At 37.9% G+C, this 115,649-nt stretch overlaps 1 protein-coding gene across 4 annotated transcripts; it reads right to left on the reverse strand.

Annotated features, from left to right (window-relative positions):
- Window positions 1-39,833: 39,833 nt before the first annotated feature.
- Window positions 39,834-112,234, reverse strand: Cul3 (cullin 3). 4 transcript variants are annotated; one of them, XM_085838627.1, is made up of 17 exons: window positions 112,017-112,234; window positions 95,292-95,489; window positions 94,233-94,328; window positions 77,585-77,698; window positions 63,842-64,002; window positions 62,504-62,618; window positions 60,655-60,883; window positions 57,470-57,615; window positions 56,450-56,626; window positions 55,208-55,378; window positions 54,615-54,722; window positions 52,135-52,259; window positions 51,540-51,636; window positions 50,587-50,721; window positions 45,712-45,898; window positions 43,435-43,580; window positions 39,834-41,498 (listed from the first exon to the last, which is right to left on the reverse strand). In XM_085838627.1, exons 1-17 carry the CDS (start codon window positions 112,080-112,082, stop codon window positions 41,367-41,369), a joined length of 2,403 nt encoding a protein of 800 aa, XP_085694753.1. In that variant the 5' UTR covers window positions 112,083-112,234; the 3' UTR covers window positions 39,834-41,366. The 4 variants fall into 4 exon arrangements, with proteins under 4 accessions (XP_085694753.1, XP_021014079.1, XP_029326844.1 ...); XM_021158420.3 differs by lacking the exon at window positions 94,233-94,328; XM_029470984.2 differs by lacking the exon at window positions 94,233-94,328 and having other exon boundaries at window positions 95,420-95,489; window positions 112,017-112,215.
- Window positions 112,235-115,649: the final 3,415 nt, after the last annotated feature.

The following is a 115,649-nucleotide window of genomic DNA, read 5'->3' on the forward strand; positions in this document are numbered from 1 at the left end:
AGAGTGGAGGAGGGTGGCCTATATGTCACTGATGGAGTTGTTTTTCTGGTCTTGGGGGATCAAGCCCTCATTAGCATGATATTCTCACTGAAAGGGCTTGCTTCCTGCCATTCTCATTAGCTTTGAGTTTACAGAGACACTCAGAAAGAATTCCTACACATAGTCTAGTCAAACTATCAGGAAACAGGCTTAGGAAAAAGTGAACGTTTTTAGAAATGGCAGTCAAGCTGGCTGGTTAATAGTGAACACCCAAGCATGCCCTCAAAGGCATTCCTGACAACACCTTAATGCCACGTGAGCTGTTGGAGCCCTGAAGCAACTGCTGCTTTTAGAGGCAGGAATACTGTGCTGGCCGGGCTTCATGCTGGAGATACAAGGACTCCTCATCAGTCACAGATGCTCTCAGAACTGAGAAGAAACATCCAGCCTATGAGGACACACAGGGCTGCCTGGTCTGCCACACATGTTCACATGTACACATAACACACACATGTGCATGGCATGTACATATTGCATACTCACACCAAACATACACTGCCAACTCGACACACATGTACACAACATGTACATACCACACACACACATACACACACACATGCATACTACATACATATCACTCACACTAAACACATATACCACACACACAGCTGATTCTTCCCTGTATTCAGCTAACAGAAATTTTAAATTAAATTTAAATGGGTGGGTCAAGTCTGGAGACATGGCTCAGGTGGAGTGCATAAAACCCTGGATTGGTTCACCAGCAACATGTAAACATATATACTACACTCATCATACACACACATACTATACACATACACTCATACTAACTATCACACACACACCATAGACTCACATCATATATATACAAACACCTGTGCCACACAAACACATATATGCATGCACACAGCACATACCCACACACATGCATATATTATCTACATTCTGTATAATACATTCACACTAAACATGTATATCATAATACAGCAATACATATACTCACATCAACTATATATACCACACACTATCACACAGTACATACATATCGCACATCCTTATTCCATATATATCAAACATATATACATATACATAGCACATACTACATGCATACTCACATCAAACACAATAGTCACATAATACATAATACTACATGCATACTTCACATTAATCACACACACATTCTACAGACAGCACACACTCACACCAAACACATACCATGTGTACATACCATACACATCCATCCACACACTATATACTCACATACCTCATCCACACACAAACACATACCACAAACACCATAGATTCACACATGCACACAACATGCTCCTAATATATATATATGTATATATACATATATATATATATGTGTGTGTGTGTGTGTATACCATACATGCATGCTGCACACACACACAAAAAATATATACTGTTTACCTGTTGATATTCTGCTATATTTCATCATGATCAGGTATGTGACTGATTCTTCCCTGTGTTCAGCTAAACAGAGATTTTAAATTAAGTAATTAAGACATGGATTAAGTCATAGCTGGAGACATGGCTCAGGTGGAGTACATAAAACCCTGGGTTGGGTTCAATCACCAGCAACATGTAAACTAAGTGTGGTAGCACTTGCCTGTAATCCCAGCACTGAGAGGGGTGAAAGCAAGAGGACCAGGAGTTCAAGGCCAGCCGTGGCTACTTAGTGAGTTCTAGGTCAGTCTGGACTAGCTACATAAGACTCTGCCTCAAAAATCCGAAGGAGGAGGATAAAAGGTAGAATTCTCAAATATACCCATTGACACAGGACTCGACTCTTACCTAATTACGTATAAAAAGTGACTAAGTTCTGGAAAACGTGTCAGTCCTGAGGATGCAAGCACTCTCTTGTTCTCTGATTTAAACTTTCTTTTCTTAAGTGTCAGAGCTAGCTGTCAAAGGCATTTACCCCGGTGGCAGGATACAGAGCTGTGAATGTGCAAGTCACAAAGTTTTGAAAGCCTGTTTTCAAGCCACGTACTAGATGTCCTGGTTTTCTTGGAACTGTTTGCTGTCATCTCTTGCAGTCGTGCTCCTGGTCCCTGAGGCAGCACGGGGCCAGCTGCCACACAAGTACCTCTTCAACAAGCACATCATTTTGCGAGGGGGTGGGGGGGAACGGGTGGATTTCAACTAACGTGCCTCTAGTTTTTCTTTCCCACAGAAGTCAGAGCTTAATTCTAAAACTCCCCCCAAAACTGAGGAAGAAAAACCTCTGCAGGAGATGCAGGGCAGCACTCTCTGTCCTTGGGTATCTGTGCTTCAAGATCATTGCCCGGCCGGCCGAGCCTCACCCTCACAGCGTGCTTCCTAGGTGAAGCCCAGCAAGGGCCGGACTCAGACCTATTTCAGACTGAAGTAAAGTGGATTCCAGAGTAGCTCTGAAATATAACAGGAAATATAGAAATATATATTGGGATTTTTTTTCTGGAAAACAATCAGGCCCTGTCCTAATGGGATGCACAGAAGATATCCAGGATGCATTACATGAAGCTAATGAATTCCAAGTCAGAAAAGAGCCATATGGAGATGGTGAGATTAGGAACCAGACTCAGCATCTACCATGCTTGGTGGGGCTCAGCACTCAAGCCTGTTTGATGGGCACTGTGGACTGTGTCTCCTCACCTCCAAAATTCTTATACTATGAGGCCCCCATCCCCAGGGTGGCTGTATTTGAAATGGGGCCTCCTCTATGGATAATATGGCTGGGTATTAACTAGTCCTGTGATAACTAATATTGATTTTTTCAACTTGATGGGATTTAGAATCACTATGGAAATAAGCCCCCTGAAGTCTGTAAGAGATCATCTACATTAAGTTAATTGAGATGAGAAGTTGTATCCTAAATTTGGGTGGCACCACTCTAGGGGCTGGGGTCCTGAATTGGATTAAAAGGAGAAAGCAGGGGCTGGAGAGATGGGTCAGTGGTTAAGAGCACTGACTGCTCTTCCCAAGGTCCTGAGTTCAATTCCCAGCAACCACATGGTGGCTCACAACCATCTGTAATGGGATCAGATCACCTCTTCTGGCCTGTCTGAAGACAGCTACAGTGTACTCATATGCATAAAGTAAATGAATAAAATCTTTTAAAAGTGGGGGGGGCAAGCTGAATGCCAGTATTCATCCCTGTCGAGTTCCTGGTTATGGTTATCGCCAGCTGCCTGATGCTCCTGCTTTCAAACCATGAGCCAAAGTCGACCCTTCCTCTCTCAAGTTGCTTCTGTTACAGCAAGGACACAAGCACCTCATACAGGTGCCTTGCATCCTTTGGGATCTATAACGGACTTGAAAGGACATGCTGGTGGTCATCAAATAAGAGCAAGCCTGCCTCTTCATCTGTTGGCCTCCAAAGACGTTCTAACAGACCTGTCCCCTAAACCTTTCTCTACTGGGAGACAAGCATACACTCTCAGAGTTCACATTTGATGATGTAGCTAGTTTCTAGTTTGCTTGTTGTCAATGCTTCTCATGTATCATTAAATCACTGAAGCACCCCAAACAGGGTCATGCTCCTGTCGATGTGATGAGAAGAGGGAATGGAAGCTACCTCATCTAGCTCTGTGACTATACTCCAGGTCTCTTCTGCATCTTTCCCCATATACCACAGCCATCACCATAAGAGTTAAGATGCTTAAACCCTCCTCCCAAGGCCTTATCACCCACACCTGACACATTTTGTAGCTGGTTTCCACTCAGGCTAGGAAGAGAGTTGGCCTCCAGCTTCCTGCATCTGTTTGCAGCTTCCCAAACAAGCTGCATCCCTCCAGCCTTTCACTGGTTACCCCCTCTTCAATGCCCTTGTCTGATCCCCACCTCCTCTTTGTGTCTGAGGAGCTCAGTTCTTTCTCAGAAAGTCAGTATAAGTATTCCATTCTCCAAGAATCCTTCCCGGATGTCTACAGATCCTGCCCTGGCCACACTCACATGGCTGCACTGTGGTATGTTGCTACAATTATCCCAAGATGCCTGCCTCTAGAGGGGGAAGGGCCATCAGTCTATGCTTTTTGTTTTCTGAAGCTCTCTAACACCTGGAACATTCTAGGCTTGGAAAATCAGTAAATAAATAAAGAGTGGGAGAAGCCAACACAGGGGAAACCTGAGCCAGCTGCGGATCCTATAGCACCCGAACTACAAGCTGTTTATTTGTTAGCTGCAAGAGGAATCTGAACTTGAACGAGTGCACAACATCATTAGTCAGCCCACCTGACTATAAGAAATACAGACGTGTGTATCCTGTATTTCCTCTGTACCTCATACTTGACTATAAAATCCGTGCAAATGTTTATCTTATTTTTTAAATAAAAATTACTAATTGTTTTCTTCAGAGTTAAATTTTATTTCACTAAATGCAAACATCACCCAACCCTAGAACTGCTTTTATAGTTAAGTATGTGAACCTCCTCTTTGGGAGCCTATTGAAAGCCTGGTCAGGGGTTGCATGAGAGATGGTCTGCCTAATCGAAATAGAAGCCCAAAAAGGGATGTATCTGGATCCACCTACTTATAACAATAGTGAAATGACAGTTCATGACCCCATTGTCCAGGGCCTTCCTCTTAGGAAGTACAGGGAAGTCAGCTAATATAAACCCAGCCCTCAATAATCACTTACTTCCATTTAAAAAGCCAGGTGAAACAAAACTCTCTGGAAGATTAATAACAAGATACTTTCCCATCCTCTCTCAAAAAGAGTTTTAAGTTTATAAGAAAATCTCTAAGTACCAGCATTCTTTGAAAACTGATTTGACATCAGTGGTACCGGTAACTGCAGACTGGGTAACTGTTGAGAAAGTGGAACATAGAAGGCTTCTGTGGCAACCTCTTCCTTTGCCCCCCACTCCCTGAAAGATTTTCAGCCTAGACAGAAAATCGTTGAAGTCTTAAAATGTGTGGTAAGGATGCTGAAGTTGTTCTCCACAACTGATGGATGGCTTCTGGTGGGGCTGGGGGTTTTCTTTAACGGGCTGAACACTGGGAGTTTGACCATGTTCCAGTGAGTGTATGGGCAACCCAAATTGGACTCCTCTTCCTTCTCCTTTTCCTCCTCTTCCTCCTCCTTTTATTGTTGTTTCTCCTCCTCCTCCTTCTTTTCTTTTCTTCTTTTTCTTCTTCTCTTCTTCATCTTCCTCTTCTTTTTGTGGGGGTGGTCATCAGACAAGGAGGACATGGGAGGACTGACAATGATCAAGGAGCATGATGTGAAATTCCCAAATAATAAAAGTACTGTATTGGGCAAAAATATCAGTAAGTAAATGAAAGGGGCTTTGGGAGTTTGGGTGTTTGTTTTGTTTTGTCTTGGTTTGTGTAGCATTGTGACTGTGCCTGCAGTGTAATGTGCAATGGACCTCCACAGAGGGGGTCTTGTTACTTGTTACTGTTGTCTTCCAATGCCAGCTGTTTTGTTGTCATTTGTGTTTTGGTCCTTGGAATAAATTCAGGGCCTTGAGCATGCTAACCAAGTACCTTCACCCCTGAACTTCACCCACAAGCACAGCTTGGTCAGTTCAAGTGTTACACCAGATGAGGGCAGTCTTTCAAGAGAGGTGTAAACGGGACACAGAGTGACAGTTGACATCAATGACAACCCCCCACTCAGGAAGGAGAGAATTCAGTGGAGTGGAGCAGCAGTGGAAAATTCAGTGCCGGGGATGGGAGCAGAAACAGACCCTACATCACCACAAGGGAAGAGGAAAGGATTCCTCTTTATGTACCAGCTGAGACTCTTTGATGGGATCGGAAAGTGCTGCTCAGTCTCTGTGAGAAGCAATGAGGTCAATAACTGCCCTAATACCTTTTGATAAAAGATCCCTCTCTTGGAATTACTGTGTGTTGACCTCACTAGGCCACAGGATGCTGGGGAATTTGGTAAAACATGATTTTGCCATATACCCATGAAAGTTTCCAGGAAGGAGTGGGCCAGACAATAAAGGGTTCCTTTTATAGGCTCCTGATCTCATAGATACCAGAATTTAAAGGTGGACTTGGCAGAACAACTCAAGGAAGTTTTTATTGGAGCTTGAGAGTAAAAACAACACAGCAGGAAAGCTAAAGATCTCAACGGTTAGCAGAAGGCAGACTTTGAGTTAGAGTAAAAAAGGCAGGTGCCTCCAAAATGAAGTCTGCACACAGCCTCCTGGAACAAGTAACGATTCCTAGCGCATCAGGGCAAGCAGGCCTGGGAGTCTAGCTAGTGTGGGGAAATAGAAAGAGGAGAAGAAGAAAATGTTAGAGAGAAGATAGTTATACTTTCTAGGCTAGAACTCCGAGAGCAGACAATCCTAGCCATTAAGAGTCTGCAAGCACCTCTGTGGTAATGAGAGTGAGAGAGGTTTGTGCAAGGAGTGGGTAGTGTAGCAGACAGGATCTGTGAGCAACTGAGACAAGAGAGAGGCTTCTGGGTCTATAAATTCATTAAGGCTGAGGTTATTCTTTTTTTTTTTTTAAGATTTATTTCTTGGTCTACAGAATGAGTTCCAGGACAGCCAGGGCTCTACAGAAAAACCCTGTCTTGAAAAGCCAAAAAGAAAAAAAAAAGATTTATTTATTTATTTTATATATATGAGTACACTGTCACTGTACAGATGGTTGTGAGCCTTCATGTGGTTGTTGGGAATTGAATTTAGGACCTCTGCTCACTCTGGTCAACCCTGCTTGCTTCAGTCGGCCCCACTCGCTCAGTCCCTGTTCTCTTGGGCCCAAAGATTTATTTATTATTATAAATAAGTACACTGTAGCTGTCTTCAGACAGCACCAGAAGAGGGTGTCAGATCTCATTACGGGTGGTTGTGAGCCACTATGTGGCTGTTGGGATTTGAACTCAGGACCTTTGGAAGAGCAGTCAGTGCTCTTACTAGCTGAGCCATCTCGCCAGCCTGGGTTAGGTTGCTCTTTACACTTCTTTTTCTGCGCATGTGTACTGAGAGGTTTACTAAGAGAACTAGGTGCTCCATACAGGAGTTGTGTGCTATGTATATTATGGGATGCTACAAGGGGATGTGCCTTGCAATATGATTTTTATACAGGGAACCACAACATCTACAATGTGAACTGAAAGCTGAGTTGGGAGATTATAAGTACTCACAGTGGTTATAAGTGCATAATACTTCAATAAGTCTATTCTGGGTACACTTCTAAGCTACTGGGCCCTGCCATTTTATTTACAACCTTGAAGACATCTTTAAGGTGACAGCTATAATTTGTATCATGATATGTATACAAATGCAAAAGATACATACATTGTGTAGACCATGATGCACCTTGTGGTGGTTTGAATAGGTATGGCCCCCATTGACTCATGTGTTTGACTCTGTGGCCCGCACTCTTAGGAAGTGTGGTCTTGTTGGAGTAGATGTGGACTTATTGGAGGAAGTGTGTCACTGTGGGGTTGGGCTTTGATATCATGTATGCTCAAGCTACACCAATGTAGTACCCAGTCTCCTGCTGTCTGAGAATCAAGATGGAGAACTCTCAGCTCCTCCTCCAGCACCATGTCTGTCTGCACACTGTCATGATTCCCACCGTGATGATATTGGACTAAACCTCTGAAACTATAAGCCAGCTCCAATGAAATGTTTTTCTTTATAAGAGTTGCCTTGGTCATGATGTCTCTTCACAGCAATAAAACCCTAACTAAGACACACCTGAACAAAAGCATAATATGAGATGAATTGATGGTACCACAATTTCCTTATAGGGAATTCTGATTCTGATGCACAATCAGCTACATATAGTCAAGTATTAGATACAGAAATGGAATTATCTATTCTAGACAAGTGTGCTGTCAATATATAGATGTTCTATACACTCTGTGCAGGGTTGTGTGAGTCCAATATAGTCTAACAGCACCTATGCAGAATACTATAGACTCTAGAACAGTCAAATGAATTATGTACAGCAAGGAATGGCTTATACAGTATGCATTAGGAGTTGCATGTAGGGCACTGTGTATGCTATATGTGATATCACACAGAGAAAAATGATGAATGCATAATGGGAACTGTGATTGCTATAAAGTGTGCTACATGAGCACTATACAAGACATTGTGAGCTCAGGAAATTGGTACCATTGTGTTCTCTACTCAGGGATACTATGATTTCCATAAAGGGCATTGTGAAGTCTACCCAGTGTACTGTGAGCTATAAGTAAGGCAATATAAGCTCTAAACAGGTCACTGAAGCTAATATACAGAGCATTATGAGTTCCATAAATGACTTTATGACCTCTATAAAGTCACTATGAGATGAATGTAAGTGCAGTATGAGACTTCTGAGGCCAGTGTGAGCTGGTGTTACAACTGCTCTGTGAGACGCATGGAGGAACCTGGGAGCTCTGTAGTTATCCTGCCGCAGCATAATCATATACTACTGCATATATGAGTTCTTCCATGAACTGTGAACTCTATACATGGCCCGCTGAGCTCTGACACATGTATTTGAGCTCTATGTGGGTACACTACGATCTCCATGTGAGTGAAGTAGGAGTCCAAGGCAGGGCATTATGACCTCAATGAAGATGCAATGTGAGCTTTAAATATACCACTCTGGGCCTAATACATGTCACTATGGACACAATATAGGTTCACTGTGAAGTCTATATAGGGTACTATAAGCTCTGGATGTATAAGCTATATGCCATATGAGCTCTACATTGTGTGTTTTGTGGTTATGAATGACTATGAAAGGTACACTGAGAACTCTATAAATATGTGGTATGATCTCTACATAGGTGTACTATGAGCTCTGTTTAGGTGGGCTATGGCTTACATACAGACATCCTGGAGCTCCAGGAGCTTTGAGCATCACAGCAGTACATACACCCTGTACTCCATACAAGTATAGTATGGGCTCAATGCAGGATATCAACCCAAGGGAGGTCCTTTGTGTGTTCCAAGATACACTATGTGCTCTAAATAAGGAACTTTGAGCTTACTAAGATCACTGGGAGTATCTCATAAGTGTACTTTGAGCTACATATTTTCAGTGTGTGTGTGTATATATATATATATATATATATATGGGATGTGCCTATTAGAATCTTCATGGTGATCTTTGGATGCTTAAATGCTGTTTTAATTTTCTTTCTTCTTATTTGCAATCAATCAACCCTTAGATCATCGCATAGCAATCTAACTCAGTCTCTCTTTGTTTCCTTGATCATCCTGAGGCCTAAAAGTCAACCCATGTGAAGACCTTAAACCCTTCTTTATTTCATTTCAGCTTTAAGAAGCCATATCTGTTCAATACCTGTGGTAGTTTGATGAGAATGCCCCCTATAGGCTCATATATTTGAATGCTTAATTCCCTGGCAGTGAAGCTGTTTGGGAAGGATTAGGGAGTGTGGCCTTTGTGGTTGTTGTTTCAAGATATAACCTCTCAGCCACTGTGAGAGCTTATTACCTGGATCACTATCATGATAGTCATGGACTCACCCTCTGGAACCATGAGCCCGCAGTAAACTCTTTCTCCTCTAAGATGCCTTGGGCATGATATCCTTTCACAGCAATAGAAAAGTAACTAAGAGTCATCCCCGAAATGGCTTAGGGTTTCAGCTTTTGAGTAGGAGTTGTGAGGTAGCGAGTAAAGCAACTAGGAGGCTGGATGTTATTGAGAATAGACCCTTTCTTGTTGGTAGCTTGTAATTATCACCGGAAACTACAGGACTTTAGTTGCTTGTCAAAAGATAGATTTCATCACTGGCCTTAGTGAAGATATGACATTCTAAACTTTCCCAAAGATCACATAATTATGATATAGCGAGAGATTTTCTGGTAAAGAACAAAGAAGTATTGCCCCCTCAAAGACATACGATTGCCTGCCCTTTAAGAGCTAGTTGGTGAAGTGGACTTTAAACATCCTACCTGAAGCTGCTCTCTCATATGTAGATTGACACTATGTTCTCTCCAACTATTGCAGTGTTTCCCTCTGCTATGGGTCCTTCGGTTACTACTGTCCATTCGAATGCCTTGAGTGTACTCCACTGAATCTGAAATAAGCCATCAGTCTTCTACACTATCCTCTGGGTCTTGTTTGAATACATTTGATGGAGATTGGAAAGACTCCCTCAAATGAGAGCTGAGGGGAGCCAGAGTAAGCTTCCAGTAACATGTTTGATAAGTTCACAGGCCTGTTTTTATGTCAAGGTTCTGATATATCCATGGGTTTATACATGGTGTGGTGGTTTGTATAGGTATGGCTGCTGTAGAGTGGTGTGTTTGAATGCTTGGCTCATAGGGAATGGCACTATTAGGAGGTATGGCCTTGTTAGAATGGGTATGGTCTCGTTGGAGGAAGTGTGTCTCTGTGGGGGTGGGCTGTGAGGTCTCCTATGCTCAGACTATACCCAGTGTGGCAAACAATCCCCTTCTGCTGCCTTAGGGTCAAGATGTGGACCTCTCAGCTTATTCTCCAGCACCAGGCCTGTCTGGATGCTGCCATGCGTCCTGTCATGATGATAAAAGACTAAACCTCTGAAACTGTAAGCCAGTCCCAATGAAATGTTTTCTTTTATAAGGGCTACTTTGGTCATGGTGTCTCTTCACAGCAATGTACCCCTAACTGAGACAGATGGTAATATTTTATATGCACGAATAAGCCATTTATCAGTCTTTGCATCATGGTTTGTGCTGGGCAGATGGTTGTTTAACAAACAAGATATACATTTATTCTCCCCAGTATTTGCACTCAAGATGGAGCTGACATGAGCATCCTGTGTCAGAAACATGGAAGGTATATTTGTGTCTTTCCAATGTCAGAATGTATTGAATAACAAATGAATTCTCAAGCTACTTTAGTTTCCTTGGCAGCAACTTACCAAGAAGTCCTGCTTTCCCTTGAAAGCTGGTAAAGGAAAACCCAAGTTCTTTTATTCCAATGCTGGCTGCTAATTTAACTCCTACAGTACATCACCTCCCCACCCCCAACCCCATCCCCACACGCAGCCCTAATGCATTAGGGCATCAGGGTTGGCTAAATGGGACCACAGTAGAGTACAAGAGTTTCAAAGAAGCCTAATTGAGAGGCAGAAGCTGAAGGTGGTAGGAATGCTAATGGGATCCTGCTGGGGTCAGATAATGAACTCTGCTGGATGCTCTGCTGCAGAGTCATAGTCAGGGTCGGAGTTTAATCAACTTTAGGGTTAATTGGAGCCACAGAATCAAGTGTGGGTTCCTGGAGACCAGGGAGGTGAAGGTAGGTCCAGATAAGATCTGGACAGATAAATGAGTGGACAGCAGCTCCAGCTGAACCAACAGTCTATGGATGGATGGTGATTCTAGTAGGTCACATCAACATTGGGGATTGAGCCAAGCTAAAGTTCTGGGGGAGTTGGGAGCTCTCTGCCTGTCTGTACTTTACTCACACCCTGAGTGGCCAGATTACAGGTCGGTGGGAACTGTTACCTTCACAGTGGTTAGGTTCAGGGTGTCCAGGGGAGTGTGTTGCGTCCTTTCCCCAGTCTGGTGTGTTAGATAAATTCTTGATCTAGTTTTCCTGCTAGGGTTTTAATATGCCCATGTGTTCCTATAGTACCAATTCACTCTGATACATTATATTGAAGTTGTCTATGTCCCACAGACAGTGTTAGATAGATGTTGTTGTTTATATGTCCACCAAGTTGCATAGACAAGAAGACACAGCCCAAGAAAGCACTGTTTTATATAATACAAGAGAGCTTGCTTCATTTAGAGGTTCTTCATACAGAACGTTTCCAGAGGAGCTGTTCTTTAAACTGGAAGCCACTGATTGGCACATTGCCGAGTAACTTAAGAGTGGAGCCACTACCCTGCTCACTTCCCACACTGGAAATTCCTGAGCAGCCAGAGAAAGCTCACGGGGAGTTTCCTCTGAAGCTTGTCATTGTTCTTCCCATCTGACCCTTACATCACAGGAAAATTCCTGTCTGGGGCTCTAAGGCTCATGCGAGGCAGCCAAATCCTTTCCCATCTGACCTCTTCAGCGTAACTAAGTGGGCCACCGTCTTTTGATTAAAGATTGGGGTCTTCTACTTCCAACACCATCACCAGGCAGGTCATCTAGACTTAGAGGTCGCTGTACTGATGACCATGTTCATTTCTGCTATAGAGGTTGCTGTACTGAAGACCATGTGCATTATTCTCCACTCTCCTGAATCAAGGCTCTGCCCATGCAGCCCTAATGCTTGAACACACGCTCTTACTCCCAAGTCCTTTGAGCTGTATTCCAAATGTGACCATCACCTATTGTTTGGACCGTCTTCCCTCGAATTAGACCTTATAAATGGTGTTTTGTGAGTCTGTGCAATTCTTTGTAGGCCTTTGCCTAAGAGGATTTAGTTACAAAATGCCTAAAAGACTCTTTTATAATGTAAATTCAGCCTTTGTCATGTAAATCCCATCCTGTGGTCCCTGAGAACAGAACCAGCTATATTAACTTACTGTTTAATTCTTCTTCTTCCTTCCTCTCATTTCTGCCCACTATTTAAGGATTCCAGAGACAGGAGACACAGGCTCCACCACTTCCCCTATCCCCCCAACACACACATTCTAAAGCACCTTTGCAACTGGAGTACAATGTCCTTGAGAATGTCATAACTAACTGGAAACTATCAGACATCCAAATGGACTTTGAATTACAAAGAGTCCTCTGAGTCCAACAGCAGAGTCCACCTGCATTCATTTGCCTTAATTCATTATGTGTTTTAATTACTGAATTACAACCATACTTAGTAAATATCGGGTTGGTTTGTTGGTTTGTGTGTGTGTGTGTTTTTAATATGATTAGAATTGAACCTAGAGCATGTTAAGCAAGAGCTCTATTAAATGAGCAATATCCTTAGCCCTCTGTACTTTTTCTAAATTACCCAAGCTGGCCTTGAATTTGATATAATCTTGCCTTGACCTCCTAAGCAGTTGGAGTTAAAGGCCTGAACCACACAGAACAACAGCGATGGTAGTACCTGCCTTTTAATCCCAGCCACTGGGAGGCAGAGGCTGATGGCTCTCTGTGAGTCTGAGGTCAACCTGGTCTATATAGGGAGTTCCAGGACAGCCAGGGATATGGAGTTAGAGAGAGAGAGAGAGAGAAGAGAGAGAGAGAGAGAGAGAGAGAGAGAGAGAGAGAGAGAGAGAGAGAGAGAGGCCCTAAATGGATTTTGTAAACCTATCCAAAGGCACCAACTTGACTGGGTCTGGGCTATCAGCTGCCAGATATAACCCTGAGACATTGACCAGTTCCTGGGTCTTTTCAGGTCCAGCATAGAAGCTGGGATCAGGCTATGGTGGCCAAGAGCCTAAAGCTTAGCTTCAGTCTTTTTATGTTCTGTGACAAGGGGACACTGTGTATCCAGGAAGACAGGAGGAGGCACCTTGAGTTCAGACAAGATGGATACGATGAAGTTGAAGTTCAAAGCACAAGAGGGTTGCACCAAGGTGTCAGGACCCACCCCCCACCCCACCCCACCCCACCCCTCCCACCCCCCACCCCCGCAAAGGAGGTAGAGGAAGATCCAACTGTCCTGGCTAAGTTGACATTGGGAGGCCGAGCCATAAGATCCTGCCCAACCAAGTCCTGTGGTACCTGGCAAGCCTCTGTGCTCACACTCGGATCCACCAGCAGATACCAGATGCCTTGCAAGTGGCTGCCACCATTTTTCTGTCTCTCTGGAGACCAAGGGCTGCTCAACTGTTTCCTCTGTGCATTGTGTCCACCACGCTGGCCTGCTGTGTCCCAGACCCTCAGTAACCTACTAAGGCTGCCAAGGCACCTGCTCATCCAAGCCCTGAAGGGCCCTCTAGGGAAGGAGTAATCTCTAAAGACTTCCTGTAGGAGGAGACTGTAAAAAGAAAGACACTAAGAGTCCCTCTAGACCATGTTAGGTACTACCACTTAGTTTCTCTTTTCTTATTTTTCCTTTTCTTTCTTTCTTCTTTTTAAATTAATTTTCTTTTGCCTCCTGAGTGCTAGGATTAAGAACATTTGCTGCCCTGCTGGGCTTTCACAATTTTGCTGACAGCATGAAGACCAGTCTCTGCCTTCTCATTAAATAGTGCTGCTTTGTTTGAGACCTTCCTGCGACTTAAACCAAACTAACTACTAACTAACTAACTAACTAACAACAACAAATGGTCCAGAGGGCCCTGTGCCTGTCTGTGACACCCTCCCACCTATGTAGAGAACTGTGTGCAGATGTGTTCCTCTTCTTTCACTGAACACAGAAGTAGCCCAAGAGTCATCCAGAGACCTGGTTTTCTGCTGTCCTTCTAGCAGTGAATTCTCCCGGGTGAGCTATTCTACAGTTGACTGCAGCTCTGTCCTCTCTACAGAAGAAAATCAGACACACTTAGGAACTCCCTTTCCGTTCCTCTTTCTTCCCCCACTCTTTTCCTTCCTCTTCAGCACCAATAACCTGCAAGGTCATTGCCGCGAGCGCTGGAACGCACAATGCAGTCTCACAGCTAGGCGGACTGCCACTGCCCTAGCAGGTAGTCCTGTTAGGTTAGACAGAACTCCATTCTCTCTTTATCACCCTTCCCTAGGGAGTCTGGCCAGCAGATCGCACCTAGCCAGGACAAGGGACAGCTGCGAACGGAATGATGGATGCTGAGTCCAAAAAAAATTATCTAAGAAAAAGTTCTTAGAAGTTTTCAGTTCTTTCCATCTCTCTTTCGGATCTGACCCAAGGAATGCTATCTTTCGCATTTCCAAGGTCATCTCTGGAGGGGCTGAGGGGCTCCGGCAGAGTTCTGTGGATCTCATTCACGAGAGAGGATCTCCAGTAAACTGTGCACGGAACTGAAGACAACTGCCTTTATTGGCTACTTGTTTGATGAGGATAAGCTTCAACGAATGAAAGTCCCAGCCGGGCTTAGCTGGGGTGATTACTTTCCTTAGGCTGGCATCACGTGGAGGACCACCCAGCGTGTTCTCTCAAGGGCCCATACATTTCGAACATGCAAGGAAAGAGGATTCTGAGTGTGGGGTGGGCTGTGCTGTGCTGGTGAGGGGGTGGTCACAGAACCCAAAGGCATGAAAAGAATTAGAAATTGTGGCATTTTGAAATACCCTCCCACACAGATCAGAAGCCCACAGAAGGCTTCTCCCAGCCATGGCTGGGAAGCTCTTTCTAACCCTGGATGAACTGCCTTCTGAAAATAGGAACCCTTTACCCAGAAAGGGCAGCCAGACCACTCGTGATAGGACGTTTGTAAGGCTTCCAGAAGCCAATCATATATCAGGTTACAGATCTAATGCTTGCCCAGTTCTAGGTGAACATGGCTTTCTTTACAAAGGCTGGCCCAGCTTAAAGTACTGTGAACAGGGCTTTTTTTTTTTTTTTTTTTGCCCCCTTCAACTGAAGACTAAGCCCAACACTTTCCACTGTGCACTCAGCCAAAGATTCCATAGTAAAACAGGATTTAAAAAGCAAAAGCAAAACCAAAAACAAACAAACACCTGGGCTTTAAAGGAATGAACTGGAGGGCCCTATAGTGTTAGCAGCATCAGTGTGGAGGTCTAATTATGACACTGTAGTATGTCAGTTAACAATATGCTATCAAAGGAGGAAACTGTGTAAATGGACCTGTGATTATCTCATATATATACTATTTCTTTTGAGACTCTATAGTTATCTCAAAATAAAATGATTCTCTTGAACATGTTAAGAATTTAGGGGTTGGGGGGATAACTCAGTGGGCAGAGGGTTGGCTAACTTGCAGGAAGCCCTAGATAAACTGAGCATGGTGATATATTCCTATGATCCCAGCTCTTGGGAAGAGAATACAGGAATCTTGACTACTTAGCCCAGGCTAAAAAAAAAAAAAAAGCACAAATTGTAGTAGTAATTTTTAGAGAAGCTAATAAAATATGTGTGCTTTTAATTTCTAGAAGGTGGTTCTTGTTTTTACAGCCGTAGGCAAATCCTATGCTGAATCTGGGCTAGTGTGTGAACACGAGAAAACAGACATGTGTAACTTTGAAGTGAGGTTCAAAAAGGCGTTAAAATCTTCATGTGGCCTCCTAAACAGACACTTTGCTGAGTTCTACTGGCTAGTACTTTAGTTAGAATATTTGCATGTAAATCATCCATGTAATTTGCCTAAGACTTTCTTGTCTACCGTTTCACACCTGGGTATCAAGGCTATATTAGCCTTAGAGAATTAGCCGGCAGCTTCCCCATTCTCTCTGTGGAGTGGTTTGAAATAGATATATGATCTTTGTAAGTAAAATGATCTGATCTGGTGTCCTTTGAGGGGTGAGAGGCCAACGGGACCTTCTGGTTCCTGACACTATTTCTTTCATGATTGTCATTTTTATGAAAATCATTGTCTTTTGGTATTTGGAAGGTTCATAATTTTAATATATTTTTTAGAAAAATAATGATTTCAGCAAAGTTTTAGTTGTTTGTGTGTGCTTTTTTAAATCTCCACAAAGCTAAGTGCAATGACTCATATCTATAACCCCAGCATTTTCTACTCTAGAGGCTGGGAATGGATGTGGTTAATAGCCCGGGACCTCCGTGCTATCTGTATGACAGAGAGCAGGCCAGTTCTATCCTCAGACCTTTCAGAGGTCATGTGTAGTCAAGCTATAAAATCTATCTTTATGGAAGAGGTCACCTGTACTTTGCAAAGTGTTTTGATGTGGTCATACCTTAAGCTTTGTCGTGCACATGGAATTGAGTTCATTATCACCGGGAAACTTTTTTTCTAAATTTGCTGTGCTTCCATATGCCTAAAATCAACTTCCTGGGACCACACTCTAAACGTTTGAACTAATACTGGCTACTGAGTTGTGTCGAACTGGATTTCCTTCTTGTCATGGACATTCTATTAGCCATGGTGTTTGCAGAGACACCCCCAAACACACATACAATATTTTATTCCTTCCGGATCCTTCCTTTGTTTAAGTTCTTATATTTTATGTATATGGGTGTTTTGTCTGCATGTATGTCTGTGCACCATGCCTGGCTCCTGAATGAGGCCAGAAGAGTGCATCAGATCCCCTGAACTGGAATTCAATAGGTGTGAGCAACTGAGCAGGTCCCTTATAAGAGCCAGCCCAAAGATAATTTTTAGATGAATTCACAATCACTAAATGTCTCCTTTATTTATCTTTTTCAAATGTATGTTTTCCCCTAAGTTACAGTGTTATCTGAACTTGATATTGCTAGTCTATCATTTTAGGATAGTTATTTAATTGTTTTCAAGGCACAAGTGTCCAAACCTACGGTTATAATTTATCTTGGTGACTTAACATTATGTGTATCTTGTAAAAGGAAACTATTTGCTGGGCTTGGAGAGATGGCTCAGCAGTTGAGAGGATTGTCTGCTCTTCTTGAGGTCCTGCGTTCAATCCCCAGTAACTACAAGGTGGCTCACAACCATCTATAATGAGATCTGATGCCCTCTTCTGGCACACAAGTATACATACAAATTGTGCTAGAGCACTGATATACATAAAAAATAAATAAATCTTTAAAAAAAAAAGCGAGAAAAGAAAACTAAATGTTGTGATCTGAATATTGTATTTCCCTTACTACTACAGTAGTGTCTCCAATACTACTGCAACAGTGATAGGAAGGGGGACCCTTTGGAGGTGATGGGTTCTTGAAGCTACAATTTCAATCTTTTACAGAGACCATACACTTTGGTCCATTGCTTTAGGCACAGTCAGGACACTCTTATCTGTGAGGCAGAAAGAGAACCCCATAAAACATAACTCTGATGGTGCTCTGACCTGTAGATTTTAAGCCTCCAGAGCCATGAACAAGTGCTATCATTTGTAAGCCACCCAGGTTATGACAATATAGCATTCTGATCTGAATGCACTAAATCATGCCAAGATTTGAAACAACAATTTGATCCTATATTCTCGTACTTCTTCCTTTATAGTGAACTGGTTATATCCTCCGCTCATGGTTACTGGGCACTTTACCATGACTCTCTCCCTTGTTTTGACCTTCTGGTGATTGTCTTTTGTTTTCTCTGGATTCTCCTGTTTCCCCTCTCCTAGAGTCCACCAGACTGTAAAACTGTGTGTTCTCTTTCAGTTACTTACTGTACAGACGATGCTTTCATTCTTGGACTGCTTATATTTACTTATGTAATGTACATATTAGACCATACATTGAATCCAATGAATCTGAAATGTCTAATAACTTTGTCTTGAACAATAGCAAACAAACCCTTAGCACACCTTAAACACCATCCACATTACCCGTTCAATTTACCCATCACTAGGTTAGTTTCAAACTTATGGAAGCAGAACAAAATTTAAGGGTGTTTTGTTTTGTTTTGTTTTGTTTTTTTCCTGCTGTTTTACAGCCAGCAGTTTGTAAATGTTAGCTTATATTTTATCAGTTCCTGGGCTGTTGCTCACTGTTTTGTGTTCTGGCTCTCTTCTCTTACTAATGAGGAATATTCTTTAATAACTTCAGGATAGGTCTTTGGGGGGGAGGGGACACTGCATTTAACAGTGCATTGCTGGTCACCTCCTGGCCCACAAGGCCATTTATTTTGTTTTTTTAAACAGATTGTCTCTTCACATTTCTCTTTTTTGATAGCCTGTCTTTCCTGGGCCTTCACAATAGAAGTGAAAGGAGAGCTAAGAAGATTCACTCAGTATCAAAATCAGACTTAGGGACTGTTGAGTCTCTGGTCCTTGGAGGAAGGACCAAAGCAGTCCAAGTAAGCTTACTTGAAACGGGGGATGATTTTTTTTTTTTTTTTTTAGTTATTACAATTTTTAAATGTATTTGGATCCCCCACCTCCACCCCAGTTCAATTCATAGGAGCATTGGGATGATCACGCTTGGTGTGCTGACCCCTGGTGGATTCTTCACATGCTTATTTATGGCAATTTCTGGAGTGAGACTCCAGTGCCTCCAGAGGCCAGACAGGTTATGTAAATGTACAGACGACCCAATGTGTGGCAATAGATTGTGGTTTCATCCAGCAAAACTGGATAGAGCCATCTTTGCCAACAGCACAAACAACCATGTTTTTTCAATGGCAAAGCACACACAGGTAAAGCCCAGAGTGGGTGCTTAATTAGGTCAATTATGTTGGACCCAATTCTACATCTCAGTTGCACAGTTCCTCACTGTGTGACAAGGTCACACCCAGATGTGGGCTGTAAGTTAATGATCACTGTTCTTTCAAGGATATATTCTGTCTTTGCAAAATGTATCAAAAACTCATCAATGCATTGGAGGGCTGTTTTATTCAAGTAAGGTTAGGTATGTACTGACAAGACCCAGTGGGGAAAATATTCTTCAGGAGAATTAATGTGTTATTTCTGTGTGTTAAGCAAAAACTGCTTTGTTTTCTATATTAGTTGGGGTGATGTACAGCACAATACTCTAGTGTGAAAGTTAAGTGTTGTTGTAATTATACTGTTTCGACTTTTCATTGTGTTTGTGGTTGGTTGTTCTTTTTGTTGTTGTTATTTTATTGTGAGATAGATTATTACTTTGTAGCCCTGATGACCTAATATTGTGAAGTCCAGGAAAGCCTCAGACTCCAGGAAGCCCTTCAGTCTTGATCTCCCAAGTGCTAGGATTTGATGAGTAAGTCACCATACCCAAGCTTTTTTCTGAAATATATTTTTTCTATAATATATATGTGTATGTGTATGTATATATATAACATTATATATTTTACATATCATATCTCTAACACACATATATACCTATACATGTATATATGTGATATACATATGTGTGTGAGTGTGTATGAATAACGTTGAATAACATCAAAACCCTTTCTTTATATACTATTTTTATCTAGATAGTAAAATTAGAGTAGGCCACATAAAAACAGCAAAAGCAGAGGTATTATGAAAGAAATATATTTTACTGAAGCTTAAAAACATCCAAGTTAGCCTGGCAGTGGTGGCACACACCTTTAATCCCAGTACTTGGGAGGCAGAGGCAGGCAGATTTCTGAGTTCAAGGCCAGCCTGGTCTACAGAGTGAGTTCCAGGACAGCCAGGACTGCAAAGAGAAACCCTATCTCAAAAACAAAACAAAACAAAACAAAACAAAACAAAAATCCAAGTTATACTTTAAGTGTAATTGTCTAAGAACATTTACTTAGTCTCCCACTAGCACTAATGATTTACACTTAGTTATCCAATTCTTTTTCTAGGACCTGTATGATGCCTAACTGCCATTTAGTTTAGTGACTCTTTGTAACTAGCATGCCTGGAAAGAATGAGAATATTCCAGGGACAGTTTAGCTCTCCATTTGGCTACCAGACTATTAAAACAATACACCCCAAGAAATTAGAATTCTGTAAGAATTTCGTGCTGAGAAAAGAAAAAGGCTGAAGACTGGGCCAGTCTGAAGTGGGATTTGTCACCTCGAAAGAGATTTACAACTTGTCAGACCATCTTGTAGAAACTACTGGAGTGCAGACAATGATAGGCCATGGACATCACGGGACATCACATGTTAGCTGTGCACATCTCTAGCCCTCTGCTTGAACATAATCCTCATTCCAGGGTCCTGAAGATGATTTGTGGGAATATTATTGAATTTCTTTGTTCTTTTTCCCAAAGTGGCCACACTGAGTAAATCTTTTTCTGCTTTTTGCTATTGTTTAACTGGCTTAGTGAAGACAAATAAAGGAACCTGACTTATCATGGCTTGTGTGGTCCACTTTGTGGTCTCAGAATTTCCATCCCCATTCTCTACATGTTAAGCATCATATTTCCATCCTACTCTGTGACCTGAAATTTTATTTCATCATGGTAATATTATATCAGACCTGTTCTGAGTACACTGAGTGGGTCCATTCCATCTGAAAATTCACATCACTTTCTTCTAATCTAAAGAAGAAGAAGAAAGGAGGAGGAGGAGGGGATGAAGAGGAGGAAATATTGTTGTTGTTATTATTATTATTATTATTATTATTATTATTATTATTTCCTTGATGTTAGTTGCTTCTTATTGTATTTCTCCTTCCCTGTTTTCTCTGGAATTGATGTAGGCATCCGACATCGTGGAGCAGACCTCCATTTTTGTTGTTCTTTTCTTGCTTTCGAATTCACTTTCTCAACTTAACCCTACAGTTCTTTTGTAGAGTCTTTCATGCCTATGATGGTATTTTTAATTCCAAAAGTGTCAATTTACTCTCCAGAGCTTTGGGGGAGGGACTACTGTGCTGTGTTCTATTTTTAGTATGATTTCTTATTGCTTTATTTGTACTATCTATTTTCTTAAAAGGTTTCTACTACATCTATTTACATGTATGTGTGCTATGGCATGTATGGTGAGATCAGAGGACAGATTATGAGTTAAGTATTTATTTATTTATATAATTTATTATTTATTTATTTATTTATTAGAGAAAGTAGTCACATGTTTAAATTAGAGCAATCAACTGTTCTATGTCTTGGCTTCTCATACAAATGTTGTCAGGATCAAAATGGAGTTACTTATGTCAACTCTAACTAAAAGAAATAATCCTTCCAGAAGGAAAATAAAGGAAGATGTTGCACATGGTTACCTAAGAACAGTACCACAAAACAGTTTGCCAGAACCATAACATTGCACAGAAGACCCCACAAGCTTACATAAGAATATTTCTGGCTGTATGGTGGCACATGCCTGTGATGCCAGCTCCTTAGGAGGCTGAGGCAGAAGAACTGGAAGTCTGAAGGCAGCATGGGCAGGTCAGTAAGATCCTGCCTCAAAAGGGGTGGAGCTCCATCACAGAGCACTTGGCTAGCAAGGTCAAGGCTCAGTGTTGGATCCCCAGCACTGAAGAACAAACAACAACAAAACAACAATACAACAACCACCACCCAGCTTCTCAAAGGATACTTCCCCTACATCTCCTGGTTAAAAGTGGACAGACCTGACCCTTGTAATTGATCCTTGTCACCAGAGAGCACTGTGTGCAAAATAGCTTATGTAATTTTCACTTTAACCTTAAAACGTTGCTCTTGTTTCAGTCTCCCTGAAGACAAGCATTGGTCTATGATACTTGTGTTACAATCGCAGTGCCATACTGTTCCCAGGTAATATTTTTAAAAAATTCTTCTCTGTACATTATTTATATTCATACTTACCTGTAAATATAAAGAACCAGACAGCAGATGCAAGGCTAGGAATTTAACCTTGAGTATGTCCTTTGTTTTGAGAAGCTCTGGTCAGGCCATGGCTTTAAGGTACTCCTGGTGTCAAGTTATCTCTCTCATTTTGAAGGAAACCCATTCCTCTTACCCTTCTAGAAGGTGCCCATTAGCTGCCTGGATTCTGGGAGGGAGCTCTGCTGGGGAACATGTTGCAAGCTTCATTGTGTGCCAACTTCTATTTACACCTCTCTCCTCCCAACAAAATGGTTTGTTTTCAACTTGTTCTGGGCTGTTTTCTTCATTCCAGGATTGACCTAACCTTTTCTTCTACATTCATAGGTTTCTGATGTGTCTAGTACCAGAGAGATGGGAAGGTCCTATAGAGTAAGTCTAGTTGCTGCTTGATTTTCTCTACTGCAAGCATAACATAAGGACACCATGTCCTGCCTGCAGTCACATATGTCTGCTCAGCCAAGAATTAACAGGGTTCTTAGATGAGCTTGAAGGCTTTGCTGAAATACATCTCTCAGAGATTTAACGTTCTCCAAAATTGAAACCTTAGCTTGATCCACAATTTCTTTATCCATTAATTTTTAGTTTTATATTTGTTATATCATTTTCTGTGGAGACCTTTTTGGGGCCACTTGGCAGGAATCTGACATTGGGCCAGGACAAGGAAGTGGGCTTCAGGCAGAAATTTGACATGGGCCATGGTAAGGAAGCAAGTTCAGGCAAGAATCTAATTTTAGGCCAGAACAAAGAAGTAGGCCTCATGTAAGAATATGACTTTGGGCTAGGACAGGGAAGTAGGCTCAGATATCTTGGTCATCCTGATAAGCCCTTCAGAACAGTGATCACGAGACACGGGACTTTGTTTATTGCCTTGCTTGTTCCTTGACTATTGTGTTTATTGTACTGCTTGACTTTATTACTTGCATGTAATTAAAATGGTATAAAAGCAGACTTGGAAAAAATGAACCGGCCTCAGCCTAAGAACTGGCTGGGGTCATGCTACAATGTTGTCTAATTGTCTTTTTCCTTTTTAATCCTCCCTCCTGCCCTGAAGAACCTGTTGACTGACTGAGTGGGCTTAGTCAATTTTCCTTTCTTTTGGTTCATTTTGTGGTTATTTTATTACAGGCCTAAATTGAGAATTTAAATCTGTTTCCTACTTTAAAAAATAAAAGCATTGAATCCATAAATTCCTTCACTGGGTAGCTATGGCCAATTGCAGTTACTACCAGCTAATACTACTATTGCTATAGAAATTTTAAAGAGTGTGTGCCTTCAACTCTACTTTCTGACTGTTTTGTGCTTTTAGAAGAGCAATGACATCTTTCCATGTGAAATTAATTTTTGTCACCTTTTTGTTTATTAAACTAAACCCTGCCTCCTCTAGACCTGTTAGCATTTTACTAAAATGTTTACTCTTATATTATATAAAACTCATGTTAAAAATAGTTTGTTTTCTGTCAACCTAACTACTTTAGAAAAATTATATTTGAATCCACTGTAAATTTTATGTGGCATAAAACAATATATTTTTTAAAATCTGCATACTTTTCTCTTCTGTCTTCCTACATATGAGTCCAAGGTGTTCATCTACCACCCAGAAGAAAAGTCAGGAAATGGGAATGAAGAGTCCTTTGTAGAAATGCAATGTAACAATGAACAAAGAGTTTTTCAGCTTCTGACATTTAAATGGGATTTTGCAATAAGGCAATAGACAAGTATGTGTGAAAGCTAGTTGAAGACACATGTCCAAATTCCTTTGCTTCTGTTCAATACATCAAATGCTGGGCCTGGCCCAGAAGGTTACAGTCATCCTTCCAGACCTCGTAAAAAACTATTCTGCTTGCTAAGAGCGATTAACCAGGAAGGCTTGACTACAGAGGGGCAGAGAGGATTAATCAGAAGTAGGACTCAAAAAGCCTGCCTGTCTGCCCTTTCTGGTCCTTTGAAGACCAAGACAAGGGGGTGGGGCATGAGACTTAGGAGGAAAAAGTCAGAGGTCTTGTAGGTCTTCCTCTTGGAGACCTGCCCTGGTGAGGGAACCCTGTGGCGAAATGTTGGGGAGGACTCTCTTCCTACATTGGTATGGAAGGAGCCTGATGTTTAGACAGCCCTGATTTAACAAGGGAGGCCCTGGTGATGTCAAGACAAGTAGCATCATAATACAATGAGGAAGACAGAGAGGATGATGTACCGAGCTGGACTGGCAAAGAGCAGGTAACATCAAGCATGAACTCCAGTGAGCCTCAGAGAAAACTGAGGAGCAGGGAGGGGCAGCCAGGACTGGATAATAGAGTCTAGAAAAACAAACTCTGGCTTTCTCTCTTCAAGAACCCAGAAGCAGATCACTGCAGCATGCCTGAGGACCACAGGACTGTCACAGTTTGCCAGTTTCCAGGCAGTGACACCCAAGTCCAACTTGAGGCCAAAGCATTTCTTTTAGACCCAAATGAGTCTCTGGGGATCTCATTCTATCCAATTTCCGGTTCCAATAGTATGATAGGCAGAAAAAGGGTGATTGTTTTAACCCACAGCCTGCCAACTCATGCCCCTGACACCAAGTTAGGCCCAGATATTGGATAAATGATATTTTCAAACCAAATTGGCATAAAATCAGATGGAGTAAAATTTACAAGAGCTTCAAGGCTTACTTAGAAGGACAGTCGATGCTGTTAACCGCTGAGCCATTCCCCAAGCCAAAGGCTTACTTAGTAGAGAGCTTCTCCCCCCATGAGTCTGTAAAATGCCACACTCTTGATTTCATCCTTCTGGGTGGGACATGGCCTTCATTGTTTTTTGTGGTCAAGAGTTCATGCTCAAGTTTTTCCAGTTGAAATTCAGATTTGCACTGACTTTAGGCTGGAAGACTTCAGAGGAATTCATTTCAGAGCACTGTATGAGGACCCTTAGATTTTTTTTTGGTATGAAATTCTGAAATGTCTGAAATTCCTCAGGGCTGTGCTCCACTCCACTCTGCATTGGGACTGCAACAGTCTCTTTCCCATTGTATTAATGTGTTGCTTAGCTTGCAGAACACAAGTGATTTCTAATTTGTTTCAACTTTTTAAACAATCCTACTGAGCATCTGGAAGGTGCTTTCTTAAATGGGGAGGAGTAGGGGGAAAAGGGTTGGTGATGGGGGGTTGGATTGGGGTGGGGTTCTTTCAGTATCTATTGCTTGTTTCTTGACATTACTACTTCAGGAACATTGGGTCTCTTCTAAGTTTTCTCCTCTCTAGGTCATTCTCTCTCTCTCTCTCTCTCTCTCTCTCTCTCTCTCTCTCTCTCTCTCTCTCTCTCTCTGTTGTCTTGAACTCAGAGTCTTTTATTCTTCAAACCATTATTTCCTTTTTGGGAATATAAATTCCATTTAGTGTCTCCAGTGAATTAAAATATTTTGGCACTTAAAAATATTTTCAAAGTCTGTATTTTTGCAGTCAGAGCCTCTTCCCTGACAATATTGGTTTATTGTTCCAATATCCCTGAATCGGGAAGTCTGAAAAGCAGCTTTTAAATACTGTTCCACTGTTCTCTGTTTTCTGTGTTAATTCTGTGCTGGGGCTCTCTGCTGACTATTCAGTTTGCCATTGTTTTCACATGGCTGATCCTGCTCAGGGGATCCTTTTCTGTCCCCACCCCCATTTAGGATGGTAGAACATAATTGCATTGTAGGAGACATAGGCTTTAGTGTCCCTAGTACTCAGAGTGCAGCAGCCCCAGATTACATTTTATGCCAGGCACGGAAATGTGTCTTCTCCCTTCTGAGCTGGCAGTGGTCTGCAGTAGGCTACACATGATGGCTGGAGGGAAGTCATCTAGGAAGGGATCTGTCCTACAAAATGACTGATGGGAAATATGTCATTCCAGTAGATACTTGTGACCACTGAGTGGAACTGGAACTTAGTTCTCATTTTTCAGGATTGAGAGACCCCTTTCTTTTCACATTAGCTGATAGACAAGGCCAAAGCTCCAAGCGGGAGAGGGAACCCACAGAGCAGGTCCTTAGGCTGTGTTTTAATAAATAATTACATATACTAATATTTTTAATTTAGAATAAATTTTGCATAATATATTCCGATCACGGTTTACCCCCTCCAACTCCCCCCAGATCTTCCCCACCCCACTTCCATATTTTTAGTCCTCACAGCTGCTTGACAATTAACAGGAGTGAGGTGGACTAGACGGAGTAAACAATTTCATGCAAACAAGTACAGGTTAGAGAGAAAAGGTCCTCTGGGCTCCCTACTTTATCATGAAATGGAGTAGCATGGTATTCACTATGTAGGAAAAAAATAATTTCAAGAGGGAACTTCATCTAAATAAGTCGCTTGATGAAAACCTGTTTAAGTTACAGCCCTATGCCCTTGCCTTCAAAACTTGTTATAAACTTCTAACAGTGAAGATGACAGAGAACAAACAAATCAATGGAGCAAAATAAAAAGCCAAAGAATGTACTCAGTCAGACCTACTCACCTGAAGGAAAGAAGGCAATTTGATAGAAAAGGATAACTGGAGCTTTAGCAAAAACATCTACATGGGAAGCAAGCAAGCAGGCAGGCAGAAGAAAAGAAGAGAAAAAAAGAATCTTGGACCTTTCACAGAAATGAGCTCAAATGGCTTACATGCCTACATTTAAATCGAAAGCCTAGAAAGTCTTTAGAAAATTACTTGGAAGGAAACCCCTCTGATCTTGGATTTGGTGATGAGCTTTTCAATTGAATAAAAAAACACACTCCATTAAGGAAGTGAGAGCTGGACATTGTTAATATCTAAAACCCACACAATGCTAAAAGCATCAAAGACAAGCCACATATGCATCTGATAATGGTTTATCTAAAGTACATGAAGAAATCTTAAAACTCAACAAAAGAAAACAATTATATTTTCAAATGTGGTGTGTGTGTGTGTGTGTGTGTGTGTGTGTTTCAGGACTTAGCTTTCTCCATTTGCTATGGGCCCCAGGCATGCAATGGACTTAAGTTGTTAGGCTGTGGTTCCTGAAAGAACACTACAGAGTCTTCTACAAGGCTGATTAACTGATTAAGACTTCAAACACTATGGGAGGTTTGGCATGTTGCAGATCCAGAACCAAATTACCTTCGGTGAGTCTTCTGTGCTCTGAATAGCCTTTTATTGCCCTTCTCTGGTTATGCCCTAACAAACGTCTTTGTGACTATTAGGTAAATCCTTTGAAATGTACCAACAGTTCTCTTGCTTCCAGCAAGCAGAGGCTAAGAATGTATTCTGCTAGCATCTGATATCTATAGCTGGGACTTCCCTGAGCTTCCAGAAGCTGACTATCTAATGTTTCCACTATGGCCATTGAAAAGTGCTTTGTTTGTTATGATAAAAACGTCATAAAACTGCTATCATGTTAGAACCAAAATTTGTGTTCTTGTGCCAGGGTCACTGATGTTTAGCTCTAGACTCAACCATCTCTTGAGCTCCTTTGAGGTAAGAGTTGTGTTTTTACGACTTTTACTAGTCATGTCATTTCTCTGGCACTATCCCAATTTTAAAATGAACAAAATATCTGAACAGACGACTTATCAAAGACATACAAATGATGAGTATGTGAAGAGCTGCCCTACATCATATGTAACTAGGAAACTCCACATGTCTTTTAGGGGAAAAAAAAACAAACAAACATGAATTGATGATAACAAGGTAGACCAAGACACTGGGCAAAGTGAACTCTCTCTCTTACCCAATGCTTTCAGTCACCATGGCAGGCACTTCAGCAGTGTCTTTTGAAGCTGAAGATACTCTTACTATATAATCCTGGGCATTTAGCCAAATGAACTGAAAACCCATGTCCACACAAACCCTGTACGCTAACACTATAAGCTTTGCCCACAACTGCCAAACTTGAAAACCACTTAAGTGTCATTTAATTGATGAATAAAGACTGATTGCTCCTTACTGTGGAGTACAGCACTACTCAATGACAAAGGAGTGACCTATTCACGCATGAAAAGACATGTAGAGTTTTAAAATGTATCTTGCTAATTGAGAGGAGCCAGTCTGAGGAAGCACCAGCTGCCTGGTAGGACAACAGAGGCAGTAAAGGTATAAACAGTTCTTTGGGTAGACAAGGGAGGAGTAGAAGACTGAGTACAAGGGATTTGCAGGGTAGTTAAGCTGTTCTCTACAACACTGTAATGATAGATACAGGACAGTATATACTTGTCAAAACCCATAGTAGGAGCAATAAAGAGGGACTTTAGACGTGATGGAATCACAACAGTTCTGAACTAAGTAACGGATTAATCCATTCACAGGTTCATAATTTGATGGGCTATTGGGAACAGATAATAATTGGGAAATAGGATCTAGTTTTTAAAAAGTAGGGCTGTATTTTGTTGTTCTGCTGCCCTTTTGCTGGCTGATCATCATTGGGAAAGCAGCATACTCTGCTTTATCAGATGTCCAAGTGGAAATGGGTTAAAACACCTGAAACAGAGTCAAATGGGCCCTTTTTATAGCTGTTTGTATTAAAAATGCTAATTATGTTCCCCCCAAAAACTGCTTACAAAAGAATGTCTGCACATGGCTTCTGGGAACCTGCCCAAAGTTGGTTCTGACTGGTAAATAGAGATGCCAACAGCCAATAACTGGGGAGGACAAAGGGGGCACATTGAGACTGGGAGAAGGAGAAAGGGATATCCACCAAGGGGAGGATGGAGGAGAGACAACATGCCTGAAAAACTGCAGGACAGAGAGGCACAGCCACCATGGGAAGGAGCAGGGGGGGAGAGTGAGGTCCAGAGCAGCCAACATGAAACAGAGAATTTCTAATAACTTGGAATTAACCCCATGGAGGTCAGGCAGTGGCCCAGCTGTTCTACTGTTTAACGCATATTAAAATATAAAGGCTATGTGTGTCTTTCATTTGGGAACATTAAACCATTGGGGTAGGTAGCAAACCTGCCAAGGGGATTAACATTTATTTCTACACTTTTTCTACTCTCTCTCTCTCTCTCTCTCTCTCTCTCTCTCTCTCTCTCTCTCCAGGGTTTCTCTGTGTAGCCCTGGCTGTCCTGGAACTCACTCTGTAGACCAGGCTGGCCTCAGATATCTGCCTGCCTCTGCCTCCCAAGTGCTAGGGTATTTTGTCATAGTGATGGAAAACTAGTATGAGTAACGGTCATGAAAATCTGCAAAAAAAAAAAAAAAAAAAAAAAAAAAAAAGGAAATTGCACACAAATGTTTCTGTAGACATTTGCCAGGCAACTCTGTTCAGTTATGGTCCTTCTCTGAACATTGAAGTAAGTACATTTTCAAATTTTATCATTATGCTGATTAGTGTCAACTTTCCAAATAGCTGGACTTTCTCAGTTTTTCCTATAAATCAGCTGAGCTGAATATACTATGTTCCCCTTTTCTTGTTAAAAACTCCAAACTCCTTACCTCACGTAGAACAACTGGATCTCTCAGTCTGAAAAAAAAAAAGTTCTTTATGTGTGTGTGTGTAGATTGGAGGATAATAATTTATGGGAATCTGTTCTCTCCTTCTCCCATGTGCGTCCTGGAGATAGAACTTATGTCATCAGGCTTGGCTGCAGACATCTCTATCTGTGGAGCCATTTTACTGGCCTTTCTAGAGGATGGAGGTTCAGACAGGATATCACTATGTAGAACAGTCTGGTTTTGAACTCACAGAGCTCCACCTACTTCCATCTCCCAAGTATTGGAATTAAAGGTGTGCAACACCATATCTGGCCCCCTTTGTTTAATTAAAAGTTTTCCCTTTGCTTTCATTGTAACCTCCTGTGTGGTTTTGGATCGTGAAGATGGCTGTGTAAGCATTTTCATGTATGTAGGGGATTCTTGACAGCTACTGCTAAACCAATCTAAATCTACTTCAGTTCATCTCATTGCTTTTGGGTTTTCAAATGTAAGCATGGTAAATTGTCACGTACAAAAGCATGAAAATAATTAAGCTATAAAAATTCTTCTCAGGGCTGGAGAGATGGCTCAGCGGTTAAGAGCACTGACTGCTCTTCCAAAGGTCCTGAGTTCAAATCCCAGCAACCACATGGTGGTTCACAACCATCCGAAATGAGATCTGATGTCCTCTTCTGGCGCATCTGAAGGTAGCTACAGTGTACTTACATATAATAAATAAGTCTTTAAAAAATTTCTTCTTTAGACCAGTGGCTCTTAACCTTCCTAATTCCTAGTTCCTTGGGCTAGAAAGATGGTTCAGAGGTTAGGAGCACTGGCAGCTCTTCCAGAGGTCCTGAGTTCAATTTCCAGCAACCACATGGTGGCTTAAAACCATCTGTAATAGGGTCTAATACTCTCTTCTGATGTGTCTGAAGACAGCGACAGTGTATTCACATACATAAAATTAATAATTAAATCCTTAAAACTTCTTCATCTTGTGGTGTTGCTACTTCATAACTTTAATTTTGCTGTTAAGAATCTTAATATAGGGGCTGGTGAGATGGCTAAGCGGGTAAGAGCACTGATTGTTCTTCTAAGGGTCCTGAGTTCAAATCCCAGCAACAACATGGTAGCTCACAACCACCCATAATGAGATCTGACACCCTCTTCTGGTGTGTCTGAAGACAGCCAACAGTGTACTTATATATAATAAATAAATCTTTTTAAAAAAAGAATCTTAATATCAGAGCTCCACCTCTATGCAAGATATACCTATGTGACCCTTGTGAAGGTGTTCTTTGACCCTCAGATTACTTCTCTGGATATTAACTTGACATTTGTTTTTTAGTGGTCAAACACTTTTTAGGTAGTCCATTTTAAATGACTTGTACAACTATAGTAAAAGATAGCCTTAATTTTTTAATATTAAATTGTGTGTGTGTGTTAGCATTTATGTGTGCCTGTGTACACATGCCATGGTGCATATGTAAAGGTCAGAGGACTTGTGGGAGTTGGTTCTCTCCTTCATCTGTATAGGTCCTGATAACTGAACTCAGATCATCAGACATGGTAGCAAGCATCACTGCCACTGAGCCAACACCCATGTTCTATGTTAGAAAGCAACTGGAACAAAGAAACTAATCAATGTGAGAGAAATCTACATCTCTCTTGATGTTATGTTAATCAACACATATCACATTATTAAGACAGAAGCTGTAAATCCCTCAGGTTCCCATTTGAAAGAAAGAATAAAGCATAACCTTATTTTAGTGTTTATTTTTCGCAAAATAAAAATAGTTTACTTGGTGTGATACACTACATAATGGCTTCCTCATAATGCTTACATGCTAATCCCCAGAGCAGCAGGTGTGATTTAAACAATCTTGAGCAGGAAGATTATCCTGACTTACCTAGTTGGGACTAACTCAACACTCTCCAAAGAAGACACAAGAAGGGTAAGGATCAGACAGAAAGGAGAAGAGGACAGGGGTGAAGATGGTACATGGCTGCAGGAAGAGTCTGAGGCAGTGGAGGTTGGAGATTGTAGAAAAGCCAGTGAAGGAAAAAGCATGAATTCTCCCCTCACGCCTCCACATGTACAAGGGAAAGACAACCTGCCAGGTAGTAATGTTCACCATGTGACACAGTAAGAGTAGGAAGAACAGTAAGGGAAATGTGAGGGTCTAGTCCACCCAGCAACTCAGGAGATCTGTGTTCTACATAGGAAACAACACATTCTACTGGATACACAAATCAATTGAACACATTAATTAAAATATCATATAGATGCTTCTTTTATAACTGGTATGCCACGAAGACAGACTTCTCAGGAGGCTCCATTTGGAAGTGGTGCCCATTAGACTCCCAAATTCTTTTCTCTATGATGAGAATACATTTTAGTTTGTTCCAGTTACTATGACAAAATGCCTAAACCTGCAAAACTTCAACAGAAAATTGTTGAGCTTCTAGAAGGTGGAACAATGTTAAGGTGCAGGCAGGGGTACTACTCACAGGATGTTTCATATAGGATGTCCTAATAGTGCCACTCCCTAAGACCTAGAATTTAAATACATGGGTCTATGGGGGTTCAAACCTATTCATACCATGACATTATCTATGCTGGGAAGAGCTTGGTGAACAAAGTCTAAAGATTTGGGCCAGTGGAAACAGCCAGTGAGTTGACAGAAGGAATTTGGCCTGCAGAAAGAGTGGGGGCATCTCTGCAGACATTGCTGGAATCAGGTGCTAGAGACACTACATCCTGCTAACTTAGAGGGATTCCTCAAATGGTCTTACACAGGCAGCTCCAAAAGCACCAAGGAACAAAAGTCACACAGCCATTTTACTAGAGCTGCTTGCTATGCCTGCATGTGTGCGTGTATGTGTTATGTCTAGAACGGGATGCGGCCGTAGCAATTTGGCTGGTAGTATCAGATAAGCTGCTGAACCTACATTAAGGGCTTAAGAAAACCAGAGCTAGGGCTGGAGAGCATATCAAAGGTCCTGCCTGGGTTCACTTCCAGCAACTACTTGGTGACTAACAACTACCTGTAACTCTAATTAATGGGATGACTCCTTCTGGCCCCTGGTGGCATTTCACACACATGGTGCAGACACAGAAATAAAGATCATAAGCCTTTACAGGGCTACAGAAAGCTATACTTTGCTGGCACCTAGCACTGGGAGAGCTGCCAGTCTGTGAGCCAGCAGAGCAGGAACCTGACCAGAAATGTTCCTTGCTTCTCTGAGGCGCCTCATCAGTGCTTTCCACTGGCAAAGCTCAGTATCAGGTTAGGCATGTGATCATCGTCAATAACCCCAATGGTCAGATCATTTGGAGCAATACATCATGGGTATGCGAGGCCTTCAAAGGTTCTCCTCACACCTGGGCTTTGAATGACACCCACAGAGACTGATGATTCTTACAGCTGCATGTGTAGCCCATCCTCTTCCCAGGTCCCAGGTACACAGCATAGTGCTCAGGGATCTCTGCCTACAGAAATGGCAAGGTTCCACACTGACCCCTTGATCCCCCCCCTCTCAAATTGATCAATTTCCCTGTGCATTTAAAACTACTCCAAAAAGAAAGTCCATTAAACCTAAGTACAAAAGACAAACAAAACCAACCCCCTCTCTCCAAAAAAACCAAAAACAAACAAAAAAACCCAACAAAACAAACTACTTAACACCTCCTCCTAAGATGGGAAAATTTTTTACATCATCTCACAACAAAAGCCTTTACGTGACATCCTTTTCTCCCACATTCCAGGTACTGTTGTTCCGAGTCCACACTCTCATCATGGCCATTTAACCTCAGCAGTCCTCAGTCTTCAGCTGGAGACTGAGGACATAGTCACACCCTAGCAAGTGCAATGTTCCACAGCAATTCCTTCATAACCCTTGCAATGGAGTGAAGGCTGTGGCTCTCCCTGGGAGCTTCACAGCCCTGTATTCTGTGGACTCCTGCTTCCATCTTGTCTGTCCCATCCCACCTGTCTTGTATTGTGCACCTGGGATGCCCTCTCCTAGCCATCTCCAGACAGTGTTGCTCTATCTTCTTTCTCTGGCCAGAACTTACTTTTCTCATACTGACAGGAGTTACTCAAGGCCTATTTCAAAGCATCACCTTTTCATTAAAACCCACTCCTGCCATCTTATCTAAAGTGACAACTTACCCCTTCCACCGTGCTACTCCTCACCCTCTTGAGCTCTTCGTTTGCCATCACAGCAAGTCTACAGAATTCTGTACACACTTGTCATTCTGAGCATGCTCTTCTTTCTCAAGCCTTTTCTCTACTTTGGTCCCTGTTGAATCTACAGTACCTAAAATTCTATCTAACGAAGAAAGTACTTGACAGGGTGAAATGAATTTTATGGAAAAACTGAATGTTAGTGTAATTTAAATATATTTCACTACATTCATATCCTTTAGGCTATATATAATGCATAAATCAAATAAAGAGTCCAGTTATGTCTGGGAGTCCATACACCACCAGCAGAGGTAACTTCTAAAAATAGAGCTGTTTGTATGCTATATGTGTTTGGACATATAAAGAAGGAACTAGAATTTGGTGAGAATCACCTGCACTCTATGGTCTTTATGACTTCCCTCCTTCAGAGTCCCTTATAAATCTGGGTTGAACTTTTATATTAAGGAATTAAAATCCAATCTAGAGAGACTACATAAATTAGTAACTATATAATTTATAGTTACCTAAAACTGGTATCAGAATGACAGGATTATAAATCCTATCAATCTTTGGCTGCAATCAATAGATCATGTTTTTGTACAGATGTAGATGTTTGTTGTATATTTTTAAGCACGAGGAGGTATCCAAACCATAGGATTTGATGACACAAGTAACAATGGTTAACTTACACACTTTCCTTAGTAGACAAATTTACTGTGACATTCTAGGTATGTGGGTTTATTGGTTTGTGCGCATTTTCCTTTTTGCCTTTGTAGAATTGGTCGGTATTTCATAATGGTTTCTTAACCAACTTAAAAAAAAAAAAAACTAGGGCTTAAAGTCATTTTACTATTGTCTGATAATGAACTATATATGTAACAAAACATAGTAAAAAAATCCCTTTCCCTATCAGTTAGTTATCTAGTAACCTTTAATCTAATCATGCATATACAAGCAAGCACACCCAGACCAAAGGTGCAAATGCACTGACACAAAACTGGACTCAGTATAATTGTTTTGCAACTATTTTAACTCCTCATATTTCAATCATAATGACTATAAAGATCAGGAAAAATGAGGCAAGGTATATTCTAGATAGTCACAAAAAATTGGTCAGATAGCTTAATCTAGTTTTATAATCTCTAGGCGATAAGGTCAGTTGATCAGAGCATAATATGGCAAGGCTAATGGGCAGCTTAGGCTTAAGATTCACTTTATGCAAATGAGAGCTCCCAACACATTTAGTGTTTCATAAATGACGGTTGCTATCCCTAATGGGTAAGAAGCCAGTTATTGAAAACTGATTAGCAGGTACCATACTAAAAGCTATAGAGCATGCTATCAGATATTCCTTAGTAAGCCAAAGCTTCAATCTTCTAGAAGAGGACACAGATGGAAAATAACCTCCCCTGAGAGTTGCCATCTGCTCCCAGACTGCCACTGGATCCAGAGGCTTGGAGAACAGTCATGAGAAGTAAACACCAGGCTGTGCTTTTATGTAGGCTGAGAACAGGGCTCACTATTGGGAAGTCTATGAAGGGCAGGTACATCTTGAGAGGGCAACAGCTAGGGGGATGTCTGATTCATTAACCTTGAAAACTGGAAGTAGGTTTTCAGAGCTTGCAGGTTTTATAGATTATGCAATGTTTGTGCCAGTGTGATGAGGGAACAGACACATTTTAATTCTTTACTGGATAATTCTATGAATGAACTACTGAAAAATAACCCAAAACTTACAATGGGGAATTAGGGAATCAAGAATCCTGAATTCTTCAGGAAGTTATCTTAATGTTCAAACCAAGGCTAAAAATAGAATCTCTTCAAGCCATCTAGATTGAAAATTGCCAGGAAAATGCTGAATATTTATGGACATAATTTGCAAAGTTGTTTATACAAATCCCAATTTTTGCCACCCAGACTAAGTCACATCATAACCCATGGTTCTAGTGGGACAATTCCAAACTCACATCAAAAGGCACTTGCTCTTGACTCATCTAACACTGCTGCCTAAACTGGTACTTGTAGGAGAAAAGTCACCAAACTCCAAATGCAGGGTTTCTAAGTTCATTTTCTCTTAGTGGCAAGGCCTATCCGAGACCACAGGTTGCCACTTTTCTGTGGAGGCAATTTGGTGGATTAACAATAGCTTGGCTATAATGCATGTGACCTGTGACCATGAGCCCATTTTCTTACAAACACACTTTGCCTTGAGAAACAGTTACAGCCAGCTGAAGTTTAAATACAAAAATACTAAAGCACCTTACAACTTATTAAGAATAACCTTAGCTAATTAATGAAACTGGGAGCTAGTGTAACACAACTGGAAAACAATGGCTCCCCTAGTTGTCCCAGTCTCACCTTGCACCTATAAAGCTGTAATAGTCACAAGGGAACCCCCAGCCCCCCAAATAAAAAGGTTCCCCTAGGTTCTGGTGTGCACTTAGGATAAACACCAGCAAAGGCCCGGCTACTTTTCTTCTTGAACTGTCTTTTATTCTTGAGTACTCTTCTATATAGCTTGGTGAGAACCTTCACTGCCTTGAAAACTCTGTTCCTTTAACGACTCAAATCAAGTCAAATGAATATAGATGCCTTCCAACAAGATATGGATTTCTGCTTAAGAAATGCTTTTCTTATAAATGTTGCAAAAAGTATTTGTGGGCAACCTCTTGAGGGGACTTTCTGAAACTGGATCCAGATCTTCCCCAGCCTCTCCCCTTCATTTAGATGTCCTAATCTCCATATCTCCCTGCTTTGTTGGTACACATAATGCCTCTTGCAATAGCTGCATTGGAACAGAGTGCATTGTTTTGTATGACTCTACATCATACTCTTTAGTTACATTTCGCAGCCCTGTTTCATCTATAATTCTACTTTTAAAACATCAAGCTAGTAGGTCTATAGGCTAACACACAGAAAATATTAACTCCACAGGGTTGATATTTGACAGCATTTTTTTCTTTGCAAACAACAGCACATATCATATATAGCAATATACACATTATAATTTTTGGTCCATGCTGTTTCAGTATCAGGAACACCAATAAGGCAACATAAACCAACCAAACTGTATGCCAAGAAAAATCTTAAGATCCAAATTTAATTTGCACTGCCCACTCTGTACAAACCACTGTTCCTAGAGATGGTACATGAACAGTCATTAAAAACACAGGCTTTGCTGGGCAATAGTAGCACACGCCTTTAATCCTAGCACTTGGGAGGCTGAGGCTGGTGGGTTTCTGAGTTCTAGGCCAGCTTGGTCTGTAGAGTGAGTTCCAGTACAGAGAAACCCTGTCTCGAAAAAGCCAAACAAACAAAACCAAAACCAAACCAAACAACACAAACCCATAGGCTTTAGAGTGAAAGTTATGTCCGAATTCCAGCACTGTCCTATTAGTGAGATTTTGCACATCTCCCCCACCCTCCAGGCTGTTTTTTAAACCAGTAAAGAGTTTCTAGAAGCCAATGATCTAAGCCAACAGCAAACTTCTGCATTTATCCTTTGCTTTAATGTATTTAAATTGTAATGCTGCTACCACACTTCATTTGCATGAAACCCTGCACCACTCTTATTAATTGTAGTATAGTTATGTACACCCTACCCCAGGAAGGGTGGGGGACTACTTTAGAAGATAATTTTACTGAAATCTAATCAACTTAGAAAGATTGTGAGATTATAAATGATATGATAACATTTGCCTAACTTAAAACCATTTTCAATTTTTAAAAGGTAACATATCCTGTAGTCCAAATAGAGTGAAGACTTTCAGAGAGCCAATAAGGTGTCTGTGTTGTTCACTTACACAGGCAAAGTGGATTTTGTAATTTTAAGTTGTGTTAAATGCACCAAATAAAGCTCCTGAATTAATACTGATGCAGTGTTACCTTAAATTTTTGAGGGAGAACTGTCTTGTACCTGTTTTTGTTTCATGATGTCTGAGTTTTATTACAGATTTTAACTTAGGAAGCTGAATGTTTCTAAGACTTATAGCTACCTACCTGCTAATGGCAAAGCACATCTTGAATTTATCACATCCACCACACCAGATTCTAACTGTCACTCAGCAATCATAACAGACAAATAATCTGGAGACTCGGGAGTTTAATTTTTCACACTGCAAGAATTGTGCACATTAAAGCTTTATGCTCTATGAGCTGTACTTTATTAGAATGCCTAAACTTTACTTCATTAACTAGAAACACAGCACACACTACTCGGAGCTTCTCATATCTATGTAAGTCATTTCACTGAGGCCCCCTCAGAATCAAGTTAGACCCAGATATTAAGGAAGAAATTACTTAAGTCTTGTTTATATATGTGCCACTTCTATGAACATTACCTGAAGCTTTGCTCCATTTCTTCTAAGAGCTAGCTTTATGCCTCATTAAAATCACTGTCGTTTGTGTCCTATGCCTTTTGGAAAACTGACTTGGAATGGAAAACCACGCAATAAGGAAAAAGAATTAAGTGTAGATCTTATTAACCACTTACCTTGTGATCCTCACACTAAGAAATTTAGAGTACAGGATCCAAAATGGACATGTTCCAAAATAGCAGCCACCATCCTTCTTGCTTCTTGCCTAGTGTTGTTATCAGCAAACATGGACCAACAAAAACATGCAGAATTCCATACTGAGATACACATCATCCACTGCTTCATGCAAATGATGTACACAATGACAGGTTTAAATGGAAAACCATATATATCCACTTGCAACACCAGACGCAGACAAACTCCAGAGTACTAGCTTAGAATCAAACCAAGGTTTAAATATTGGCTTGGCCATTTTTCAGCAGCTTACCTTACATAATGGTTAAGTCAGAGGACACAACAACTAAATAAGCATCAGAAAGAGCTCACAAGTGACTGCACACAGTAAACGCCTGTGTGACTTCTCAGGACTAGAAATAATTTAGTTTCACTTAGATTTTCCATTCTTATCAATAGAACATAAAATATTTACTGCATAAAGAAGTACCATATAGGGCAAAACATAATACAAATACTACAAAGGTTTTCCTTCTAAGATGAGAGAACCTTATGCTGTGTAAAACATGTAACATGAAAAATTAGGCTACTCTCAAAAGGGCAGTAGACAGACAAGGGCAAGATATTGTATTATTTGTTCAAAGTGGATATTCAAAATTAACCTGAAAAAGTCATTGTGTAGACTTAATATACTAAAGTTTAGACCCAAATAGAGAAACTAAGGTGTCAGTGAGGGTGCTAGTTTCTGGAAATGTACACATTATCTGTAGAGCACTGGTTCTTACCTAAGCCTTTCTGTCTGTCCTGCATACTGAGGAAACAGACGTCAACACTACTTCACTGTTCTCGAGAATCTCACTGCAGAGGCGTATTAGTATCTTCCAGATCTTGAACCAGTGCCTTCCTGCCCTGTGCTCACAATGCCCCACACATGCATCCCTTTAATTCCATTTGTAGTTCACTGACATAAAGAATCCTTGGAATTACAACCATATTTTTTATTTTGTTTTGTTTTGTTTAAGCTGTTTCCTAATTGTAATAAATTTTCAATATTTAAATGACAAAAAATGCTGTCCCACAAAGAATGACAGCAAAGAATAACTTAACAATTAATGACATCATTTTTATATGGAAAAATTATCCATCTTTCCTAAAATTCAAGTCACAAAAAAGAATCTCATCACATTATTCTTTTAAAACATTTAGAGGATAAAAATATCAATGACCTATTGCTGAGAAATACCAAATGCATCACATGAATTTTGTAAGGTAGCAGAGCCAGCATTGCCCAACAAATACATTTACTTTAACTCAGAAGCAAGCATCTACCAGAACAATTAGCAAACCTTTATGTCCCTACATATACATTAGACCTAATCTGTACAGCTGAGCTGTCTTCACTTCCAAACTGTTAAAAGTAGCTTCCTTCGTAAAAATTCTATTTACACCAGAAAGCAATCCATCAGTGTCCCACCGTACCTGTGCAAGCACAGCAAGGTGCACCGAGAACCTGTCCGTACTGGCCACACCTTTACTGTCTCAAGGAAAGGTGGAGAACATGTAGAGATTAAGATCCTAAGACTTAAAATCAACAGTACATATAAAAGCAAATTTAAATGCAATAAAAGCAAGTCTAAAAGGAAAATTATAATCCAAGACGCATGGGGAAAATATTTATGTGGAGCTTTTAATCCATATTAGAATTCAGTAATTGTAACTTTATAAATTTAACAGAAACCATCTTCTGAGACATACATTCTAATAATTATATCAACAGTATTGATATTCAATGGAGAGTTGGTTACTTGAATTCAGTAACATTTCATTTTTCTGACAGAAATCTAGTGGTTTTCCCCAATTACATATCTAAAACATTATCTTGTAAGAAAAGAAAAAGGAACAAAATTAAATAAAATGGAAGATAAAAATACTCTGAAGTAAAGCAAACTATAATCCTTGGCAGATCAATCAGGTAGAAGACTTCAGTGATAGTTGGAAGCACAGAGGAACGGACACACAAATCTTCAGCACAAAGCACATCTTTGAAAACATGAAAAGGACTTCAGAGGACAATGGATAGCTAAATATCCACGTTTGAAAAATATTGCTTAATCACTTTCTAAAACACAGCTGCAAGAACTGAAGAATTCCTTCAAACTATCAAGGTACTCTATTTATTGCATCTTTAGATTGCATTTTGAAACAATTAATGGTGTACCACAGCTTCACCAAAATATATATTTAAACTGTGTGGGGGGGATGGGGGATTTACTTATAAACAAATGGTAGAATGGATGGATGTGCTTTTCAAAGGAACTAAATTAAATAGAACCAGCTGCCACCTTTGTGCTCTGACATACTTGAGTTAGTGTGTATGTGAATACTAAATTCATTTATTTTGTCTACAATAAATGAAATAAAAACACCACCCTATACAATCCACTGTTAGCAGTAAGTACAACAGCAAAAAAATTATTGTACAATTTATACATACTAAAATATTTTCTTTCTTTCTCTAGAAATAACTCAGAGCAAAACCTAATCATCTTAGAACTTAATTTGGAAAACCTCAGATTACAATAGTTCTGAAAAACAAGTCAGGGTATGTATTGATGTCCAAACAAAGGTCCTTGGTCATAAGGCTGTGAGACTAGGAAGTGCAAGTGGTAGGATAAAGCATGCGCCAATTGTATGCCTGGGTCTTTGTATATGTATCAAACCTTTAAACAATACCAGCTAAGGAAATGTCACAAGCAGAGCAAGATAACTGGGAATTTTGCATCTCTTTTGCCATTTTTGCTACCCAACTTACACAATGCGCAAAGTGCTAATAAGCAACACTACAGAAACACATTTACATCAACACTGAAGACCTGGGGAAATGAAATCCAACAATTTTATTTTAATGAGCTGTGTTTTCTAAATTTGTTTTATTTTTTTCCTGTTTTCATACAATATTGAAAACAAAACGCGGCACATTCACATTTTCCCGAGGAACTGTAAAGATGATCTCTATAGGGATAACGTTGGAAAGCTCAATCAACTGATGTTGAAAACTCTCAGAGGGAGTAGAGGCTTGATCTGAGTGGTCTATAACATGTACTGCAATTTAACAGAAGAGATGGTCGTCTTAATAGTATGATTTAAAAGAACTTCCCAGTCCATGCGAAGAGTCCAAGAATAAATCAAATTTCTGAATGCATTTTATGCTACGTATGTGTATACTTTGCGATCCTCAGGTGTTCGTGCCAAATATTCTCTCTCAATAAGTCCTTCAATACGTTTCTTAATAACAACTGGACTTGGTAAGAATCGAGCCTTCAGTTGCTGAGTTACCTAAAAAGAAAAAGTAAAAAAGTCTTAACTAAAACACTTCACATAGACAAAAAAAATCCCTATCTTTTTACTAGAGCTGACATGCCATTTAAAGCAGAAAAATTTAGTGACTGTACACCTAATTAAAAGTTAGATGCACCAAGCATGGTGCCTAATACCTATAATCTTAGTACTTGGGGATGTGAGGTAAGAACTAGATAAGAAAAAGTACAAAAATTTTAAAGCTTTTACTTGAAAATTTAATGGATGTTTAAAAACATACTTCTTTGTGTCAAAATACGGATGCTAACGAGGATTAGTTAGATTTCAGTATTCTGAATACATACCAGAATATAGTTTAATCATATTGATGATATTATTAACTTCTGGGTTACCTTCCCAGTTCATAGAACATGGCAGGATAGCGTGTTTATAAGCAAAAGTCCTGGATCCAGACTGCCTGGGTTTAAATTCCTGATTCATCTCAGTCCAGCTCTGGGATCTCAGAGATGAGTTATCAGATAAAATCCTTTACAGCAATGGCACCCAATACTAAGAGCAACTTCTGGCATTCTTTGCTCTAGTTGCAGTCAGATCTTAAGTATGGTTCTACCAGTAAAACGTTCACTGTAGCAGCCAGTCTGTTAATCATAATATTTATCTACACACACACACACACACACACACACACACACACACACACACACACACACACAGACAGAGACAGATTTTTAACTGCAATGTAGGCTGTTTCATTTTATAAAAGAAATAAAGTTGGTATTAACAATTAGTGACAGAACCAGAGGGAATCTAAACCTTTGTCCTCAAAGCTCACGGTCATTTCAATAATCCACCCTGACCCCTCATTCATCCTATGAGCCAGATTTTTTTACTCTTGTTAATCAAGGCTATTTTCCAACATGCAATTATTGGAAATACTTTGCGATGTCAAATTTTAGCACTCAACTATGCCAACTACAATCTATCATCCTTCCACAATTACCATTCTAGAACCAAAAACCTTGCTCAACAACAACAAAAGTCTTGCTACCACCCACTTGAAACTGCCAATCCTTAACTCTATCTTACAGACTGTGAACAGACTTTACATTTACTCTCCTTCCTTGCAAGGTCTAAATTGTAATCAACTCTCAAAAGCATCTTCAACTGGATTTGAACACATTTCATAATCACCTAAGCAGAGCCTGTGAAAGGCCAGATTGCTGACTCTAGAATTTCTGATTAAGTCTGGGTGGTCCAGGAACCTCTCCTTCTAATAAGACTTGTGACATTAGCACAGCTGGTTCAGAAAGAACCCCTTTAAAAGCATCGTTCAAGGGTTGGTTTCTTCTTGGTGTCATTCATTAAGAATTCTTACTGCTCTCAAATACGGAACTGTAGGGCTCTTTCTTACTGCTTTTGTTGTTGTTATTTCCTATGGTACTCCTGAGCAATTTAATATAGACTCAGTTCTGACTGTATTTCCATACAAAGTGAGTTCCCAATTCAACGTCTGGCCTTCTCAATTTTTTACTGACATTTAGTGCCACAATCGACTGCCCATGCATATGCCAGCATATAATAAAGTCAACTGTCCAATTATTAATTAAGATATGGCCCACAGAAGCACATATTCTCTCTTACTCTGTAGTTAAGGGCTCAACTTCTGTCTACTCACTCAAGCCAGAAACCCAGGAGGCTAAACCCATCCTTCTCAATTGCCATCATAGGTTAATGTACTGTCAGCTCTACTTCTCAAGTCTTAACTATGTTAACCACTTCTAAGGTATTGATTCCCTAAGTTATGATAAGAAGCTCTTAAAAAAAAAAAAAAAGTAAGTACTAATATTCAGAAATACAAGTGTTTTGTTTATAAAGGTATTTATGTATAGTATTTTGCTCTTGGTGAGCAGTGCTGTGTGACAATGAGTTTGACCCAAGCTTCAAGTGTCCTTACCTCTGCTACTAAAACATTGTGCTGCATCTTCTTCCTAGACTTCATTATTCGCACTATAGCAGCTTCTATCTCATGTTTTCTGTCATCATCTACTTTCTGTCTTGTTTCTTTCCTTTCTGGGTCGGATTCACCTTGTTTGGCTGCAACTAAATAGAAATAAAACCATTTATCACAACAGTGATTAAAAATTTGCTCGTAATAAAATGTAAAATAATTTAGTATTATTTAGAGGGAAAAAAATCCATCTCAATTAGAGTATGCACACAATTAACACACAATAAGCAAACATGCTCACCTCAATTAAGAATTATGCTTTTGCATAATTACAAGTTAAGTTTCAGAGGGGAAAAATAAAGTCCTTTTTTAAAAACAAAACAAAACAGAACAAAAGAGTCTCATTATATGCCTCTGGTTGGCCTAGAACCCACTACTTAGACCAGTATGTCTTCAAACTCAAAAGTTTCACCTGCTCTGGCCTCCTAAATTCTGGGATTAAAATTGTGCTGGATACATGTCTGGATAACTAGAATAATTCCTATCCTAGAAGAATGAGGTAGTGGATATCTTCAGTGGTAACATTAGTAGTACACAATTTACAAACTGTCCGGGACTTTCAGACCTCAACTCTTTCTTTCCATCACGGATTCCAAGTTTTATTTCAACAAAAATATTTCAGATAGGCAAGTATCTGTTGTCTAATTCATAAGACACTGTAAGAGATAGCAGGTATTGTCAAGATCCTATCAGTTAAACAATAAAAAAAGCATCACTGAGATATCAGGAAGGGAAATACTGCTCTATAGGCCTTGCCGATATCTCCTTGGAATTTATTACCTAACAAAATTCTTTTCATGATTTCATCATTATATTCACAATTTATTCCAAACTTTAGTATAGTCTCACTTTGTCCCTTTATTGTGTTTCATGTAACCAGTAACAGACAAAGAACTAATGTACAACTATTCTGTAAGTGATGTAGCAAACAACAAAACCATTAGTTGTGCTATTTGGTCCTTTAAGGAGAAAGGCAACTTTTTGAATCAAAGCAGAAAGTCTCAAAGAAACATGGCTGATTATGCACAGACATAGACATGAGATACAAGATTCATAATTTATAAGATTATTCTGGTATGCAAAACCATTTAGCTACTTGTAGGTAAAGTTTCTTGGTTAAGAATACTGCTTTCAGGCTGAAGAAATGGCTCAGCCATTAAGAGCACTGACTGCTCTTCCAGAGGTCCTGAGTTCAATTCCTAGTAATGGCATGGCGGCTCACAACCATCTGTAATGGGATCCAATACCTTCCTTCTTCTGATGTGTCTGAAGAGAGACCGTGTACTCACATAAAATAAATAAATCTTAAAATAAAAGGGGGGGCACTCGATCAAAACATACTGCTTTCTGCTGGGAACACAGCTTAGTGTCCAAGTGTCAAGAAACACTTGGCTCAGCATGTGTAAGGCCCAGATTATAGCCCAAGTATCTTATATCTACCTGTCTGTATATCCATCCACCCACCTACCCATCCATCTATCCTAATGCCTCTTTCTCAGACACACACATCAACACCCACATAATAAAAAAATGCATTCAGTATTATCTAAGGAAAAAAAGTAAAAGCTAATAAAAAGAATTATTTCCCATCTATGTTCAATTAAAAAGAAAAAGGAAGGAAGGTAAGGTATGGGGTTTAGATTAAAATAAATAAAATTTAAGTAGTAACATGAAAACACTGAAAGAATCACAGTCCTGAAAGCTAAGATACAAAAGAAATCATAAAGACATTTGAGAATATAGAAATATAGATATTATTTTAGTTGAGTGTGATACTGTATTTGAATGATGTAGAAAAACATCTTACTTCAAAGAGATGTGCGTCTGAGGTGTGTCTGTCTGTACTAATATTAACTTTGAAACCAGGTAGTAGAATGCTTTAATTCTAAACAATGAAGGGGAAACAAACAAAATGGGAAGGCTTTCTGCCACTTACAAACAAAATAAAGAACCGTTTATGATTATACATACTGAATAATATTTTTACCATCAACATGATAGGCTTTATTAAAAACTGTTCACAACAGTATTATTAATGCTTTTAAGTTAAAGTTAATACTTGCTTTACAATTCCAAAACTTACCCTGTTTCTCTTCTTAGAACCAAGCATATTTTTGTTAGCAATGAAACTACTACTTTTAAAGAGGAAGAAATCCAGCAGATGCAAAACTTTCCTATATAAAATATACATAATTTTAAAGAGGAAAACTTAATTCCAGGTACCTGTTTGAATCTTGACTCTGTGTAGTTTGGATGTGAATTGATCATTAACTGTAAATATGTGGCCACTTTCTATCTCCTTGGACTTGGGTTCTTTTGTGAGGACCCGCTGTGTTGGTTTACCACAGGCGAGGGACTGGAGGGCTCTAACAAGTTCTCTCTCAGGGATATCTGTCTCTTGTTGAATTTCCTGAAAATTTCATTAGATTTAACATAATTAGATTTTCCCCACAGAGATTAAAAGTACATTAGTTAATCAGCAAATAAGTCAATCAAGCGGTAGCTAGAGGAAGGTTAATTCTATTAAGGAATTAATTTACAATAAAGAATCTCCTGAATATTATGTCTTGCTACTAAAATCTTATTATTTGGACAAACTATAAATTGTTAAAAGGCAAGGGCATTTCTGGTTCAAAAAGTACACAATTCTCTAAAAATGCCATCTGCAGGCACCACCGGGAACTTGACAGCATTCAGATAAAATACAACAGTCTCAGGACTATTCACTATTTCTAAGTTTACTTACAGCACAGCACACTATGTTCAAGCTCTCACTGAAACAAACTTCAGAACCTGGATCAGCTATACGTAATGCCTCTGGGATCAAAATAAGATTTGACTAGTGGAAGTTAACTTTAAAAACAAAATCTAAGACATCTGAGCTCTAATTGATAACTTTTGTATATATTATATTATGAATACAATGTTATACAGGAGAAATGAAATAAAAACACCTTGAGAAAGGTTTGTGAGTTTTAACTCACTGTTATCATGTCAATGGGATAATTAAAAGAGCTACACATATGATTTAGTTCACATATATATCTATGGAAATATGAAATTAAGTAAAAGTCAGAATTCTGTGGAATGCTATTTTACACATTTCCTTGTTTCAAATAATTGTATGCTTACTATTACCGCAGATATTAAAAATACTATATGAATTAATAGGAAGCTAAGTAGGTTTTAGTTTAGACTACAGATAATTAAATATAATATATTTTAGTTATACACAAAGAACTGTAAATGCTTTCAGGTAGCAACACTGTGTCAGATACAGATTTATTTCAAGAATTCTGTGTTTATTACAGAGTCTGAATTCTTCATGTAGGTTTCAATTGTAGAAATGTAGAATCCTTTTATTTATTAGTCAACAAATATGTAGGGAATTACTAAGATTATACATGCATTTCTCTATGAATAAGCTTAAATATGCACTACTACACATACTATGTGGTGTATGATTGTTAACAATTACAAATGAAAAAAATCTAGACCGGTCTCTCTGTAAAGCCCTGGCTGTCCTTGAATTCAAGAAATACACCTGCCTCTGCCTCTCTTGTATTGGGATTAAAGGTGTGTGCCATCACATCTGGCACCAGATGGAATGTTTAATGGCTTTCCACTTCAACTATATCTGACACTAAAGTCCAAATCAGCTTAGACTTGAGACTCATTAAAAACCTTTAAAAAGCATAATATAGAGTATTAATACAGGAATTACTACTCATGCTGCTTTGCAAGCTAAATGTTAGTTACTAAAACTATGATGTAAACTAGTATTCTATGTTCCTTGTAACTACTTTGTATTACAGTGAACTCTATTCAAAACACATTACTATGGATTAAATATGACACTACATCTTCCTTGTAACAATCCTTCCTTCATATCAATCTTGGTAATGTTTTAAAATAATTTTATTACATTTATTTATATACTGGGTCTGTGTGTTTGAATGCATTTGTCTCAATACACTTATAGAAGTTCGTTCTCAACTTCTACCATGTGGGTCCCAAGGATCAAGACCAGGTCAGCAGGCCTGGTGGGAAGCATATTTACCTGCTAACACTTTTTGCACACTATGTCATCTCACTTGCTCAGACGACTTGGGTGACCAACCAGTAAGGGAGGGACAATAATGTGAGTACCAACATCACAAAGATAACATAGTTTCTTCATGGAGCTCTAAGAGTGCTCACTCTAGGACAAATGAGGCACTATGATATGAAGGAGACTAAAAGGTCAAGGTGAAAGAAAGGCCTATATGGAAATAAACTATAAACTTCAGACTTTTACCACCACCACCACCAACAACCAATCTGCCCACCATGCAAAACTTGGAAGCACACCAATCGAGCCCAATCAAACAGGAGATTTTCTAAGTTCAATCTGACAACTAAATACAACCTGTCAAGAATCTTAAGCCAAAAGGATCTTGTGCCATAGCTATCCAAGTGAGGTCCTGCTAATAAGTACTCAACTTAGAAACCAAGAGATTGTTAGTGGATATTTTAAGCCACATCATTTTGGGATTTTGGTATGTGGCTGATACACCCCTTATTGAACTCTATATAGAAAACTCTGTATGACAGCTAAAATTGGCAATGTTAGAGCAATAATCTAATTTCTACCTATACTTCGCTCATTAGTATCAATGTATCCTAAGTTAGCTGAAAAAGGGAAGCTGCCTTAAACCATTAAAGCTAATACAGCTTTGGTAAATAAATTTGTAATCTTGCTTATCTCATCATACTTTTTAGTTCTTTATACATAGAGCTCTCAAAAATCAATCTTGCTATTGTCAGATACGAGACATTCTTCATAAAAACCTAAAAGTACCTATTGGATTCTAGGATAGCTAGTGCTGCATAAAAGACCCATCCTGTCTCAACTATGCCACTCAAGACAAGCAACCAAAAACCAAACGAACCCCTATTGGATCTGGTATATATATTCAGTTTGCAGAATACTTGCCTAGCATGCAGGATGACCTGGGTTTGACCCTCAGCACCACATAAAACTTGATGTGGTAACTGATGCCTGTAATCCCATCCTATTTCTAAAAAGTATAACTGAATTCCATCTCTGTAGAAAAGCTTTATGTATATTGTTTGGTTAAGACATACTCCATGCTTGCTTCATCAACAGTTAGGACTCCATGTAATTCCATATAATTTGTTAAATGAAAATTAGCATTATTCTTAGGTAGAATCTATTTGTTAAACATAAAGAAAAAAAAAGTCTTGACTTGGCCACTGAACTAAAATATCTAAATTTAAAAGCTTTATCGAATAAAAATTACATTTTCTTAATATGTTTGCCAGAGAACAAACAAGATGGTGAGTACCGAATAGTTTTATCTTCTTGCTCTTTATTTCACTCATTTTTTTCTTTTTGTGATAGCTAAAAAATTACTTTTGATAAATATGAAGGCAATTCTTTTAAATTTACTTAATTTATGTACATGAGTACACTGTCACTCTCTTCAGATACACCTGAAAAGGGTATCTGATCTCAGTACAGATGGTTGTGAGCCACCATGTGGTTGCGGGGAATTAAAACTCAAGACCTCTCTCTCTGGAAGAGCAGTGCTGTTAACCCCCGAGCCCATATGAAGGCAATTTTAAAGCCTTTCAAAAACACGTAAGACCTTGCTTACAAAAACTAAGATGATACTCATTTCAACACCAAGCGGCATTTACACACACAGGAAAAGACTAGTTCAAGTTAATGTATCCGGGCTTAGAAATGACTGGGCAGTAAAAATGTTTGCCACTAAATTTCACCCTTAATCCTCAGGGCCTGCATAGTAGGAGAGAAAAGTTGTTCTTTTTCACACACACACGTCCTAATATGTGTACACACACACACACAGACACACACACAAACATATCCATGTGCATAAAGAATAAATAAAAATGTAGTAATTTAAAAACCCCTTCTTGGAGGAGAGGTTTCACTAGTGGTGGGCTTTGAGTTTTCAAGTGGTTCCTGTCACCATGTCTTTTGTCTGCCATCATCGACTGAAACCGACTGAAACCATAAGTCCAATGAAATGTTTTCTTTTCTAAGTTGCCTTGGTCATGTTGTTTTGTTACAATTAAAAGGGATGTGACAAAACAACTGTATCTGCAGTATAGAGTGTGTTTGTGTGTGTGTGTACATATACACATATATATGAAGATCTACAAAACTGGCCAAAAATAGACTGAAAAGATATGCAGCATTTGGAGCTCTTGCTTTAGAGTACAGATTGGACAGTTTCTTAAAAAGTTAAACAGAGTTCCATGTGTTTATGTGCACATGTATAGGTCTCTATACATGTGAGTATCTATGTAAAAGTCAGAGGACAGCCCTGGTGGAGTCTGTCACAGACGTATGGCTCATGTTCCCACATCTTGTATTATGTGTGTGTGTGCAATGATACATGGTGGTGTTTAAGGTGATCAATCTGAGGCAATGTAGTGACTTTGCTGGCTGAGTTATCTCTCAAGTTTTATGTTTCTATTCTTAACAGAACAATCTGGTCTGGTCCAACCCAAAAAATTATATCAGCACGTGAAATAATGGAGAAAATGTAGCAAATCCACATAGTAAAATATTATTCAGCAGTAAAAAGAGCCAGCTACTGACACTACTCATTAGGGATAAATCTGAAGAAAAAACAAAATAAACCAAAAACCCCACACAAAAATTACTTAACTGTGAAACCTCAACACAAACAACACACATAATTACCTTTATATAAAATTCTTTAAAAGGCAAAACAACACAGAAATAAAACATTAGTCATTACCTAACTGGCACCAAGATTAGAGGGAATTAACTACAGATTAAAAAAAAAGGTAGTATTCTTGATAATGGACACACACACAGGCACCCTACTTTTAAAGCTTAGCAAACTCTCTCCTTATAAAATATGAAAGCTATACCTTAATAATGTCAGCATGACCCAGTAATGGATGAAGCTCACAAGTTCAATGGCTAAATTTTATGCAGTATTCAAATGGCATCTCTTAAGCTCAATCAAGACTCAAAAGGAACAAGTAAGAGAAAACAATAGCATTGGTCAAACATATTATTGCTATAACCCATACCTCAAATGTGTACTTCTCTCTATTATTAAAAAGCATTAATATGGTCATCTGGAAAGTGGAGACTTGCAGTATGTGCTTCCGTGTATTAGAACCAGTTACTTGTGCACCGCCAACACCAACCTCAGATCCATCTTCCTGTTGATTTTTAAAAAAACCATTATCTCCTATCAACTTTAGCCATATTTGCAGAAATAAATCCCATAAGCTTCTCTGCTCCCACAAAATTATAACTCATTTTCCAATATAAACATGCTTAAAACATACATGAGCATGCATGCATGCACATACCGTTTACTAAGGAACTATCCCCATTTCCCTACACAGTGAATACTTCAATGTAGCTAAGAAAGTGATTATATACTTAAATAGATAATAGTGCCAAATATTTTTCAACTAAATAAATTATAAAGTTCCTCATCTATGTTAACTGCCTATAAAAACAAGTTATATACATAGTTAACAACATTAAAAAATGCAACTCATAAAAAACAAGCCTGGGTTATAATCTAGATTAACAATTTTTACTAAGTCTTGACTGATTTTCAATTTTAAGGCAAATGACCTTGCCTTGATTTAAAGCAAGTAATAAGAATAAATTATTAGTCTATACCTCAAAACCTTAAATTTAACTTTACTAAAAAGAAACAAATTACTGGCACATTTTAAAAAATGATTCTATGAATATATGTGTGTCTTACAAGTATCAAGTGCCAATCTTCTGGTTTTTATTTACCAGAAATAAAAATTAAAGGGCAGAATTTTAAAAGGGGGCACATGGCTTTGCTTTGTATGCCTTCAAAGCAATTCAAATTATTCTATTTTCAGCAATGGGGTGTCTGGCTTAATCTTAGAAATATAACACATAATCATTTAAGAAGATATGTTCTGATATTTTCAAATGCAGTTAGCAAATGAAAAGATACGCAGGCATATTGTAAAGTGTCAATATTTACCTTTTTAACTGGACCATAAAAGGTGGCATTGAGATCTGCAGAACCCATGTGATGCTGGAGTGTGAGCTGTCGACCACTATGTTTGGCTAAGTAGAACCTATAGCAAAGCAAACCAAGTTTTAGAAAAATCATAGAATTTACTCTTCTGAAATTGTAAATTGTAAGATAACAAACCTTAGCAAACATATAGATAAGAGATATTAAAAGATGAAGGAAGCCCTCAGGAATGAAGTTCTGTTCCTGCTTTTTACCAGAAGAGAAAGCTGGGGGCATGGGATGAGGTCTGCTGTAAGACCACTGTAAGTTAACTAAACACCGACACAGGAAGTCATTTCCCCTATGTACTTTGACCAAGCCAACTTAAGATTTTCTCCACAGCCTATCCTAAGGCAGTGATCGATACTAGCATGTGCCAATGCTGAAAAGAGGGCACTGGCACTCTTCTGAAGTTTTATGCAATCTGTTTCTTACAGGCTAAGTTACTAATATAAATTCTTCAGAAGATGAGGTTTAAAGTGGAATATAATTTATCATCAGTTATGAATATAGGAATTCATATTTGGTTATTAATATTCAGAAAAAGAGTCTTATTTACCTTCTAAATATCTCAAAAGCATGTCTTGGTGCTGGTGGGATGTTGCACTTTGGTGTGGCTGACTGAGTAGGCCAATATCCCGTTGTGAGAACCCGGACTGTGAGATCAACACCACCTAAAGATACCTATACAAATAGAAAGAGATGAACAATAATGGACTAGAATAATTACATATACACAGGCTCTATTACAATTATCAAAGCAGATACCTTCATGACTAGAATCTTATAAAGAAAATGATCTTAATGATTGGATCTGTTTAATATTTTTCAAATGATTACAATTATTTGAAATGAATACATGATAATTCATTCATTCAACAAAACTGTATCTTTCATTCCTGCTTTTGACATTTTTACCACATTAGACAACTAACATTAGCTGTAGGTACAATGTCTTTTCAATAAACACCTGTATGATGGATGTCAACTTCAATAAAATACATACTAGCATCACTTTCACCATTAGGCTTTCAACCACAGGCATTATTAGATTTTTTTTTTAAAAAACAAAATCATGACTCTAAAAAGTAATCAAAGAACCACTAGGTTTCAACAGGCCCAAATTCTTGAAAGAGTTATGTTCAGCTTGAAGATCCACAACATTTTAACAAAATTCCAAGAATCAGGGAGCTCCATTTGTTTGGCTGACTCTGCGACTATACAACTGTTTCCAACACAGGAAAAAGCATAGTATTTAAAGTTTAAATTCTGGAGCATAAACAGTTACTTTTCAAGATTTTTTTTTAATTTATTAGTTTTAATCATGTTTATAAGTGTGTCTGTATGACTTTGTGTACAAAAGTGTGGTTGCCTTAGTGATACAGAGGTGTCAGAGCCCTTGGAGGTAGAGTTACAGGCAGTTGTGAGCTGTGTAACATGGGCTCAGTACCAATTAAATCTCTTAACCACCGAGTCACCTGTCAAGTTCCAACTACTCTAACTACTTGTAAAGAGTGGCCTTAAGGTATCTGGAACTACCCAAGATACTAATAAAACTGAAGGAACAGACTTTCAAAATATAAAAGCAAAGATCCAACATTTGAGATAAGAAATTAATGCAAGTCCTGTCAAAGGACAAAACAGCAGACTACAGAATAGGAAAATATCTTCACTGATCCCATATCCAACAGAGGGCTGATATAAAAATATATAAAGAACTTAAGAAACTAGACATCAACAAACCAAGTAACCTAATTTAAAAATGGGGTGCAAATATAAAGAGAATTCTCGACCGAGGAATCTCTAAATGGACAAGAAGCACTTAAAAAATGTTCAACATCCTTAGCCACCAGCAAAATGCAAATCAAAACAACTCTGAGAATGCATCTTACACCGGTCAGTATGGCTATGAACAAAATGTCAAGTGACAGCTCATATAGAGCAGGGGGAATACTCCTCTATTGCTGGTGAGGGTACAAACTTGTACAGTGACTTTAGAAATCAATTTGGTGTTTCTCAGAAAACTGGGCATAGTTCTAGCCCAAGACCCAGCTACACCACTTCTGAGTATATTCGCAAAAGATGCCCCACTATACCACAGGGATACTTGCTCAAATATATTCATTGCAGCTTTATTCATAATAGCCAGAAACTGGAAATAACCTAGATGTACCTCAACTAAACAATGGATAAAGAAAATGTGATACATTTACACAATGTAAATGGAATACTACTCAGCTATTAAAAACAAGGACTTCATGAAATTTACAGGCAAATGTGTGGAATTAGGAAGCGAGAAACAGGACAATGGAAACTCCCAGGAATCTATGAGGGTGATCCTAGCTAAGACTCTTAGAAATGGAGAATATAGCACTAGAACCAGCCATCTCCGGTGGCAACAGTCCAGACACAAAAACTTTTGGCCTACAATTTACATTCAGGGTTGAAGATGGAACAGAAATTGAAGGAGTGGCCAACCAATGACTGGTCCAGCATTTGAGACCCATGCTATAAGAAGGAGCCCAGTTCTGACACTGTTAATGTTCTGCAATCTTTGCAGACAGTTTAACATAACTGTCATCAGAGGGGCTTCATCCAGCAACTGTGGAGCTTGGGTAATCTTACGGAAGAGGGGAAGGAAGGATTGTAGGAGCCAGAGGGGTTAAGAACACCACAAGAAAACCTACAGAATCAACTAACCTGGGCCCACAGAGGCTCAACGAAGACATAGCTGAGGGACCCTACATGGGAGTGACTGACATAGGCCCTCTGCAAATGTTACAGTTGTGTAGCTTAGTCTTCCTGTGACTCCTAACAGCAGGAGCAGGGCCTGTCCTTGATTCTGTTGCCAGCCTTTGGGACCCTTTCGCTCTACTGAGGAGAAGATACACCTAGCCTAATTGCAATTTAATACGCCAAGGCTGATTGAGAGCCATGAGAGGGCTCCCCTTTTCTGAAGAGGAGTGGATGAGAGATGACTGGGAGGTGAAAGTGAGGTCATAAAATAAATAAAATTTAAAAAATAATGTAGACGCTTACCCCTGTTGCCTGTAGATGTTGCCTGAACTCATCCATAGTTGTGTTTGAGATGCTCATATCCCTAAACATTCCTTCCAGTTTCGATGTGAATTGACATCCACACTCAGTCTATGCAAAAAGATCACAAATATGTACAAATAGTGAACTTTCCCATGAGAAAGTATAGAAACAAAGTCTTTCATGATATTGCCGTCCCTAATTATTCTTCTAAAAGTCTTTCTAGTAGCTGCTCTAAGTCTGGCTATTAAACGTTATAATATTTAAGAATAACTTAAAGATTTTAGTTTAAAACACAATTTCTAGGCTCTTCCAGATCCCAATATACTCCAGGGAAAGTAGAGTATACTGAAGTGTCCTCCAGACACTTCACATAGGTTCACATAGGTTACTATGTGCACAGGTTACTATGGGCACAGATTAGGTTAGAAACTAGTCGTGTGACAGTGGTAGACAACTTTGATGTTGTGCACCTTTAACACACAGAAGAAAAGCCTGTGCCCTGCCCAAAATCACCACCACAATTTTTGGGTGAACACTAGTATCATAAATCAATGTAAGTTGGGAATATTGCACTCATCTTTAAAAAAGCTTACCTTTAATTTAGAAATCATATTTTTCTCAGAGTCATCAGAAACACTTTTATTTGTGAGCAGTCTTCTTGCCAAGTGTTGTTTATAATAACGTTCAAATACATCTTTTTCTTGCATAAACCTAAAAAGGACCATTGCTTTATCCAATATTGTTTCTACTTCTTGTTCTGTTAGCTGAAAAATTAACCAAAGACAGTTTAGTTTTAAAAACACAATAATTGGCTACAGGAATGAAGGTAATCTGGAACTGTGCCCTACTTCACACACTCCTACCCTCTCTACTGCTTTTAAAGAGTGGACTGCTACCTCTCAGATGGGACATACATCATTACAGGACCGGGCTAGTAAGGGATAATCAAGAACAGAAAAATGTATTGACAAGGGATAGAGTAAAACTTTCTGTAGAAACTTACAGAGCTTTAAGAATTTTTTTTTCAAAAAATTTCACTTAAAAACTACAAATTGGGAAACAAATGGGTAAGTTTTTGTTATATCCAAAGTGTAAAATCTTTATACCTCATCTCTTAAATAAAAGAAAGAAAATAGCATAGTAGGCTGTAGTATGCTTGTGATTTTAGAAATGAGAGAGATTAAACTAGGCACGATTTCTTTGCAGTCAGTGATTTGGTTCTCACTCAGCTATTGCCTCTGTAACCCATTTTGCTGCTTTTCTCGTTTGTCTCAAAATCTTTAAGATGAGGTTTTAAAAGACCACACATGATCAAAATAGCTTAATTTGATTTTTCTATGGTTCCAAGTGAGCTCCCAAGGTCCTGAGGATGAAAAAATTGAGCTTCAGTATGTACAACTTTAAAAGTTTCAGAACTCAGTACACCTTTCACATTCCTCAAAACCAAGCCCTGGTTGATACTCTAGACCCAGAACCAGATAAAAGCAGCAACGATCTGCAACTGCTGGCAAGTTCTCCAGTGCTGTCATCCTTCACACTAATTTTCAGCTACAAGGGCAACCATTTTAAAACCTGTAGGTGTGATGTTTATGCTTTTTTTTTTGGGGGGGGGGGTAATTTTTAAAATGACAATTACATAAGGATGTGTATATGAAATGTCAAACAACTTTTAAGTATGTCTAAGACTTTAAAAAGAACTGTCTCAAAGCCTTCCTGTATGTGTAGTAAGAGCTCTACCTTTTTAAACATTTTTATCTGTAAAATCTCTTAAATTCATTTCCAAACTTCAGTTCACTGAGGAAAATCTAATGCACTTTAGATGGATTTCTACTTACCCCTTTAACTCCCTTTTTCAGTTTATCATCAATAAATAATGAGAGGTATTCAGGAGACCTAGAGTTGAGGTTTAAGAAATACTCGAAGTCCCCAGCAATAGTCTGTTTAAAGAGCCGGTCATTATTGAAGGATTCTTGGAGGAAGCGATCAAACCTACTCTTCAGATCCAATAAGCCCTACCAAATAAAAACCAATTTAAGAAACATTATAAAAATGCTCTTGTAAGTAAAATACTTATGATCTAGCCTTACCTTAACATTGTTGGTAATTATGTGTTCAGAATTAATTTTACAGATGATTATTTTCCAGTTTGTATATATGCTCAAATGTTAGTAATGAAATGTAAGGATTCTTTCACACGTATATCAGAAATACAACAGGGTCCAAGGGATGGCTCTGCATGTAAACATACTTGTTGGAACCTTGGGACCCACATCAAAGAAGGAAAAAAATGACTGTCCTGGCTTCTACAAGGCACATGTGTGTGCATGTACCTCATCCCATCTCAGCACCCTCTAGAAATAACTGAAATGCAAACATTTTAAGGTGAAAGAAAATCCTTGCCCCTGCTTCTCCTAACCCTTTTGTCTGGACCAAATACCACAGCCTAAATAAATAAGTAAGTACATACATACATACATACATACATAAAATGAAGTTTAAAAAAAATTCACTAAAGACTAATTATTCATATTAAAACAGCAACTTGGAATACAATTTAGTCAAGATCCTGCTTAAAACGTTTTGACATTTAAGCAGTTAAAATACAACCTAGCCTTTCCTGTTTTTAAAAACTAACAAACCACAAAATACAGCTCACTTTTTATTATCCAGATTAAACAAATCTTGAATAGGTTATTAAAAACCAAAAACAGGCTGCATTTTAGCTCCCTGACGCATATGTGGACATGTTGAACTATTCTAAAATAGTTACTGTAGGTATATACCACCTAACTTAGTAAAAGTAATGCATCAAATATCTGTAAAATGCTTATCATGAATGTAAAATGTTAACCTACCTGGATATAGTCAACAGGATTCTTCCCTTCTCCTTCCTCAGAAACAAGGGCTTTTCCTTGTTCCCTCAAATAAGAACTCATACATTCACACATGGTCTTCAAACCATTTGGCACACGACTAAATAATTTGTACATGCAAGCAAGGTCTAGAATCAGAAAATGAAGAGACGGATTAAAGATTAAAGTAAAAATTCCAATCTGTTCAAGAAAGATTATCAATTATCACCATTTGCTGTCCACATAACTATAAACGAGCATTAGTTGAAAAGTTGCAACAATTTATGACCTACAGTGCCTGACTAGATGTGCTGAAAGAACTAATAAATTGTGTTAGCATATTTTACCTTATTCAGAAGACACAACTCAAACAGCATACTAACCAATTCCTCTAAAGTGACAATTATTTAAAATTGTACATAATGTAGCCTGTTACTCTTAACATAGAAACTACAGATACTACAAATGTCTACTAAAAGGTATAGTCAGACGTCACAAGAAATTTAAGGCCAATTAATATCTTGTAGCTGAACTGTCAACTATCAAGCATTACAATAAATAAAACATCAAAACTAGATTTTTTATTATTACTACTACTTCACTGTATGTATCTCACGGCAAATTTTAAATAAGTTTACAACCTAATATCTTGCTCCTCCCCTCCCCCATAATATTCTTACCCTGAGCAATTTTCCACAATTACTGGGTTCACCACACTACATTGTTTCAATTTAGATTTTGGTTTTCACCCATTTTTTCATACCCTTTAACACAACCACAATGTGGAGCTAAAGTAATTTTCTTCCATATGCCCAGTGTTTCTCTACAAAACTACTTACTGGGACACAATAATGTCAATTTTATGATAGAAAAATTTGTACTGTCGTTAACTTTTGAAAATAGCATTAAAGCAGCAGTTTCTAGATCCAGGATAGCTAACAGTTTTCTATTCAGCATCAGGTGATAAATATTTTAGGCTAATGGAACATAAAATCAGTTTTGTCATCACAGTAAGCAAGCATCCAAAGAGAAAGCTTATTATTTTCATTCTATTTAAATAAAAAAAAAAGGGCTGATCAGCCAGATTTCACAAACCATGTTGTCTATGTTGGACTTTTTAAGAGCAAATTAGTACCTAAATTTAACATTGGTGTATTCTAAAAATAATGAGCAAAGATTACACAAGAGGTCACTAATATTTGTTTCAGTGAATTAATCATAGGTTATATCAACACAAGTTCTTATCTATAATACATTTCTGAGTAACCTATATATAGCAACACGTATGTTTAGTACGTATTAAAGTACAATAGCAATTTATAAACTAGAGAATGTTTTGCATGCCAAATGCCTGAAGTAAACTGTTTCTAATGTCTATTTTGTTCCTATGTTAAGTTTTACGTATTTGTTCATTTGTTATTTATTAATCAATATAATCTCACTGAATTGTCTGATTCCCATGTTAAATACATGTCATAGTAAAAATGTGAGCAATGAAAAAATATCTGGCATTGAAAAATTATTATCACTCCTATATATATATAAGCCAATAATAGGAGATACCATTTGAACTGTTGTATGTATCTAATGATCAATGTATACATTTATATTCTTTTCATATCTTTCACTTTCTGATTTTTGAGAATGACGGTGAAACTGTGTCTGACACAAAAACTGCTCATGAGCAAGGACCCCCACAATAGCATATTCTTCATCTAAGCTTCAAGTGGTAGGGCAGGGAAGTTAAAAGGCAATTAAAAAAATCTAATTTAGAATCTCAGGTAGCTACCTGCTGAGAACAATAAGAACTAAATAGAGCAAATTCATGCATGGTAAAGTAGCTTTCCTACTATTTAGAATGCTTGCCATAATGGATACTCCAAACTTATTCATAGCATATATCTCCATGCAGCTTACAGAAATACTGTCATTCAAGCATGCCCAGCAATTTCAAACATTTCTCAGCTCCTAAGTTCCACATCCATAATGTGGTTTATTTAACAGCCAAGCTTTGGTATCACTGTCAATGGTGACTTTTTCACTGCAGCAGTACACCAACCTAAAATATCTGTTATCTAGCCCTTGGCAAGGTGCTTGCTAGGAGCCTGTGAGATGGTCCTGGGGTAAAATCACCTGCTGCTAAGCCTGAATTCAGATGATGGCCTGATGGCAGGAGAGCCAACTTCCACAGGTTGTTCTCCTGACTTCCAAGCATATGTTTGCATGTGTGTATGTGTGTGTATACATATACACACACAATAAGTAAATGTAGTAAAACTAGTTTTGAAAAAGTTAATATCTAGTTTACACAAATATCCAAGAGTACTATATTTTAGTGTTTTTTCCCAAAATAATAATAGAAACAATAAATTTGAAAACTTGCCACACATTTAATTAAAAGTATAACTAAGTAAAAAGTCAAGGATTCCATTAGAGACTAAGAGGATAGATAACTCTTTCCTGCCCATACCTCTCTAACACCTGCCTTTCTGTGTCTTGTGTATCTTCATATTTTTGTCATAAAAACACAAAACAAAAAACTTTTTACATTCCTCATCTAGCTCATACAAATAGTATGTTTTCTTTTACTGCTAGTACACAGCTACAATACTGCTAAGATCTCATCAAGAAGTAGGGAAAAGTCATGGCTATTAAAAAGAACATCATTGCTGTCATATAAAATGAAAGCTTCAAAGCAAAACACCAAAAACCAAGATCTCTTACAGAACACTCAATCATTTCATAACTTCTAAACATAAACATGGTAAATTAATGCTACTATAGTTAAATGTATTATCTCAAAAAATGCTAATGTTTTTTCTCTACTACTTGTCTACTAGTTTTTCTAAAGCCTCTTCTATGGAACACAGGGTATACACACACAAGCACACAATGCTCCAACCTTGTAAGAATGTGAGAGACTAGAAAGCACTCACATTCACTTCTATTTAAGAAAGTACAGAAGGAGTGCACGAGGAACTCACTGGCCTATGGTTAAACACTGAACTTAATCTTCTGCAAACAAATGTAAAAAACAGGGAGAAAATGTAACTGAATACACTAGATATGTAACATTTTCTTGAATAATAGAACCCCACCCCACTGCTAACTAGGATAAGTTATTACAACATTGCTTTTTGAAAGCTGACATTCCTCAGTTAAAATTATTTTTAATTGATAACACTTACCTTCTGTCTTTCCATTTTTCAGCATATGTACTAGCCCAGAATTTTCCATTTCTACAATAGTCTTCATGTGCTTGGAAATGAGTTCCCTCTCCACCACCTTCACAATAGGCTCTTCTGTGGATTTGTCAAGGCAGTGCATCACCCGCTCTATTTCCTCATTAATCCTAGCTTCTACTTTCTTTATATATACTGAAGCACTGTTTTCTGCTAAAAATTTCTGGCTTTCCATCTGCAATTAAGATTTTTTAAAAACAATAAAATAATGTGTTTATATTCTAGCAGGGTTTCTATAGCATTTACAATGAATCATACCAAGTAGTTTAACAGTTAAAGACACATTTCATGCAGTTTCTTATACAGATTTGTTTAACCTAATTAATCTTTAAAGCTTTTATTTATGTAAAACTAAATTGACACATTATCTTTAAGCAGTCTTTTAAAGATATGTTAATATACTACAAATTCAAGTATCTGACCTAAGTCAGGAGAAGAGCTTCTTTCATTATTAAACGTACTGGAAATATTCACTGTCATAGCCTTTGCTGACACACCATCATTATTGATATTTTCCTGATACTCCATTCCACAGCTTAAAGTACATACACACACACACACTTTGAGAAAAATAACTTTTAAATAACTATTAATCTTGTCTGCTTTGTCCTTACTAGTTTTAGAGTTACTAATGCCATCTCAATAGATTTTAACCTGATAGCAGCATTAATCAATATATCTAAGAATTATATAATAAAACATGATATATATATTTAAAAAAGTAACACTCTCTACCTAGCAAAAAATCAAGTTCCTAAGAACAGACTTTAACACAATAAACAAAAATCTTGGCAAGACCATCTCCATTCATAATAAATGCTTTGTGTTTCTAAGCATACCTGTAATATGCATGTAACTACAGCATATTTTGGAGATGAAAAAAAAAAAACTAGCACTAAAACCAGCTAATGAATTATTTAAATATAAGCACTGCTTCTAAGATTATAAACTCATAAAGCATGACCCCATCTCTCCTGTGCAGTCACAAAGATCTTTCTAATGACTGGCTATGAACCAGTTTGGAAGAAAGCAGCAACTCCATCTTTTTGGGAGTAAATTATCAAGCTCTATAGTAATGCACATCTAATGGCTCTTATGAATGAATTACTGAACTTCCAAGTTAACAATAACTTGACATTGATTTATTTTTAAAGTCATATTATCAGAATAAAAACTTAGAATTGTAGTTGGGTACCACTATATTTCCTCTGTAAAACAGTTGATGTTTAAGGAAGGATGCCTGGCCATTCTTACAGTTCTTACATTTGTCAATACTAAGTGTTATTACTACAATTCATTATTAATCTATTCTAATATGACCCCACTTTTAGAATTTAATTGGTTTGGGACACTGTGATGTATTAAAACAATTTTACTTGCTTAACTCAGATTTAATTTTCTAATTAGTAACCTTTAAGTTAGGAAAATATGCTGTACGGAATCATACATATTGCTAATATTTATTGTATTAGTAACTGATATCTAAAAAGCCTACACAGATTTTATTGGTGATATGTGAGATTTAGAGTAATTAGATAAATATAATAAAGTCTTAAGATACTTAACATATAATTTTAAAGTGAGAAATTTTCAATTATTAATAAACCCCTCCCTCACTGGTATGCCAGAACATGAAGTAGGGGTTCTGAAGAGTATTTTTTGTTGTTGTTGTTTTTGTAGTATCCCCTCTCCAATGAGTTCTAGTCAAAATAAGCAAATGTTCAGATTAAGTAACTATAGTGAATAATGTTATGATCATCATTAAAACGCACTTATCTATACAGTCACAGATTACCTGAAAAAATTCTGCAGACATTTCCAAAAACGGAGCCTCAAAATCTTCCTCATAGACTGATCTTCCTTCAAGACCTAAAATCATTAACATCTGGCAAGCATTTCTTATTGCTCCTCTGTCAAAAGAAGTTTAATTACTTGATAATCAAATATATTAAAGACATTTAAAATATGCAAAAGTTGAAATACATTTATAACATTTAGCTTTTATCGCTGGGCGGAGTGGTGTCGCATGCCTTAGATCCCAGCGCTTGGGAGGCAGAGGCAGATGGATTTTGAGTTCGAGGCCAGCCTGGTCTACAAAGTGAGTTCCAGGGTAGCCAGGGCTACACAGAGAAACCCTGTCTCGAAAAAAACCAAACCAAACAAACAAAAAAAACCCCCAAAACCAAAAAACATTTAGCTTTTATCAAAGTGACCAATCTTCCATAAGAAACTTATTTATAAAATATGGAAATGGAATAATTTTAATCAAAAATTCTATCTTGACTATCCTTACTTTATCACTTAAAAAGTTTTAAGGAAAGCATGCTTAATGTAAATAAAGTTTTTATTTACTTAAAAAAATGAGAACCTACACATAATACCAAAGCATTACCAGACTTTTCAATAAATGGCTTTTGGGCAATCCTGATTAAACGCTAAATCAGTAAGAAATTTACTAGTTCACTGTTCCTCTGAAACCAAACAGAGAAGGAATGCACACAGTTTCAAGCCACTGTACAGCAGCAACATCACAAATAGTACTGTCATGTCAAGAAAAGTGATAGCGTAGGACTTAGAAGTGGTTCTGGGGACACAGTCAGTATTTTAAGAGTCAAAGTTAGACAAAAGCCTCCCAAGGCACAATAGTATATGCCTATAGTTTCGGCTAGTTGGGAGACCGAGGAAACACTTGTGTTCCAAAGTTCAGCATTGGTGTGCATAACATACTGAGACCATGCTTCTACAATACAATGAGGCAGACTGCAGGCCTGCACCAGCAGCACACTTGCCTAGCATAAGACAAATCCTAGGCTCAACTCTCAGCAGTGCTAAGACAACAAAATATAGAGAGCTCTTGGGGGAGAAAAAAAAACTGACATAGCAAAAACAAACCAGAGTAGGAAAAACCAAAATGGAAAACTAATTTGTTAAAATAAATAAATTTTTAAAAAAAGCTTAATTAAGATGGTGCCCCTAAATTCTAGGTAACCAGAAAAACAGTTGAAAGCCTTTGAAGATTTTAATAAGTACTGAACATTCTTGTTTTTATCATTTTAATGATATTGTGACATCAACCAGTTCTTATGATATGAACATGAAAAACCAAAACCAAATGTAAGGATAAATGGTGTACCTGTCTACAACTTCTCCTTTCCGCTCTCTGGCAATCATATCCAATAAAGTTTGCCGAAGATGATCCCTAATACACCCATACCGTACAACTTGATCTCGAAAAATTATTAATCCCAAATTGTAGACATTTTCTACATTATTCTGTTGTACATATACACGGTCCTGTAGTTAAAACAAAATAATGTAAAGCAAAATTATTGCATATATAGAATAACCTTCACAACCTACAATAAAAATTGTTTTAAACAATTTCTAGTACCTCTCAAGTTGTATAAAGTTAAATCTTTACCATGGTTACTAAAACAAATTTAAAAGAACTTTGTCTACTATACAGATAAAAATGGAAAGTACTGGTAATTGCAAAAAGTCTTTTGTGTCAACTACATGATAAGCCTATGGAACATTAAACAAATATAGCAAAGAGCCAATCAAAGTATAAAGGACACCCAAGAAACTTAAGTATAGTTATGTAAAATTAGTAAGAATCTTTTACAGCAAAGGCCTGACATGTATGGCTAGTTACCATCAAGTAAGACAAGGCTGCATGTTTTAAACAAGATCTTACTGTTTATTAGCACTGAGAAGGAATTCGGCCTTGAGGTGGACAAGAACATTTCAGAACTTACTGCAGTTGGAATCTCCCCCTTTATTAACTACATGGTTGATTTTACATTAATACAGTAATATGTAGCTCTAATCATTTACATTGCAGATGTTTCTTTGTTAATTTAAAAAGACCCTTTACTACTCTCAAAAGGAACCAGGGCTAATAAAAAAATCACCCCCAAAGACAGATAATACATTAAGAACTAATTTTAAGTGTTGTATTCTCAGGATTATACCAAATGCAGTTACGTTTAAAGTCCAACACTAGTAACTACCTACTGCAAAGAATGCAAATAAAATAGCCTGATTTGACTTGCCCTTTAAAACCCCAAATTCAGACATTTTAAATATAAGATATTCTGAAAAATATCTGAAAGCTCAATAAAGTCTACATTTCATCAACATAGAGATAAGCCACATTTGAATTTTATTTGTCTTTCTCTCACAGTAGTTATTTCTTGCCCAAGCACGTAGAGTGAACAGGAATCTTTCTAAGCTTGGGAGGTGGTCCATGGCACAAAAGGGGGATCAAAACTGGAGACTATCTCAAGCCTGTCCTTTCACAGAACTGGGTAGGGAGTCAGATCCTGCTACTGACTTTACAATGTTTCATAAACTAACTTTTTAGTCCTTGCTGAGAACAGCTATAAACTAGATAACAATTTAAGAAAAGCACTACTTGTTTAAAAATACCAATGTAGGAATTGGGGTAGAGATACAGTCTAGATATAACCTTAACCAGGTGATCTCCATATCAAATTCCTTCCTCCTATATCTAATTAAAGTCTATGGGTACCTATTATCTCCAACAGACAGAGTTAAGGAGGTACCTGGCTCTACAAAGCTGCAGATATTAAAGCGGTCAGCCATTTTAGCGAAGTTTATCCTTCCCCTTCTGACAGCTCAAAAGCACCAAGGCTCCCAACCGTTTACTAGGAATATAAACTCAGATCAAACTCACATCAAAAGCATGTCTAGAGGTGCAAGCAACCACTATGCCAAAGTAGTTTTTAAAGAAATTTAACCTCAACAGAGTCAAGAAATACCTGTTTAAGTAGACCACATGGCTTCATTACTCAAAAAATGGTATGAAAAGTCATACTACAGAAAAGTCATGGTACATGGCTCCGAGCTCATAAAATAATCAGTGTGCAAAAGGAGGAATGTTTAAGTTCTACCATTCCTATCTAGTCTTTATTTTGAACAATGTTTGCTTCCAAGATTAAACAGGTGCTGAGGATGGTAGCATACACCCATACCTCAACAACAACAAAATGCCCACTACACTAAGCTCTTCATAGCTAGTCTCTCAGAGCATGTTTGAACCCACCTTGATAGGCTTAATCACAAGACAAGGTCATATATCAAAAAGTAATAGAAGTGTTTTCAAACAAGGTTCCTTTCAAGCCATGAAATAGATAGGTTAAAAAGGGCTTAACACAATGAGGACAGAAACAAGAGGAAAAAAAGCCAAAGCACAAAAACAGTTTTTCTACAGAATCAGAAAAAAAGTCTAACTCATAGTTTACAAAATGAACTTAAAGTATTTCCTCAATGCAACTGATTGTATTTTTTACAAAGGTCACCAGGAAAGGTGTAAAACAGCAAGCTGTCCACTGACTGTGAATACACAGCACTACCTCCTGATAAACCGAGTAGAAAAGTACAGGATGGACTACTGAAAAACCTCATCTGGATGCCTTAAACTCAGTCATGGTTGCAACCACTGTACAGTGGGCTCAAAATCTTTATCAAGGCTGTGAAATTTTAAAATAAATACCATTCTAGTTGTTGAAAGAAAAGAATCTTGTAATTTTCACTCAGGAATCGCCTATCAAAACTTAAAGATAAACTAAAACGTACTGTTCTCCACTGTAAAATTTTATAATCAATAAGCAGGATAAAAATAACATTAGGAAGTAATCTCCATTAGACTTATGGGAGTTCAGAAGACATGTGGCATAAATCAGTGAGGTGGAGAGATGGTTCAGTGGATAAGAGAACTTGCTGCTTTGCCAGAGAAACCAGGTTCAATCCAATAGATGCCCAGCACCACACAGCAGTCTAACTCCAGTCTTTGGAATCCAATGCCCTCTTCTGACCTTGACAGGCACTGCTTGAATGTGGAGCCCAGACATACTTGCAGGTGTGCACATGACACACACACAGGCACAAGCACAGGCATGCACATTCAAAAAGCATAAAACATTTTCAATCAGCCCTATTTCTGACACTTAATAACTATGACCTTCATATCTGTTCCAATATCTATAAGCATCTACCTCAAATGTCATCCATTTGCAATGGAAATGCATTGCATATGGAAAGAAATGCATTGCAATAGAAAGAAATGCCAAAGCTACCACTGCCTTCAAATTTAAAAATAAAAACCCATTACTAAAATAAAAAGCAAAGCCAGATGTGGTGGCACATCATGCCTTGAATCCCAACACTCAGGAGGCAGAGGCAGACAGACCTCTGAGTTTAAGATCAGTTTGGTCTATAAAAAGTTTCAGGACAGCCAAGACTACACAGAGAATCACTGTCCCAAAAACCTAAATAAAAACATTCAACAGAAGAAAACAACAGCAACAAGTAAACAACAAACAGTAAGTGGTGGTCAGGAGAGAATGCAGAGGAGCTGAACTCTTATCTTAGTACTGCAGTGCAGGAGATGGCAGAAAATAGCATCCAAGTTTGTCTCCCCTACAAGAGCCTCCTACCAGGATGAGATTAGCTTAAACCCCCGGCCTCCTCATTCAGCTGAATACTTCTCCACATCAGTTTCTGGATGGCTGGTAGTGGTGGGTCTCCCTTAGAGCACAGACCCATCCCATCTCAACTTTTCTACAACTGGGTTTGTGTCCTTTCTGCATTTTCTCATAGCCCAATCAGATTTCCAGAACGAAGTCATGGAGAAAATACAACAATAAAATAAAACAAAATCCAAAAAAAAAAAAAAACAAACAAACAAAAAAACCCAACAGAATAAAGAAAACGCAGCATTAAGATGCTACCTGGCAGTCATGCACTCCAACAGTGTGGCTAATACTCAGGCTTTTGGCTGGAATGAAAGGGGCTACAGCTACTGTGTAGAAGGCTATCACTTAATAATGCCTTAGTTTCCACCAGATCATGTTTTCCTATTTGTCAACCTACTAAAACAAAATTAAACCTTCTTTAGAAGAAGGTATCATCCATCGTCTCTAGCTTTTCACACAACACCAGCGGTCAATCCACAGCTATTAACATTGTCCTCCATCAACACAAAACAACGAATACCTCAGACTCGAATTTCTGAATATTTATTATAACTGGGGTGGGAGGTGAGAGGTGGGGGGTCAAGCAGGGAGACAGTGACACAGCCCAGGAAGCCAGTGTTTCATGCTCTTACTTTACTCAGACAGTGACTTTTAAAAACCAAAAACATAACAATGTCAAGGATACACTTTAAAATAAATAAATAAAATAAAATAAAAATGGAGAGAAAACTGTCAGAAAACATACACACACAGAGCAAAATTAATTACTGGAAATCAGGAGCAATTCTATAAAATTTAAAGACAATCCAGGAAGCAAACAAAACCATCTTAAATTTGTATTTGCTTTGTAACAAAACCTCAAACTACAAAGTTAAAAGGAAAAAGACCATTTTCTCAGCAACTGGCAAAATAAACTGTCAAAAATTGGAGTAAGGATATGAAAGATGAGACATCTGGTCAACAAACCCGACCAAAGGAGTATCCATAATGCTCCAAAATGTTCCACCTACAATTCTAGGTCGAAAAACTTTATTAAATAAAGACAGCATTAAAAAAGGAAAAAAAAAGCAAGCCTAGAAAAAAAGGCAATATACCCTCATGTAACGACAAATTTGATTCAAAGTAAATTCTGAGACACATAACACACATTAAGAGGACCAAAACAGACATGTTCTGATTTTATTTCTGCTGGTGTGATAAAATACTCTTCTAAAAAGCAACATAGGTAGAAAAGTTATTAAAATTTATTAAAGCTTGCAAATCTATCACTGTGAGGAAGTCAAGGCAGAATGACTTCAAACAGCTAGTCCTACAACATCCACAATTGAGAACTAAACACATGCATGCTCATTTGCTTGACTGAAATTCTTTCATGCTTTTTAAGTTCATTCAAGACCCCTCCTTGGGGGGGGGGGAAGGTACCCCACACACTGGACTGCCCCACACACTGGACTGGATCTGCTCATTATCAATTAATTTAATTAAGACAACCCCCCCCCCCCCATGTTCACAGGCAGACTCAAGACCTCTCACTGAGACTCTTCCTAGTTGATTCTGGAAGAGTCAAATTGATAACTAAAGCTAGCCACTCCTAAAAACAAAACAAAACAATCTGAAATGTCCATAGGCTTATGGATGGCATAAATGCCAGGGTGCCAGGTTTCACGGCTTCTAAGTATTCTCATGATGGTTTTAAGAACTACTGATAACTGATCTTGGAAACTGACTTCTTCAGAGTGAGACTTTTACGATTATTTTCAACATAGAAAGCAAGAAAAACATTTCAATGTTTTCATAGATTTTAGTCATCACTGCCAAATTCGGTAGGGGAAATCAGGATTAACTGTTTAAAAGGATTTCAACATTAGAAAATTGCTGATTGAGAAGGAACTGGAAACAGTTATTCATTATTGAATCTCTTGTCACAACACAAGTGATTGTTAATTCAACTCTGGATTTACCACTAATTCTACTAGACCAATGGCTTGGCTTGTATGATTGACTAGAATATAATTAATACTACAAGGTGGAACAAAGTGGTGAAGACCACAGACACAGAATGGAAAAAAGACTTGGAATCATCTCACTATTCTAGCTATATACATGATACTGAATAATCTTGCTAAATCAATCTCTCTAACCCTAATTTTTAATTCCTATACCTTAAATTTCTTTATCCATAAAATGGGGACAATTTAATATTCAGCTTGTGAGCTGGGTATATAAAGTAGTGGACAGAAAGAACTATGTAATAAGAGACATTTACTGTCATATACTTGGGGAAGTATTTTATTTTTATTGCTTAACTACTTTTAATACAGTAGCTACCAAAAAAACAATGAAAAAATATATATTGTGAAGACTAAATGATAAAGTGCTTAAAATAGTGCCTGGCCCACACCATGGACTATGAACATGCTGTCAGCTATCGTTAAGTAGATTACTGATCTATTTATCACAGAGATGTGTTGTTGTACCAGGCTGCTATCAATCTACTTTAAGAGTTCCTAAACTGTGATCTACTTAATACCAACACCAATGCTCTCTGTTTTCTTCCTTCTCACTACTCCCCACATATTCTTTCTTCCTGTTGCCTTTCAGTACACTAAAATAGCTCAAAGCCAGAAATTTTAATAATCTAACCAACATGCTCTGAACAAATTCTACAGATAGCTTCATGCTCCCTGCCATACAAATGAAAGCAAATCTTGTAAGGCACATGATGAACACATGCATGCTCATTTCTAGACAGGATCCAGAAATTCCAACCATGCGCTGAGTTCTCTTGACTCCCAGAAAGCACCAGAGCTCTTATACAATAAATCTATTTTATAGATATGGAAAAGCAGGATCACCAGAGAGAGCATTAAATAAGTGAAATAATGACAAAGCAGGAACTAAAGCTAAGACTCGCATTTTCTCAACTGCTTCAAACTTCCCACATATACTGGCAGCACTTCACTCCAAAGTAAGCTTGTCCAAACCAGACAGAATCCCAGCCCTGAACTGAGAAGGGTAGTGGACACAAAGCTCCACCCTGACACACTATTTGTAACTGGTACCTACTGGGAAAGGGAAAATCAGTCTTCTCCAATGGATTGTCACTGTGTATATCAACCACACTCTACGACAGGCCCCATAACCAACATAAAATGTACTCCGGGGTTTTGTGTGCATTTTTTATTTTGTTAATTTTTTTTGTCTTACTGATTTTTTATTTGTTTAGACTTTATTTTTTAAGTGAGAGAGAGACCACGAGATCAACAAAAGAACATTAAGTGAGGTGGGAAGGAGGTGGGAGTAAGATTATGATAAAAATATGTAGAATTTTTTTTTTAATTAAAAGGTATAAAAAGCCAGTTCTGAATACTCTAGTGAGGTTCAGGCAGAGTGTAAAGGAAGGTAACTGTGATCCATATGAGGCCCCTTCTGTTCCTTGGAGGATAAGGCAAAGGCACCTGGGAAATTCTATCAACACTTTCCTGTGCTCCCAGTTTTCAAAGACCTACACATAATGTACTGGTTGGGATTACTGGCCATGATTTCTGAGCACATCAGTGTGATTTTACCTTCCTATTAATTCCTTTATCTACTACCTGATCGATCGATCCCTTATGTGTTTTGTTTTTTCTTTCTCACGTATGCTTTGATATATCTTTAAGAGTTCATGTTTAACATGTTGTGTAAGGATGGCATATTATTAGTAAGATTAAAAAAAAAATTGCTCTAGCCAAGCGTTGGTGGTAATGGTACCTCTCCCTCCCAAGATACAAATGGCTTTCTATTCCTTTAATGATAACTCATGTTGCTAAAGGCAGCCTATAGAACATTTATAAAAATTCTCCTTTGTTTCTATAGTATACAGAAAAAAATAAACCAGGTGAAATAACTGAAACTATTAAATACAACATTATTCTATAAAATACTCAAATATGGCTTGGACTGAAGTTCAGTTGGTAAAGTATCTGCCTTCCATGTATAAAAACTTTAGGTTTCCTTCTCACTGTCACAGACATGATGGTACACTCATGCAATCCCAGAACCCAGGAGGTGAAGGCAAGTAGGGTCATGGTCATCTTCTATTACATAGTAAGTTTGAGGTCAACCTGACTATATAAGATTCTGTTTAAAAAAATTACAAATCTTTTCCAAATTACTAGTTTTCTGGATAATCTAAAATGAAAATGAAACTTCCCCCACACTATCTTAAAAGCTACACATAGGACACAATAAACCTGATGATGGAGAGAAAGCTCAGTACTTAAATGCACTTGCTCATGACAGAAGACCAGAGTTTGGGTCCCAGCGTTCACATGATGATGGATCACGACCAAATGTTAGCTCCTGTTACAGGGACCTGATGCCCCCCTTTCTGACCTCCAAAGTCAGCAAGCAGATATCCATATATACATACAGGCAAAAAGAAATGTTCTTTAAAACCAGCAAAAATGAAAATGAATTTAAATAAAGCAGTTACAAACTCTAATGCCTTCAACAGCCAAACAGGTAAGGCAAATCTCACATCTCTCCAAAAGTCTGAAGAATTTTAAGAGCCAGAAGTAGTGGATCACTTCAAGTAAACTTTTCCAGATACAAATAGATCCATACCAAATGTGATATTATGCATAAGACCCAAATAAGCTAAACCACATAAAATCCCAGACTAGAGGAGGGGATGTAGGTTAAAGACCTATCTGTAACTGAGGAGCTACTAGCATTTGACTGTTGCTAAGAGAGGAAAATTCATCTTTAATAGCACCAACACCTGGTGTATTTACAACTACTCACACAAGTAGTGGTCAGCACAAACTGTACTTTCTACAGAGAGAGAACAATAAAGTTGGGTCAGTTTGAGGTCAGAGAGATTTCTGGAGGAGTTGAGGAAGGGAAATGAATAGGATCAAAATATACTGTATGAAATTCTCAAAGAATTAATATAAAAGCATACTAATAATTCAAAAAATTACTTCAACACATACCTATTTTTGTTAGTTTTAAATTTTCATTTCTGGTGTATTTTAATTAAAACAGAATAGTACATGTATTTAAAGTTTGAGACAGGAAAATGAAATATACACAAATAAAAAATCAAAAAAGATCATATACTATTCTGTTTGCATGTGTCTAGCATGCACAAAGAGCTGGGCTAGTGATAGGGCATAAAATGGTTGTACAGGCACTGTCCCTGTCCTCAAATCAGTCTAGCAGATTAAGCCATACAACAGGACATAATCCACATTTTTGAAGGTTTGCTTTTAGTGGCTCCTGTAGCAGAATTTTCCCCCAATTAATTTAAATATTAATACAGTAAGAAGCCTGTGATTAGACAGAAAAAAGAAAGGCAGAGCTAAAAGTTCCAGAGACAGGACAGGAAGAGAGGAGGACAGAGAAGATGGATGGAGAAGAGGATGAACCTTATCCACGTGGCGTTATATAGCTGCAGGAAGCTATGAATATCATAATAGAATAATTGGGATAACTTGTCTAATCTAGGTGGGTAGCTTGTATTATTAGCAACTGGCTCTGAACTTATTTTGTGAGCAATGTGAACTGATAATTTATTGATATATAAAATTGACTGATAATTATAAGTTTTGATTTACTGGGTTAAGGGGATTTGTGACAGCTAGCCATAGGGGAATGGATGGCTGGGATGCTACAAGCAGCTCTGAGGCAGGTAACCAGAGTTGGGAAGACCACCGCCTAGACCTCAGGGGTAGATAGTAGCCTGCAGTATTGTGGGATGGTACCTTTTAAAGTTTTTCCAGCTACAGACTCCAAATATTAAATGGAAAATTTTGAAAATAATCCAAAGGGATTCTCTTTTCTCTTCTCTCTTCTCTCTCTCTCTTTCAGATTTATTTATTATTATATCTAAGTACACTGTGGCTGTCTTCAAACACTCCAGAAGAGGGTGTCAGATCTCATTACAGATGGTTGTGAGCCACCTTGTGGTTGCTGGGAATTGAACTCAGGACCTCTGGAAGAGCCATCGGTGCTTTTAACCACTGAGCCATCTCTCCAGCCCAACTGAAATTCTCTTATTCAAGTAACTTTCATACTAATTATTAGCTCCACATTTCAGTAAGTGACAAGATACTGTGAGTGCTGCCAAAGAACAGTTCTGAGTACAAAGAGAGCACACTTTTAACCTACAGGGCAAAACCCATCAGAACACTAGTAACAACTGTTCCATATTCCTTGAGACAGAATCCTAACTCACTCTGTGGCTGAAAATGACCTTAAAATCCTGATCCTCTTGACTCTGCCTTCCAAGTGCAGAGATCATACGTGGGTCACCACTAGTTCCACCCCAGCTTTGGACAAAAAATTTCAAAATGTTTCATCAGAACAAGGACAATTTTTAAAACCTTTCAAAATAAAGGATATGACAATCCCAGAAAATAAGTGGTATGATCTTTTTTGGTAAGGAAAAACAACAACAAAACAAACAAAAAGCCCAACAACAATAAAAATTCCTCTGGGAGAAATATGTAAAACAGAACAGAGAAATGTCTAATGGTGCTTTAAGACTTGTGTTTGTGTGTAGTCTTAACATACTTTTAAGACTAGTTACATTCGTGTTAAAAAAAGTATTAGACTGATCTTGGCCAAAAGATAGGAACATTTGAAATCAGATTCTAGCAAGGGAAGATGTAGGCAACTTGAACAATTACGAACTTACTTGGAAATGCCAAGTTTGAGGTGCCTTCCAGATAATAACCAGACAATAAATGGTGCTATCATCCAAACAGATAGTGGCAGCCAAATCTCTGACAATAGGTATATTGTGTAAAGAAGCACAGAAAGCTTAAGGGTAAGTAGAAGAAAGATCAGAAAGTCCAAAGATCAGAAAGTCCAAAGATGCCTTGATTTACTAAAGAGGAGGAAGAGGAGGACGTGGAAAAGGAGCAACAGCTGAAGAAGGTCGGAGGCACACAGTGTTTTGTCAGTGACCAGGGACCAATATATTAAAAGAAAAGTGCACCCAGCTGTGCCAAATGTAACAGGGAGGAAGATTAGCAGTGCACTCTGTATCCAGATGTATAACTTCTCCATGGTGATCCCAAAAAGTGAACTGGGATTTGTTTAGAGTGATTATAAAAACAGAGAGAGCAAGTTTCAACATTTGTTAAACAGACATTTACCTGAAAAGAACCCTGGGAGAGCTGGGTAGTAGTAGTGTTTGGGAGGCAGAAGCAGGTGGATCTTTGTGTGAGGCAAACCTATCTACAAAGCAAGGTCTAGGACACCCTGGGTAATCACACTGAAAAATCCTATCTAGAGAAGCAAAACACCCAAACAAGCAAAACACCCAAAACAAAACCAACCCTGGAAGATTGTGGTCCATCAGAAAAATCTAGATGAATTTTATCCCAAGCATGCATGGCTTGAACATGTCAAACATTTATGGGATCAATAAAAACAAAACATTAGAACTCCCAAATGTTTAAGGGTACAGACCAGGGAGTAGCAGATATGATCCCTAACACAGGTTAAAAAAACTGGCATATGACAGAAGATGTCTTCTGGCATTAATACAGGTGTGAAAGAAAAAGAAAAAGGAAAAGGAAAAAGAAAAAGAAAAAGAAAGGGGGGAGGGAAAAACCCCCCACACAGGTCCAACCTGATTCTTCTTTCTGAGAGGGAGATAGTAAAATCTTTTTCATGAAGGAAGCCAGGGGACAGAGCTGAAGACTGATAAGCAATAATCAGGAGAGCACTCTAACAGAGAAAAGGAGTCAAAAAGCCAGGCAAGGTAGAGGGCTGTCAGAAGGTCTCTGACAGTAGACAAACTCTGACACTGACTCATCTAGCATGAGGCTTCCTTCAGTAGAGCATCTGAAATGGTAGGGCAAGTCACTGCATTTATCCAGTATTGTGCTACTGTATGGATTATCAAAGGCATTAAAGGATAACAAGAATCAATATTAGTTCATTAGTTCTGAGTTTATTATTAGGCCATGCCCTACAATAAATAGTTTGTCTAAACCCCAATAGTACCTTTTTCACTCAAGAAATGAGCAACATGTGGCATGAACTTACGGTTCGAAATAGTCATGTAAGAACTAGAGCCAATACACAAGCCTTGAGATTTCATTGCTTGTGAAAACGGAAATGAAACCATTTTTAAAATTGAGTAAACATAAATTTAAAAGTTTATTAAGAAACAATGGGTAATAAAACTCCAATTCCTGGTGGTTGTGTATTTGTGTTAGACAGGTGGTACTAAATTTAAAGACTCGCTACTATTAAAACTGCAGAGAGGACAAGAGTAGCCAGCTTCCTTCACACACCTGTTTTCATGTGCTATTTCATGTATCTTTAAATTATTAACACAACCCATAACCTGACAGAATGCAATGTTCAGAAAGTGGTTACTTTGGCCAACCTTTCATTTCATCCCTGAAAAATAAGGTGTCCTCTCCCTTTTTGCCACTAAGGGCCCTCATAAAATTAGAGGTAAAGGCTTTCCTGATTGATTTATTCAGCAGAACAAACAAACAAAATTCTACTTGCTGTTCTCATTGGAAATACTTTCCAAATTGCTTTATTCTATTAAGTGAAGTAAACTAGGACAAGCTTCTCTTGTCATACTGCACCTGAAGAACTGAAAATAAAACTGAAGAGAGCAAATTAAAGTGTTAAACTAAAATCATTATGTCCAATTCTCCAACATAAAGACTGCAACAAGGGCTGGAGAGATAGCTCTGTGGTCAAGAACACTGGCTCCTTTTCAGAAGATCCAGGTTCGATTCACAGCAGCCACACTGTTTACAACTCTAACCTCTGTTCCACAGGATTCAATGCTCTTTTCTGGCTTCCATGGGCACTGCATGCACATGGTGAACAGACACATGTAGGCAGAGTAAAGACAGACAGACATGCACATAAGCAGAGAAACAAATAACATGGATAACAAATCATTAGACTTACTAATTTTTAGTGTCACAATAAACTGAAGTAATTTATATTTATTCTGTAAGCTTACAAGTATTTTTAAATTGAGAATAAAAATCTCAGGCTGGGTGCATAGTTTTAACCTGGACCCTTAGGAGGCACAGTTAGGTGGATCTCTGAGTCTGAGCCATCCTGGTCTACAGAGTGAGTACAGCAAGGCTACAAAGAGAAATCCTGGAGAGAGAGGGATAGAGGGAGGAAGCGGGGAGGGAGAAAGGGGGTGGGGAGGGAGGATTTTCCCAAGCCTTTTTTCTTTCTTGACTGATTAAAAATGAAAAACAGCAACACCAATAAAGCACAACAAGACTAAAGCAAGAGACTGCAGTAATACAAAGTATTTACAAAAGAGATGGATAGCAGCTATGAAAACTGTGAGAACTTTCTACTATATGACATATTTGTCATTGAAAGTATTTATAGTTAGGTTTTATAAACTTAGAAGATTTGGCTTCCAACTCATATTGCCATTGTATTGTAAACTACCTTTACCTCAGAAAGAATTAGTAAGAAAGGCTTTTAAATACTTTTTATTTTGAAGCACAGTGCTAAATATTAGAAAAGATAGTTTTCTTCTCCTTTTCATAGGCATGCGCAAGCCTGGTAATGCAGGTGCATATGCCCGAGGTGGTCCAATTCTTTCTCCGAATTCTTTTGGGGGCAATGTCTCTCAATCAAACCCAGAATTTGCCAATATGGATATTTAACTCCTTAGACTTTTTCGGGGACCCCTAACTCCACCTTTCAAAGCTGGAAATACAGATGCACTACCACACCCACTTAGCACTGGTATGGGTCCTGGGGATCGAAACCCCAGCCCTCTTGCTTGCTTGCAAGTGTTTTACCACTGAGATATCACACCTCCCCAGCTCAACAAAACAAATTTTTAACTCATGCATTTTCAGCATTTTAAACATGCATGAATAAGACTTTATTGACACAGGTCAAGGGAGGCCTTTACAAATAAAGTATTTTTACTTAAAAATAAAAAACCGGGAGTGTGTGAGTGTGTGTGAGTGTGTGTGTGAATGGGGACTTTTGGGATAACATTTGAAATGTAAATGAAGATAATACCTAATAAAAAATATATTCAAAAAAAAGCAAAACCCAAGACCTGGAGAGTTGCTCACTGGTAAAGAGTACTTGCTGCTCTTGCAGAGGACCTGAGTTTCAGGTAAATCACAACTACCTGGAACTCCAGTTCCTGAGAATAGATACAATGTCCTCTGACCTCTATGGGCATTTCTATCACATGGCACACATATAAGCATATAGGTAAAACACTTCTATATAAAATAGTCCTGTAAAAAAAAACAAACAAAACAAAACCCCAAACTACCTCCAACTAAAACTGAACGAAAGTTATTGTTTCTAAATGTTGGACTTTTTAAAAGAAAGACAAATAAAATGCTACTTACCATATACATTAATATGTCTCTAATCATCACCATGGCTGTTTGATGATCATTCCAAGCTTGATTTAGTGTTTGAAGAAAGTTGTTATTCAAAGAATTTAGTACATCTTCTCGCACCTATTAATAGAATAGTTCATTAGTTTATTTATACACATAAACACTCATACAAATACATGCACATATATTTGTTCAATAAAGAAATCAAGTAGAATCCTTAGCTTTAAATATCAAATCATTGTTATGGGCTAGGCAGAAGTTTAATCTATACCTTACACAGAGCAGACTACCAAATGTGCTCATCTAGTTCAGATTTCTCTCCTGAAATCCCCAATTAAAAGCAACCTCCGGGGCAATACCCAGTGGCTTAACATAAAATAAAATCCTAAATCCTTACAACAAAAAGGATTTATTCTTAGTCCAAGACTATCATGGTCAAGAAATTTCCTAGTACTCTTGCTCAGATACGAAACTCAAGATCAGTGATACGGAAATAGCCTGAGTGCTGCCAATGCCACTGATGAGCTCCATAACTCTGGAAAAGCTATTCTACCTATGGACCTTGGTTTCTTGACATATAAAATAGTATCCTTAAGGACTGAAATGAGAACAATATACTAAGCTCTCCAAGGACAAAAAAAAATGTAAACCTCTAGCAACAACCATGCTTGGCCACTGTCACTCAAATCACATGGCCTTCCTTCACTTTCTTCTAATCAAATTTCACCCCCAGTCTTTCCTAGCCTCTCCCTCCCTCCCTCTCCCACCTATACTACTACATTATAATCTCTCTACAGATACTGTGTTTCTACTCTCTCTATACACTCTTTATATATACATTCTATTTCTATCTCTCTACTTCTTTATCCTCTATTTCACCTTTCTTCCAACTACTCACTGCTACCTGTCCACATTACCTATCTATTTATTGCTTCTTCCACTAAAATCTAAATGCCTCCGTGGTGGCAGAATGCCTCTCTTTTTAGCATTCTTCCTCTACAAATAATACATACAGGGCTTGGTATATAGAAGATCATGTCACTTTAACAAGCTAAGCACTCGGGAGGCAGAGGCAGGCAGATTTCTGAGTTCAAGGCCAGCCTGGTCTACAAAGTGAGTTCCAGGACTGCCAGGGCTATACAGAGAAACCCTGTCTCAAGGGGAAAAAAAAAATTCATGAAGTTCCCTCATATCTGAAATGTCTTCTTAGTCTAATCATAAATTTTCCCTTTCCTAATCTCAAGCTTGCTATCACCTTTTCTAGCTAACGTTGCCCACTGTGCTATCAGCTCAATGAAAAGATTTGCTCAGAAGACAGATTTCTTCTATGCTTATAACTTTAGAATGAAGAAGTAACATAGTTGTATCCCAAGTTTGTATAATTCTTTGAAATTACACTGTTGGACCTTCATATCTATGAGTCCCACATTCACAGATTCAAGTAACAATGAATCAAAAATATTTGGAAGAAAATGCCTGTGTTCTACTGAAACTGTACACACCTCTCATCCTTGTCATTATTCCCCAAACAACACAGCATAAAAGCCTTTTGGAACATCTGCACTGTATTCATTATATGTAACTTAGAAATGAGTTCAAGTATAGAGGAAAAATGGGTTAGATGGTATGTGCACGCAGATTTCACAACCAGGGAGCCAACCAACTACACAGTTTGGTTGCTATGTGGATGAGGATGCTGCCAGCCTCTACAAATATTTAATTCCAATGTCTTCCACGGACCAACACAACTCTCAAGTCTAGCCTAAACAGGTTTGAAACACCAAACATGTTAAACCTTGTCAGGTTACGCAGGATCTCAAGCTATGGTGCATTTTTGAAACCCATGAATTAATGAATTCAGATATACATATCTATAAATCTGAGTTGTAAGCACATGTAAATAAAATGCTATTCCACAGTAGATCAATTAAGTGGATAGAAGCAAAGATTAAACATACTGAATGCCCTCAACATACAACAGACTAAGTTAAAACCAGGAAAATTATGTCTAATTTATTTTTTACTTTTGAAGAAATGCTGCAACATATATTTATTTAGTGAGTCTGTGCGCATGCATGGATGTGTGTATGGGAATGTGAGTGACACTTTGTCCATGTGGAGGTCACAAAATAACCTGTTAAAAGTTTGTTCTCTATATCCCATTAAGTCCTGGGGATTTAACTTAGATCATCAGACTTGACAGGAAGTGCTATACTATTTTTTTCCGTAAATGCTAGAGAAAGGTAGCTATGAGATTTTAATAATGGGACCATACATATACCTACCCAATGTACAGTATGAAAACTACTACTAGCCTATCTCATAAACCCAGAAATTGGCCTATTTTTAGTTTAGTTTTTTCTTTAAGATTGAGCACCTTATTTAAAGTATTGCCCTTAGATTTGCTCCATGAGTACACTGTTATCAGAAAAGGACAAAAATGTTAGTTGATAGAGCTATGATAATGAAATACTTTCACATAACAGGGACAAATTTGTTAAATTATGTATTGATGAGTAAATATATAATCTATGAGTCTATATTAAGTCTAGATAGAGCTTGTTAAGATGCAATACTGAACACACACATGTACATACACAAAAGAGCAACATCTTGAAACAGTCTTCAAACTTCTTATAACGCACAGGTCCACTAAAGACCCAAGCACTGAGAGGAAAGAGATGATCCTGAGTTCCAAAGATAGCTTTAGATTACATAGCAAGACCCCTACCACTACCAAACCAAAACTCTTTGACAATCTACATATGAAAATCATGTATTCCAAATACTAAAACATCTAGCCAACTATATTGAGTTTAATATAAACTCTATTGGAAACACATTTCCTTGCTACTTTTCTTTCTCTTATTTTTGTTTATTTGAGACCGAATTTCTTTGTATAGCTCTGGCTTTCCTGGAACTAGCTTTGCAGGCCAGCCTGACCTGCTTCTGCCTCCTGAGTGCTGGGGTTAAAGGCATGATCCACCATCTAACTGGGTATACATTAAAAATCAGAAAATTATTCATAAATGTACCTGACATATTTGTTCAATGAATGAAAAACTGACCAATCTAATAAGAAGTTAGTATTATGAGATGTTCTCTAAAAGGTATTGACTTATACACTTAAAAATATATCAGCAAATATTTCATGTAATATGATGTTTACAATTTTTATCAGTGTAGTCGTTTGATTGAGATGTCCCCCATAATTCTTAGACATTAGAATACTTAGTCACTTATTAATGGCTGTAAGATTAGGAAGTGTATCCCTGCTGGAGCGAGAGTATGCTGCTGGAACCCACTTTGAGGATTCAAAAGCCATGTGCTGTTTTTAGTGAGCTCTACCAAAACTTCCTGTTTGGGGTGTGAAATATGAGCTTCCAGTTATTCTGGCCTCCGTGATTGCTGTATGTCTGTTGCCATGCTGCCCCATCATTATCAATCCTAAACCCCTGAAACTGTAAGCCCCAAATAAACTCTTTCTTCCCTTTATATGTTGCTTCAGTCATGGTATTTTATTACAGTAACAGAAAAGTAACAATGACAACCAGCCTCTGGGCAAAATTAAAAAGATAACAACCAGCACAGGCAACAAATAATTACACTATTTGCATCATTTTTCAAAGAATGAGACTGACAATCAGTTACAGTGAGCTTTTACTAGGCAGAAAATATCTGACTAAAAGCTGTTTTATGACTGTTTTATTGGTTAAAGACCTGCTGGGACCTGCAGGAGCAGCAAGTGTTCTTAACTCCTGACCTTTCTCCCCAGCCCCATGATTATTCTTTTTTTAACAATTGGGCACATATACAAAACCTAACAAAAAATGACGTATCTTAGAAACAGCTGTTATTCTCTTTATATTTATTCCAGACTATACTGTAAGAAAATCCTTTAACAATTTTTTACAGAATTTTCCTACCCTTAATAAGTGAAGATATTTATTCAAACACAATTCAAAGTAAAAATAAGATAAAATTAAATTCAACTTTAATAAAAATCCACACCCTTTTAAAGGAAAGTAAGTTGACATACAAACTAAAATGTACATTAAGTTAGTGACTTGTTTTCAAAATTAACACAAAAATTGGGACTAGCAGAACAACAAGCACCTGTGTAGTAAAACTATTGTTAATCTATTAATATCATCATTACTTTTTTTCCACCAGCAAGGCAAGTGATCAGAACCTGCTGTAGAGGCAAGTACTAGAATAAAGGGGCTACTATACACCAAATACTGAAAGAAAACTTACATTAAATTCATCCAGGTGAAGAGTTGACATTTGAAGAGCAACACAAGAAGAAACACGAAGAAGTAACCACGGCAGAAGTTAAGAGTAAGATGGGACCAACTGTGATGAGAAGGAAAACAAGCAGTGGAGAACTAATGGCTGGGTGTGGTACTTGGCCTTGCAAAAGAATTCTTATTCTCACAATACAGTGGATCAGTCTACAGAAAATTAAAACCACTTAAAATCTTTTGAAAAATTATAATCAAGTGAATGAGAAGACCAGCACTGGCTACGAAGACCTATCTATAAAAGACTATAATTGAAAGCTTATACAAGGGACTTTTAAAATTTAACAAAAACTATATAACCCTATTTTTAAAATGGGCAACAAAAGGTACTTAACTAAAGATAATCTGACAGCAAATAACTGATTGAAAAAATATTCAACACCATGCCACAAGGGATAATATGGCAGTGATCATACATGCCTATTTGATGGCTAAACACAGTCAAAACCTAACGTTGGTAAACACATGTAACAGGAAGCCTCTTATTCACTGTTGACAGGAATGCAAGTAAGCAGTTTTCATTGAAAGCAAACTAACAAAAGTCTTGTTCCCTTCAATACAAAAATCAACAGACCGTGGCATACATGTAAACAGTGAAATTACTACTAAGCACTAAAAGGAAATATGGAACCAGGATGTGAAGAAGAAACTTAAATGCATCAGTCAAGCAAACTATATTGAGTACAATTACATGATATTCTAGGAAAGGCAAAACTAGGAAATCAGTAAAATACTGGGTTGTCAGTGCAGAATGATGGGAGGGGGGGCCTGCTGGTCAAAGAATTCAGCAGACTGAAATAGTTACATACATCCCCAAATTTATACCTTTAAATCCACAGCTTCAGCTCTCACTAAGGCTTATGTTAGCTATGGGCTCTGCATGGTAATGAAGCATCTGTATTGGTTAACAAAAAATATGTAGCACTCTATAAAAGAATGTTGGTTGAGGCAGATGCAGTGAGACCCAGTACATGAGAAATTGCTGTACCTTCCATTCAATTTTGCTAAAAATCTAAAATTTCTCTGGAAAACAAATGATATTTAAACAAATTCTGGAGCCCTCCCAAATCCAAAGGCAGACAGTACACAAAAGTAAAGTGCTACCTAGGCAACTTTGGTCCAGGTGCAGAAGACCACCACCGGCTTAAAGAAGTAGGCCAGCCTTGCTAGCTTTTGAACTACTTCAACACCACTGTTATACTGATGTAACAGTATTTACACAATTCTGGCTCCTGCTAATAACATAGGTTGTATTTGCAAAGCATCATGGAGAAGGTTTATATTATAATAAAAATATATCACGTTAGATAAATTTTAACTGTCACCCTAACTTATAAACCATGGATTTTAAAAATAAATAAATAAACCAGACTGCACCAGAAAAGTTCTGTTCTACAGATGCTGTTAAAATGAGAAAAGTAAAGCCAGAGTCTATGAGGAAAAGAACTAAATACATAAATCATACAACTCAATAAAGAAGTCAAAGGGCTCTTTAAAGTCTTGAACAGACACTTCATAAAAGAGGAAAAGCAGAAGGCAATTTTTCAAGAAGAAACTATTAACCATGGTAGAATTCTAAAGTAATCTGACAGTATCAAGTGCTGACAAAGATAAGGACCAAATGAAAGCAAATTAGTACAGCCATATATAGAGCTAGACATTTTTATGAAGTTACATACATACACACTTAACATATGCCCTAGCATATCTCACTTCTAAATATTTATCCCAGAGGAATTAAAATTTATCCACACAAAGCTTGCACACATATTTATAAGCGTTATACACAATCTCAAAAACTGTATACAAGAATCATCTTTCACTAAATACAGGTAACTGGATGAACAAATGGTAATACTCTGAGACAACAGTATGAGTTCATCATTAACAAAAGGAACCAACTGAATTGGTAGAAATAATTACGCTCATTAGAAGCTGGTCGTAAACTGTGGTGCCAGTTACAAAACATCCTTCCAAATATAAGATTATAGAGAAACGAGAACTGGTCGGTGGTTACAGAGCTGAGAAGACAAGGAGGACACAGCTATAAAGGGAGTAGTCAGAGTTCTGTGGGGGTAAAGGAACTGTTCCACAGTGAAGAAGGTAGTGGCAGCTGCATCAATCTATATACATGCTAAAACTCATAAAGAACTATACATGAAAATAAAAGCCAATTTGTATATATTCATTAAAAAATTGGTTGGACCTTGTCAAAAACTACAGTTAAACAAGCATTGACAACTTAAATGTCAAAAAAATGCTGGAATTATTACATATTAAACTAATAGTGTAACAAACTAGGTTTGCATACTGTTCATTTCTGTGAATACAGTTTTTTTTTACATTTTTAAAAATTTCAACTTGAGCTAAGATTAAAGTAGAATTATTGAATCAAAAGGAAATCTTTTATTTTTCAAGGTGTAATACATATACTCTTAAGTCAATGAAGCTCCTGGCACTCAGAAGAATAGGAGCTGACAGGACAGGGACAGAATACCCAAGTCTTTTCTTGAATCTCTATATCCAAGAGTTCCTGTAGATGGACAAGGCGGCTATATTAGGCCACAAGAAGATTATCTGCCAGAATATTCCACTCTCCAATACACAAATTTAGCCGTTAATAAAACTGTCACCTTTTAAAATTTAATGGCCAAGGTTAAAAACCCCAAAGAACAAATTTTAATCAAATGCCTAGGTAAAACAGAAATCACCTAAACAAGATAAGTATAAAATTCTAATGTTTACCAAAACTGTAACAAAGCCATAGAATTAGTAACAAAGTAGTAGTAAAAATTGAGGACTCCCTTTAATACTCAAAATACAAAGCAATATTTGGTCCAAAAATTAGACAAATCTCTTTATTTCATTCACTGGAAAACATAAACATGTCATTAAAATGGGGTGTGAATTATGTGGAATACATACTAATTGTGCCAACATTAAGAAGTACCACAAAGGCATACCTCTGGGCATATTGTCCTAGAAATCTGTGGTATTTTATTCTTTACACTAAGAAGCCAAAATAACCAAAACCATCATTTCTGTAAGGGGTCCCATTTCACATCTGTGATTTCCTATCATGCCTGAAGTGCCTTACTAATTAGATACGATTTTTATTATTTGTGTTTAAAGGCGATTTTCTAGGATTATGAAATAGGTTACAAGATGTCTGCTAAATTTAACTCTATGACTCTAACATTTACATGACCTACAAAAAATCCATCTGTTTCTACTTATAAACGTGACTCCTGTATTAACTGTATGTGCTTAGTAGGGTCCTTGCTAACTTTACACATTTTTCAAAGGAATACTATTAAACAACATAGTTATATTTCATATTCATACATTATGAATAGTGTCAGCACTTAATACTTCCCTTCCCTCTAAAACAGAAATAGTAGCATTAGTTAATTCACAATGCTAAAACTCCCAATTCTATCTTTAACATGAATTTGGTGAATAGATGTTGCCATTATCCACTTACATTCTTTAGAGTCTGTATCTCAAACCAAACATCCAGGCTAAGAAAATAAAGTTTATATTGTATAGCTTTTTCAACTTTCCAAAAATCCATAAATGAGCTTTCTGAATGTCTGTCATTATTAGCTAGGTTGACCATATCATTCTAATTACTTTTCATTAACTGTTAAGAATAAAGGTAGGGATTAAAAATACCATCTCAAAACACTACTATATTCAAGAAATTTTTCTTCTGATTATGAACCCATTTTTCTAGAAGTAATTTACTAATATATAGTTGTTAATATAGCTTTAAGAGTTCACAAAGGGGCTGGAGAGATGGCTCAGTGGTTAAGAGCACTGACTGCTCTTTCGAAGGTCCTGAGTTCAAATCCCAGCAACCACATGGTGGTTCACAACCATCTGTAGTGAGATCTGATGCCCTCTTCTGGAGTGTCTGAAGACAGCTACAGTGAACTTACATATAATAAATAAATAAATAAATCTTTAAAAAGAAAAAAGAGTTTACAAAGATCACACAAACTCTGAATCAAATATTCCACCACCAGTCTTTCTTTTAATCCTAAAAGCTTACAAAGAAATGAAGCCATAATATCAGATAACAACTACCATTCAAAAGAATATACAAAAACCCTTTCTTGTACTGACAGACTTATAGCTATCAGGCAAAGCAAGGTGCTATAGCAACATACATGCTATAGTATGATATAAGATGCCTTAAATCACTTTCATATATTAAAGATATATATACATTAGGGCAAGTGAAAGGCATGTATAACTTGGTACTTCTTTATAAGTATTCTTTTTGAGAAATAAGTATTTATTTTGTGTGCATGGAAGGTCAGAGAACAACTTGCCAGAACCAGATCTCCTTTCATCAGGTGGATCTCAGGGACTGGATTCAGGTTGTCAGGCTTGGCAGTAAGTGCCTTTCCTGGAAAAGCCTTCTTGTCCAGCCTAAGAAGCATTAATTTTCCAAATTTTGTATGCACACGTTTTTTTTTTTGTTTTTTGTTTGTTTTTGCCTGCATATATGTGTTTGTATCACAGTGCATGCAGAAGCTGAAACAGAGTGTCAGATACTCTGGGACTCAAGTTGCTGTAGTGAGCCACCATATGGGTGCTGGGAATCAAATGAGGTCCCTTAGAAGATCAACAAGTCCGCCTATATACTTGAAGATCTAGCAAGAGCAATATGACAACTAAAGAAGATCAACAGGAATACAAATTGGAAAGAGGCCAATGTATTGCTATCCACAGATGATATGATAGTATACATAAGTGACTCCCCCCCCCAATTCTACTAGAGAACCCCTACAACTGATAAACACTTTCAGCAAAGTGGCTGGGTACAAATTAAAAAAATATCAGCAGCCCTCTATACAAGTGATAAATGAGCCAAGAAAGAAATTAGTCCTTCACAATAGTCACAAATATAAAATATTTTGGTATAACTATAACCAAGCAAGTTAAAGATAAGAATTTCAAGTCTGAAGAAAGAAATTAAGGAAGTTATCAGGAGATGGAAAGATCCCCCACACTCACAGAGATAGGTATGGAATCAACATAGTAAAATGGACATAGTACCAAAAGCAATCTACATTCCCATAAAAACTCCAGCAATACAGATCTGAAAGAGCAATTCTCAACTTCACATGGAAAACCAAAAACCTATGACTGCTAAAATAATCTTGTACAATAAAAGAACTTCTGGATGTATCACTATTCCTAATTTCAAACTGTACTAAGAGCAATAGTAATAAAAACCACATGGTACTGGCATAAAAACAGACAGGTTGATTGATGGAATCGAGTTCAAAGACACAGAAATAAAGCCACACATCTACAGACACTTGATTTTTGACAAAGAAGTTAAAACCATACAATGAAAAAAAGAAAGCATCTTCTGTATCCATTCCTCTGTTGAGGGACATCTGGGTTCTTTTCAGCTTCTGGCTATTATAAATAAGGCTGCTGTGAACATAGTGGAGAGCATCTTCAACAAAAGGTGTTAACTGGATGTCTACATGTAGAAGAATCCAAATAGATCCATATTGATCACCCTGTACAAAACTCAAGCCCAAGTAGATCAAAGACCTCAACATAAAACGGGAAAGTGGAGAATAGCCTTTAATGCATTGGTACAGAAGATAACTTCCTGAATAGAACACCCATAGGTCAGGTACTAAGATCAATAATAAATGAGACCACATAAAACTGAAGGCAAAGGACACCATCAATAGAACAAAATAGCAACCTACAGAATGGGGAAAAAATCTTCACCAATCCGTCAGAGGAATCTATAATGGTCTTTAATATCCAAAGACCTTAGTCATCAGAGAAATAAAAGTAAACAAAAAAAGGCTCTGAGATTCCATCTTACACCTCTCTGAATGGAAACGATCAAAAGATCTAGTGACAGTCAACGATGGCCAGGATATGGAGCAAGGGGAACACTCCTCCACTGTTGATGGTAGTGCAACTTTGTACAATCACTTTGGAAATCAATTTGGCGCTTTCTCAGCAAATTGGTCACAATTCTAACCCAAGACCCAGCTACATCACTCCTGGGCATATTCTCATAAGTTACTCCACCATAGCACAAAGACACTCACTCAACTATGTCCATAGCAGCTTTATTCATAATAGCCAAAAAGTGGGAACAACCAAGATGTCTCTCAACTGAAGAGTGGATAAAGAAAAACTGGTACATTTATTTACACAATGATATACTACTTGGTTATTTAAAAACGAGGACATCATGAAATTTGCAGGCAAATGGATCCTGCAAAGAAGGACTCACTTATAGAGGATATTAGCCAGAAAGTACATGATAATTATGCTATAATCTTTAGACCCAAAGAAGTAACAGAAAGGGCCCAAGGAAGGATGATTGAATCTCACTCCACTTTTCTTCCACCTCCTCCTCTGAGTCCCCTCTCCCATTTTCTCCTTCTCTCTCCCAATCTTCCGCTCCAGCTCCCTTTATCTGCCCAATCATCAGCTCTCCTTTATTTTACAAATTAAGGTGGGAAGAAGGTTTACAGGAAATCACCTGAATGTTGACTCAATTCCTTGTTCACAACCCCTCAAAGGAGAACAGAATTAACTTCAAATATAATTAGCCCCAGGGGAATCCACAACAAGCATTAAGCATTTTACACTGTCAGGTCCATTTGCAGCCACCTTCTTTAAAATTTTAAATATGTCTCCTTCCAGGAATACTTAAGATCCAAAGCACTTAAAGTATTTCTCAAAGTCTAAACACACGTGCCAACCTATTTGCTACAGATGCCTCTGAAAACCTTTTCTACTCCAGCCACCTACACATTGAGCAAATGCATACCTGACTTCTTTCTTATGTAGTATTTACCTTGGAACTATTGTCTTTGTCATGATAAATCTTTACTGAAATTAGACTCTCTTTCTACATTGCTTTACATTTGCCTAAGAACAAGAGGAGGACTAAAAAAGTTAATATAAAAGTTAAGTCTTCTCAACTAGCTGCCCTACAAGCTTAAGTATCAACTTCCTTTCTACAACTAGCACCCTCCTCACATAAACATTCCCTAAATCATCTATGTATAGATACAACATTTAATACATTAATTCTGCTCACCTAAAATATGGGAGAAAAAGAAAATATCAAGACTCTCAGAAACTGGTTTACAGGTACAATTTCCTACCAAAGAGAGTAACTTAAAAAAAGAAAGAAAGGAAGCAAGTTATTTGTTCTACAAATAAGACTTTGCATTTGCAAATCAATTCAAAATAGAAAGTCATCTAAAATTTTAAACTCTAGCCTCTTCCTAGTTCCAATTTCGCCTTTGCTAAACTAGTAAAGTCAGAATTATAACCCACAGATCCAAGTATGTCAATCTAAAATTTGTAATGTACACAAAGCCCATGACAATAAAAAAAAAAAATCACAAAGCTAGTTTCTTTTTGGACTTAATGAAAAGGGTTTTACTTTACACACATTTATGCTTCAGATTGTGAGTAGTAAGCACCAGAAACTGTGTTTCCAAGTCTTAATGACCTAAATACGCCACCTAAATACGCCAACCGGGGTGGCTCACGCCCATCATCCTAAGTCAGGAGGCTTAAGATAGTCAGTCTACCTGGACTACACAGATTCTATCTCAAAACAAAGAAACAACCTGACATGACGGCGCGTGCGTTTAATCCCATCAGTGGGCAGAGGCAAAGGCAGAAATGGAGCAAGAAACAAGTGGGTAACCTGTGTTAAGGTTTAAGGCCAGTCTATTCTACACATTGAATTCTCTAAGCCAGCCAGGGTTATATACTCAAACGCTGTCTCAATAAATAAATGCATAAATATTAAAAGGGTAAAATTTTTAAAAGAAAATCACTGAAACAAGGCAAAGTAACAACAAAAATTTACCATACACTCCTTATTTTAAGATTAAGAAAGTATACATTCTAACCTCAGCTTCATTTTAGAAATCAATAAAGTCCAGAAAAGTCTAATAAGTTTTTCAACATCACTAGAAGCAAAATTAGCCTATTAACCTTGTAGGTTCAATTCTCATTTCTACTTTCCCCACTGTAGCTACATCTAAGTTACTTATTAAATAAATGCTCAGCAGAAGGCAGAATAATAATTTCCTTACTACAGGACAACCCTAGAAACTTGCCAGGTACATTTAGCATCCCAAATTGGGAGCGTCTAAGGAATAAGGAAATTCATCCTTGCAGTATCTACAACTGACAAGAAAAACGGTCACTATTTAAATTTAGAAAACCAAAGCTGCCTTTCAACATTTCTAAATTCCTTACACATCAACCATCAGGAGGTAACATTATACATGTAAGACCCCATGCATCTGAAAATCTCTGTGCTCTATAGCAATATACTGGAATATATTACTACCATCACTGGTATACATCATTATTATTTCTTCCTAGTCTTCAAGTCTCAAGCCCTCTTAATTCTCAAGCAACAGCACAAGTAGGATTTTAATACCCTATATAATAGCATGCCACCATCTTGTTTAGCCACTGTTGGCTTTCTAACATGCATATAGTTAAGAACCAAGACATCCTGCCACAACGTCAAGGTCTGGCATGATGGGTTTCTAACTCTCTCTTCAAGTTCATCTTGTCCTGTTCCCAGCACCTACCAATGCTTACACAAAATTTTCAGAGCAGATTTCCTAACAGTGAAGACTCTAGGAATTGGTAAAGGATGTCCTGGTTTTAAAATCAAGTTTCACTGGAATCCAACTAAGCATTCACTTACATATGGCATACTGCTGCTCTCTGTGCCTCAGGAGAAAAACTAAGGAGTGTGACAGAGACAGGTGCAGAAAAGCAAAAATACTATCTGGCTCTTTACAAAAAACATATATAGTAATTCTCTTGGTCTAGTAGTCTTCAACCATGCCTCAGGACTGCTCACCCATTTTAAACATCACCATTTCTTCAAATGTTCCTGATGGACCATGCAGTTACTCTCAGTATTTTTCCTCATGCTTTTAACTAAACATGCTTATTCCGTGGGTAGAAATAAAACACGTTCTGTTTATATATTCCTTACATCCAACTCAGAGTCTGGCAATTAAGAAATACCCAGTATGCTGAATTTACAAGGATACTTCTGAGGCACTCACAAACTAGTATGTAAAACTCCTTAAATACAGAAAACATCAGGAATACTTTTTAGCTGTACCGTCATTCCTTAGGAAAGGAGAGAATACAGCTGTGAGAAACTGATGTTTTCATGCTTACTAAAATACAGTATTTTTCTTCTGGGAAGACACAAAGACTAATATCCCATGTTCTGCTTTGTGTGAATTTCTTTGGGGCTCAGTTTCCTAGCAGGAAATATTCTAGAGATAGAATGCACAACCAGTGCTAGACTAGAGATAGTACTTGGATTATTTGTGCCTTTTTTTCTATTTTGGAAACATTTCTTAAATTAATAATTAACTACTTTAATAATTAAAATAGTAATTATAATTATGTCATTGTAATATAGTTAACAATCAAATTAATAATAGTAGTAGTTCTATGTCTTCTCTACAACATCTTTTCATCTACCTCCATTATCTGTACTCCTCTAACAAAAACATCAAAGTGCTCATTATTTTCATCACAAAAAATTCTAAGTACTAAAAACAACATTAAAAACAGCCTGATGACTCAATGTAAAAATTCAATTTCCTTTCAAGTCTTAAAAGATAGGTCCTGGTTAGACAATGACACTAATGTTTATCTATCCATCCCTTTACCTGCCTGCCTGCCTACCACCTCTTTACCTATCTACCTCTTTTCCTACCAATCTACTATTTATCTACCTTATTATGTTATTCAGATAGTTCAGGTAACTACAGACAAGAAAATGCAATGCAATACAATATAATAATATGGGTTCCATGCAGAATACACTCGTGGACATTATATCATACTTAGCATTGCCAAGATTTTTCTTCACTGAAGCAGTTGATACTTCCTACCTCCTGAGACAAGCATTTTGAGCTACTACTATATACTGACCTCTCCTATCCAATAACAGTTCTCCGTTGGTAGTGGCCCCTTCTATCTGTAGCTATTACTTTTTCTCCCCTAATAATAAAAATGAATATAAATAGAAAAACAAAACTAAAAGAAAGCAAAGATTCTAGCAGACATTCAAACCTAATTTATCTGAAACACAGAACAGATGTGAGGAGTCAGTACACTTTCTCATTAGAAAGGGCTTGTTAAATATGTAGAGAAAGAAAACATTTCAGATGGTAGGAATATACTATATATTGTGTATAAGAAAATCAGAATTTAGAGTACATATATTAAATTTTTAACTTTAAAATTTAGAATAATTAACTTAAACACACATCTCTCTGCAATGTGAAGACATAGCAGGGAAGAATCTATGTGCCAAGCAGACAAACAGCCCTCCCTAAAAAACAAATCTATGGATGTCTTAGTCTTGGACTATATAATATCTACAGATGTGAATGAAGAGTTGTTGTTCAAGCCATCTAGGCTGTTTGATATTTGTAATGGAAACCCAAGCTGAGACAACAGTTATGCACCTGCATTAAGCCTGCATTTCTCATGGCAGGATTATTCTTATGACTTATGATGAAGTATATAGTAATATATCAGAATCCAGAAATCATTTACTTATGCACTGACTTCACACTCTCACCGCTTTTCTTCTTACTTTTCCCATGAGCAAGTTTTCATCAACACATGCCTGTAGACTTTTTGAGTGTGTCCAAGTTACAAAGCATTGTTTAAAATAGCAATACTACAAATTACACCTTCTAACCAACTCCTACTAAAACCCTTCACTGATTCTTTAATATAATCTTCAAAATGATCATGTCAAGTATCTTCTCTCATTTTCAAAAAACATTATTTAATTCTGACATTCAACTAACCTGAAAGCCCCACCAACTCGGGCTGGGCCTAACACATAGTAAATGGAAAGAGGAAAAGAAGAAAAAGAAAAAAGTTATAATCATTAATATCATTATTCCCTAACAAATATGAGCCATTATTTTCTTAATTTATTTCTCCATCATTCTTGATCCCACATCTAAGAACTCAAGTATTCCAATCCACCACCCTTTGGTAGCTTTAAGCAAAATATTCTACTCTTCTTATCTTTCCTCTTTTTGTAAAAGTCTATCCTCTTAACTTAGTTTTCCTTATTTCTAACAACTACCTGTAAGTTTCTTCAACATTCATCCCTTTACTCTAGTCATTTCATCCTCTGAAACATAATGCTTACTCCTCAGTACATAATACCCAGTACCAAGTCTCCAGGTATAGTTCTGAGTTTTAAAGTCTATCTACAAACATGTACGAGTATTTGAAAATCTTATGGCTCACATGTAAAAGGTATTTTCCAATGATAAAAATTGTCAATATAACCTAATGCAAAACTTACCCTGCTGCAAGTTACTTTATAGACTGATGTTATAGTACTCCTACTAGATAAACCACAATTTTCCAAGCAAACGAATTTTGCCTGTCTCGTTTCTATTCACTTTTCTCATCTTTCCTTTTATTCAGATCTTTCAAGGTTTCTTCTGATTCTAATAAACACCATCTTGATTCTACATTTGAAACCTCATCCTCATAGCAGTAATCTCTAAATGTTTTTATATTGTCACACAATTGTACCTCTTAAGTCCTTCCACTTTTTAATTCAAATTCCTTAGTGATGCATTCAAATTTATTAAACTTTTCCTATGTTCTTTGCTATATAATTCTGTAATTATTATACTCCTCAGTCAGCATCCTCTTTTCCCCCTAAAAGTAACCAGTTGTTCTTTTAAAAACCATGTATGATCTGCTATACTAGACCTAGTGACTCCCAGTGCTAGGATGCAACCCTAATTCTTTATATAAAGACTTGGTCAAATTTCCTTTCTCATGCAATCTTACAGAGCTCAGGTTAATTTTTCTTTCACATAATCCCTAAGCTATATTTGCATAGGGCTTCACACTATTACTCAAAGTGTGTCATCTCTCACATCAAAGTAAAAACCACCCCACGAAGGAATTGTATACACTACCTCTGTGCACCTACTATATTTTTTTTTTTTTAACTAAAAAGAAAGCACAGGTATCTAACAAACTGCATGATGAACACAATCCTCTTAAAAGTCATGAAATACTAACCTACCTAGCTCATGTAATCTCTCCACTCCACCTTCCAGAGAAAGAAATTCTAGGACAGACAGGAACTGCTTGCAACCCTACAGTGATGACTCAAAGAACCATCAATGAACACTGAAACCACCGCATGGAAGTTTCTTCAGGACAGGACATTCACACAGTATCAAAATATCACTGAACAGATTACTTAGCAATTACAAAGGGAAAAATGGTACCTTTACAGTGAAGAAATCTGGCGGACACCAAGTGATCAAAGTTAACATCACCAATAATGGGATAAACTGACAGCATGTGCCTCCTGATGTGATGCACTGAGGACACAACATCACTTAACGTAATATTCCTGCCAAAAATGCACAACCTGAAACTAGTCATGAGGAAACAATCAGACAAGCCAAAATCTGAGGGACAATCTATAAATCAACTGACCTACAACCTTCAAAACTGCCAATGTGCAGGTAGACCAAGTCTGAGGAACTTAGTATGTGTGATCCTGGATTGGATCAGAAAAAAAAAATTACTGTAGAGGACATCTCTGCTACATAGAACAACCCGTGAAATCTAACATGGTACTGTACTAATGCTAAACTATCTAGTTCTCTTCATACCTCTTTGGTTATGTAAGACAACTTCCTTATTCATAGGAAACATGAAAGCTAATAATTTAGGATAAATGGAATGTAAACCTTATTCTCTAATTGTTCAATAACAATTACAATAAATAAAATACAGTAATAGACTGATTTGCAAAAAAAAAAGTGGCAAAATGTATAGGTTAAAAATGAGTTCATTTTACTATTCATAAAACATTTCTACCTTCCCTCCCCCAAAATATTCAAGAAATGAGTATCATGAAAAGTGTCAATCAATCTGTGATATGTCACATTGTATCTGACAATCTTAAAGCAACTTCATAATTGAAATTAGTTTTTTTGCAGTCTGTTCAAAATACTTTGTTAACCACTAAATTTATCTTTAAAGATTTTGTATTTACCACAAAACTTAGCTCAAATGAGTAGTCTATTTCAAGAGTTTGTAAAATGTTTGCTTCATTAATTATGATTATATATTCAAAACAGATCACAAACTTCATCTCTTCTCAACTATTATAAAATTGTGATTTAGCCTATTATAGGTTCTCAGTAAGGTTTTATAGTCACATGCTAAATATAGGCTTCATGTAGCCTTGGAAAGAATATCCTGGTCAAAATACAACAGTAAAAGGATTCTCTACAGTCAAAATTGTATTAGCAACAGTCCTGTAAATTGGGTACCTTATTTATGAGATGTTCAGTAACAACTTCTCTTAGTCCAGTGTAGAGCTTTTCTCCATGTTTATGCAAAACCATTGTATATGCATTTCTATAGAGCTCCTCAAAACTAAGACCACTGTTATTCTTACGCTGGATTTCTTGAATTGCATTTTTCAGAAGGTCCCAAATGCTGTTTACATATTTTTCATCCATGGTCATCTGTAATATCCAAGAGAGAAAAGGGAGAACAAGTTGAAAATAATTTTGTATTTGTTCATATCATACATATCTTGACTATGACTATAAACCTACAGTGATTTACAGGGACATTAACAACTGTTTTATCTTAGTAAAATAAGGGCTACATCTGAAGTTGCTTGAGCTAATAGAAACATTCTTATTCAATCATTCATAACATCCTCCATCCCTAAGTATACCAAAATGCTCTACTTTAAAATCACAATGGTTTATGTATCCACTAGTCACTTAGTCCTTTTTTTCAAAGTACTGAAAAATACAACCAGGAGACACTGTACAAACTGACCATATTCATCAACATTTCTGGTTATATGCCAATATAATCTGTTAATTCTTACACTCTAAGGACAGAGCAGGAACCAGAAGTAAACAGCACAAAGAAACACTGGACGTCAGGCCCCACCCCAGGCCTACACAATCAATCTGCATTTTAACAGTAACTCTAGGTGAAAAGCAGACTGTGAGGTCACCTACTGAAGGAGCACTTTGTTCACTATCACCTTTCTCATCATCACTGATTTTCCCTTTCCACTAAATCATTCCTACCTACATCCGAAATTATTAGGTTTGCATCTTAAAAACGCTATTTTCACAATCCTTTTATTACAACTTAACTTCTATTTACAGCAAAATAATTAAATAGCAAGAAATTGAAACAGTCCCTTGTATTCATTGTCTCCAAGTTCCATTTTCCAACCTTTAATCCACCTCAATATAACATTCACAACTCTTAAGTCTCTGGAACAAAGTCATCAGTAACTTTTACATTCATAAATCTAATGGTCAAAGTTCCACATGTCATTTTACTAGACACACAGCAGTATTTTGAAAGTGCTCACCAATTCTATTGCTTAAAACAAAAATTGAACTTGCCTTTCTTCCAAGCGCTATACCCACCCCGCCCCTGCCCCTTTCACTGGTTCCTAATTGGTTTGCTTCTGGTTCTTACTATCTTCAATCTTAAACTCAAATTCTAGAGAGAGATTTCATTTATTTCTATAGCTTGAAGTCATCCCCAAACTTCCTATATCCTACCTGGCCCTGTCTCTTGCACATTAATGATAGCTCCAGCTGCCTGCTCTGTTTTCTACCTGAATATCTACTAAACATCTCAAACTTCAAGGTTAAGACAAGTTCTAATTAATCTTTTCCCCACATTCTACTTGTCCTGCCATCTCTTCAAATTGAACACATTTACTTTTTCCTTTCAGGCACTAAGGGCAAACATCCTATCATCATCGTTGGCTATTCCTTCACATTAATTCCAATGCCAAATACAAATCTTTTTCTCTACCTTCAAAACACAAGCAGAACACAACCCTTTCACACTAGTTCCATTAACACACTCATGAAAGTGATCTCCTGAAAACAAATATCAAGTCCTTATCATTTACCTGTTCACAGGCCTCAAATGACTTTATTTCCCCTAGAGTTACAGTCAAATGTTTAGAAGTTCTCCCACAGAGCCTTATCTGATTCACCTCTCAACTTCATCTTTCCCACTTGTTCACTCTACTCTGTGCACAACTACATCTAAACTATTCTTTGGAAATAAACTTACGTTAGTTTTTGTGCTTCCTTCCCTCTGGAATGTTTTACTCTCAGACATATCTGAATGTCTCAAACCTACCGACTAACAACAATAAACTCTTAAATCGACATCTTATTTACAATAAGTATATCTACCCACTACTATCCCTATTTGCTCCTATTATTTTTCTTTTTCTGATGTTTCTTCTCTAAGTCAAATGTTAGTTAGCTTCATAAAGGTAGAACTTTTAAAATAGTCCCTAAGTAATACTTGGTACATAACAGGTATCTGTAGATTTTGACTGAGTGATCTTTCTGCTAATACTTGACCAGGAAACCCCTTTTTGTACTACAAAAATCTACTCAGTTCAGTATTTATATCCTGGGAGACACTAGTCAATCAATGCCATTCTGGCCTAACTGGGTAAGAATTACTCAGTCTAGAACTTTTTTCAAGTTATGTTTATGCATAAAAGTGTGTGGAAGGCCAGCACTCGGGAGGCAGAGGCAGGCGGATTTCTGAGTTGGAGGCCAGTCTGGTCTACAAAGTGAGTTCCAGGACAGCCAGGGCCATACAGAGAAACCCTGTCTCAAAACAACAACAACAACAACAACAACAAAAGTGTGAGGAAGGAAGTACAGAAAAAAAATCCTGTCACTTACTCTAGCTATAAAATAGCAGCTCAACTGAATCAAAAGGATCCTTACAGATAATTCAAGCTCAGTCTAAGAACTATAACATTTTAGGGTAAGCGGCATACAAAATGCAATATGTTGATACAGTACTTCCTTCCAATCACCAAATCTTTCTCATAAGAAAATGATAGCTCAGATACAAATGAGGTTTTACTCTCCTGATGCCTATCAATACTATAACAGAGACCTCTCATGACAAATAAGCATACAAAGATATAAAGAACAATTTTAATGAAAGAAAAACTTATTAACTATACAACATAAGCTAGACAAAATACAGATATTTCTACACAAATAAATTACTAAAGAGACTTCTAATATCAAATTATTCTCTTACAATTATGACAAACTACTTTTAAAATTTATAAAAGAGTTGTTTTACAATCCAAGGGCCAGAGGACAAACAAGTCACTGCTAATGATTAAAAAAAAAAAGACAAAAATAGACACTAAGAAATTACATAGTTTACCTCAAATCACCAAACATTACAAAATCCAAAGCAGTGGATTGACCTTCCATTTCACATAGTAGAGGAAAACAGGTAAAACACAATAAGCTGCAATAGTAAAGAGTGTAAGTTGTTGTCAGAGTTGTCAAAGTGGTCTTGATGTGCATCGAGGCTTCCTCACCATCAAGCCACAGGGCCCTAGCTAAATCATTGAACTCCTTTAGATCTTCATCTCCTCATTTTAAAAATAGGCTTAATAATATTATCTATCTCAGAGACTGTCATAAAAAGTAAATGCGAATGTCAGTAAGTTTAGCATGATTCATTCTTGGGCACAGTATAATTCCTCACAACAGAGGAGATTTAGCTGATAGAATCTCCTGAATTTTCTTATGTGTTCAAACAAAATTTAGAGGGTAGTTTTGAAGCTCTCTGTAAATAAACAGGTAAAATCTGAAACAAAAAGAGCATATCTATGTAAAATGGCTATTAGTGTTAGGCAGCTTTATTTCAAAAGCATTATTTCTCGATACTTCCTTCTGTTAATCCTAGCAATCATTTCAGTAATTTTCACCCCCACTTCTCTCTGGCTCTGTTCACTCCCTACAATGGTCCCTTTAAGCACCTTTATTCATTATTATAAGGCTACAACCACTATCCACAAATAGGGTTCAGATTGTAGATTGGTTGCAAGAAAATCTAAAGTTAAATCTAAAGTTTTCCGATCTGTATACAATATTTTGCAAATGTAAGTTGTATCCACTTCTTTTCTAGAGGGCAAGCACCTAATTTAACAGAATTCTCAATCTGGGTTTATTTTTGTCTCACTTCATTGTTAATATTTTTTACCCTAGTAAAGTCATAAAGATCCATGATTGCCCTATGCAGCCCCCAAATTCAGAGCGTCAGCTCAGATTTGTCCCAAAGCCTAAAACTGCTATTCTCAACTACCTGCTGCACATCTCCACCCAGCTCCAGCAACAGATTCTAGCTAATCATTTGCACATCCAAGTAAACTCACCACTATACACATGCTCAATTGCTATATTATTATTTTATTTAATCATGGCCTTAGGGCACTTAATTTTACAAATCAGAAGCATCAACTTACATTCTTTCCTATCAACCCTTCTATAGGGTAAGTGAGAAGGAGTACCATAAAGGGGACACATCCTTCCAGAGTCTGTTAAGATTTCTCAGTATATTTTCAGTCACAGAACCTCCTCCAACCACCTCTTTGCCAGTGTTGATTTTGTTTGTTTTACACTTACACACACAAAGTACTATTCTGTTCCACTTCTTCCACTGAACCATGAGAATCCTAAGGGACTTGTGGTTTTCTTCAATGTCACTTCAGTGGTAATAAAGCAGTAATTGACAAAAGAAGACTGTTTTAGCTAATATTACACTAATATATTTTGAAAATGTGAGCCAGTAATAGGCACAAGGATAATGGAAGAACAGTTAACATGCTTATCTGCAGCATCTAATTTTTCAAATAGCAAATGTCTTTTTCAAGTAGAAAGAAAGCATAGTAAGGGACAAACAACAGACTCCAAAATCTATCTATTTTCATACTTAGTCATTTATCTTACACATTAACAAAGACCCCAGAAATCTGGTTAATCATTGTTTTCATTATAAATGCTAGCTGAGAAAAACTAGTGGACTAGATAAGCCATTCAGGAAAAGGATCAACAAGCTAAAAATTTTCTTTCCCTAAGTAAACAAATCTAAGAACAAGACAACAAACAAAACAGGCTGTCAGTATATATTCCTCCATGATTTGGTCCTGGCATTAAGCACAACACTGGCAAAATAATTTTTACCAATAAGCTTTGATCTCTCACTCAATATTCATTTCATTAACTTTAACCACAGGAATATTAGGCTATACTTTATACAAGAAAATAAAAAAAAATCTTAAGGTTCTATCCTTTGTACATTAAAAAAAAACAAAACAAAACCTTTAAAGTAAAAATCTAAATCATTCTACCAGAATTTTAGCAGTCCCACTGATAACACTTATTTGCTTAAATTTGTTATAACTACAGATAAACTCAGGAGTTTTGACAACCAAAGCTTTTGAGGTGGAAAGTACATATATATGTACACATACACACACACAAATTAATGTCTACTATATACGTATAAATACCCTCAGTGTCCTGCCCCAAGTTCATGCTACAGAAAGTAAATTCCTTCAACAGAAAAAGCTTGTTTTTATAGGAAAGATACATAATTTTTCTTAGAATTTATAATTTCCTCATTAGGCAATAGCAATAAAAATAAATATCGACTTTAAAAAACTGTAATTGTTCATCTACACTTTCAAATAGCATAACCTTTAAAGGCTTGAGTTTGAAACCATCTTGACTCCACTGCAACTAGTCAATGTTTAGGTAGAAGAATTACATCATGAAACAAGTTAAATTTAAGATAAAACTGTATTCTTTTGTATACACTATGTACAAAGCACAACAAATTTCCAGTGTCTTGTGAATAATCTTCTACCAGAAATTTGGAAGAGTGGGTAGAAAAGGATGAAAATTCTAAACTCCAAGCAATTCAGAATTACACACACACACACACACACACACACACACACACACATGAAAAATGAAAGCATCAATACAGCTTCCTTGGTATACTTCTCTGAGTAATTACTGTATTTTTACCAACTACAATGGAAGCATTAGTTACTAATGCATCTCTCACTTAGATTCTAAACACCTGGGACTAGAAAGTGGTCTCTTTTCCCTTGTTACTGTATGCCCCAAAACATATACACACGGCATGATGACTAGGTGACATTAGCTAATATTGATAAAGGATCTTACTTGTTGACAGGATTAGATGACATATGGTAACAGCAATAACCTCATTTTTTTAGTACTAATGCCATAAATGTTAACCAGTAAAAACACAGCCAAAGATCCAAGCTTTGAGGCAAACAGCACAGTGTGAAGGCATTGAGTAAACAAGTTATTAAATGTTTTAACTTTCCTTGTCTACTTGAGGTGAAGGTAAGTGAGATGGTCTACTGAATGACAATAAGAACATTGATGAAAGTACACAGAACAGCATTGCTTGTTAATAAATGTCAAGTTGTATGTTTATCATCTCACAAACTTTTAAGTCATTTCTAGATTTCTCATAATAGTAATACAACATAAATCTTACATGAATAGTTGCTGCACTGCTTATGGACTTATATAAGTAAAGTTTGTTGAGGTTTAAGAAGATGCCTTTGGTAAATAGACAGTCTATCTATTGAAACATAAAGCTCACCAGTGGTGCTGTTTTCTTTGTTGATGCAGAAAAGGTTAAATCTCAAATAGTTGTTAGAGAAAAATACATGAAGGCATAACTTAGATCCCTATTTCCAAAATCTAAAATTAGGTGTTTTAGTAACAATGACATTATCATTAAAATTCCCATTAGCTGAAATAACTATTTTTTTTTAATAAGACAGCTTTCCAAATAAAACCTCTATGCATAACCAAATTGTAGCTACATTGGAGAATCAATTACACATAAACCAAAGAGAGAGAAAGGGAAAATAAATGCAGCAATGTAATTTGACACTATTATTACTTGGTCTTTGAATGGACTAACTGCAATCAATTATGGCAGTTCACGACCCACATACATTTATGCTACAGAATCTGTTTAGCCTTATCTAAAATGGTCAGTTCACCAACGAAGCATGCCAGAACTCAGCTAATGTCTGTACTGCTTCATCCGAGAACTCCGCCACCATCAGTGGAATATAGCATTCCATTTTTAAGAAAAATTGAATTCTGAAAGGCTAGTCTATATGAGACAAAATGTTTCACAAACTCCAAGAGCAAACAAGCATTACTGCCTAGATTTACATATAAAGAAACAAACATTCAGTGTAATTTCAGTGTGTTTAAGAGCTAAAATGTACCTTAGGTAAACCTCAAAGTCTCTTCATTTTACAAAGTAGGAAACAGGCTAAGTGGCTTATCAAAGACTGAAAAACTTTTTAGAGCAATGAAGGAGCCCCAAGAGTCCTTCAACTATATCATGTCAACTCATGTTGCCATACTGAGAAACATGTAATTTAAAAAGGCCAGTATTAACAATGAGTTAGTATGGCTACACACTCACTTCAGTCTAGTCCACAGAAACAAGCTTTTCATCAAAAACCAGATGTTAGTTGCTCTTCCATAATTCAAATAAGATGCAAATTCCTAGGTGAAACCATCTTATCTAGTCCTCAATTTCCTCATTTGTTAAACTGATAGCCAATTTTCTTTAAAGTCCTTGATATGGTTTGAAAACTTGTGTCTGCTCCAAAGATTTTTTTAACTATGAAGATACTGATAATAAGAACTGAGGATGTAGGTTATATGGGTGAATCCCTCATGGGTAGAATTAAGTAACCTTATAAAAGGACTCGATGAAGGGAGTTAACCCCCTTGGCCTTCTGCTTTCTGCCAAAGAGGAAAGAACAGTCCACTCTTCTGAAGTATGTGGCATCAAAGTATCACTTGGGAACAATGAACAACCTACACCAACTTAGGAAACCATGAAAGGTATGAAAACCATGATCATGGACTTTCCAGCCCCCAGGAATATGAGAAAATATATATTTGTTCTTCCTAAGTTGTCCAGTTTATGGTATACTGTTACAGTTTCTAAGACAGTTCTACATAGCTTTTTAAAATTAGGAACTAGGAAGATGGCTTAGGACATAAAATGCATTAGGACAAAAGTCTGGATCCCCAGCACCCAAGTAAAAGGCTGTGGTGCATACCTGTACCTCAGTGGCCAGTCAATATATCAATATAGTTGAGTAAGAGTGACTGTGTACTACCTAGTTTTATGTCAACTTAACATAAGCTAGAGTCATCAGGGAGAAGGGGACTCAGTTGAGAAAAATGCCTCTGTAAGACTGGTTTGTAGGGGATTTTATAGGTTAGTGACTAATGGGGGATGCCCAGCCCATGGTGAATGGTGCTATCCCTGGGCTACTGGTTTTGGTTGACTAAGCTGTAAGGAGCAACCCCTTCATGGATTCTGCCTCAGCTTCTAGGTTCCTGCTCTGCTGTTTGAGTTCCTCTCATAACAACTGGATATGAAAGTATAAAACAGATAAACCCTTACCTCCCCAAACTACTCTGACCATTGTGTTTTATCACAACAATAGTAACCCTGACCAGGACAGACGGTCTCATTCATAAATAAACAAGCAAGCAAAGTGGAGAAGAGACTGGAGAGACCCAACTTAGACTTGGGCATTACACACACACACACTACAAACAGACACTAGGAGAAAAAACAGAGTTGAATTTGGCTAATTTATTTATTATATTTATTTATTGTTAGCTTTAAGGAATTTGGTTTTTTTAAGTATATACTTAAGGTACACTATACTGTGATAAATGTAAGCTCCAGGGCTCCTGGATCTGTCACCAGCCAATATTTTAAACAACCTTAGAATTACGTTCCCAACATATTTCTAGTAAAAAAGCATACTATTTCCAGAATCTAACATTTAACGTATGTAATATAGCAGACAGGATCAACCTGTACTGCATGCATGCATGCCAGGCTAGATAGGAGTATGACCCAACACTTCTACAGATGACAATGCCATGTAGTGAGATCCAAAAGTTGGACAGTCCTACTAGTTTAATGGAAAACACTGTCTTTTTGAGTCAGACACTTGGATATGAATCCTGGCTCTATCCTTTTCTAGGTCTATCAGAACTCCAACTAGATTTATACAGGAGGAAAAAATGTCAACAAAAATTGTTTTTAGGATTTGAGAACAGCCAAAAAAATTAAAACAAAATCCAGAATAAAGTAGGTGTTCAACACTTAGTTTATTAATCTCATGAAGCAACTTCTCTTTGAGATGGAGTAACTGGGCATAAAGACGAAAACCGCATTTACTATTACTTGGAGAGAATGCATCAGTATCATAGGCTACTAGCTGTTTACTAACAGCTACTTTAGAGAATAACTTTCACTGTTTTAAAGTTCTCAGTGATCCTGCTTTGCTGTTTTAGAAGAGGATCACAAAGAAATGTTGTATTTTCCAAGGAAAGAAGATTCTATGACATTGTGGTTTTTTGCTCAGTAGTAACATTTCCCAGTTAAAGAACAAAATAAAATAGGTCCATTTCTTTTTCTCCATTATTCTAAGTCTTATCAACAAGTATTATTTAATTACATCAGACTTTCAGTTAGCTTTAGAATGCTTTCCAACAGCAAAAGTTATGTCCTAGTTAAGAGAATTACAGGGCTAGTTCTCAATTTCCTACCACTCAGGCAATAGAGCCCTGTTAAATAAGCTGGTGCTTAGTGATATTAAGGCTATGGCTAGCCTTTCTCAGTGAAATCTTTTACAGATTCCTGTATCAATGGCAATATGGAAGCAGTTCTAAATGACCAATGAAGACAATTCTGAAAACACCCTTTCTACTACAAACCCCTCCAGTCTTCTGCAATCTCTGTCTGAGTGTGACTACCCCCAGGAAAAACAAAAACATTTTTAAATGAACTTCTGCTTTCCAATTAACAACTCTTTCTTTAAATCTCCCAGTTACACTATTTATTAGAAAGTAATTTTTATACTATCTCTTATATTTATTCTGTGCAAAACTGTCCTTAGCTGTGCCATTTTAAGTATTAAGAAATGAACTAAAGAATATTGACTGTTGTTACTTCATTTACTGAATACTATCTACTCTGTGTTGTGTGTACTATTATAACAAGGCTAATGAAAAGAAAATCAATACAAAAGACTTGATGTTTCCTCTAAAAAAAATTATACTCCTAAATAGACACAAACAGACAGATCATTCTATCAGGAATCTTGGCTATGAAAACAAAATGAAATTGGTAATGAAGAAGACAAAGTTTCTTTTCACACCAGAGGAAAAGAGCTGAGTAATGATACATGTTCCAGAATATAATTAAATAGAAAGATTGCTGAAGCTTTGGGCTCCTGACACAAGTTTTTCTCCCTAGTGAGTGTGTGTGTGTGTGTGTGTGTGTGTGTGTGTGTAAGAACAACTGTTAGATTTCTTGAGGAGAGATAAAAAGAATTCTTAATAAACAGTTTTAAGTACAGTGATTAAAATTTAGAATAGCAGGGGCTGGAGAGATGGTCATGAACACTGACTGCAGTTCCAGAGGATCCAGGTTCAATTCCCAGTACCACAACTGTCTGTTAACTCCAGCTCCAAGGAATTTGACACCCTCATATATTCATACATGCAGACAAAACATAAATGCACAAAAATAAAGTAAAATAAAATTAGAAACTTTCTGAACTGCTGAGCTGGAACAGTGAGATCTTACTAGCTAGGCAACAAAGTCACTGAATGTCTGGCTAAATTAATGACCACTGTTTTTCAATTTTCTTCAGTATATCAGTCTAGAAAACAGGGGTAATGAAAACACAAAGAAGTGCTACCATCCAAGATGGTTTTGCACTAATACTTCTGTCTTTCACTCACACCAGGAATCCATAAGTATTTTAAATTAAACAAGTGAATATTCTGACATGCAATGGATAAAAAACAAAGACTTGAACTACAGATAATTTATGTGAAGTAGACACTTATTTCCTCAAAGTCTGAGTGAGCATGAGCCAAAATGATGGCTGTGGCAGTAAACAGCATTCTAAGTCCTTAATGAGTATAAGAAAAATAGGAACCTTAATTTAAGGTAAGCCTATCTCCTCAGAGCAAAGCTAAGAAAACAAGACAATCCTGAGCACATAGTGGAGTGGATCAGAATGTACAGTGAAGTGGGCTGAGGGACAGACAGGACATGCAAGTGTATCCTGGCAGAGTTGCCCTGGTATAGTGTGGAGTTCAGCTAAGATACAGAAAATACTGAAACCAGAGATTAAGACCTTTACTGTTGAATCTCATCTAATGCTGACCCTGGTAACACTACTTTTAAGTAATTTCTGTTTCAGACACTAAGGAGATTACCTTCTAAGAAAAATGATACAAAGACCATTAATTTTACTTACAGACTTTTACTTACAGACTCAAACACTCCAATCCACCATTTGCACTAAATTAATCAATTACTATTGTTTGGCTTAAAGGACTAGTTTAATTACTCACTACCCATGCACACTAAGTGCTAACTAAGTACTCCATGGTTTGAAAGGTTGTCTGGTACAAGCACTGGACAGAACTCACAATCTAAATGAGAAAAGATACAGAGCTTCAAGAATTAAGTTTAGACTGCTCAGCACATGAAAAACAAATTTTAGCTGTATTTCTACCTTGCTGTACAACCTTTATGGAATACATTTAAACTCTACTTATCTCAGTGATTCTAGAATTATAGATTACGCAGAGTCCAAGCTGCATTCTGTACAACAGAGAAAATAGGGACTTCCTAGAAGCAATCAAAATACCTGACAGTAGGGAAATGATTAGGCAAATGTGGGAATTGTGAAGTACCAGTGACTAAAATGTTTTCAAAATATAGTTATATGTACTATGAGAAGGCACTATTAAAAAGGAAGACTTAGTGGTTAAGGGCACTTGTTGTGAAAGATCTGGGTTCAACTCCCATTACCCACTTCCTCCAGCACCAAGCACACATGTGGTGCAAGCAAACTACACACATAAAATAATAAAAATGAAACTAATGTTTTAAAAAGGAATAAAGAGATGGAGATATAGTAGGTCATTGTTTCATATTTGCCAGGCATATGTGTAGCCATGGGTTCAAACTCCTAACACCCCCAAAAGAAATCAAACAAAAAGGCAAGATACAAAATAAAACCCAATTAAACTATGTAAATATACAGTGATATGAAACATTTAAAAAAAAATCTACAATTGTCAAAGCATATGTCTATTAATTACAAATCATATTTTAACCTTAATGATTCTTAGTGTTAATACTTTTGGGTTCATTTTAGAATAGACAAAAAAGAACATCACTTTATTAACTTAATTTAAAATAAAAATTATCCAATAACATAAAGTCTATCTGCTAAAGACAGACCTTTCTGAGAATCCTAAAAGAAAAAAAAAACACATTCTAAGTTCTCCATATTTACAATATAAAGAAAAGTAGTAATATTTCCAGTCATAATTCAATTATCCTTCCTGAACTGACCAAATGCTATTACTATTTCGACTAAGCTGCATTTAATGAATGATCTTCAAACAAGTGACTATTTTTTATGTGAATGATTCAACTTTATAAAGAATGTGCTATATGTGAAAGGCCAGACTTTCACATTAGCCTATATTGTACAAATAGGCTTTAAAATTCATGGAGCTGGAGAGTGGGTCAGTGAAGATGAGTGCTTGCTACATAAGGATCTGATTTCAGATCCCAGCACTCATGTAAAAAGCTGAGCATAGATGTATGAATAGATACCTGTAACCTCAGCTCTATGGAAGGCCAAAGGATTCCTGCGACTTGCTGGCTGCCAGCCCATCTTCAGGTTCAGTGAGAGAACATATCGCAAGGGAATAAGGTAGTGACAGACAAGGACATCCAAAGTTCTCTGACCTCCTCAAACATACCCACACAGACACACATGCCCACATCACACACATATTCCACACTCCTTCGTTCTCACTTGCATATATATATCCATTTGTACATATATACTAGAATTCAGCATGGGCATTAATTTTCTAGTCTTCTGAACTGCTGTTACATCTAAAAAGGCACTGTTGAATGGACTAGAGCAGAAGAGCTGACTAAGCACAATGTGTTTTGCTCTTGCAGAAGATCCCAGTTTGGTTCCCAACAACCAAGTCCTCAGTTCCCAACTTCCCATAGCTCCATCTCCAGGGGATCCATTACCCTCTTCTGGTCTCCATAGACATCTATACTTATGGGCATAAGCACACACATATAACAAAGTAATGTACTGGAGAAATGGCTCAATGGTTAAAAGCACCTACTACACCTGCAGATGACTCAGAACGAAGTTCCCAGAATGCATATGGTGGCTAGCAACCATCTGCAACTCCAGTTCCAGTGGATCTGATGCCCTCCCCTGACCTCCAAGGGCAACAGGCACATACATGATGCAAAGACATACAAGGAAGGAAGCAACACTCATGTACATAAAAAAAATTTTAAAGATGAAAATTAATATTATGCTTTTTATTTCCTTTTCCTCTTTTGCTTTCTAATTTCTAAAGCAAGGAAACATTAACTGCTATTAAGTCGAAAGCATAAGTCTCAGTGTAAGCAACATTTTGATACACCTTCCTACATAATTTCTCTAAGAAACAGAGGATGAAAATAGATTTACAGTTAATTCCTGGCTTTGTGTGAATAAACTGTTATTCTCCTATATATACAGTCCAGATACTTCTCTGTACTAAGTACCTTCTCCAGGAAATAAACCTATCATGAAGATCAAAGATGTCCCTGGCAAGTACTTTTGTAGCTAGAAATAGAAGAAACATCAACTATATACCAAGTCCTCATCTCTTCATGCTCTAATGTCTGTCATGAATGATCTTAACATTTCATAGATTCTTCCATCTATGATCTGTCACTTTGTAGGCATCATTTGCTGACCATGTTGCACAGGTGAAATTCATCTGCAATCATGGAGATTACATTGAGTCGTCCCTGTTATGATTTAGCAAGCTGTATAAACTATGAACTGACATTACTTCTAGAACTCCATGGTAGCACTTTTAAGAGAAAGGTCAGAAAGTAGAAGTGATTTTCAGTGTCTCCTAAATCTAAGGATAGTATTTTCATTCAAGAATCACATCTTCAATTCCAATCAAGCCTGTTAAAGCCCATGGGGACAAAAATTCTGGACAATACAACCAGGAATGGCTTTTCAGAGAAAGGTTAACTCAACGGACTATACAGAGCTGAGATTGTATGAATTAAGACATGTGGAAAAAGTGAGGAAAATATCTTTTCCAAAGGAATTGCTTAGCCCAAATCCATACACAACCTCCCTTCTCAATAATGTTCTGTAGCTCCAACTTATAGTTTGATAACAAACTCAAAATATTATCAATAGGGGCTGGAGAGTGGTGCAGTAGTTAAAAGTATCCCTTGCTCCAGCAGCATATCAGAATTTTGGTTCCCAGCACTGGAATGGGTAGCTCACAAGGGCCTATAATTCCAGCTCCAGGGTATTTGACTCCACCCTCTGCAGGTACCTTCAGCATTCATATGTACAATTGAACACAGGCGTAATTTAAAAATCTTCTTAAAATAATGACCAACAGAAAGATGTATAATAAGCTATATGCTACATAATGAAGGGAAGTCTAAAAATTAAGAGACTTTTTCTGACAACAGTTAAAAATACAGAAAATTTTAATCTTGTAAATAAATTTTGTAGGTTTAAACTGAGGGAGGGGGAAAAAACTTAAACTATACGTTAAGCTAATGTGGTGTAACTTTTATTCTGCTTAAAAACGTGAAAGCAAACTTAAAATATGCACTAAAAAAAGTAAGAGAACCTGTTTTGGTAGAACTCTAATAAAGTACTTTTTTGATAAAATACTCATCTATATATGAAATATATTCTGTAAGTTAACTTACCACTATTGTACAGTGAAAACTCAAACAAGTCTAAACTTACTTCATTCCTTTTATACATCCATTTTATAAAAAACCTGGAACGAGCAACTGCCATTACTTATAGCTAACTACATATCCACATGGTGTAACACATAACAGTTGTAGGAATACGCACCTGTAATAAGCATAAATGGTATTTTTTTGTGTATGAAATACTATGTATTTTAACTTCTAAGAATCCAAGTGGGTTGTACTTATATACAAGACATCTAATCTGAATGAAAGCAATTCTGACAGCCTAATGGACTCACTTCCCAGAACTCAATGAAATATCACTGGAGCATTATTTAGCCTCAACAATAGCCAATTATTTCAATGGGAACAACCTATGGTTATTTATTTATGAACTAGAAAACAAACAAAAAACAAAACAAAATCTCAGTTTCAGTACTAGCCTATCACACACTAATACCATCTTCCTTCAGCTAATGGTACAAAATTCTCTTACTGCTTCTAATCCATAATGCTAGCTCCAGAAACCACTGATCTTTTCCTTTTTCACATCTACTGCTAAATCCTAAAGCTCTAGGAATAAACAGTGCCTGCATACAGTACTCAGTATATCCTGACCAATGATGGGGAGAGGAAAACAGGTCCAAGTAGAGAAACCTAGAGGTCAAAGAGCTGCAAACACAGATAAAAGGTACAACAGGTTACTCTGAAAAATATTAACTGGTCAAATATAAGCTCTTTCACGTTTTACCAAACAACAAAGACTCGGAAAAAAGAAATTAAAACATAAAAAAAAACCAACCATGTCTGAATTCTGCTTAAAAAAAAAAAAAAAAAAAAAAGAGGGAAGGATGTGGATTTGACAATCACTTGAGTGGTTGATTAGGTAGGGAAATTATTCAAGCTCATAAACCTGGCCCACTGTCCAATTACAAAGGAAAACATAATAGTTACCTTTATTGGCACTGTTTCTAGCATTTCTCACTTTCTGATGTAATCTCTTATTTACTTAGAAAAATCGTTCATAATGCAATTAATATTAAAATATCTCATCCTCCTGATTATACCCTACATGTTTACATAGAGCCCATTTATTTACATAAAGGTGCAAGTTTTTACATGCTGACATGTCCCTTGCAAAGTCACAATTCTGCATCGCTTGTACACTTGTTTGGGATGAGGAATTCAGAGGCCCTCAAGTTCTCCAAGGCAAAGTTACTTAACTCGGACAATACTATCGTGGTCTTTCATTCCTCACAGCAAAGGGTACTTCAGGAAAAGCCTGTTCAAAAAGTGATGACAAAGGCCCCCTTCCCCTCCCACACGACAGAATGCTTCTGAGTCTTAGAAGGGAAAAACAACCTCCCCCCGTTTTTCTTTTACAATTCTGCTCCACTGATGGTTTGTCTATTTGACATTTACCTGTCACTGTAGCGACATGAGCAAGTACGTCCAGTTTGTTACAACAGGACATTTTAATTGCCTGCCACTGGCTATCTGATCGAGGCATGACATCCAAAGTTACATACTACTCCATCTACTAAACACCGCAAGCCTATGACTCAACGTAACGCCAAGAGGAAAAGTTTCTGAAGAGCAAACGTTTGTTGTCGCTAAAAACGTACAAGGTAAAACAAGCCCGAGTGGCAACTATTTTGGGGGACCTCCTTGACTAAGACACGGAAAAGCAAGAGTCCAGCTCGTGCTGTGCCTAGCCCTCCAAGAAGTGGAGGGGCGATTCTGAACCGGAGTGGGTCAAGCGCTTAGGAGGCTTGCAGGATCAAGGATGCTATAAATACTATGCTCGGTGCTCCTAGTGTTTTGCCAGTGGGCATTTCTAGCATCTCTGTCAGTGAGTGGGGCAGTGGGATGGCAAGACCGCCCCTGACTACGGAGTCGAGCAGAGGTGGATAGTCCTCCCCACCACAGTAAAAGCCGAGCCGGCTCCTTCTGGAAACCACACGCTAAAAGTTACACACACGCCCCACGCGACGGGTGCGGCGGCCACAGCGCGCATCCCCTCAGGGCCGCGGCCCCCGAGGCCCGAGCGAAGGGGGCCCCGGGGCGACCGGGGCCCGGGGAACGGCCCGGGAGGTGGCCGCCCCGGCCCCGCGCCGCCCCGTTGCCGGGAAGCCTCGCGCTCCGCCACCGGCGGCGGCCGTGGGGGGAGGGGAGGCCGGCTGCGGCCTGTTGGCGGAGTTCAGCCCGGGCCTCGCGTGCGGCTCCCGGCCGCGGCTCCGGGTCCCGGGCGGCGAGGACCGACTCACCGGAAAGGCCCGGATCCGCATCTTGGTGTCCTTCCGGCTGCCCGTGCCTTTGCTCAGATTCGACATGGTGCTCGGCCCCTCCCCGGCGGCGGCGCTGGCGGCGGCGGCGGCTGCGGCTCGCACTCCGAGGCGCCGGTGTCACATTGAAGGCGGGAGGGCAGCCGCGGGGCTCGGCGGGGGGCGGCGGCGCGGCCCCCGGGCTGGGCTGGGCGGCGGGCCGGCCCCTGGGCGGCCGCGGCGGCGGGGGCGGCGGCTCGGGCTCGGGCGGCTCGGGCTCGGCCGGGGGCTGCGCTGGCGCGGCGGCTCCGCGGGCTTCCCCTCGCGCCGGGCTCGGCTCCCTTTATCGCGCTCCTCCGCGATGGCGGCGGCGGCGGCGACGGACAAACATCTCACTGCGCAGGCCGAACGTCCTCCTCCTCCTTCTCCTCCTCCGCCTCAGCGAGACGAGATCCGGCCCAGAGGGTGGAGGGGGGAGGAGGGAGGGAGGAGAGCGGAGAGTGGAGAGATGGGGGAGGGGGCGGGAGGACAGGAGGGGAGGCGGGAGGCCACGGCGGGCACGTCAGATCTCGCGAGATCGGGGCGGGCGCGCGGTCGGGGGCGGGGTGGGGCGAAGCCCGGGAAGGGAGGGCGCCGGGAAAAGGGGGGCTGAATGGGGGGGTGTTAAGGAATGGGCGTAGTCAGCGCCCTGGGGGCGGGAAAGGGGGCGGGGCCTGGAGCAGGAGACGTAGGCTGCGTTTTTAAAAGAGGAGCGTCGGAGACCCCAGTAGGCTGAGGTGGCTTCTGATTGGTGGAGCGCGAAGGTGATTGGTCACGTGGGTAGTGGGCGGGGGAAGTTCCGGAAGGGGGAGAGGGGAGTGTTATGTTGTGGGCTGGCGGGGCTGAGCTTGGCCCTAGCAGGTAGTCCTGGGAAAGGGCGTGGGATGCGAGGAGGAAGGTTCTAGGTCCTAGAACTGCTCCTGTGTTTTTCTAGGGCACGTGGCCTAGGGATTGGTACTTGAGCCCAGCCAGAAACTTGAAAGCAGGGTTTGTGCTTGAGTTACCTGGAGACTATGAAACCAGTGTCCTGTATTTAGCTAGGTGTTGCAGCGCCTCAGGATCAACCCGGCTTTCTTACACTGCACAAGCTCCTGGGTTTGTTCATTACTTGATACATTCTGGAGGATCCAGAGCCCACTAATGTTAAAACCCGGTTTTTGTTTGTGTCGAAATAAAACAAATGCCTAATAAACTACAATATTTGTGTTAAACATACTACCATTTCCAAGAGCAGGATAGATCATTAAAACCAAAAGCACCGCGAAATCAAGTTTGCTGTAGGTTTGGAGACATTTTTCTATTTGTTCGGGGACTCTTTAATCATCCTATAGTCGAAATGTCCAATTCGACTGCTTTTGGCTTCTAATTCAGTATGAATTCTACATCTACCTTACATACTTGCTCAATGTTTGTTTCCAACACCCCTGGGAAATCTGAGATTCTCCCAAAGTTTCTGATCTTCCCATTTTGAGTGAACTGTTGCTAGGATTAGCACCTACAATTGAAAGTGGTGGCCCATGACCTTTAATCCCAGCACTTGGGAGGCAGAGGTAGGTGGATTTCTGAGTTCGAGGCCAGCCTGGTCTACAGAGTGAGTTCCAGGACAGCCAGGGCTACACAGAGAAACCCTGTCTTGAACACCCTTCAAGCCCCCCCAAAGGGTAAACTTGATAAAGCTTGTTTATTTGTGGTTGAATTGACCCAAAATTATTTATAATGACTAAGCTTAGAGAGTTAAGCTAAAAATAAAACATCAAGAATGGGTTAAGTAAAACAAGGAAGGGCTCTGATGAATATAGTAAGTGATGCATAGTTGTTTATAACTAGTATGCTAATTGATTGCCATTTCCATAATTACCAGAATATAAAACCCATTTCTATTGGCTGTCCTATCATATGGCTCTATTTCTTATTACAATATACATTCTTGAGCCATTGGCTTTAATCTAAGCTCTGCCACTTTATCAGCTTTCCGGAAAGAAAGAACTGCATGTTCTCTCTCATGAGAAAAAGCCAATAGTATTTGTAATATGTGGTCAAATCTGCATGTGGGTATGGAGAAAGAAGCAACCTTGGATATAAGAGTATCAGGAAGGACTGACTGCAGGTAACGCACGCAGTTATGAAGGTATCAGGAAGGACTGACTGCAGGTAGTGCACACAGTTATGAAGGAGGATTAAAAAATCTTAATTTTAGTTAGAATGCTGTCGTGGATCTTGTTTTGTTTTTTTGTTTTGTTGCTTTTGGTGGTGAATAAGTGCAGGAATAGTTAAAGTGTAACATTTTTATGTGCAGCTCCACAGCTTCCTTTCTAAATGCCAAGTTCTAGCTGTTTCAGAAGTTCCTGGAGTCTTATGCAGGTGATGCTTTTATCTGCAAGTTTTTAAAAAAGTAACAAAAACTATTCTACATTGAAAGGTTTAGCCTTATGAAAAACAGTGCATTACCCTAGTCTTTCTCATTTTTCCATGAACATGGGGAACCACCCAAAGCCAGAATAGAGGAATTAACTACCTTATGACCTATGGCTACTCACTTGCAAAACTATATAACTACTTTCATTTGTTTTACAAACACAGATTTCCATGTTTGTGTTACTTAAGCAAAATTTAAATACATTTAAAAGAATCACTCTTTGGATTTTAACCACCAAAAAAACTACCAAAAAATGCTTCAAAATTAATCTCATTGAGAAATTTGCTGATTTGTCCATTGATTTGTTTAATCAAATATTTACTAAATTGCTAGTATAGATGTGAAGTACTAGAATAAATGAATGAGTTGAGACCCACCATCATAGAACATAAAAGTCCTTTTCTATATCTCAAAATTAGCAACCACAGTCCCAAGTTGAACAAAGCAATAATTTACTGTGTGCTTCCGCTCAGAAATCAGAGATTTGTTTTCTTTCTAGGGAAGCAGCATCCTCAAAAATATATATGAAAAGACTTCTATATCTGTAGACTATTTTTCTATGCCCCATGGTGGTCCCTGACTTCCAATAGAAGATGACCTTTCAGATATTATCTTTTGTGCAAGCAGCCACCTTCCTAGCAGAGCAAGCACAGTGCAATGGAAGCACACTAGATCTTGCATGCCTGACAATTATTATTCCTACTCTTGCTGACAGTGTCCTGACACAGGGAAACGGTGGCCTCAGTTCCATTATCCAGAGGAGGACATGCAGTCAGGCAGGTCAGGCCAGGCAGCTGGGTGAGCCAGCCCCTCATCTAAGTCCCAGACTGTAAAAAGCACCATAAGGTATGAAGAGCCTATGACAGGGAATAGCAGCCTCTTCTTGGCCATGAGTCTCTAGGTATCCAGGAAACCAAGCCATTGTAATCACTGCTGCAGACTCATGTGTTTGATTGCAAAGATACTGGTTACTAAATCAGCTTACAGCCTACCAATTCAATTAGCATTTTATGGTTTTGAATGGACCAAGACCATGAGAAGGGAAGTTTTATGCTTTTCAGATTAGAAGACAAATAGAGAGTCCCAACTCCTTGCATGATGGAGCTAGGTCTTCTTACTTTCTTTGTCTCCTTATAACTAGTTCAGGTCAAAAGTTGCTCCGATGCCTGGTAACTGTGTGT

The sequence above is a fragment of the Mus caroli genome, unplaced genomic scaffold (genome assembly GCF_978045245.1).
Source record: "Mus caroli unplaced genomic scaffold, Mus_caroli_1 scaffold_1, whole genome shotgun sequence".
Classification (NCBI taxonomy): Eukaryota; Metazoa; Chordata; class Mammalia; order Rodentia; family Muridae; genus Mus; species Mus caroli.

Coding starts and splice junctions, on each gene's coding strand:
- Cul3 (XM_085838627.1), bottom strand. CDS start 112,082: ATGTCGAATCTGAGCAAAGGCACGGGCAGCCGGAAGGACACCAAGATG. Junction 94,329..95,291: donor CTGAACATCTCATAAATAAG/GTACCCAATTTA, acceptor TTGTGTCCTCAG/TGCATCACATCAGGAGGCAC. Junction 45,899..50,586: donor GAGAGAAGTACACATTTGAG/GTATGGGTTATA, acceptor TGAAATTTTCAG/GAAATTCAACAAGAGACAGA.